At 36.5% G+C, this 144179-nt stretch overlaps 3 protein-coding genes across 15 annotated transcripts in view; all 3 read left to right on the plus strand.

Annotated features, from left to right (window-relative positions):
• TNPO1 (transportin 1) overlaps positions 1-18972 on the plus strand; it is a 70296-nt gene extending 51324 nt beyond the window's left edge. For all 3 annotated transcript variants that reach the window (XM_041426903.1, XM_041426901.1, XM_041426902.1), the window contains exons 13-25: positions 864-1089; positions 3598-3769; positions 5007-5093; positions 5881-5988; positions 6164-6322; positions 6416-6503; positions 7446-7544; positions 7753-7848; positions 10623-10698; positions 11492-11591; positions 12958-13032; positions 15735-15877; positions 17380-18972. In XM_041426903.1, the coding sequence (XP_041282837.1) occupies positions 864-1089; positions 3598-3769; positions 5007-5093; positions 5881-5988; positions 6164-6322; positions 6416-6503; positions 7446-7544; positions 7753-7848; positions 10623-10698; positions 11492-11591; positions 12958-13032; positions 15735-15842 (1394 nt within the window). In that variant the 3' untranslated portion in view covers positions 15843-15877; positions 17380-18972. The remainder of the gene's footprint in view (positions 1-863; positions 1090-3597; positions 3770-5006; positions 5094-5880; positions 5989-6163; positions 6323-6415; positions 6504-7445; positions 7545-7752; positions 7849-10622; positions 10699-11491; positions 11592-12957; positions 13033-15734; positions 15878-17379) is intronic.
• A 13522-nt stretch (positions 18973-32494) lies between these two features.
• FCHO2 (FCH and mu domain containing endocytic adaptor 2) lies at positions 32495-116130 on the plus strand. 8 transcript variants are annotated; one of them, XM_041426875.1, is made up of 28 exons: positions 32495-32640; positions 41528-41619; positions 47290-47364; positions 48586-48727; positions 48820-48972; positions 53578-53682; positions 55636-55734; positions 56747-56843; positions 72281-72325; positions 74504-74576; positions 77612-77636; positions 85628-85682; positions 88145-88323; positions 88903-88917; positions 89327-89351; positions 90058-90100; positions 91044-91138; positions 94416-94913; positions 95522-95625; positions 98465-98594; positions 100172-100231; positions 103954-104065; positions 104653-104808; positions 105713-105845; positions 108617-108816; positions 110912-110976; positions 113423-113587; positions 113823-116130. In XM_041426875.1, exons 1-28 carry the CDS (start codon positions 32614-32616, stop codon positions 113843-113845), a joined length of 2991 nt encoding a protein of 996 aa, XP_041282809.1. In that variant the 5' UTR covers positions 32495-32613; the 3' UTR covers positions 113846-116130. The 8 variants fall into 8 exon arrangements, with proteins under 8 accessions (XP_041282809.1, XP_041282810.1, XP_041282811.1 ...); XM_041426876.1 differs by having other exon boundaries at positions 88906-88917; XM_041426877.1 differs by lacking the exon at positions 100172-100231.
• A 14436-nt stretch (positions 116131-130566) lies between these two features.
• TMEM171 (transmembrane protein 171) overlaps positions 130567-144179 on the plus strand; it is a 15340-nt gene continuing 1727 nt past the window's right edge. Inside the window, exons 1-4 of one of the 4 annotated variants that reach the window (XM_041426915.1) lie at positions 130567-130672; positions 136089-136179; positions 136618-137311; positions 138329-138470. In XM_041426915.1, coding sequence (XP_041282849.1) covers positions 136681-137311; positions 138329-138470 — 773 coding nt within the window. In that variant the 5' untranslated portion in view covers positions 130567-130672; positions 136089-136179; positions 136618-136680. Of the gene's footprint in view, positions 130673-136050; positions 136180-136617; positions 137312-138328; positions 138471-144179 lie in introns of all 4 variants that reach the window. The other 3 variants (XM_041426916.1, XM_041426917.1, XM_041426918.1) reach the window with 3 other exon arrangements.

Below are 144179 nucleotides of genomic sequence, written 5' to 3' on the forward strand. Positions count from 1 at the left end.
TCAGAAATGGAGAAAACCACTCCTGTGACTTCAGTACACCAAGATGCCTTTTTTAGATGGTCCTCTATTTAAAATAGAAGGAACTTCCATTCTTATTTACTTACTCATGGTCTTGCTTGTCTTTTTGTCTGAAGTTCCAGCATCTCTGTCGCTTCTGCAAGCTGAAGAAGTAGATTTGGGTTCATGCCTAGATTATCTTTTTTTCCCCTCACTGTCTAATGAACATACTTTTTTTTACTGTTAATAGAAAAGTTTTAGTTGGTTTTGATTTGAAGTCCAGCAAGGTGGAAGTTAGTACTTCTGGTAAATCTCAGTGTCTTATTGCCCTTGCTGACTTGAAGGGTGCAGCTTTTATTCTTGGTCAATAATGGTATGATTTTAGGAAAAATGAAGAAATTTGAATTTCTTAAGGAATCCTTTCTCATGTGATGATTTGTTGTCAAGATACTCTTTCTTCACTTGGTATTTTCTTGCTTTTTCTGAGTAGACTGAAGTAGGAACTTCAAGCTTTAGAAACTTTATTTGGATGTACTTGCTGTACTACATTCAATAAAACATTTCTGGAGAGTGGGGAAGCACTGAAGTAGAAATGTAATTGAAAATAATGTAACTTTAATTTATGATTTAATTATTATATAATAATTTTAATTATTTAATTATAATAATTATTATTATTTATGCAATAGGTTTTTTTAGAACTTTATATAAATTTGTTGGACTTGCTTTGTTAAAATATTTGTATTTTTAACTGAATGTTGTGTTCCCACATGATAGAGAATGAAAGTATGTCTCTCATAGGAAACAGAAAATAGTGGAATTTTTCATTAATTCTGGTACTGCAATAGCTATATTTTTCTTTCCAGGCTGCATGCAGGGTATGATTCCATATCTTCCAGAGCTAATCCCTCACCTTATTCAGTGCCTCTCTGACAAAAAGGCTCTTGTGCGCTCCATTACATGCTGGACTCTTAGTCGCTATGCACACTGGGTAGTTAGTCAACCCCCAGACACATACTTGAAGCCATTAATGACTGAGTTGCTAAAGCGTATCTTGGATAGCAACAAGAGAGTACAAGAAGCTGCCTGCAGGTAAGCCAAAACTTAAGCAAACATCACTATCCGTTACACTGCTTTTGTTTCCCATGGGAAGCTATTTTCATGCCTTTACCAGTCAATGCATGACTCCGTTTCTAGCTCTTAACATATTCTTCCTCTTAAATTAGAGTAGATGCAACTTTCTCCCAAAATATGATAACATGAAAAAAGTTAACATCTATTTCTCTTGTGCAGTTTGTTTTCAGAGTAAAACACCAGCTTAAGTAATTTATTGTAGTAAATTAGCTGCTTGCAACACTTACTTTCAATATATGCTGTTTCATTGACCAGAAATTTGGCCTTTTTTAAAAATGTCTGTGAATATGGTCAGAACTGAATACAGTGGAAAGCTGTCCTATCATTGCATTACTGAAAGTGTTTGTACTTAGCGTTACCAAAACATTTTGGTTATGATTATTTCAAGGGATGTTATCTTTCTCTTGAAACAAGATGTTGGGATGTAAGATTCCTTCTCCCCCACGTCTACTTCTTTAAAAAAAAAAATTGCTTAATTAACGGACACAGCATTAATGGAATGGGAATATGTGCACCCCCTTGTGCATCAAAAAAATTTATGTCAGTTTTTGTCAGACTGGAGTGTGCAAAGCAAGCTGTCAATGTTTCTTCAAGAAGCTGTTACCTCTGTCTCTGATCACCTCAAACATAATAATAGTATCAATAATAATAATAATAATAATAATAGTCACCCCCAAATGTCAGTAGTGCCTAAGGAGAGTGATGAGTTCAGGGTTCATGGGCTAAGCTTTGCTCAAAAGGAATATATATCCTTGCTTGAGAACAGATACAATGACTTCATGAAATGTACTTAGTAAGATTTAGGAATTAAATTGTTTCCTCTTTGTCTCCAAACGTCTGCAAAAATTTGGCTAGCAAGTTTGGGTAGCTTTAACGTCTTGTCTATTTATTCTATTAAAAAAAAAAAAAAAAACAAATGCAAAAGCCAAACAAAACAAGCAAGGAAAAAAAAATCCCCAAAGGAAAATATTACACTGCTCTTCAAGCTTTCCTTGTCCAAAAAAATGGCTGAAAATCTGCATTTAGTTGAACACAACCATGTGTCGTTAAATGTGGTGTAGTTAAATAACCTCAGCTGGTGCTTATGACAGATGTGCAATGTGCCATGAAAATCAGGAAATCTAGAATGGAAATATTAAAAATTACAGTACACCTGATTTTTTAATTATTATTAAAGTCCATTGTCAGACTTGAGGCATGTTTAGAGATACTTTCTTTGGAGCAGAGATTCACTAAAATTACTATTGCAATTATAAATAAACTGGGAAACTTTACCGTAAGGAAAGTGTAGAGTTGTTGCAAGTCAAAACATATTCACTAGCTTTTTTAATTGTAAGGAAATGCAATGAACGTTCTTGGACAACAACAAAGAGCTTCATCCCAACACTGAGTAGTTGCATACATTGTTTATGTCTACCAAATTTAAGATTGTCACAAGATGCTGTATGTTTTTGTTCCTAAATTCTGTATAAAAGCAGATGTCTAATATTCACTTCTGTACTTTCAAGGAACTGCTTCTTTACTTGGCAACACACAAAATGATATTTTACTGAAATACGTTCTCCTGCGCAAGTTGTATGCCTTTCTGAAAGAATACTTCATAATAAAATAAAAAATAAATAATTCAATAAATAAAGTAAGAAAGCTAGCTATTTAGAGTTCACAGTTCTCTTGTGTTAAAAAAACAAGCATTTCTGTATTTGGTAGCATACAGTGAAGTGATCACCTCATGCAGTGGTGCATGCATTTTAGTGCAGAGACAAGCTAATAATAATCTTGTTGAGAAAGCTAGGCCAGCTCAATAATTTTTTCCTTTACTTAATGTTTGTCTGAAGCAGTGTCTCTGGTGTGGGGGGATTTTTTTTGATTTTGTTTCATTTTGGATGGGTTTCCTTAACGCTGCTATTGAAACACTGGATAGACAAGCTGAAAAGTTTCCATGATGTCATGATGTGTGCTTTGACCAAGAGCAGCTAAAACTGTTCATCCTATGTATTGCTTTTAGCTTTCCATATCTTTCTATATCTTTTCCTGTGTCATGAACAACTGACAGTACGAAGTGATGTCTGCATTGTACTGGCACAGCAGCATCAAAATGTCTATGTGCAGCTACTGTGTACATTAAAAGATAGTAGTCCATTTTTAACTTAAGTAATCAGCTTTTGTTGTGGTTCCTTCTGTTCTAGTTAGTAACTTTTCAACTAATGCTTTCCTTTTAAGTGGGGGACTCCCTATGGCAATACTTTAAAATTTTGTTCTTCACAATGTGAGAGCTGGATCCTTATGGGTAATTTTGTGTTCAGTTGAAAAAGATCTAAGTTATTTAAGTATTACTTTTTTGGAAGTATATTGATTTGAGGACTTAAATACATCTTTCTGTTTAAACAGAAATAGGTTAAGTAGGGTATTTTGGGGTTGTCTTGCTTCATTATTTCCAAGATACTAACCTGTTTTATTGTCCTTCAGTGCCTTTGCTACTCTAGAAGAGGAGGCTTGTACAGAGCTTGTTCCTTATCTTGCATATATACTTGACACTTTGGTCTTCGCATTTAGTAAATACCAGCATAAAAACCTGCTCATTCTTTATGATGCTATAGGAACTCTAGCAGATTCTGTAGGACATCATCTAAATAAACCAGTGAGTATACCTTATGTTCTGTAGAAGGACTTCCTGTATTTGAAAAACTTGTTCAGTGTTTTTTGTAGTATGCTTTACATGTTTTAACTAGAAATGCTGATTTTTCCTTGTACCTTTTATTAGTGCTGCATGCTTACAGATAAAATACATAGACGACACATAATTCTCCCACTACACAAATATTTGCCATTTTGAGTAAACAAAAAGTGTGTGGTTTGTTGTGAAATGTGCTGTTTGTCATGGTTTTCTTCATGCCTCAAGTTTTTTTAGCTCAGAGGAGATATCACCATAGGTACCGCATTTGGACAAAGCACAGATAACAGGCAGATGTGGTGAGGTTTTTTTTAGTGTACATGTATTAATTAGTAGAAGATGTGCATGTCATATGTTTGCATCTTATGATGGTTATTGAGACTTGTTTTACTTCTCTATAGCACATCAAATTACATATACGCCCTAGAAAAAAAAAAACGCTTTTAATTGTTTCCATTTTACTTGCCATCTGGACCCCACACCATCCAAGGACCTGTTTTTCAGTCTCTCTGAGCCTGGCCACCTTGATATTTTTACAGTACCAGGAGGAAGCTGAGTGGCAGCTCCTGATGAGGGTGGGACTTTATTTAGTCAGTTAGAATTTTGTGCCTTTGGACATAGCAAAATCAGTTGGCTCTTTGGATGTCTTCTGCAAGCAACAGCACTTTAGAGATGCCTTGCTTAGTGTCCTTGTGACTGTGGTTGTGCAGTGGCAAGGAATCCAGCTTTATAAAGAAGGGCAAAGTACCTCCTTCTGGAGGGATAGGAAGTTACTTTCTTTGTGGATGGTTAGTTCGAGGAAGAAGTTTCAGAACTTGTGGTCATGGATATAGGGTTATAGCATCAGGGCAGTAGAAGATGGTTGAGAAAAGTAGGTGGCAGATGTAGAGCCACAATGTAAATATAAAAATGTTTTCTGACACCTTATGGCAGTCAGATAGATAACCTGGGCAGCTATGCTAAAATCAAACCTGGAGGAAGAGATTCCCTTTGTAAAGGTACTTCTGTGCTTTAGGAAAAAATATCAAATGCAAATTGTAAAATCTAGTATTAAAATATTTCTATAAATTGCAACAATGACTGAATTATAGTACACCTGTTTGTTCCTTTATATGAAAAAGTAGAATATATCTCAGTTAATTTTTAGCTTTGAAATAGAGTGATATGCAGTAAAGTGTTTTAGCAGCATTTTCATCCTAAACAGGAATATATTCAGATGCTAATGCCTCCATTAATCCAGAAGTGGAACATGCTGAAGGATGAAGATAAAGATCTCTTCCCTTTATTAGAGGTAAATATTAAAATGTGAATATTTTTTATCAAGTTTTTTTAAAAACTATTTATTTTTACTAAAAGTGTTCCTCCTAGGAAATATGACTATAAAAGCTGATAATTTTTTTCAATTTTCCATTAGGGAAAATATATTCTGACTGTGGTGGGAAAATTTTATGACTGAATAAATGTCCTTAGGTTTAACAGAAATAATTTAGATTTTTTCCTGCCATTTTGGAGTGTTTTCTTTGATAGGATTCTTTTACAAAAAAGGGTTCTATCCTCCTTTTATTCTTGTCTTTTCTCTCCTTGCTCTCCCTTCATCCCTCCATTAAAACTATTGTCAGACAAGCTGAAGGTATGAACCAGGCCATGTAGTCTAATGCTCTCTACTTGCTGAGTGTGAAGCACCTCTAGAGGAAAACACCTCTAGAAAAATTAGTTTTGTAACTCTTAGGTTATATTAGGGCTTGTTTATGGTCAAGATACTGCAGCTTAGTGTAAGTGCTGTCTGAACTCTCATAACTCGTTCTGTATGCATTTCCTTGGCTAACTCTTAAGAAGATGCTGCTGCTGACAAATTTTCTCAACTGGCGTACGCAGGAGTGAGTAACAACTTGCTGATAGTTGCCTTGGCTCAGCTAAATCGGTACCGCCTTTCTAGGTTGTGTTTACTTAATCAGTTACCTGTTGGTGTACTTGATATCCTAAGTTCCAAATTCCCTCTCCCAAGTAAAAACACTCTTCAGGCATGTGAAGAAAAGTAGTGACCTTTCTCTCTCTCCTTTTTTTTTTTTTAATTCCAGTGCCTGTCGTCAGTTGCTACTGCCTTGCAATCTGGCTTTCTTCCATACTGTGAACCTGTGTACCAGCGCTGTGTAAATCTGGTGCAGAAGACACTTGCACAAGCCATGGTATTTTGCTATAACTATTCCAGTGTTACTTTGATAAACCAAAGTGTTAATTATGGAAAACTAGAGGTGTGCAGGGAAATTGAGTGTCTGCATGAAGGTGCAGTTCTGCAGCTTTTTTATCGTGCTTCTGAGAGAATCTGCTATAATTTTGAAAATGTGTACTTATTTGTTGCAGTTGCATAATGCTCAGCCAGATCAATATGAGGCTCCAGATAAAGATTTCATGATTGTGGCTCTTGATTTACTCAGTGGTTTAGCTGAAGGACTTGGAGGCAACATTGAACAGCTAGTGGCTCGCAGCAATATCCTGACACTAATGTATCAATGCATGCAGGTGAGATGACTAAGCTATTTAATCTACACATTTCCTTTATTTAGAGAATCAGAAACTCGTCTAGAATTGTAATTTTTTTCTTCCTCTCTTTAGGACAAAATGCCTGAGGTACGGCAGAGTTCTTTTGCGTTGTTAGGTGACCTGACGAAGGCATGTTTTCAGCATGTTAAACCTTGCATTGGTATGTTTCTTTTACATGTTTTCAAAATGTCTAAGAAGTTGTATTAGCCATTGTTATACTCTCTGTTCTGTGGGTTGCCTTTTTATGGTGTGATACATGGTAATTTTCTGCAAAAGTCTGTAGTCTTTTGTCCTTTTAATTGTATGTTAAGAAAATATGTTCTTATTTTTGTGGACAGTGCGAAAGTTCATTTTTCTTCTTTATTTTTATAGCTCTTTTTGTTCTACTTGAATTTATTGTTAAGTAAAAATATGTCTTAATACATAAATCCAAAAATGGCGTAGAGATTAAGATTTTAGTTGTTTTTCTGCTTTGTTTTTTATTTCTGTGGAAAGTAGCATCAGTGATACACTTCCACAATGTTTGGTCTTTCTTCCCACAGATATTGTTGAGATACACTTGCCAAATGAATGTTTGAATAAGCTTGGAATTTGAAATTATTTGGCAGATGTTATGATGGCCTTTTTTGTTCTTAAAATTTAATCAAAGATGTAATTGCCTTCTAGTCTTTGTTGTTTTTTCATGGGTAGCTGAATACATGGTTATCCAAGTGATTTGGGGGATGTTCAGCCATATGATAAAACTAGTGCTTGTAGCTGTGTTTTTTTTCTTCTCTTCCTGTCTCTTCTCTCACTACTTCTGAGAAAGGGAAGGAGAATATTTCTACATAAAAGTTACATAAGGATAAACCCTTTTAGGAAGATTCCAAAAGCAGAATTTTAAAATATTTGCATTTACCTGCTTAGGTTCTAAATTCCAGGTTAATCTGATAAATAGCTGGAATATAGCTCTTGTGAATCTGAATGTAACACTTTCCAAGTATTTAAATAGGCTTACGATCTTTTTCTTAAACATCCCTTTTTTTCTCCCCTCACAATCCTAAAGTAATAGGACAAGATGGTTGTATTGTGTGATGAGTTTTTAAAATGTTGTTCTTTCTAGCTGATTTCATGCCAATTTTGGGAACCAACCTAAACCCTGAATTCATTTCTGTGTGTAACAATGCCACCTGGGCAATTGGAGAAATCTCTATTCAGATGGGTAAGATTTAATTTTTTTTAAAATCTCTGTACATTTAGAATTATTTGTCTGGGGGTTCTGGGTGATTTTTTTTTTAAGTGATACCTTTATGTTAATATTTAAATTACATTTGTAATCCTTGTCCTTGTTAGTTGCATGTACATGTTCTGTTTACATTATGTATATTAATGGTCATTTTCTTCTGATTTTTCTAAAATTGTTGTTACAGGTATAGAAATGCAGCCTTATATTCCAATGGTCTTGCACCAGCTTGTAGAAATAATTAACAGACCCAACACACCAAAGACGTTGTTAGAGAACACAGGTACCCAAAAAATAACCTGTATATGGTGAAGGGAATTAAAAGATTTCTTTTTTTTTAGTGATTGTTTTTTGAAATTGCATAGGGGAACCACACCAGAACTGGTTTTGTTATGTACTTGGCTTTTATAAGCAAAGCAACTCTGTTTTGCACAAGCTCTTACAAGTCTCAGTCTTGTAGCAAATTATATATCTAGATTCTAATTGGTTTCTCCTATTATAACATTTATTATATCTATTTTTCATCTATTTAATAATTCTTCCAGTCTTATTTATGTATGATACACGGCAAATGTATGCAGTAACACTTAAGATTTAATTTCTCACTGATTTTGATGTATGCATGTCCTTAAACGTGTACTATATATATATGTCTAGTGTTGGAAAAAATGTAATTGGCCTGTATAAAACAATCAACTCTTTCAATTTACAAATAAGTGCTCTTTATTTTAGGACAAACTTACAATATCATACACAAAAATCTAGATCTGTGATGGCAGTTTTACCACAACATAACTGAAATTATGTGTAATTTCTGTTACCTGGTCACTTAACAACAGATTCCTAAAAAGAATTCTAAAAATGGCATGCATATTTTATGTTCTGACTTTGCATTCCAAACTGGGAGTAATACCCAAATGCCTTACTGAATTGGAATTTCTGAGGCTTGTTTCTTTTGCATTTATAGAGGGCTTGTTCTGGTATGAAAAGCACCTTCCATACTTGAGAAAAAAATCATAGATAAAGTGATGGGTTTATTGTTTACTATTTTACTAATTGAGGATTTCTTTTCCTTCTGTTTGAAAATGTCTTGTAAGAAAATGAGAGTTTAATTGCTGTATCTGACATGATTTTATATGATGCAAGTGCAATTGTACGGTTGTACTTTTTGAGCAAAGTAAGAGATAATTTGAGAGAGATTTTTCAAAGCATTTTTTTCTTTCTGTATTCTCTAAACTTAAAAACTGCACTTTCTCTGCCTTTCTATCTCGTTTAGTATGGAAGGTGAACTTGAAGGAAAATTTACCTAGTTTTATGGCATATTATAGGGACTACTTCTTGAAAAGAAAATTTTGAATCACATACCTAGATATGAAATATACCATGGAATAGTGTAACAGTATAATACTGTAATAGTATAACCATGTAAGTTTTTCTTACCCCTGCCCTGATCCCCTCCTCTGCACTGATGGATGTGTAATACTTGTAACTGAGATGCATCCAATAGTTGAATGTACGTATGCTTCCATTATTAAGAGAATTTTTGGAAGCATCTGAACATTTGATTTTTTTTTTTTCAATTCTCTTAATAGTTATTTTAAATGTGGATGGATAACTGCAAATAAATGTTGAGTGTGGTGTACTTATAATAAGTTTGTTGTGGGATATTTTGTTGTGTGCCACTAGTATGTGTAAGAATATTACTGGTTTTGCTGTAGCTTGCTGTATAATTAATTATGAAAACAATTGTGAAAACACACTTTGGCAGAGATTTCTGTTCCTTGTTCAGGCTGTAGCTGTAAGAATTTACAGATTAAACTTAAAATTGTATTTTCATTTGAACTTCAGTGAAGTTTTGTAAGATACCAAAAAATTTAAGACGCTGTGTATGGAAATTGACTAATACCAGTACATTAACAGTGAGCTGCATCACATGAAATTCATATGTTTCAGACTGCTGGTATATCCTACACCAAACTTTTATTTGAGAAAGCATCATCTGCTTTATTGCATGTTTCATGAAACTGTTCACAAATGCCTGTTAATTAGAGTGTTGCATAGTATGTCCCTTGAACATAGGTTTCCTTTTTCTGCTTCATACAAATCTGCTGGATTTTAGTACTATTCATGTATTTTGCTTCAAGTAATTCTGATACATTATTCCCCACCCTCTCCTTTTTCTAAAGATTAATCTTTCGTGAGTTGAGCAAACACCATTAAAACACATTTGCATAATGATACTTTCTTTGGTCTGTCCCTTGGAACAAAGAGCCAAACTACCTGATCATGCGATGAAGCAATTTTGCTTTTCATGTGTCCTCATGCTTTGGTATCAGAAGTCAGATTCTTGTACATCTTATGAGGAAAACTTTTGTGAGCAGGAGAAATATTAGGATTAAAGAATTAATGTTCTGCAGTCAATTGCTTTGAGTTAGCAACCATTTTTAATTAAATTCTTTGTGAGATTATGAAGAAGACATAAACATTTGAGAAGTGTTCTATCTATTTAGGATTTTCAGGCAGACCACAATATATTTTATGTAAAAGTATTTGGAAATGTATTTTTACTGTTAGATTAGGTCTATAGAAACCTTGAATTCTAAATATTGGATAAAATAAGATGTTTAGAATACTTGATAGTAACACTGAAAATTATTAATTTCCTTTATTAAAAAATATCCATTATAGTACATTTCAATGAAAACTTTGACTGTGTAGAGGTAAATTTACTGTAAATGATTACTCTAAAGAAGGACAGAATGACTGCTTACATCAGAAAGCCTTTGAATTTTTAAAATTGTGTTTTTGGTGTTCTCTCATACTTCTTTGATTTTTTCTTTTACCTTGGAGAGTATACCATATATGTTGCTGCCTCTTATTTAGGGGGTGGTAATAAACAGCACTGGTGAAATCTTATGTTTATTATCATACACAGATTCTGTTGGTTTCTGTTTCTGAGTTATTTGTTGTTTTTTCTTTATTTTTTCTCCTCCCCCCTCATTTGCTCATGTCTTGGTTGGCGTTTGGTGGTGTATAACCGTGATTGCGTTACCTTAGCAATAACAATTGGTCGTCTTGGTTACGTTTGTCCTCAAGAGGTGGCCCCCATGCTACAGCAGTTTATAAGACCCTGGTGTGTATTATTCAATCTTTTTTTTTTAATTCATTTTTCTTCACTCTCTTTCTTTCTTTCTTTCTTTCTTCTCTCTATCTCACTTTTAGATATATTTTCAGTTGGTTACAAAATCTCAATCCTTAATCATTGCCAACCATGTGACTAATCTTGTCCTATCAGGTTTGTGAGTTTTTAGTAGCACCGTCATGTATTCTTTATGTTGTGGCTAACGACTAATTTATGCATGGGATAAGATTGTCACATGCTTGCTGTGTTAAAGCTTGACAATGAAAGAGCATTTTAAAATCCACCAGAATGATAATACAATGCATGCAAATATTGTAAAATTTAAACTGTGCATTACCTAAAATTCAGTCTGAGGCTTGAAATGCTGTAAGGAATATATGTTTTTAGATTTGTTACGTATAAAATAGCTTGCTTGCTGCTGTAAAAGTTCAATAACTGTTCTGTAAGTGGTATCTGACATAATTCATACTGTGACAGTATTTTATGTTCTGCTTCTAATAATGATAGTTTCTATAAGTATTTTAGATACATGTTTCTTTTGTATTTAATGGAATAGAGGTCACACTTTCTGACTGCAGTATAACAAAAAGCCAGATTCTGGAGGTGATACCTGATGATTTTATGCTAGTAAAAACTGTGTGCAACAAGTGTTTTCTAAGTGTTCAGAACTGTGTTTCAGATTATCTTATCAGTGTGACTTATTCCATCAGATACTGTCATCTAGTTTTGACTTGATTAAAGAAAAGTAATAGAGTTATCTAAGTTTTCCTTTCCAATTTGTTAGGTGCACCTCTCTACGAAATATAAGAGACAATGAGGAAAAGGATTCAGCGTTCCGTGGCATATGTACCATGATTACGGTCAACCCCAGTGGAGTAGTCCAAGTAAGACACATTAATAGATGCTAATTTTCATTTAAATTTCACATAAATTTATGTGAAATTTAGTGAAATCTGTATGTGGAGTATGAAAAAGTTTACCTTGAAGAGATTCCCTGCAGTATCTGATGTAGCTTTATTTTGAAGTCAAGAAGCCCAAAATGTTTATATTGTGAGTGATGTGTGTCATGATCCTTCAGAAATTGTCATCTTAAAAGGAAAGGGGGAGAAGTACTTTTAAAATGAGTTTTTTGTCTTTTACTGGCAATTAATATGTAAATATTGAACTTTGATTAAAATAACTGTATTTTGATACTTCTGTCAGGTTGTGGTCAGGATCTGTATGCAAATATAAGGTAAAAGTTGACATTCTTATACCCATTTTCCACATGTAACCTAGGTTTTTAAAACAAGAAACAGAAGAAAACCAGTAACGACCCCTTTGTTATTAACACTTGGGTAGGGAAGATTCTGTTTCAAATTCAGATCAGTTTTTCAAGGAGTCAGTGTGACAATGAACATTTCTTTAAAATAAATGGTACAATTGTAGAATAGACTTGATCTTTAGTCTCCACACCTCCAAAGTAAAGCTGTATCAATGTGATATTTTATAAGAGGATAACAAAACTGATCTTTCCCCTTTCTCTGCCTGGAATTCTTCTTCCTGAAACACAAGAATTGAGTGTTTGCCTTGTTTTGAAATGTTCAGTTCATTTCATTTAGGCCTTATTCTGTACTTTACATTTCACTCTTCTACTATCTGTTCATTCATGTAGCTTACAGAGAGGGGTTAAATAAGGACCTATTTCATTAACTCATCTTTTCTCTCTAATCATCCTCAGTTCCTATTTCTTGCATTAGCAGCATTATTTTTAAAGACTGGTGTTCTGTTAGTGTAGGAGGAGGTAATGACAGCAGATGAATGGAGTATAGGGATGGAGGTGGCTTTAGTTTTGAACCTGTATGATAAATGTTCTCTGTGTTCCAGAAAAAAATTACTTTAAGAAATAAAACAAATTTTTTTCCCTAATTGGAAATGTGTGAGAGATACATTTGTTGCTTGTGAGTAAAGGAAGCAGACATTGAATTTGTAGGTGTACTAAACGAGTTAAAGTTATACTAGTGTGGTCCAGAGGGGAGAGTTGTTTTCACTGTGGTTTAATTTAAGATACTCAGCAACTTCTGTAGCTGAACACTTAGGCATACAATAATTATTTACCGTTGTCTGAATTAAGTGGAAAATAAATGCATAAAAGCCAAAGCAGTTGTAAATTGGGTTCAAAGACCATCCACTTCACAGAATGAATATCAAGCATTGTTTTCAGATGTATAAATTGAGATTTCTAACCTATATGATTGTTTAATCTTGTAGGACTTTATTTTTTTTTGTGATGCTGTTGCATCATGGATTAGCCCAAAAGATGATCTTCGAGACATGTTCTGTAAGGTAAGGTTTCTAAGGTAATAGTATAAACTAGTGGTGGTTGTTTTACATCCTCTGGTTTCTTTCTGTTTCACTTGCTAGTGAAGGTGTTTTCTAGCACTTACTGTGTTTGTGGTCATGGAGACAAAGCAACATGAAAATCCTGACTTCTTTTTTTAGCCTCTATCATCTTACATGCATTTGGATTATTCCGAAACTTTTAAATAGTTGCAAAGTTCACTTGAGGTGTTTTTTGAAGGGATAGTGATCCTCAAACAGCTTTTCATAATGTCCAGCCTACTATGTTACTATGTTTTCCTGCATTTGGAAGAACAGGAGAAGTTATACTACATGTAAGACTTTTTTTTTTTTCAGAAAATTAGATTTGTATGGTTCGAGACTGTTTTTTGTCACAAAGATGGCTACTTTATTTTGGAGACATGCATAAGTTTCAAATTAAAAATATGCCAGTGGTATCTTATCTGTTTCTCGTAGCTCCTGCTGAAAATAAAAGATTGATTAATCCTCCTCAGAATCCTTCTTAGTTGAGTAAGTTTCAAGAAACTAACACACGCAGTTACACCCAAGAATACATCCTTAGGCAAAGCGTCAGTAGAATTTAAACTGAAGGACTGTTTGCCTTGTTTTAAGTAAGTAAAAAACAAAAAAGCCCTGCCCAGAATGTGATGCACTGTATTTTGACCCTAGTGTCTTAAATTAAAAAAAAAAAAAGGTAAGAGAGGGAGAGAGAGAGCAAGAAGTGGTTTACCTCACAAGTTCTAAAGTGAAATCCCCATTTTTAGGAAGTTCTGTGTCAAAAGTAAGGTTCATGATATTCTTAAAGCAAAAATACTCTTAAGTACTTATTAGGATCATGGGTTGGTATTGGCACTTTTTCTTCAATTAGTGACATGTGTGAGCATCAAATCAAAAGCTAGAACTTTCCTACCCCATTTTTAAGAGCAAAGGCAGAAATCTTGCTGTCCTAGGTAGTCTTTCCAATAACCAGCCTCCTTCCAAGGAGCATTAGATTTAGAAAAGGTGCAGCTATGAGTATTCTAACATCAGCAGAATGAAACAGCAATTAAAACTTAAAAGGGGGTCCTGGACAGTCTGTGATGATTGCCCAAAGCAGTCTCACTGGATGTTTTTGCACCAGTCCTTCAGCAGATTAAAATCCGCTTTTTCAGATTCTTTCCAAGTGATCTGTTTGGGAATCAGTGCATTCAAACTTAAACAGAGTGGTTCTTGGTCACTTGGCATAAGGACATCCTTGCTTTTTTAAGCAAACAATTTTATAAAGTAGTTTTGTGGGTTTTGCCTTATAGGAAAGGAGATAAAGCTTTCTTCAGTGATAACACACAGGGTTTTTAGACAACTTCTTCATGAATTTGTGATTGCTGTAGTCCAAGTAGATGTTTTCTAACAGTAATTATGACTTTTCAGGAACAAGGGAAAGAAACTGGATTTGTCCAGGTTTTGGGGTTTTCTTTAAAATGTATTTATTCTTTAGTACTAGAACTGGAAGAGAAGATACTGTCAAGAACATGGATAGATGAGCTGCCAGTGTTAAAATCTAACTCATAACCTTTTGTCTTTCACTGAGCATTCTTGGATTTTCAGGAGTTAGTTCAGCTGGTTAGTGTGACTGGGTTTAGCAAAGAGCCTGCTTGTGGGAGGGAGAAAAGCAGTAAGTTAACTGGTTGCATGTAATGACATTATCACTACATCTGTTTAAAAACAGCTCTGCTTGACAGTCTTGTACCATGTACTTGAATTTTGACATTGCCTTTTATTTGAGGAGACTGTTCCACAATTCAGTTACACTGAGCGTAAAAAGGGAAAACAAAACTTTAGATTTTCTTGGTATAATTTTCTATGAGGAACAGTAGTTCTGTCTGCTTTTGTCCATTCTAATGTTTCGCTTTTACTTGCTGTTTTAAGAGATAACATACTAAGATTTTTTTTAATGATGTAATTTCATTTTCAGGTAGTTTATTACATCAGATGGTCCAAGTGGAAACCTGTAGATTATTTGTTTTCCTCTTTTACTGGCTTTTGACTGCCATTGAATGTGGATCCCTGTTATTTCAAAACAAAGAAGGTTTTAAGAGATTCATTTTTAGTGAAGTTGTCTTAGAGGTTCCATGCAGAAAACAGAGTTCTCAAAGACTTTATATTTGTGCTAGAAATTGACAGGTATTCATTCTGTCAAAAGCTGACTGCCATTTAATTCAGCTTCCCACAAAATACTTCACATCTGTCAAAAAATAAATGTGAACACAGTAGTCTTAAAATATATTAACTGTGTCAGTTGATAGGATGGATGGATGGATGGATGGATGGATGGATGGATGGATGGATGGATGGATGGATGGATGGATGGATGGATGGATGGACAGACGAAAAATGAATTGAAAAAATTATAATTTAAGCATTCTGAAATGGCTTAACCCTAGGCTTTAAGTTACCTATTAAAAAAAATATAAAAACATATACATACACTGGTTTCTTTGAGTAGCTATATTCTTTGTCACCTTTAAAGAAACACATTAGAAAGACCTTGCTCTAGTTCCTTTGCTTCTTTGTAGCATTTCGGTATGATACTGGAGAATTCAAATTGCCTAATGTACAACTCAGCACTTCGTGGTTTACTGCATATGATGCTAGTAAATAATGTAGCCTCTATTTTTTGCTTGTTTTGATTTCCCCTTTCTCATTTGTAGATTCTTCATGGATTTAAAAATCAAGTTGGGGATGAGAATTGGAGGCGTTTCTCTGACCAGTTTCCTCTTCCCTTAAAAGAGCGCCTTGCAGCTTACTATGGAGTTTAACCTCATGCACTGTAGCTGCAGTCCCATAATTAGAGGTAAGCACGAGTCCTGTTTGCCATAGAGAACCGGGACTTTCTCCTGGTTTGCATCATATGAAACATAATTAATTCATCAGTCTAGAATTGCTGAGCTACTACTTTCTATATGAAGGAAAGAAAGAAGGAATGATAATATACCTAAGTGATGGTGACTGTAGCAAAAGCATTTGTCTGATTTTTTTTATTGTTACAGAGAGAGAAAGAAAGAAAGAAAGAAAAACTGAGTCTATGATACACACATTAGTTTATCAAGAAAGTTGAAAGTATAGGTATGACGAAGTGCTGGTTCAAGTTTAATAAGCAAAGTGATGAATATGATCCTCAAGTCATCATACTAAAGACACAGGCTACCTTATATGTTATAAAATAATAGATGGCAGATGTGGTCTAAGTGGGAATACTCTGCTAGGATAAGAAAGCAGCTTTGTTAACACACCAGCTGTGAGAAGTCTAATGGCCTAACTACATACTAAAAGATATTTCCACTGAATAAAGAATGCTATGCTAATAACTACAGTAACTGTAAAGCTTGATGTTTGGGGGAGTCTGGTATGTGTTTATTATTGCCATGTTCCATTTTGTGTGTCAACTCAGAACTGTTAGACACTTCTGTGTGGAGAATGATCCAGCTTCAACAAAGAACAGTGAAAGTGCATTCCAGAGTACCTCTTACTATACCACCTTGCTTTGTATGCTACCCGTGTATGCTGTATAAAGCAAATTTCTCATGTGTGATACTGTGATGAGATTATTATATTACTCAAAAAAAAGAATGAATCAAGTTTATTCTTTTAGTCTTTATACTAATTTGATACTTCTAGTAGAATTTTTGTACTGAAATTATGAGAGTGAGTCATGCAGTTCTGTTTAGTGTTGGAATGGACAACTATTTAAAATTCAGCCTAAGATTTTTTCGAAGTCAGTGTCATAAAATTTCTGCATTACATGTTTGATCAGAACAATGGATTAAAAATAAAACAGCTACATACTTATCAATGAGAGCATTTTAGTTCTGACATAAGGATGTTTTCTCTTCCTGATTAAAAGGAAACAAAAGTGATAAAATCCACCATTGTTCTCAGTTTCAACTGAGAGAAGCTATGGCTATCTTGGTTGATCCACTTGAAAGGGAAGCTGCTAGGTCAGTTGCAGATATGTTTAATATTCTTTCTTAATGTCATAACTACCTCATAATTTTGTGCTAAAAATGGAAAAAACTGATTAGAATATATAGGATGCTTTTATCTTAAATCTAAGTTTAAAACAACAGTGGAACTGTCAATGTAGCTTCAAAGCATATATTGTTGTTTTATGAATAATAATTTATCTGATACAAATGGGCTGGTTTCTTAACAGACTTAAAAGGGAACATTAGGCATAAATCCATTTTAAAGTTATAGGTTGGCACTTAGTGCTTGAAAAAGACTCTTTGTTTATGTACCTATCTGGCAGAGGTTCCAGGTAAGATGTAATTATGCCGTTATCTTTTCCCTTTACAGGTCCTTCTGTCTGGGAGACTATGAGGGAGCCTCTGCACCCAGGGAAAATGCTACCCTTTACTGGGGGGAAGGGTAAACCAGTAGGGAATACAGTACAATCCCAACCCTACTGGGAGGGGCGGGAGGGAGGTGTTGCCGTCACTGTATTAAGTCGATGTTGGGAAATGTTTTAACATCTGGAGCCTTTGTGGGTGGAAATCTGTCTCCTATTACACCTCTGCACTGGATGTGAAGAAGAAAAAAAAAAAGAATCTAGTCACAAAACAGCACATTCTGGAATATTATGGGGATTTGTACCAAAATAAGAAACCATATAATTGAACCATAGGGATACGTAAAGAGGAAAAATATTTTGCGCACAATAAAGGAAACCTAAGAATGGGGGTCACAAACAGTAAAAGGCTTTCTTTTTTGTTTTCTGTTTTTTTTAAGTAAGGGTTTTCTACATTATTTCATCCTGCTTGGTGGGATTCCTAGATATTTGCATGTTAATGAAGAACTACACAAACGAAGTTAGTACAGTTAAAATGCAGCTTGTGTCTGTATTAGGAACAGGCACTTGCAGTGTACAGTATAGAAACCCCATCATAAAATAATAAAGGTTAACTTGGACAAAACGAAGCAACCTGCAAGCTGCCGACTAAGTCACTCCTTTCATTTTGGGGTAAGGAGAGGTACACTGCACAGGAAAGATTGACATCTTAATTTTTATGTTAAGAAAAACAACCAAGGTAGTGGATATGATTTTATTATTGTACTTTGTTAGTTTTGATTTCTAGAGTAAGGCATTATTCCTAACTTGCAGTTTAAGGTTCAGGCATGCGTTCTGGCTCATAGTGATCAGAAGTAATATTAATTAGTGGGAAAGTAGCATGCTTGCATCACATAGAATGAAATTGGTATACATTTACCTATGTTGCGCCAGTTTTGTGTTGCAGTTTACCAATTCAATATAGCCCTGCATTTAAAATTCCTTTTTAAGATTCAATGGAATTTATTTTTATTAAGAATATAGATATAAAATACTGTAGTTAACAATTAGGCCTTGAAATACCTTTTTAGGATCTGTTAAGAATAAGATTGATATTGTATTGTGTGTAACCTGCACAATGTGGAAAGCTGATATAGCTGTGCAAAATATTTGCCTCTGTGCTGTCAGTGTGATGTGCTTTCTGCATGGTTATATACTAGTGATTTTTTCAGAATCTCTAAAATGAATTACATGGTAAGACCCGTTAAAGGCTGCATAAATGTTAGTTGGCACGTAAAGACAATTGTAGAAGTTGATGACAAGATTGCTATATTTGTGTTTATTCCCACTCAACGTATTACCTTCTACGCTTTCTTTTTGTTCAAAGCATGATCTTAAGAGATGTTTAAGTTAATGGATGTAATGCAGGGTATCTACACTGTATCGGCGCATGTTGGTGGCCCTTTGTGATGTAGTTAAATGCACAAGGGTGCAAGTTTAAAGCTACAGAGTGAAAGTTGGTTTGGATCCTCTTCATTTCATTTGTTTAGCTTTTCTGTTGTGTTTTTTTTCTCTACTTACATGTATTCCTGTGAATAAATCCTTGTTAAGTTAACGCTTTACTTTTCCTTCCATGTGTATTTTCTTATGTACTGTGAATGTGAAATCCTAACTGGTACACTTGATCTTGTGTCCATCTGAAAGTGGCAAGTCTTTATTAATTTAGATTGCCTAAAGAGTATCCCATGATGATAAAGGAAAATGGAGAGATTTTTAGCTCTGCTGGTCAGAGGTAAAGCCAGACCTTTCCATTTTTCAAGTGCTGCATTATTAATCTGCAAAACAAAATTAAGCCATAACAGCCTTTTTGTAGATTTAGTTTCTCACCTTTGCATTGCAGAATGGATACTGGATAACAGTTTTTGGTTTAGTTGGTGTTTTCTGGTTTTTTTGTTTTTGGTTTTTTTTTTTTTTTTTTTTTTGGTTTTTTTTTTTTTTTTGTTTGTTTGTTTGTTTGTTGTTTTTTTAATTTTGTTTTTTCTTTCTTTGCTTGGTTGGTGTTTTTTGGGGATTATTTTTGTGTATTTTGGGGGGTCTTGGAGGGGGTTGTGGTTTTTTTTGGGGGGGTAGTTTTTTGTTTGTTTTGGTTTGGGATGTTGGGGGTTTTTTGTTATTTTTTGTTTGGTATGGTTTTAGTTTGGTTTGAGGTTTTTTTTGGTTGGGGCTTTTTTAAGAACTTGCTCTTCTTTGCATGGTTCTGTTCTTTGACTGTTGAATGATTTAGCTATTGCACTGAAGTTTGAGCTGTGTGAGTGTGAACTTAAAAATGCTGTTTAAAGAGTTCAGACTTTTTTTTTTTCAGTGCATGATCACATGCATGTTTTATGTCCTGTCCCCATCCTCCCCCCGGGTTTTTTTTTGGCTTTGCAAATTTTAGTGGATTATACCTGAAGCATAGTTTGGACATGTACTGTATGAAATATAGTTGATAATGCCAGTACATAGTATTAATTCAATTTGATCAAATTGCATGTGATAACTTGCTTTCAAGTTACATTACTTTGATAGCAAACCAAAAATACCTTCTCAACTAATAACTGATATATATTAGTAAAATTCAATAAAAAAACTTTAATTTTGAAAGGGAACATCTCTGTCCAACATTTAGCAAGGTGGGATATAATTTTAGATCCGAACTTGCTTTAATTTTAAGTGTGTTTAAACATTAAGGAAGAGTTTCAGAGAAATGACATCAAAAAGTTTGTAGAATAGAAAACCTACCCAAATAATACAGTAGCATAACAACAAAAATCTGGGTTTAACTAAATTTCTTAAATTTCAGAAAGCCCCTTTAACCAAATAAAACCACTCCACCTTACCTTGGATTAGCTTAGGATGCCACTTTTGTACATATTTGTTTTAATACATACTTGTACAGCTATGAATTGAACTGTTATGACAACAAGGAAAATAATTAAAAAGGGCAGGAATAACTAGTACAGGAATAAACAAAACAGAGTTTTGTATCAATAAGTTCTCTCATGGTATATTTTAAAGCCAATAAACCATATACCTATTGCATAATATAGTGCAGAGATTTGCAGAATCCTTTTAGGGTGTAATGTGAGGGAAGGGAAGTTCTGAAACAGCATTAATATTTAAAACCGAATTATTGCATCATGGGATATATAAAAAGCATCTTAATTCTTGTGGTGTAGTCTTGACAGTTCTTGAATGTTGACTGAATGTTCTGGTAGAATTGTGAGTTTGTCTTTGTTACATTCCAGTGTTTCTGCCTCTCGGCATGCTAAAAGCACGGCTTACTTCATTTGCTCCTTACACACTGAAAAAGTGCTGTTAGTGTGCTAAACTACAGAAATAGCCGCTGCTATGTAATGGTGTAGATTTTCTACTTGAATAATTTTGTTGTAGGAACCTCAGGAGGTCAGTGTTTACTGTTTTTATATATGCCTTTTTCTTGTTTTGAGTTTCCCTTTTTGAAGGATTCTGAGAGTGAAAAAAAGCTGCTGATCAACCTAAGTTGGTAACAGAAAGTGTATTTAAAATCCTTATAAATGCATCTTTTTGGCAGTTCAAAATTGCTGTTAAATTAGTCTTAAGTGAAGTTCAATACTAAATTTTTTTCATAACAGTCAGGAAACTGCTCATTTCATTTTGGAAAACAGATTAGACTAGTTCATTATTTTAACCAGTGCAAGCAAAAGTAATCAGTTTTGTATTATTTTTTTCCAAAGCTTGATTATTTTCTTAATCAGTGAGTATGTATATATTTAAATTGTAAGAAACTAATTCTTATGTTTTAGTTCATTGCTTCTTGAAGCTTGTACTCAGAAGATCAGTTTTAGAAGAATAGGTTAAAATTTGTAATCATTATAATTTTTTAAAGTTATAAAGTAGCATAAATTTTGTGACTAATAATATTGATACACACTGTGATTTTTTTTTAGGACTTTCATGTTAGCATCAGTCTTAATTACTTAAACTGCATATATTGTATAATAGCAAAATGTATATTTTAAAACTTCAAGTGGCTTTCCTCAAGCAAAACTCAATGCTACTTAGAAATATTGAAATACTAGCTTTATCTCAGGTGAATACTCTTGTACCCTTTTTGTTCAGAACACATGCTAATAAAATGTGTTGTAATTTTATCAGTTTATGTATTTCATTTAGGCAGCTCCTTTTGTCTTAAACTTATTCTAAATTAACCTTCTACTGTGGGACAATAATGACTTTTGCTTCACCTATATTATTCATATTGAATGTATTAACAGATAAGGTGCAAAAACATTCTTCCCTTAAGGAGAATGCATCCATATTCAAACAGCTGAAATATTTCTTTTAAAATGCTTTAAATGCAACATTAAATTGGAAATCATTTGTTTTAGATATTTTCAAGGAAAGAAGTTGTAACTTAACACTAACTGCTTCCATACTATCTCTTTCATGAGGATGACAAAGCTTTTATATAGGGTCTAAAGTGTGACTTCCTGTCTTAGATGAAGGTTAAGCTCTACAATGAAATGGCAAAATATTCTGCAGTTAATCTCAGATAGATGCTGATGTAGTTTGCACACATATTTGTTATAACATTACATAACCTCACCTTGAATAAATAAAGCTTGTTCAATAACTTTGTATTTTGCTCACCTATGCATTCTCCAGGATGATTTGTATCCATCAGTCTTCTATGTATTCTCCAGTAGAAACTGCATTTTGTCTGCCACTGATGCTTGCTCTTTGCACTTAACAGTTGGAGCAAGCCAGTTTTAAATGGGGAACTGAGGCAAGTACTCTTTTACTTGCCTTGTATATTCTGCTAAAATAGTGATATTCACTCGCTTGAATGTACGTAAATGAGGGAAGTTTGAAATTACTCTATAGGATGAATCCCTGTGTGGTGTTAAAGTATGCTTTAAGTAAGCCAAATCCACATCTCAAAGAATTCAGCATTTACAGTATAGTATCATTTTTCTATAAATTTGTTCTGTTGTGTTACTTTCACTTTAGGTATCTATTTCCTTATTTTGAGTGAGCAACAAAATTAACAAGGTTTGTGTCTTTTTTGTGAGGACAGCAATGAGAATAGAAAGATTGGTGTAAGGAGGTTTATTTGACTGTTGAAATCTGCAGTGTAGTATCTTTTTTTTTGTGGAAAGAGATAGATAGTTATGTTGTACATTGTCTGACTTAGTGATACTAGAGACTTCTAAAATTTTAAATTGGATGAAGTACAAAAAACAGATTTAAATGAAAGGTGACCAGATCTTTCTGCTGACAACTTAGGTTGTATAAGTTTTGCTTGAAAGCTTTAAATCCTATGTTTCTGTATCTGCCACAATGTTGGAATGTTTCCTTCAAACATATCCTCCTGCAACCTCTCAAACTGTACTAAATTGAGTGATATTTCTTGAAGTCTGCCTATGTGCTAACAGAACTTCATTTTAAATAGAATATGGTTTTAATTTTTGATAAGCTGCTGAATTTTAAAAGAGTTTTTGGGGCCACCAAATATTTTGGATCATGCAGAGAATATATATTGTACTGTAGTAATTTTGTATTTACATTTGTATGATGTGACATAATAGATGTGAATGTTAATCACTGCTTGACTATGTTAATAAAGTTGTTGAAATATAGATGTTGCATTCCAATTTTTGATGAATGATTAAAATTTATTGTTCAGTTTATGTTTTGCCTGACCCAGTAGTACACTCTTCTAATTCACATGTGTAGATACTAGAATCTCTGAATTAAGGATTTTTGTTTTATCTGAAAGAGCATAGTCTTTGGATAATTTAATGTTAGCTTAGTTTAGATACATCACGCTGCTTGAAGGTAGATCAATGTATGAAAAAGGAGGTTTTGGTGGATTGAAATTATAACCTGTTGGGTGATAACTGGTAACTGCTTTACTACTGAGAAATGTTACGTTAACTGTGTTTCTTTAAACAATTGGTACTTGCTAAGTCTGACCAAATGGGAAAGGGGAGAAAAACTTTGTACTTATCTCCTGGGCTATCAATAATGTGAATAATTAAACAATGAGTAAACTAGAAATAAATTAAAATTATTCAAGACCTTGAACCAAAATTTGCAGTGGTCTTAGCATAATTTTATCTAGCTTTCATGGGATCATGGTAATACAAACTATTTAAAGAGCTGTCCTTATAGAAATTTAGGAAGTTCTATAGTTTAGAAGTCTCTAAAATATGAAACAAGAATTTCTTTCAGTGCACTCATGTGGAGTTGAACATTTTATGTTTGCTTCCAGTTTTAACAGTTGGTCAGTAGCATGTAGACAGCTTAGACCATGGCATATGTCTAGCACAGATTGCATATCTATTGATCATTTTATTGAACTTAGTCATTACACTATATAAGCAACTGACTAATGTAGCAATAAAGTGCATAGATATAAATAATACAATGAAATTTATAGTAGAAACTAATTACTTGCACACTTGGCTGAAACTCTGTTTAAATGAAGGACTTCAATTTCCAGAAACAAGAGAAGGTCATGGAATAGCAGTGTTGAGACCAAGCTGCTTAGCAGAAATACCAGTTCGTGGTGGCTGAACATTTCAGTGGCTGTGTAGGAGGGGATTGGAGAAGTTTAGCTTACTTTCAAATAGGCATTCCCACTCACCTTATGTTCTTACAGCATACTGCTGTCAGTAGTTTGTTCAAGTCTTCTACTATCAGCTCAACACCTGATTTTAAGCTGTGGTCTCTAATTTTGAGTCTGAGGTTAATTACTACCTGAATTTAAAAACGTTAAAAGGATGAAGTACGTTTTGAGTACAACAGGAAATTAATGTTGCAAAGCTTGTGGAAAGGTGCAAAAGATTGAACATAATTGTACATCATGGTATTCATTTTAAAACAAACCCACATTTAAAGTTGTATTCAAGTGAAGAGGCATTTCAATAGGCAGTGTATAGGAAATAATTTATGTATGTTAAGTGCTCACAGACTAGTTGGTAACTTTTGTTATCCCAGAATGATACACAATGAAACAGACTGCATTATAAAGGACTGATCTTTCACAGGCATTTTACCCTTTTTCTGCATAAAATGAGCAGTATGGACTATTGAAACCTCTCAAAAGACATCCAAATGTTAATCTGAATAATGACAGACTTAAAATAAAGTCATTCCCTATAATCCATCCAATTTAAGCAAAGCAGATCTAATTATTCTGCACATGTATTAATACATAAATGTATAAGTGAAGACATATAAAGAATTATTTCTGAGTCATGGCTTTTCAGGGGATTTTTTTTGGTGACATCAACTCCTTGTCTACCAGACTTCAATTTGAATTGTGAAAATTAAAATGGAGGTATTTATATATGTATATTTATCTTTTTCTGTAGATATAGGTGTCTTCAGGTATAATTATTACTTGTCTAAAGCATATGGGTTAATTTGGATACATAACTACTGCAGTGTTACTGTAACTTACTGCCAGTATTTTTAAATTTTCCATTACTTCTCTCTGCACCCTCTTTGTTTAATAGAAATACCAAATAGAATTTTATTTCTGTGATAAATTACACAAAGGGAAGTGAGACTTACTTACGGTCCTTTTACCCTAGAATTATTATTAAGTAAAGTCTTTACAGGGTAGTGTATATTTAATTTACAGTTTTCTCAAGTTGTCTTTTAGCTTTACATTTATTTTGACTTCTTGAGAAGTTTCTGTGGCTTGCAGGTATAGAAACTAAAGGGTTCTGTAGTTTGAAAACTCAAAACATAGTGAAGGATACCATTAAAAAAGGAGTTTGCATATAAACTAAACCACAAAAAATAATGGAAAAATGTTTTACAACTAGATTTTTTATATGTATTTTTCTTCCTAGAAACATATCTTTCAGTGTCTTTTAATAAAATCATTATCTGAAATGGAGGTTTTGAGTCATTTTACATGGTGGGAGTTTTTTTCTCCTTAATGTATTGATGGTCATTGTCTTGCATATATGTTTTTCATTCTGAAATGTACATGCTCAAATAAACATTTTGAATAATGTGTAAATATATGCATCTTTTCCTTGTAGCTTTGGAAAATCACATTAACCACAGGACAAATTAAAAATTAAAGTATTCATTTTTAAAAATTCTTTACATGTCTTAGCATAAGGCAGTACGACAGTTGCATCACTTTCTCTAGTAATACTCTGCCATAGGAATATGTAGGCAGTTTTAATTTTGTTTATCTCCATCCTCCTTATCCTTGTACACCAAACCTGTTTTCATCATTGGGCCAAAAGCAGCTGGAAGCCAGCTGGAACCTTGGACCATAGCTCTCATTTGTGTGGCCAGCATTCACTCAGTCAGGTAACTGTTTCTCATTCCATGAAGAAAGGCAGTGTTTAACACAGACAACTGACTGATGTAATAACTCAGAGTTTCGTTATTCTGATTAAGACCCATAGGCATCTTGGTTACTTTTGTACCTTTAAAACAAACAAACAAGAAAAAAACACAGAAAAAAACAAACGTAAAAAGAACACAACAAAAAATAAACTTTCAATGACTTATGTGTGAGCAGACAGGAGGCCTAAATTGTTACTACACATCTTCAGAAGGAGTTAGGCTTTAAGAGTTTTATTGAAGTGACAAGGACACTGAAGTTCACATATTTTTTTCTGTTTGCTAAAGCTGGTGGCTGCCAGTAGGTAGGCATCAGTCTATGGATGTTAAGAATCAAAGGTAAGAATCTTTCACATAGCATTACTTTTGTCCAAATACAAGCCATTCACTGACCATCCTTTTCATACTGACATTTTGATTTGTAATGTTAAAAATTAAGGATTTGTATAGCCAAATAATTTCACTTGTTTCACAATATTTCATTGGCTGTTTCCTACCTAAGCAGCTAAAATACCTGTCCAGACCAATATCTTTCATTATTTCATTTACTGTCTTGCATGAACTCAATCCCAAGCAGTTGCTCTTCTGTTAGTATAGTAATACTTAAAAGCTGTCTTTGGTTTATTAAGAACACAAGTACCATCTATTCTTATATATGCTGTCCTAAGAACACTTTCTTGAGATACCACATAATCTTATTAGCTTGGCTTCACACCCTTCCACCAATTACCTTTTCTTTGTATATTATAACAAGAGTGAAGAAGATCTTTGTGATCAGAGCGTCCCCACAGTTGGGGGTGTACTATGGAGCACTTTGCTGCTAAGTAGTTGTACAGTCAGAGCTTGCTCTTCTAAACACTTCATGTTTCTTCACTTTTCATTGAATTTCAGTGTATTAAATACATCGGTCTTCTTTTTTTCATTTAGGTTATTATTACTAGTTGACTGCAAATAAGCTGCTGCTCCAAGTTCATTGATTGACATATTTGCAGGTAGGTAAGCATGCATGTAATATTAAAAATATTAAGGTGTCAAGAATATAAATTCAACTAAACATTGAATGTACTCTTTAGGGTACAGTTGCATAATAATTATCCTGTTAATTCCCCATCTTACATAGAGTATAGATTAAAAATTTCAGTGTGGTGTTACTGAAGTAATGCACTTCCTGAATATGTTAGAACTATCTCCCAGAATTTTTCATGCAGGACTGAAAGGGGACAAGAAGTCAAAATGGAATCTTCAACCACTCAGCTATTCTGGTTTGTTGTTGCTAATGTTTACTAAGACTTTCTGAGCCTTCCATTTGATTGATGGTTGATTTAATGAGACATGCTTTTGGCAGAAGAGCATTATTATAAAGGCAGACAATTAAGACTAAGTGACTCATTGTGAAACAATGCTGTTGGCTTCATAACTTAAGTAATTGAATTAATGAATGGGAGACAATCAAGCTTGGTGTCCAGATCAATAGAAGCATGCAGTTAACTATACAGTGAGTACAGATGATGCAGCCTAATGGAATCCATAATTCCAGGGATGTAGGAAACAGTGCCATTAAAAGTTGCTGCAAATCTTCAACAGAACATGTATATTATTCCTTAATTTGAAATAACTTTGATGAAATATTGCACCAGGTTTAAAGAAATTAAGTTGATCTCTTACTGTAATAACATGGCTGTGACTGTCGACAAATATTTTTGTTCATCTAATACTTAGAAATAACATTAGAAACACCCGTCCTACCAAAAGTGTGGTGTAGGCCATAATTCCAGCAATGTTCTCTCATCAGACTACATTTTCAGTTTATGCATGTATTTCAGAAAAGGACTTAGCCTGTATTAAGATTATCTAGAAGAATTCCCTTTGAATAAATTATTTCAAGTTAGCTGTATTTGCTGCTAACTTTATAATCTCTTTTTCCAGATTTTTTTTCCTAACTTTTACCAGCACTAGCATTTTGCCTATGGGATTTTTGTTAAATTTTTGTTACAAAAAGGCTGCCGTAATTGTCTAGTAATGAAGGTAATATGTAGGTCATAAGCAAGTGAATTATTAAACTTCTCGGTAGTGTCTGCAGGTATGCAGGTACCATTGCTTGGTTAGAACATAATCCTGGTAGCTTTTAAGTCCTACAAAGTAGCCTAACAGTACTGACCAAACTGAAACAACTTCTGAAAAGGAATTTGCTAACAATTCACTCTGCCTTTCACTTCATCTTTTGTTCTCCACCACAGTGGTAAACAACTCTGGCTATTTATATCCCCTTCTGCTGCTTGCAATCTTTCAAACAGAACTTTCAAATAGTGTTAGAGTATACATTTTATCTGAATCTGTTCCTTAACTCTTAATTTATAAGGATCTTTACATTTCAGCTAGCTCACTGGCAACTCATTATGGCAATAAGTTATATAATAATCAGTGTTATTTTTGGTAATTGTTTGGAGTATTCTTTTCTTTGGATTATTTTTTTTTTAATCTTAAAATTAGTACGTGCAATTCATGTATTTTACTGATAATTGAATACAGTTATTTTACACAGAGTTTATAATTCATTTTCAGATAGACATAAAACAAATTAACTTAGTTGCTATAAGTAAAACCAAAATACAACCTTTATTTCTGTTGGAAAAAAGGTTAATATTAACACTTACAAAACTAGAAGCTGGAAATATGGGAGAACAGGTATGTGGAGATGCAGATAGTGAACTGCACAATCAGGGATACTCTTTCTGTAAGACAAACTGAGCTAAATGCCTCCTTTAACATGTATTCAATCCATATTAATGCCAAATGCCATACTTAAAAAAAAAAAAACAAAAAAAAAAAAACAAAAAAAAAAAAAAAAAAAAAAAAAAAAAAAAAAAAAAAAAAAAAAACCCTAGCATTATTTTCTGCCGTGGGTAACCCAGAACGTTACTGTATTCCAGATCTATCTGTGCCCAAAATTTGTTACTGTCTCTTTAAGACCCTACTGCCGGAAAATGGAACTGGGGAGGTGCTGCTTGTGAGTATTTTTAAATTCGGGTTTTGCAGGCAGCTCGGCCTCTTTGACCGCCTGATTTTTGCCTTGCTGGGCTCTTCATTTTTGCTGAGGCAGAGCTCTCACTCTGGCTGCTTTTTTTGGCTCTTGGCTTCTTGCTATAGTGCCGAGGCAGTGTGGACAGAGGCTTTTCAGGTTTGGGTTCTCTTTTGGGTTTGGTTTTTTTTTCTCATCTCAGAGAAGCTGCAGTTAGTGGTCTTGGTCTGCCGCAGGGCAAATTCCACCAGCTGCGCCTGGCCCAGGAGAGAAGACCGCGAGCCACCTAGCCCAGCTGTCCTGCCTTTCCTGCCCTACCATCTCCCGCAAGAGAAAAGTGAAGGCCCTCCACGAGTTCTAGCCCTGTGATCCGGAGAATGCCAGCTGGAGCTCCAGCCATCAGGGAGATAAGCAGAGCAGTGAGCAGAGGGAGGACTGGCACTCTTTTTCCCTTTGTCCATGAGATATGCTTGGCCGGGGAGAGCCATCTTTGCGGGGAGGTACCCCGTGAGATGTAGCAATATTGTATCTGGCAATTGTTCACTGTTATTCTTTGCCTGTTGCTGTTCCGATTGTTGGTAAATTCTTATTTTTTCACTTCTAGTCGTATCTGTTCCTTATTGGTGGAAAAGGGTTGGTTAAGCCTGTAAAGGGAAGCTACTCATTCCAGAGTGTTTCTTCTTTAATTCTTTAAAACTGAGACATAAAATATAACTGGTGAACTAGTTAGCTAAGATGTCTCTTTAGTTCTTCATACCCTTCCAGTGAGGTTTGTTGTGATGGTTCTTTAACCTTACACTCATGTAGATGATGAGAGGAACTGCTTTTCTAAACTATTAAAAAATTAGCAATCCAGAAAACTATTTTGATCTTCTGTGAACACTGCTGAAAATATGCAAGGAATTCTTGTTTTATTATACAGGACTCACTGTGTATTTATGGCTTTCAAAATAATGTCCCTTTCTCTCTGCCTCCATTACAGGAGGAGAACAAAAGAATGACTGTACTGGGACAAAGAGTCTACCTAACCACCTAACCTAGTATCTGGTCCTTGGCATACCTAGGGAAGAAGATTAAAGAAGTGTAAATGACACTATTGCAAAGTATTTTCAAAGACTTCACTAATGTGCAGACCAGGGACTTCCAGAATAAGGGACGTTGTTTCCACATTAAGTAATCCATTATTGATTTCTCTATGTAGAAAAGTCTCAAAATGTAATCTCTGTCCTGATCATGATACAGATCAAAGTGTTTTTCTGTATAACTCTACCTATGCTGGAGCTTGCCTTAACGTTAAGATGGTGCATTTCACTCAAATTTATGTGGAAAGCTGTTGAAAACCTGAGGATGGTTTTGCTATTTCTGTCATGGTAGATTGCTGAAGAACTGCAACAGTTGCTTCACATCTAGTATAGCAGCACATAAGGGAGAACTATATAGCTTTGAAAATATGGAAGACAGGAACTTTTCTGTGAAACACACACGTGAACTCCTTCCGTCATAGCATAATATCTGTCCCTGTGAAAGGTGTATTTCTATCTGCTATGCAATGGAAAGCTTCAGCTCTGCTCATGTGGCATTTATCTTTTGTTTGTCTTGGTGTACATCCTTACAGATTGAAATGCACACTGCAGCATGTACTATAACCATGTCTTTTTTTTTCCAGAACAGATCATAATGCAGACCGCTTACTTATATTAAGTAAAAAGAGGACTAAAGGTGTGTTCTTCAAAAATGTATTCCCATAGTGTTACAAAGCAGAGCAATGCAGAGTCCCCTGACAGGTGCAAAAGAGAACTTCTTTATTGCAAAAACTAGGTCTTTTTAAGCAGTTAGCCTTTTATCAGTTATGTACTTCTAAAATACAACAAACATCATCCAACCAACCACCATACACAACAATGTGAACACACAATGGTTATACAACTTGTTTTTCTATCTCTAACTCAGTTGAGTCACTCCCAGCAGCCTTTTCTACTTAGCCAAAGTAACAGGAGTGAGCCATGATTTTACAAGGCTTCCTTTTGTAAAGTTTTACCTATCCATATCACTACAGTATGTTATTACTGTTTAAAATTACAGTACACATGCTCCTCTTATCAAAAGAGAGAGATCCAGATCTAATAGTCTTGGGACTTTTAAAGAAATTTGTCGTGTGAAAGATATAGGAATTTTCCCTGTATTGACAACTTATCAGTTTGGCATACACTGGAACTTTGCTAGAACATTGCTAGAAAGAATGGAATTTCTAAACTCACCATGGAGCTACAGAAGTGATGGACTAAAGGTACAGCCATTTACCAATAACTGTTATACCATTTCAGAATGATACTGCTCATCCTCCACAAAAAAATATCCGTAGTAGAGGTAGATGAAATTCTGTAGCTTTGTAAACTTCTGAACTTCATTTCTCCTAACCATTTTCTTTCATGGAAGTCTTTAATCAGCATAAATTTGATACAAGTTGGTGAATTCATCAGGTTCTAAGGGATGTCTTGAAAGTTCTGCTCTATGCCTTACCTAATAACATACAGAACAAAGTACAAAAACTGTTAGTGTCAACGTGAAAGAATGTGAGGTTTTTCACACCAGAATTAATGGTTTCCACAAGGGAGGCAAGCTCCTTGAACACCTATCTGACAATATCACCATCTTAATTTTTCTGGTTTGGATAAAACTTTGTGCTGACAAAACCACAGGTCAAGTTGCGATAAAGCACTTACTGCATGTTTGCATCGGGCAATGAGCTGCAGCCCCTCACATTGCTGCTTAGACCTGGCCCTCCATTTTATTTTGGTTGATAATGAAAACATGACTACTACTTTGCGCAAGGAATCATCCTATTAAGGTAGAACGGGAACTCTCCGGAGTCTCACAAAGACTCTGCAACAAAGACTACCTATCTATGTATATATATACACACACACACATATATATATACACACATACACACATGGAAAAGGAACACTCCAAATACAGATTGGCCAGAGGTGCCACTTGAGTGGCCCTGTGTTCTGGACCAATAATTAGCATCACCCCCACTGCTTATTACTCTATATTGAGCCAACCAAGGGTCTACAGACTGACCCGTCACAGAAGAAGGTGAAGATCTGAATTAATCAGTTTCTGCAGACACTTTGGGCTTTAGATGAGGTGCATCTTTATTAGGAGCATGCCACTGGAACCATAAAATCCCATGGAACAATGCTGTTAGGAGGGCTGACTATGCTTTATCAGCCAAGTTCCCTGCAGGACTAGTCATCATCAAGGACCTTGCTTTCAAGGACCTCACCCTACCTCGTTGGAATAAGACTTGGATGTGAAGCCACTTCACAGAATCACGGAAGATTCTGAGTTGGAAGGGACACAAGGATCATCGAGTCCAACTCTTAGCCCCGTAAAGGACATCCTCAAGAATCGCATTGTGTTCTCGTGACACGTGTTGTCCAGCCTCTTCTTGATCTCCGTCAGGCTTGGTGCTGTGACGACTTCCCTGGGGAGCCTCTATCAGAGCCCAGCCACCGTCCGGGTGAAGACCCTTCCAGAGCAGGCCTCTCGTCCCCTCCGTGCGCGGTGCCGCTGCGCGCGCCCTTCCCCGGCGCCCTCTGGCTCTCGCGGGGCTTCCACCCGAGCTTGCCGGCCGCCCCCGCCAGAGGGCGCCTGCCGCTCCCCGCGCTGCCGGGCCTGCGCAGCTGCGCCGTCGGCCGAGCGCAGGCGCGGGGCCGGGCCGGGCCGGGAGCGGCTGCTCCGTCACGGGAAGGGCGGATCGCGGCGGCGGCGCCCGTTTCCTCCGTCGCGTCTCGGCGGCCGCAGCCGGGCTCGCCGGTGGCCGGGCGGCGGAGGAAGGATGGCGTACTTCGTGGAGAGCTTCTGGGTAGGGCAGCGCCGCGGGCCGGTGACGCCGCGCCGCCGGCGGAACGGGCAGGGCGCGGCGCGGGGTAGCCGCAGTCCCCGCTGTGAGAGCAGCCTCGGCTCTTACGCCACCCCCAGGACTGGGCCGGGGCCTGGCGGCGGGGGGTTCGTGCCCGCTGCGCCCGCCACGGTGGGGCTGGGCCCCGGTGAGCGGGGTACCTGCAGCCCGCGGCAGGGCAAGGGGACCGCCGGCCCTGCCCGCGCCGCCGTGCTCGGGCTCCGCTGCGGAGAGACGGCGGGAAGAGGGATGGGGTGGTATAGGATAGGACGGTATGGGACCGGATAGCATGGGGTGGGTGGTTGCCGTGAAGCGCTGGGCCGAGGGGTGCGCGGACGCCGCTGTGTGCGCAGGGGTCCGGCGCTCGCAGTCAGCACGGTGGCTGGGGTGGCCTGGGCTGCAGTGGGTCTTGGTGCTGTACGGGAGAACAGCACGGGCTGTCGCAGCTTCACGTTTGCTTCACGCAAAGGCAGAGATGCGCCTCGGCGCTCCGCGCTTTTGTACCGGTAGCTCGTCTCCGTGTGCCCGTGAGGAGGTACGGCCGAGCAACAGCCGGCTTAGGGAAACAACAGGCTTTCCAGCTTCCTTTGGACATGCGATCTTGTAAGTCATCTCTGCGCAAATATCTGGTTTTTGAAGTGGGTAAATACATATGGATAAAAAATTAAATGAGTTTCGCGTGAAATGCAACTAGTTTTCATTGTGACCATTGCTAGTTTGAAACCTTAAAATAAGCGTTCTCGTAGTCACCGGACTGTTTACAAAGTTGCTTCTTATTTAATTTTTTATGTGCCTCTCTACCAAGAAGTAGCAGAAACATAAAAATTGCTATTGCTTGAGACTGAAGTGAAAAAGAGACAAAATATCTTTAGACGCATGTTGTTTCAATTGTAAGCAGCAGTTATGCTTAAAGTTCAGGAAAAACTAATTTCACAATTACCCTGTTGTCGAATATAAGGCATAGCTGAAATTTATGTTTTGTTTGCAATCTTGTGTTTAGTTCTGACTCCTTTGCTCTCAACATACTATTAAAATTTAATGACCCAAGATACTAGATTTTCTCTCTTACAAGTACAAATCTGCTTAATTTGAAGCCTCAGTGTGGGAGATCAGTATTAAACTAACATGTGGAAGAATTTTATTTTTCATAAAAATTAGATTAAAATTAATACAAAAAGATGCATTTTGATTGGAAAAGCTTCTATTTTCTTCTAAGATTAAAGCAAAACAGAAGTCATTTATTCAGCTATCACAACTGAAATTGAGCTTTTCTATTAAGCTTTGTTATGTACTGTGGTATGTTCATTTAACTGTCTGATCAGTTGTGTTTTGTTTTGTTAGTAAGTCAGTTAAATTGGTGAAGGCAATGGGCCATTCCCTTGTGTTCTGTTTCCACGTCTGTGTCTTCACAAATGCTTCCAGGAAGTATGAGGTAGAAGATATCTACCTCAAATTCCCATTTTTCTCTTTCTGCTTTAAAGAGCTATAGCTTTGTTAGCAAAACCCCTAGTGTGCGTTACCAGTGAGTTAAGACATGGGTGATTCCTTCTGTTAGTACAGGTTTTTCTCATGTGTCAGAAATGACACAAGGTAGGACAAGAAGTTTGTGTTTGTCTTGTGGTGATGACAAAGACATTAGACAGGGTCTTAACTTGCAAAATTTCACCGAGAGATTTTTGTGATACCATAGACAGGGTTTTATTTTGTATAGAAGTAAAATTAAAAGGACTAGGGAATGCTCCTTCTTTCCTGCTGTGGGTGAATATTTTTCAAGATTAACTGTAATGATGGATTTGAAAATCTGAAGGTATTGAGTTTCTGTATATCCTCAGAAGTAGACATAAATTATAGGTTTGTGCATTTTTAATCGTTAATCATCTTCATTTGCACTAACATTTCAGAATAGGTTGTTGTTCAAAATTGCTGCTGCTTTGGAAGACTTGGGAAGCAGTCCATGTAGGCTCTGAACTGTGGTGAGAAAGTTAAGATGGGAATTAGAAGATACATGAAAATGCACTGAATGCATGATGACTAAAAATAATGAAGATAAATTTGTAAGGAAAGTAGTAGTATGTAGAACTTCAGAAGGATTGTGTTGTCATTTCTTCCTTATTCTTCTAGGTAACCCCAGACAAAATATTTTTTGAAATGTGGAATAGGATAGTTATGCTTTTTAAAACACTGGTATAAAAATGTATCCAAAACATAATTAATATTCAGCTATTTGACATAGATGTTGTCATAAACTTGCAACTGAAATTGTACATTGGAAATGGAAGTCTGGATCTTAAGCTGTGTGATACTCTCCCTTGATTTCGTAATTTGCTATAAGTAACAGGAAAAGAGATCAGAAACTTAAGGGACTTTAATGATTTCTCCAGAAAAGGGGAGTGACATGTGTATGAGTGTATCAATTTTTTACACACTATTTAAGCTGCTGTCTTCCTAAATGTGCTCATGTAAACAAAACAAATCTTACCTTCTTGGTAAGTCTTGAAAATTGTCCTGAGGCTTTCCTCTTGCACTGCTTGTGAAAGTGTTTAAATAATTGCACACTTTGGTTTTGTTTTTGTTAGGGGATGTAAGAAAATTAGATGAGCCTGCTAAGTCTTCAGTGTTCTGTAAGAGGTCAATGAGATTGATAAATAAGACTGTTTTCAGGATGTGTAAAGCTGAAGTAGAGACCTCTACTGTCACTTCAAAAATTTACTATCATTTGAAAACTGTAAGGGTCTGCTAATGCAGCATGACATTCTAGAGCAATTTTCCAAGCCAGGAGGATATTTTTGGGTATCAAAAGTTATGAACTAGTAGTACAGGCTATAAGTGGCTTTGATTCTTATGACTGAGTTTTATGCGTTCAAGTCACATGTCCAAATATTCCCAACTCCTAATTAGTATTGTCATAAAACACTGCATGCTTGCTGCTGTGCATGTGCTACACCAAAACAATGTCATAATTTAAAGGTAACACTATCAAACTATTTCTGTTAAACATAGCTACATTTTGTCACTTTGAGTACTCTGTTACTGGTGTAGGAGTATAGAAAGTGTTGTTGATTATTGACTTACTGGTTTTGTAACAGAAAATAGTGCTTAGACTTTGATGTTTTATTTAAACTGACGAGTGCAGGTAATTCTTATGACATAGTTTAAAGGAATAACTACTGACAAGTCCAGAAAAATAAGCACCTTCCAAACCAGTCAGTGGTTGTTTATGAATTGTTTAAAATTAACAAAATGAATTAAGCTATTGGAAGTTCTGTGAATAGCTGAAGCTGGTTTCTGTGTAACTCTGTGCTCGGTAACTTTGGAAGTTCTGGCATATAAAAACATATGTATAAATTGGCTTTGACAATTAAAAAAAAAATTAATTGATTGCTTTACTTGTAGCTTTTGAGAATGGCTGTGTTGAATATTCGTGGGCTTTTTTTCCAAATACTTTTTGTGGAGCATAAAGGTTGGCAGTATCCTGGTTTAATAATTACAGTTTAGTGAAGAAGCTTGCTCTGTTAAGGGTAAGATGTGTTGTCTTACAAACTTGTGAGTATATGAGTGACACAAAGACTTGTCATGCTGACATCTGGAGTTATATCCATAGGTCTGTGTAGCACTACTCTTCTGCTGGGCATACAGCTGGATGCTCTGTTTCAGGAGATCTGTTGTGCAACATGTACTTAGTATCCTCTCTGTATGAGTGCATGTAGCATGAGTTGGCAGCCTTCCCTCTGTTAGTTAAAAAATATTTTTAGTCACCTATGTATAGTGGGAAATCTCTGTCCTTCCTCATATGCGTAGAGCTTCTCTGGAGCTGATCTTTGTTTGATATTTTGAAACAGGAAGGTGAGAATTGAAGTTGACAGGTTGTTTTTGTGTCCAGTCTTCTCAAAACTTTCAGAACCGAATAAGATGTATTCATTACCCGTGTAAGCATCCAGTGACTGCTTTTCTTTCACATTTCAATGCTCTCAATTTTCTACAGCTCTTTCAGACACTCAGAAATGGAAACTTACAGATAGGTAACTTTCAAAAAATGTAAGACCATAATATTAATCACATGAGTGTTTTTATGTATTCAGGGCCCATTAAATTAAATTATTTTCTAGGTAGAAAGCATGGAAGACATGTTATTTATTTGAAACTGCAACAAGGATTAACAGTATAAAGAACATGACAACAGTGTTTGTCAGAGCATTTAAAATGAGTTTACATAGTCCTGAATTTAGTATCTGACCAGTCAGAGTCACCATAATATAACCATTTATTTGTACTGGGTAAATAGAAAATGGTGTAACAGAGTATAACCTTTTTACACTAATAGATGTTGAACAGTTTTAATCCAAAGGAGACAGAGCTTGCACTCAAGCAATTTGATTTGAAATGTAGAAAATAAATGCTGCTGCAGATTGCCTAGAAATTTCTGGCTATTTTACTGTATGGAGATTTTAAATTCAGAATTTTTATTGCAACAAACAAACTTATTCTTAAAAATGTGAAGTATTTTAAGTTGTTCAATCCCACAGAGTTCCTGTAATGTGTTTCCTGTTATGCACAAGTCATGGAAATGCTGATTGCTGACTACACATTTGCTGACAGGGCTACTTTCATTTCCATGAGGAAATCTTTGCGACTAGTTCTTGATGAAGGGAAATGGAAGGACTGGTTGCTCTTGCTTTCCATCACTTAATTTGTTTTGTGTACAAAGTTGGTCAGTAATGCTTCGTTGTAGGCTTATTTAAGTGCTTACTTGTATTTGAAGTATTGTATTGTTTACTTGTATTTGATTGCTTTCTCTAATGGCTTGCTCTCAGGGGACATCTGTGCTGTAGGTACAGAAGAGATTTCTTACAGTAGTATAGAATAGGAAATCTCAGAACAAACACAATCTTCTGAAGAGAGTTTTGTTAGCTCTGAGTAAGAAGGAGAGAACTGCTAATGGATTCCAGAGTAACTAAATCATACCTATGTGGAGAGACTTACATTTTGCACTCTCATACACATTTTTACGTTTGTTTTTTATTGAGTAATGACAGGATCACCTCAACAGATGGTAGTTTACCTACAAAATGACATTCAGAATGATCTTTTAAACTGATCTGGAAGTCTGTTACCTAGAGCCTGATATTATACATGACAACAGAATATTGTCTTTCTCCACTATGCGACTTACAGAAGAAGAATCTGCATCTGACTTAACTGTTTGTTATATCAGTGAATGGTAATTGCTTATGAATGAGAATGCAAAGTTTCATCCGTTCCCTCTGCTATATGCTGCATTAATTTATTTTTAAGTAAGCTAGTACTGGTCTTCCAGTGATCACAGCTATTACTGTTGCCACTAGGAAGGAGCAAGTAAAAACACCCAATGAAGAAGAAGTGTCTAAGACACAAAATTTCCAGAATTCTATACAGTGTGTGTGTGAGAAGGAGAAATGTTGAGAAAAGACAACGAAAACACAAACATTGTTGATGGCATATGTGCATGTAAGAGGATAAATACGTGGCTTTTGTAAATTGAACAACTTCTCCTTTTCCCACCACATACATCTGTCTTGTTATACTAAATACAGAGCCTTAACTTTGATTGCTGCTCTTCATGAATATAACTATGGAATGGAGAAGTTATGGAAAAGCTGTATAGTTTTTTCTAAAGCAGAACATCTGCTCTCTGCATTGAGCCACTGTACTTAATTTGGTTTGGGTACGTGTATGTCTCCGAACATGAGAAGAATAATCATCAGGTTAGTTGTCAGAACTTCTGGTCGTGTGAAGAGTTTTGAAGTCTGGATGTTTGTGCTTTTAGATAGAGCTTGATACGGGTAATATACGTTATACTTCACATTATATTTACAAGTGAAGACATGTCTTTTAGGTGTGCCAGACTTAAATCAAATAGGCCCTCAAATCTGTGAGCCTACTTTTGACTTGCTGCTTTGTTCAAAATTTAATGTCTTTTGCACATAGGTTCTTAACCTCTGATAACCATTGATAGTGTGTAAGAGATGAGGCTTTCAGGGGACTCAGTAGAGGAAAGCATCTGTTCTGTTTCTCTGTCATGCTTTCTTCACAACTAATCATTGTGAAGTCAGGAAAAATAATAGGACTGATTAGAAGACCTAATTTAAGTGGAAAAATTATTTCCTTTGCAGTAACCTTCAGTTACATTTAGAGAACAAGATAATTATGGCAGTTGGTTGTTCAGGCTCATTTCATTCTCTAAAGATTCGTGTGGTTACATTTCTGACAGTTTATCAGGAATGCTGCAGCCAGAGGCTAGGTCATGGCTGTGCTACCCTTCCTGCATTTCTAAATTGGCAGGAAATTTGTAGAACTCCATGTAGAAAAGGCCCCTTTAAAAGCTTCCATTATGAAAAGTTTAGAAGCGACCTATGTTCAGCACATTTTGGTAACATGATGATTTAGCTGGAAGAAACACCTTAAAGCAAAGAACATTTCACAAAGAAAAATTTTATTAGTTTTTCAGGAAGAAATGCCTAACATTTATTTATAAATGTTTATCTATAAATTTGGGTACAGTTACAACTTTGGAGAAGTTAAATAAGAATTATATTCTGTATTCTAATTGAAAGTACCAATGAAGTCTTAATTACAATGCAGTGGTATTCAGGGTTTATATTAAGTAACTACATAAAGTTAATAAGTTAGTGCACCAGTATTCAGAGTTATTGTAGACTTTAAACTACAAAGAAAATTGTTTAAATATGGGTGAAAGGGGAAAGAAACTATTTAGACTGGTATTTGAGTAGGACAACATTTAAATAAAGTTGCATTTTCTAATAATTGGTGTTCTCATCTTTCTTTTACTTTTCAAGTTTGTAAAAGCCTTGCTCTGTGGAGAGTCCTTTAAGAGTTTGCTGTATTTTCATGTGTTCTATTTAGTTTTGTTTATACTTTTTATAGACTGTAATTGCACTTATACCAAACTAATCTGAATTTTGGTGCACGTTTTCAGGTTACAGCTTACTTCAGCCATGGAAACTATGATTTTTTAAGGTGTTTTTTTCTTTTTTTTTTCCTTTGGTTTTGTTTTTCCCTATGCTTGGAAGAAGTAAAACAAATAATCCTGACTAGTAATTTGTATCAAATTGCCTTCAGTTATCTATTATTTGTAAATTTATGTATCTCTCTATTGTCCTTTAAGGCAACTTCAAAGTTAGTGGAAATGGTCTTAATGCCACGGCTGCTGTGAAGTTTTTCCATCCACCCATGACTGCTTCTCCTTATTTAAAGACGTCAGATCCCTGCATTCTTTCTCCTCCTAGCCCCCCCTCCTCTGCTGAGCAATACAGCTTGTTTGTTTCCTTGCAGTGGTCTGGATCAGTGATTCTTGGTTTTATTTGCCAGCTTTATTTTCCAGCTGTATAATTTCCCTGATAAGTTTTGCTTTATGGCTGCACAAACAAATTTTTGCAGAACTGAACAGGCAGAAATGTTTGGAAGGGTATAAGACCAAATTTTCGGGCTTTTCTCACTGACAGTATAGATCTGCCTTTGTTAAAAGTTCAGGATTTTAAGAGTGATGTGAAACTATTTGAATGCATCCAGAAGAGGACAAAAAGGTTGGTGAGAGTGCTGGAAGACATGTCCTGTGAGGAGCGACTAAAGACTTTGGGCATGTCTGGTTTGGAGAAAGGAGACTGAGGGGTGACATCATTGCTCTCTATAGCTTCCTGAGCAGGGGAAATTGGGATTGTGATGCCCATCTCCTCTCCCTGGGAGGTAAGGGTAGGACATGTAGGAATGGTTGAAAACTGTGCCGAGGAAGATTCAGATGGACACTAGGAGGCATTTCTTTACTCTTGGAGGGTGGTCAAACACTGGAATGGCCTACCTAGAGATGGTAATCACTGCCCTGAGCTTGTCAGCATTTAAGGGACATTTGGACAATGTCATCAACACCATGATTAAACTTTTGGTCATCCCCAAAGAGCTCAGTCAGCTGGGCTAAATGATCACTGTAGATCCTTTCCAGCTGAAATAGTCTATTCCATTCTATGCTATACCATCCTGTTCTTCTTTCCCTTCCAGTCTGAACATGCATGCAGTTTTCCTGAGGGTGCAATTCACACCTTATATAGAAGCAACATTACAGATCTCAAGCTTTTGTGAGGGAGAAGGGGAATGGATAGTCTGACAGGAAAACTTTAATAGTAGCAGTGCTATTATGCTGTGCCTTGCCTTCCTTTCATTTCTGTTGTTGCTTTTTGCTGTAAGGATGAAGTTCTTCATAGTGCCAGAGGTCATAAGTTGGCTAAGTTTATTAGTCAGTGCTTAGAGCAGTGTCTCAGTTTTAATAGTGAGGTGTGCCTTACTCACTGGAAAATGTCTTAAAACTAAACTTAAGAATAGACAGAGAAGCTACAAGTGAGAAGGAAAAGATTAGTGATATTTTTTTCACCAATTTTGCAAAAAGCTGGAGAAGAGAAATGAAATGTGAAGGATTGGGGAAGTAGGATATCAGGTAATCTTAACTGAATTTTAGTTCATGTAAAATGAAAGAGATGAGGATAAATGGAGAGTATGGCATTTAGTATGTGCTTAATATGATGGGAAGTGAAAGAATACAAAACTCCTAGAAATCTACTACAGAAATGTCTTTGACTATAGCCTAGAAATATGTAGATAGAAAGGTAGTGGTAGCAGCTGAGCTGATCTTAGGTTAGTTTACACATATGGGATTCATGGGAACTAACTTTTTAGCAATTGCTAAAAACCAGAAGCATTATAAATAATTAACATCCTAATGAAGTGATTAAAAGGAAAAGTAATTATGGAAATGCATCTATTCAGCATGTTGTGTTTCATAGTTCTACTTTCTGTTTATCTTTAGGGAGAAAGGAACAATGGCTTTGATGTCCTCTATCACAATATGAAACACGGACATTTGTCAACAAAGGACTTAGCAGATTTTATTAGAGAAAGGTAAGTATTCATCCTATATTTTTAATATAGTATTTGTGGGTTTTATTGTTTGTCATTGTGTTTAACAGTAGCATTCAAAATATGTAAACAAAGTTCAATTATCATTTTAAGATACCTCTCACATTCTACAGGAAAATCTATACTTTTTCCATTGGTTTAGAACTGAATAGGAACTCTTAAGCATCAGTTAATAACAAGCTTCTAATTTTCCAGGTTTCATTTAAAAGATGAAAATAAAAATCTTGAAGTGTCTTATTAGGTGTCCGGCAGTTTATCTAAATTAATCGCAGTTTTTCATTTGGAAGAAAAAGAAAGAAAAATTATAAGTTAAAGTTGCAAAAATTATTTGCCTTGCAAAATTTTTACTATAGATTTGGAATTAAGCTATTAGAAACTGCTGGTATATACTTCAAAAAAAAAAATCTACTTTCAGAAGCTCAGACATGTTTGTTAAAGAAAAAGAGTAATGCATAGGGACGAGAAGATAATATACAGAAAATAACACAGGTTCTTCTGTATTGGATGGAGGGAACAAGACTGAAATATGAAAATTTGACTTCCAAACTTCCAAAACAGGTGACCTAGTGCTGCATTTAGTTCTTTGTAAAAGAAGACTGCTGCTGCTCTATTGAACATACAGATTTCCCTTCTGAACAAAATTACTTCTAGGCCTACTTCAGGACTTTGCCTTTCCTCACTTACTGACACTAGGTAACATATGCAAAATAGTTGCAAGGTATTGATTGAGGACTTGCTTCACTGCTAGCTTCTTGCAGCAGAAGCTGTCAAACTGGAATTCTTCAAAATTTAAGTTTTGGCCTCAAATAGATCTCAGTTTAAAAAGTACTTTAAAATTTCCACAAAATGTTACCACCATAAATCTGACAGATACTCCATTGCACTAACATTAGTGTCATTTCAAAGTGAATTGGAGAAAATGACAAAAAACCATTTCACTAAGTAGAAATGGATGAGTTCCAGAGTCCAAGTGTTATGTCTCCTTTTGGAACTGCACAACCAAGGAATCTTCTGTTTTTCAAGTCCCCAGTTTCAGAGAATGAATTATGCATCTACAAAGGGTTCTAGTGAAATCTGGAGCTGGATTCAGCAGAGGGACGTTGCACTGTTCACATTTAGTATAAATGCTTAGTGCTTCACAAACTTCTGCTTTTAATATTTGTCTTTTATTATGTGAGTTCCTGAATCTTTCCTTTGATATCTTCTTTAATTTTTGGAATCATTCAGTTTTTATACCAGCACATCATGGACCTAAGCTGTACCTTACCTGGACACATTTGAGTTTGTTGGTTTTACAACCTTTGTGTTTAGATTTACCTCTAAATTTAGATATTTAGATGAGAAACCATCTCACTCTCTGCTTCTTGTCTCCTGTATGTTGTATTCTTTGGACATGCTCCATTTTATTCATATTGGTGCTAAGGTGAAAGGTCTTACGTAAATGAGTAAAAAATAACTTGCTGTTATATCTGACTTGGTTTCTTTGCTTTGTTATACTGACATAAGTAAAACCTGACAGTTCTTTCTGCACAAAATCCCTAGTAAAAAGAATTCTGGGGTTTTTTTCTGTCTATAAGCTTCTGCAAATTAAATTTTAATTTAAATATTTTTAAATAACTTCTAAGCTATATGCCTTTGCAGTCAATAAAGAAAATCTTTAAACCTTTTTCCGCATATTAAATGTTTCAGCTCAGGTTTCTGTCAATTATTTCTAGTGTGTTAAATAACATTTAAAGATTAATCACCGTGTATGAATACATGAGGATTCCCATGGGTACTTTATCCTCAACGAGAGTTCAAGAATTGTTTTTTTCTGTGCATGGATCAGGATGTGCCAAAGAGATATGAAGCCATCTTACAGCATCTTTTGTAAGATCTATGAAAAAAATTCAGTTCTCATTAACTCACTAAGATAGAATGTGAGTGCTGTATTGCAATTTACTTGACAAAGCTGCAGTATTGTTCCTGAAGGGACCAGCTGCATTAAATTCAGTCCTTTCTAGTGATTTGCTTCCATCAGGATATTAAACCTGCCTTGTGTATTCTTCAGCCCTGTAGTTCTGCTGCCTCTTGATAAGACAGGCTGCAATTAACAAAAAGCAAAGCATTTGAGGAACAAATACTTCTTTTCAATAAGGGACGAATGATCAATCACAGCCTAAGCTAGTAGTAGTTTGTGACATATAGTTTAGATTCAAAAAAATAGAGAGACTTGAAATATTTGGTGTCTTTACTTTGATAAAAATATTTGAGAGTCCAAATGTGTGCAGTGAAGCCCTTTGCTACTGTTGTGAAGTTACTGTGGGATGTCATTCAACTTCCTGGGAAATAGAAATGGTTCAGTAGAACACATTTTTTCACATGGGCCAAATTCTTGGTCTCAAAAAGAAATTGGATTAGGCAGTACTTGAACAGTACTTTACAATGGTTCAGTTGTCTTGTCTCTGATCTATTTTGCATATTTGTTAATTGCAAAGAAGTTAAGAGATGATGCACACAGTTATCTGTTCTCCTCCTCCTTCTGTAGATTATAGTCTGAATATTGTTTTACTGTACTGTCTTCTGCTGGAAATACAGTGGATGAGCACCATGTATTAGGAGCCATCTAGATCTAGTGTTTTTATGCCTTGGCTTTTGTGTACCTGATTTGCTGAACTCTTCCCTATGAAAACTAAGTTTACATGCATTTGAATTCTGAATCTGTTTTTCCATTCCTTTTTACACATTGGCCATTTTTTGTCTTTTTTTTCAGAAGTGGATACATAAGAGATTGAAAACTGAAAACTATTGAATAGGTAGAGACAGATCTAAGTTGGTGGTAATATTTTTAACAAGTTGGAGTACTTACCCTTTCTAGGTAGAGCAGTCATCTGGTCAGCTCGGCTTGCTGGAGTCTCCAGACTAGCCAGAAAATAGACTTTTTATGAAGTGATTTTGCATGGAACGGAGAAAAGGGTCAGTGTGTTTGGATGTACAGGCTGCTTACAAAAGACATGTCTTTGTGAAGCCCATCTGTGTTACTTGTGCTGTTGAGAATAGTGTTTTAGTTGTATGTAGCCTAACTGGGGAATAGTATTTTTTCCTTTTCTCCAGCCTTAGAAATGGTAATGAAAAAATGTGTAAGATATGGAATGACTTGAAAAATTATTGTTATCTTAAGCATTTTTTTAAAAAAATATTTCAAAATTTCTGTAAGAACATTCTAAGATTGTAAAGTTTTTTCAATGTGAAAAACAAACATTTGAAACATATCAATTTGTAATAATATTTCTATGCTGTATCTGCCATTCCTGCTTGATATCCTAGAAAGAGCAGAAGTTTTCCTCCTTGTCTGTGTTTGGTGACACAGTATTGTTACTAGTCACATATTAAAAGAGCCAGGAGCCAGTTGGATCTGTGGTTCAGAAGTTTGTCATCTGAAGGAGTGAGTTTTCTGGCAGGTGTCTGCTTAATGTTGGTAAACCATGAGTGGGACAGGTTATCTACCTGCTGAAAGGTTAAACACCAGTTCTTAAAATCATCAAATCATAGAATGGTTTGGGTTAGAAGGGATCTTCCGGATGATCAAGTTCCAACCTCCCCTGTTGTGGTCAGGGACATCTTTCACTAGACCAGATTGCTCAGTGCCCCTTCCAACCTAGCCTTGAATAAAGGCTCTACTTCACTTATAAAGCATGTAGAAATTTTTGTTTGTTAAAGTCAAAATAAGAAGGTTGAGCTGCCTGCATAGTTGTTTTTTTTTCTTTATATATGTGGAAGATTTTGTAGGTGAGCTGTCATGTGTTTGCGTGCATTTAAAATCTAAACTTTTTATATCTAAGAATTCACACTGTTTTTCTAGGAGAGAAGTAGGTACAGAAATGTGTTGTTTTTTCTCCAGGAATCTTTCTAATGTTTTTCTGCACCAATTGCCTGTAAGCATCATGGAAAGAATCTTCGAGATCAGATGAAACTAGCAATGCATATGTTTCCATTTAACTTTTAAATGTTTGGCAGATCCTGGGCAAAGACACACATTCAAATGGGTGAAAATTAATTTACTAAGAAAATCGTAGTCTGTTACCTTTACAATAGAGTGCTCTGCGAAGTCAGTTGATAGGATAAATGTACTAACTGGTCATCCTTCGGTTCTTAGTATTTTTTACTGATGTATGTTAGTACTCTGTGGTGAATTGCAGAACTCCAGTTTTGTGGAGATAGTTCAGGGAAGTATGCTGTAAATTGGTTCAAAGAAAAGCAATATAGATTTTGGGCAAAATTCTTATGAAAATAAGAAAGGAAAAATAAGTTTATGAGTTATAAAATCTGGAAAACCTTGATAGACTGTACAGATGATTATTCAAAATATATTGCTCATCATGGTAATTTAAAAAAAAAAAATTGTCTGTGCTTGGTGCATGTGTGCTTGCCGTTGTGCAGTGTGCAAGATTTCCAAGCCTTGGAAAGTTGAACGTTTTCTTATCATCTAAGATATGATCATATGTGGAACAAGGATAAAGTGAATTGACTTTCTTTTATGGTGAATAACTTTGCAGCAGGTAATATTCAGAATGAAATTTATCTGTTGCATGTTGCAGTTTAATCGCCTTCTCCAAATAGATTTCCAGCTAAGTAACTGGATAGTTATTTTGGAAGTTCAGTTGGTTTTAACACACACTCCTCTGTTTCAGGTGAATACCCCTACTTTGTTTTCATATTTTCACAAGACAATTCTTTTTGCTTGTAAACTCTTACTGTACAGGAGAAATGAAAGTTTCTGTCTCAGGTTATAGACATGGTATAACTTGAGAGAGGGATGAATTCTTCATCTGCCTTTTGTTCTTCTCTCGTGTCCTGTGTAAAGGTGTTACACAGCAGGAAAGAAATTGCTCCAAGTTTTTCAAGAAAAGACAATTACAGTATTTACTCATATCTAGGATGCTTCTAAGTTGACACTATATAGTGAATATTGTTTAGGGTGAAAAATTAAAATACTGTTTATCTTTAATAATAGGAGGGTGAGGAAGATTAATGGGGAAGGACTTGCAGGGAGTCACTACTGTAATAGGTGATTCCATGCCAATTGCCTCTGCAAAGGCTCTAAGGAGGAAACCTGTGCCAACCCTTGGATTTTGCATCTCTAAAAGACAAGTGAAACTGTGTGTTCAAGTGAAGGAAATTATAAGAACACTTCGTGTAATTTCTAAACTCAAGTATTACTATGTGAAGAACTTAAAGGAAAGAATAGCCTACCCCCACCATTAAGACTAAAAAAGACCTCATTTTGTTTTATGTGATTGCTCTGTAAATATTTTTTGCTTATTGTAAAGTTTTCATACAAATACATTTTATTTTGTTGCTTTGTTCCATCTGTTACTAAGGAATGTTAATGGCAGTTGAGAACAGCAAATAGAAAGGAAGGAATTGTCTTTTTCAAGCTTTGAGTTCCTGGGTTTTACTTGTTCTGCTCCCTGCAATGTTTTGTCACAGGGTTCTTAGATTATTTTTTTAGATATACTAATGTGATTTTTTTTGTCTAGCTTTTGAGAGGTCATTTAAATGGAGTAATTTTTAGTTCACATAAAAAGTCTTCTGTTTTGTACCTGTAGAATGCATATTCAATCTTCTTACCTTCAAAATCTTGATTGTACTTTTGATGGCTTTCTTTGGCAGGGCTACAATAGAGGAGACATATTCAAGGTCGATGACAAAACTAGCCAAATCAGCAAGCAATTACACACAACTTGGGTACGTAAGTGTACATAAGAGAGAAATAAGTGACTATATGCATGGTAAGAATCAAGTCTGATTCTGAATATTTTATTGATGATGTTGAAGGTTAGTATAACTTTACCTTTAAAAATGGTTGTTAGGTCTTTAGTAACCGTGCAGAAATTTGTGCAGACAAAGAGAAAGACAGTGCGCTTCTTTGAACTGAATAAAAAGAGCAAAGCCCAAACACAGATAAACTGTCTTTTCTTCTGTGTTTAAAGCAGAGTTCTTTTCAGACTTATTTACTTCTATGATGTCCTCTCAAGCCTATGGAAATAATTTTGAAGAGAGAACATATGGCCTGCAAATGCAGCAGTGAATTTATTTCTATTATTTCTGGTTTCTGGAGTGTTACCTGTTCTCAAAGATGTTCAGAATGAGACTTTTCCATAGATTTATTCCATCGTTAAATTGAAGTTTTATACTCAGGGTATGTTTTTAAAAACTAGAATGATTAATGGATACTTTTCCGTTAGAAAGATTAGGCCAATGAAAAGTCAGTCTTCTGAGAAAAATTAGATTTTAAAAAACAATTATAGTAACGTAATCTAGAAATGTGGGGAGTTTTCATCAGTGAATAGTTTGATAATAGTTGTTTCTGCTTTTTAAACTAACAGGCAGATGCAGAACCTTTGAACATAAGAACTTAAAAGCCTATGGTTAGTATTGATTTTTAGCAGCATTAACCAGAATAGCAAGGTAGAAGTATGTCTTTGGAACACTTGGACAGCCTGTTCAACACAGAAATCTGAATCTGAGAAATGATCCCACTTCCTTGTTCATCTTCGTTAATCAGTAAATCCTTTTTAGTGGCAAACCATCTTTGCCAATATTTTTTCCTCCATCTTGTGGCTGCAGTGGTGTAAGACAACTAGAGATGTAACTAACCAAGAAATTCCTCATTTGTTCACACTGTTCAAGTATACACATAGTAATATTTACTACATGTAAAATTATTTTAAGCTGTTCTTGCACTGTCTTGATGCTTGGCATTATTGTGTGCTCATCATAGTGTTAAATGAAATTTGCACTGTTTTACCTTATTAGAGCCAATACAAGTTAACATTGGATGTTTTGTTTGTTCAGTTTTAGGAGGAGAAGTGAACTGTAAACATACTGATTATTCTGTAGCACTACTAAAAAATTGCCAACTGAAAGAGAAAAAAAGCCAGACTAACATTATTTTCCTCAATCCAGGACATTTGCACCAGTTTGGGATGTTTTCAAAATCTCAACAGAAAAACTAGCAAGTTGTCACTTGGATCTTGTGCGGCGATTACAAGAGCTAATAAAAGAAGTTCACAAATATGGAGATGAACAGATCAAAGCTTATAAAAAGGTTATTAATTCTTTTTTTTTATGTATGTCCAATGACTTGTTAACATTAAAATTAAAATGGTTTGGTTTTGACAACCATATGATGTTTGGCAGACTAAAGAAGATGTTTCAGGAACTTTGGAAGCAGTGCAAAATATTCAAAGTATCACTCAGGCCTTGCAGAAATCAAAAGAAAACTACAATGCAAAGTGTGTGGAACAAGAACGCTTGAAAAAGGAAGGAGCAACACAGAGAGAAATTGAAAAGGTAGCTGTCACATCTTACTTTAATTGTGCATTATTATTATTGCTGCTTTTAATGAAGAAATGGGACCACTGTTAGGCTAAGAATGATTTATTTCTCAGATAAACATCATTCTCAGAGGCCGTGAGATTTTAAAGGAGCAAGCCGCTGGCCATAGCTCAATATAGTCACAAGTTCTTCATTACAAGAGAATATATAACTTTCTAAACTAACAGTCTCCACAAGCTTTATTTTGTTTTTCTAACCTATCACCTTTACTCACTTCTACTGCACTGCAGATACTTTTACCCAGTGGGCTATTATCACACGTATACTCATATACTTCCATTGTAACTTTTAAACTGTTAACTTTTTCTATACAATTACATTACTCTGCTACAGACCTTCTCCATCTTACCCAATATAGTTTCTTACTTACTTAAGGTATATTATTATGTACAACTATAGAGACATAAGTTTATGATTTTTCTACTTAATGTCTGTGTACTTTATTTTTACACCAACCCAAGCTCCTTCCAAGGCTGCAGATCAAACCTCCCTGTATCTGTGGAGGTTTCTATCTTTCCATTTCCCACAGTGCTACTAGTTGTCTTACATGTTCACCTTGTATTAGTAAGTGGAGTGCTCAGAAAGGGTTAACATAGTTGAAATTTGTGAATATTTTGCAGTATGCATGATGTCGTGAATACCTAGATATGTTTTATTTACACTTACTTCCTTGTCTGTTCTTGTAGTTCTAATTCTTCACTTTGTAAATACCTGCATCAAAAGATAGTTTTGTTAAGTGACTTTAACAGAAATTGTGCCGAATTGTCTTAGCATCTCTTGCATTTTTGAATATATTTCCTTACATGAATGCTCAATGCCCTTGTAACTGAACTCAGGAGTAATTGTGTTATCCCAGCAAAGAGATAAAGTAGCTGAGTACATTAGTATTTGAAGTCTGTTCAATAAAGAAAATGTTATCAATGCTTTCACTGCTGTTTTAAAACGTTCCAGTCTCATGGATTAGAGATTCAAGGGATCTTGACAATGAGTCAATACAATTAGTGTCTTGATGTATTTAGTACTGTCCTTGGGTTGTGATGGAGGGTTGATCCATTCACAGGATCACTTAATATCTGGGGTTGACCGGGACCTCAGAAAGTTATCCTCTCTATTCCTCATGCTCAGTCAGGCAGGGCCATCTAAAGCCAGTTACTCAAGACCTTGTCTAGACAGCTCTCTAGTATTTTCTGCTAGGATAGTAGAAGGATGGAGATCCCACGGTCTCTATGGGCAACCTGTGCCAGGGCTGAATCACCTTCACAGGAAAAAGGTGTTTCCTTCTGTTCAGAGGAAGGGAACCTTTTGTGTTTTCTGTTAGTGCCCATAGTCTCTGGTTCTATCACTGGGCACCACTGAAAAAAGCCTGATTTTGTCTTCTGTGTAGCCTCTCTTCAGGTATTTATATCTATTGGTAAGATTCTCCCTCAGGCTTCCCTGCCCAGGCTGAACAGTTACAGCAGTCTCAGGTTTTTTTTATCGGTGAGATGCTTCAGTCCCTTCATCATCTTCATGCCCCTTTACTGGACTCTCTCCGGTATGTCCATGTCTCACTTGCAATAAAAATTCCAAAACTAGACACTACGCCAGGTGGGGCCTGCTGAGTAGAAGGGAAAGGTCCCCTTCCTTGACCTGCTGGGAAAAAAGTAACTTTTTCCTTTTTTCAGGAATCCAACTACTACAGGAAAGAAGTCACCTTTCCTTGTCTCTAGTCATAAATTCTCTTAGTAAATCATGATTCCTCTGGCTATTTCCATTCCAATTAACTGGTCTGTGTAGGACTTGGTTCTTGTTAGAATGATGTTTTTGCTTTTAGTCCTGCTATCTTGATGGAGAAGATAGCATTGGTTATTGTCCTCCTTTTCAGTGATGACAAAAGTTATTTTGTTGACTATGTTTCAATTATTTTATCTTGGTATAAATCTAGCTTTTTTTCCCCCCAGCTTCTGTCTCAAATGAGAGTTCATGCTGGATTCTAGACGTGAATCAGATGTGTGTTGGTGGATGTTTTCCTGCCAGTGTATTCAAAGTATAATTTTTTAAAATTCTTGTAAATAGAGTTTCAGTAGGAAAGGTTGACTTGAGGGAAGACTTTTTAAGATGTAGCATTAATCCTTCATTTGAAACAAACAAATCAGCTTGAGAGATGTCTGCGTGAGAAGGGGGAAAGAGGAAGCATTAAAGGAGGAGGGTAATTTTTTTACTGTTTATGCATCTTCCTTAGATACAATTCTGTCATTGAATAGTACTTGAATGCAAGTACTTAAAATATGTTTCCAGTGGGAGTAGGTAACTGACACTGTCACATCTCTTCAGTCATGCCTCTATTCAAATTTACACTTGCAGTTTTGTAAACAGAGTGACCAAAAATGGTATTAATTTAGTTTTCCTTTGGTAGAAAATAGATGTATTACTTTCAGTGCAACATGAAAACTATTTGCTGGCAAAATTGCAGATTCACTGCTTTCTGAGAAAACAAGGGATCTGCACCAGTATAACTAAGAGTATATCACAAAGTAAAATGTTTGGTGAGATACCTCCTTAAATTCTTCAATAAAGTATCTGAGACCTTGCAAGTCTTGTTAAAGCTGGAAGTTAATACTAACTTGCATAATAATTTCCTGTTGTTCTCTGACATGTAAAGTTCTCTATTTACAGTGACTCAGCAAAAAATCAGTTGACTGATCCTTATTCTTTCACATACTGTAAATCTGGTCACGTACTGTAAATACAGTTCTAGCAGTTGCTGTACCTGAGAATAGTCGCATCCTATTTTCAGAAGAGATTACTAGTTAATCATACAGTGTCCATGTGTTTTATCATTTTTTCTGTCCTGTTGAGTACTTAGTTTTTTATTTGCTCTTCAACATGTAATACTGGCATTCTGCTCACCATTAAACATGATGGGAAATGGAGAGTGTTCTTGTTTTGTCAAATTCCCTTGCACATAGTGTTCAATTAAAAATGCTTTACCAAAAAACCCCTATTTTTACATATTTTAGCTTGACATTTCCTTCCTTTTCAGTGATTAATTTTGCAATCAACTTCAAAGCAGCCTTAATGTTAAAAGGAAGATTTCAGGGAGCATGTTGTATTTTCAGCATAGTAAATGGCAGTTGGAAAACACAATAGCACTGTCTCCTTCTCAGTGATTCTCCTGTGTAAATGTGTATGAGTGAGAATCATGAAGTAAAATTCAGGATAATAAACTGACAGTTTTGATAAAACTTTTCTGAATAATCCATATTTTTGTTACTTAAAGTATTTTCACATTCTATTATGCTGAGTGTAGAAGACTTTGTGACTAAGATATGCTTAGGCTTTCTTTGTAACTGAACGAACAACTGGTTTTGAATCCTGTTCCTTTGAAGTACTAATGGTATACTGTTACTCATGATTATCAGTTATTTTTCTCTTGGAAATTGTAGAGTATCTCTCTCTCTGTCTTGCCAGAGGGCATCTTTCTATTAACTCATTTGAAATTACAGATAGCAGTCAGCTTTACAAATAATTGTAAGTAAAAAATAGTTTTTGTTAGACAGATGAAATTGATTTGCACTTAAATTCAATTGCAAATTGAGGGGAGGAGGGCTACAACTAGAACAAATAGAAAATATATAATTCTCTTTAGTGATCTCATTAACAATTCAGGAATACTTTTGTGTTACAAATGATGGGAAATTTCGGAGAGATAGTAAGCATGTTGAATAAATAAGCTAGGAAAGAAAAGGGTGTTCAAGATGATTTTCATTGGTATTTAATTTGGAAATGGATTATCAGTGGTTTGAAAGGCTTCATCTCATGCATCATGCTGTAAACTTTGAAAATAACTTTTTGTCTACCACAATCAGTCACTTCATTTAGTTTTGTTCTCCATGTAATACTGAGATTTTCCTGTATTTTGTTTTATGTTCTACTTAAGTTCCAAAAAGAAGATTTTGGTTTATTAGCAGCAAATAATGAAAAGTATAAATGTCCAAAGGACTATTGATAATAACACTGGCCTGCCTAAATCTGACCTTCACTATATTCTGCACTTCTGCACTAGCTCCACTTTCAAATATCTGGTAATCCATTGATGTAATGCCCATACTTCTGAGTTTCTCTCTTCATTTCTAAGAGAACTTCAGCACATGGGTTTTTTGCCATTGAATCTTTCAGAATTGCACTTGTAACTGTTTGCTCTGTATTCTAACCCTTCTTTTTTCCTATTTTGCTGTTGCAAATATAAATTTGTTGTTCCTATTTGACAAGAGCTAATGACTTCAGCAATAAAATTTTTTTTTCAAAATAAGTTTTGCTACAAATATTTTTATAAAATTTTCATTGCTTATAACGGGAAGGGATTTAATTGAGTTAATTTGTTACACTTGTGTGTGATTTATGTATAGTAAAATCTCAATTTGCTCTTACCTGAGATATTTGGTGTTGAAATTTTGTTGTGATGCTTCTCTGTTTTGGTATGCCCCTGATAATTTTTAGACTTCATCCTAGGCTTTCGTTTAATAGTAACTTTAAAAAAACTGTATGTGACATTTGCCACATTTTTGTATTGATCTATAGGCAGCAGTTAAATCTAAAAAAGCAACAGATACCTATAAACTCTATGTGGAGAAGTATGCTGCATTTAAGTCTGATTTTGAACTGAAAATGACAGAAACAGCACAGGTAAGTGTTGCATTAAATGAGTTACTTTTGAAGTCAGTTAATGTATTCTATTTAATTTCTGGAGCCATCTGAAATTAAAGATTTAAAAAAACTAGTCTCTTTGGAAATTGATTTGTTTGAAAGGCAAACACTGACTCTGTATGTTGTGATAGCACTGTCCTTCAATGACACAGTGGTGTGCTGGCACTCTAGAAAGTGTTTTGAAGAAATTTTTGGAAGAAAGCATAATGAACTTCTGGAAGTATTGTATATGCATTGTGTTTATGTGGAAAATCCTCTGAATTGCTGGGCACCATGGACTCATTTACAGTAATTTTAATATTGGGATCCATTGTGGCTTTTCATTATTATTCCATTGAAACACTACAGTTACAGTTTGTTAAAATGCCTACCCAGGATTTACCTGAGGTTATGAAAAGCCATTACAGCTGTTTGCATTCCTGGGGGTTTTTAAAAGACTATATTCTGGAAGATTTCAGGTTCTCTGTATCAATGCATATGCCATTTCTTGCTACCTTTTAAACCGCATTTGGCTAAATGTCCTTAGCTCCTTAACTGTAACTATGCTTTTACTTAAAATTGAAATTTTCACTTAATGTTATTACGGACACTTGTAAACTTTCCACATTTGTCCATATTGGAAATTAAATTTGTCATTCTGCCAATTAAAGATGTATGTGTGGAATTCATTTTAAGTATAATGGTGTAGCTGCATTCATAGTTTGGTTGCACAATGGCTACTTTAAAGATGATGTGATAGGAAAAATGACATCCATGAATATATGGAAGCCCACTTCTATGTGAAGCACATCCTGTATTGTCTTAATTCAACATACATTTAATTTGAAAATATGCTGATTAGTTCTGAAAACTAAACCAGTGAGGAGTGTATTTTCATTTCTTTCAGTGCAAAATCAGTTGGTTTAGCTTAAATGTGTCTTGTAATGTCCAGTAAAAGAAAGAAAATCATAGAGTGGGGTACAGAGGATTGCTGTATCTTCTGTAATTAAGATGAAGGCTGCTGAAGAAAAAGAAAATCATAATAATCTCCCTGAGTGATGACTGCAGAGGTACATAAGTATGGCAGAAGATTGAGGGTCTAAGAAGCTAGAGATATATGTCTTGTATGCATGGAGTCAGGTTTGTGAATGAAAGTAGCAGGATGTTCAAGATCAGGATCTTCACAGAACTCTGTGCAAATTGGAGAGAGGATTAAGTGGTGCATCAAAGTTTGGACACACTTGAAAGAGTAGTTACAGAAATAGGCAGAGAACTAGGAAAGAGCAGAAGTAAACAAAGATTTCAAGACTGTTATGGTTGATTGTTGGGGAGGATGAGAACATTTTTAGTTCTGTTTTTTGGCCAGGAAGGGGCCATTGAAAACTTTGGAAGTGATTTTAAAATGGCTGTCAGCTGACAGCCTGGGTAAAAAGGAACAAACTGTAAAAAATAGGTATGATGAGTTTAAAGATCAAACAAATCATATTTAAAGAAGCAAAGAACATAGATTTAAGTAGAGAGAGAGTGTGTATGTTTATGAGTGTTCTAAAAAGGAAGTGCAAAGCAGATTCAGACATAAGATTTCTTGGTTTAGATGAAAAAAAAAGACTTTTCAGATATGAAGAAAAGAAGAAACTTGAACACCTTCTAAACATATTTTGGTAGAAATAGATCAGATTTTTTTTTTTGAAAGATTAGGTGAAAGTTCAAAAAGTAAGTAAAAAAGTTCAATAATGATTCTGAAATGATTGCTTGCTTTCTAAAGTTCATTATTTCATAACTCTGAATTCTGCACCTTTCTTAAATGTAACTATTATGTTTAAGATGTGGAGAAAAAAAAAAAAGAGGCTTATTTGTTATTTTTTCATTTTATTGTATTTAATTATTGAAATTTAAGATTTAGTGTTTCAAGAAATATTTTCATTATGATTAATTTCTCATATTTGTTTGCAGAAATTTCAAGACATCGAAGAAATGCACCTTCTTCGAATGAAAGAGATTATACAGTCATTGTCAAATACCATAAAAGAAATTCATTTACAAATAGGAGAGGTATTTTTGTACTATATTTGGATTATGCTTTATGTTTTTCCTTAACTATCCAATGGAATTTCTTATTCTGTGAAATTCAACATAAGGTCAAATTTCCATGGCTTCCTGTTGCATTTTTAAGTCCAGTGTCACATAGTTCACAGAATAAGACTGGATGAATTTTGTCATCAAGAAAAAAAATATTAGGACAATTAGAAGAATTCAAAAGTTGAAGAATTTTTGGTGTATTTTTAAATTCTGCTTCCTGAATATTAATTTAGCCCTAATTTCACACAGATTTAGGATACTGCTTTTTTAATTAGAACTAGAAATTATACCACTCTGAACAGTTTCCAAATATTTTATACTCTTGGACTTTATGAGCAAAAGATATTTAGTAACAGAAGCTTTTTATAATATTTTTTTTAGATGGAAGTTTATTTAATGAATAATCTTTATAAACAGTTCTCTTTTTTTTTTGAGGTGTCACTTTATTTGCTTATACTTTAGTATTGAGGTTTTCTGCTAATAAATGGTCATCACAAGGGTAATGCTGTTTATTTCTAATGTATATACACATCCTGCCTTGTTGGAAAAACCTATTAACAGCATGTTGTTAGACAAAAACAACATGTTGCTAGACCAAAACTATTACAACAGTAATGCTTATTACTCGAGCAGGTGGGAGTTGTGATAATACAGTAGTGACAGTTCACACCCTAAACTGGTGCTGGTTGAAAAAACTGCCTGTCTTCCTGACATTATAGTGAGATATGTTGCCAACAAATTTTAAAAGTATATATATACACAAGTTGTTTAACATGAAAGAAATGGAAGTAAAACCTAGATCTGTCATTTCATTTTTTGTCTGTAGTGTGCCCACACTTGCTTATACTACAGAAAAGAGAAGGTTTTCCTAGATAAAATATCTGTTGATTTCTCTAAGTCCTGTAATTTATTTTATAGAGAAGGTTTTTGAATTTTAACTACAGCAAAAGCTACTTCTTGAAGTTAATCGCTTTTTTTTTTGAAGGTGCATGAGGAATTTATTAATAACATGACAAATACTACAGTTGAGAGTTTAATACAGAAATTTGCTGAGTCAAAAGGAACTGGCAAGGAAAGACCTGGTAAGAAATTAAAACTAACAGAATAGGAAATCTTAGCTTTAAAACTGGAATTTCTATTCCTAATGAAATGTCAAACTCATATTTGTTGATGTGCTCTATTTTTAACATATTTTCAAATTCTTAGTATTCATCGACTTTGATATTAACTGGTTTGTAGAAATTGGTAATGCAGAATTCATTATGTGCATGTAGTACTTTTGTTCATGATGCTTGGTAGTTTATTGGTCTGTACTACTAAACTATGCAGTTTCCTGGAACATCTGGGAAATTGGTCGAGAAGCTGTAGTTCTTTGTACAAACTATGTATTGTCTGCTATGTGTTTCTTGTACAAACTGTGATTCTGCATAAACTGTGCTTCAGAACTTCGTTGAATATAAACATATTAAGAGCAGATGTCTATAAAGCTGCTTATTGAACTATTGGAACAGTTGCATCAGTTTGTTGAGCTTACCAAATTATCATTTTAATAGATACACAATATCTATTTTTATATAAAATTATTTTAATATACAGTAATGTGTATTGCTTCTGTAGTAAGAAGCAAATTGAATAGTACTTTCTGACTGTTGATTGGGTGTGGTAAGACTTTCCTGGACTGGCATAAAAAGGCAAAAGGCATTCTCAGAGTACTGCTATGTAGTGTCACTTTAATATTGGCATGAATATACACTAGGTGTGTAAATACAGGAATTAGTAGTACTCTTTCCTTCTGTGCTAGGAGTCCTCACAAGCAGCTCTGTCTTCTAGTAGAGGCACACAAAGATGGTTTTTTTTCCTAGAGCAGGAATGTACGTACCAGAGTAGATAATGAAAATTATCAATGAATTTTTAAATATTATTAGGTATCTTGCAATGTGTGTGTGACGTGTTTTTAACATAAGATGGTTTCGTATTCTTTCTGTGATCCTGTAATGCTGATATCCAAGTGGGCTGATACGGAACATATGGAAAGTTTCCTGTGTATTTATCAATTTCTCAGTAAAGGTCAAAAAAGAAAATGTGTGAACTTCAGGGTATCAAGTTGAGTTGGTCTGAAACAGGACAAAGACATGTGACAATTTGGTGTTCAGACCTCTTGGATTAGCTGTTGCCAAGATGTCATGATGAGGGATCTCCATCTTGCATTTAAGGTTCTGACTGCCTGGGTTGCCAAGACCCATGCTAATTTGTCCTAGAACATTGCACACTTCAAGTCATGCTATCAAGCATGGGTTTTGCCAGACAACATTGTAATTTTTAGAGAAGTAATACTTCAGTTTTTAATTTAATGGAGAAATTGCTCACATTTATAATTACCTGCTGCTTTACAGTTCTTCAGATCCCATCTGTGCTCTCTGAGGACAAATAAAAACTTCTCCAAATATATTCTAAGAAAGTTAAGCACAATATTTTAGGGAACAATAGCACATTTATTGTGTAAATATATGCACCTTGGATTTTCTTTTACAGTATTAAATTATTTTATTGATGTGAACTTTGTCAAGCAGTCATGGTGCAGGGAGAAAGCATAGTCAAATTCAGCAGCAAAAGAATATAAATTCACAAGAAGTTTTGAAGTATTAAAAACTAGCAACACAGACTTCTAGTGACATTAGTAATGCTTACTGCTTCTAGTATATTTATTTTATTAACTTAGAATCATAAAACTTTGATAATTCAAAAGATTTGGAACTCAAAGTTGAGGTATCAGTCTTCTGAGAATGCAAAGGAAACAACCACTCTTAAGGACTGCTTTTTCTTGATTAAACTCCCACTTTTTTGCATCTGAGAACTGATCACGATGAAAAGATAATTCACGGAACAAATGTCGAATGTCTGTGGGATGTATTTATTAATTAGGTTGAAGGAGGAGATGGCTCCTCAGAAAAATCTGAATATTCAACGTAAGAAATGGTACTGACTTGGCTTACAAAACAAATGCAGAAAAACTGTCATCTGGATGTCACTGTTGGTTTCAAATTAAATCAGTTTAAAGGCAATATTTTAAAATTCCCCAGGACTATGTAAGCCTTTTTTAATAATTTTCATATTATTTGTGGGTTACTATGATATGTGAGATGGTGGATACTTTCAGATGAAATAAACTAAAAAGGCAATGCAAAGCAAAGTATTTTGGTATATTCTAGCTATTTATAGTTATTCAAAACAGAGTTCACTTGCTTTTATTTATATCTGTAAAAATAAGAGTGAATCTGAAATGAAGAACTGATGGGAACTACAAACCATTTACAGTAAAGATAATTGCGTATCTGAAATGTATCTGTACAGTGATGTCTGTTTTACCAGATTATATGGGCTCCCTCTGGTGGCTAATTTCTGTCACCTGGAGTCATAATGTACAGGGATATCTAGAATTCAAGTCTTTCTTGTATAAATAACAGGTTTTCTTTCAAGCAGTAATGCTTTGTGAGAGTTTTTTAATTCACTCAGGAACTTCTTTATAATGGCTCTTTTTGCACTGCTACCTAAATAATTATCTAGTCAGCTTTTTAACCTGCTTCTTACTGCATTTGTTTTAATATTTCTTTATTAAATCAGTTTAGAATTTAGAGTTTTTAATAACACAGTATTTGGAGAAATAATAATTTTTGTTTTCTGACTTCTATTCAGTGAAAACAAAAAAAAAAAAAAAAAGACCAAACCACTTACATCCACTGTCAATTCTTAGTTTTAACTGAAAAGAAAGTTAGTGTAAAACACCAAAAAACAAAGCTGACAGGACTAGTAGGGCTTCAGATTAGAATTTAATGTGTTCCCTGAACTGCCTCTAACACCCAGAGGAGCCAGGATGAGGTCAAGGAATGGGTCCATGTGATTGTCAGGAAGTTCAGCAAGATCAAGTGCAAGGTGCTGCACCTGGATCAGAGCAGCCCTGCTACCAGCACAGGCTGGGGATGGACAGATCACAGCAGCCCTGCCCAGAAGGACTTGGGGGTGCTGGTGGCTGAGAGGCTGGACATGACCCAGCCATGGGCACTCCCAGCCCAGAGAGCCACACGTGTCCTGGGCTGCATCCAGAGCAGTGTGGGCAGCAGGGCCAGGGAGGGGATTCTGCCCCTCTGCTCTGCTCTGCTGAGACCCCACCTGCAGGGCTGCATCAGCTCTGGGGTCACAGCACAGGAAGGACATGGAATTGTTGGGGTGGTCCAGAAGAAAGACACCAAGTTTATGAGAACACCTCTCCCATGAGGACAGGCTGAGGGAGTTGAGGCTGTACAGTCTGGAGAGTACACTCCAGCAATAGCTGATTATAACCTTCCAGTACTTAAAATGGCCTTATAGGAAAGACGGGGACAAGAAATTAGAGCCTGTATTGATATGGCAAGGAATAATATTTTTAAACTAAAAGAGAGTAAATTCAGACTAGATATAAGTAAGATGTTTTTTATGATGAGGGTGGTGAAACACTGGAACAGGTTACTCAAAGTGATAATTTTTCCTTCAGTGGAACCATTCGTCATCATGATTGACAGGACTCTGAGCAACCTCATGTCTAGTCCAATCCCCCAGCTTATTGCTGGGGGATTGGACTAGATGAGCTGTAAAGATACCTTCCAACTCAAAACATTCTAGGATTCTGTGATATGCTCCCGGTGTCAGGATTAGTAGCAGATTTGATACCATCAGTTAGAAGACGCTTTAGTCGCTCATATGGACCTGCAATGTTCATCAAAGCTTAACCACTTCTGATTGATTGGTTTCCTATTTGTTGTAGTCTGTTGCTTCATATTCCTTGAAAAATTAATTTATTGTATGGCAGAAAATATCTCCTTTTCTTCCAAAGTATATTTAAATCAATAATGGAAGTGATACCAGAGTAATCTTCTTCCAGATTAGTGAGATATCAATGAGCTCTAGCTCTAGATACTTAATCTATTAATCTGTTAAAAATTCACTTTGTTCTAGTGTGCAGTGTTGGTGCACAAGACATAGAAGCTGCTAAGAAGTTTAAGCTTAAGCTCATGTTCTTTTTAGATTTTATATCTGAAATTTTCAGAATAATATCAAATGTCTTTTAAGAGGTTAGTGAATATTACAGTATTGCAGTGAATAACAATATTACCGTATATCTGTAGTTGATAATGAATAGTTTTTAATTTTAGTTACTGAATTACCATGTCCTCTTCTCATATATGGGGAACTAAATGTGTTTATTTGTTTTAGTTTTTGCCCACTACGTGGTTCACTTAGAAGGTTCCATCCAGCCCAGCCCTGAACACTTTCAGAGATAAGGCATCCACAGCCTCTCTGGGCAACCCATTCACAGTAAAGAATTTCAGCACCCTCACAGTAAAGAATTTCATTCTAGTATTTCATCTAGACCTGTCCTCCTGCATGTTAAGGTCATTCCCTCCTTCCTATCACTACAAGCCCCTGTGAAAAGGCCCTCTCCAACTTTTCGTGTAGGCCCACTGGAAGCTGCTCTAAGGATACAATTGGCTTTCTGGGTTGTGAGTGCCCATGGCTGGTCACAGTAAGCTGCCTGTCCATGAGCACCACCACATCTTTCTTTCAGAAGGCTGCTCTCAACCCATTCTCTGCCCAGCCTGTATTGGTGCTTGAGATTGCCCTGACCCAGAATCCTGCAGTTGACCTTACTGAATTTCCACAGGTTTGCACAGGCCCATCTCTTGGGCCTGTTCTAGGTCCCTCTGGGTGGCATTCCTTCTCTCTAGTGAATGCCACACAGCTTGGTGTCATTGGAAAACTTGCTGCGGGTGCTCCCAGCTGTCCATATCATTGACAGAGATGTTAAACAGTACCAGTCCCAATGCTCTCCCCTGAGGAGCACCACTTGTCACTACTATCCACTTGGACATGGAGTTTTTGATGGCAACATTTAGAGTGCAACCATCCAGCCAATTCCTTATCCACCAAGTGGTCTGTCTGTCAGTTATGTGTCTCTCCAGGTTACAGACCAAGATATCATGCAAAACAGTGTCAAATGCTTTGCAGAAGTCACAGTAGATGACATCAGTTGCTCTTCCCTTATCCATCAGTGATGTAATCCTATTGCAGAAGGCCTTTGGCTTCATTAATTTGTTGTGGTATCGTTATTAGTGGTTGTTGGTAGTTTTTTCCTCTATTTTTGCCATTTTTTTCTTAAAAATATTGAAGATGAAATCAAGACTTTTACTGTGATGCAGATTGAAAAATGGAAAGCCATAATCTTGTTTGCTCCCTTGTTCTGCAATAAAACAATGATTTGCAGATGACAATTACTACATATGCTGTGCTGTTATTTAGTGCGAATGAGAGAGGCATTGTGTCATTTTCAGCTGTAGTAATTTTTTTTAAAGTTTTGGTTTTGTGCTAGCTTAATCCATGTTTCACAATCTGAGAGCCCGTAGAAATACTTCTTGGCTCTTTTCATTATCCATTGAATAAATTTGGACTTTTTACAGGGCCTGAAAAAGGTTTGCATTTTTAAAAACATTGACAGTTGGTGCCTGCAATTGATTTACTCTTTGGATTAAATGCTAACAATAGTTTACAGTGTTTATTACCAACAGTTGCTGATGGTCAGTCATCACTGGCTCTTGCACATATAGTAAAATATTTGACTTTTGTTTCTCTTGTTGTTTTATACCAGAAATGTAGTATGAATATTTTTAATAAAACAAATAACAAGATTTAACAAGATTCAGATGTAATAACAGATAACAGTATTACAGATGTAATATTCCTATTATGTTTCTTCCCTCCAAATGCAAAAATTGACGATTTGGTCAGTAATCAGTAATGCTGATTAAAAAAAAAATGTTTGGTTTGTTGGTTTTTGGAGCTGTTGAAGACCTGTTTCTCTTTATTTGCCCATGCAGAAGAAATAGTCTCAAGGCTCCTAGTAATTCCAGTCATGGAACAGAGTAAGGTCATGCATGTCAAGTGGAGACATAATTTCAAAATGACAAAAAAATTCTTGAATTACTTTCTTGAAATGGTATAAAGTAGATTAAGTTGATACAATTTTCAGTGAGTTAGGACTGCTATAATGTCAGGATCACTACTTTTTTGCATGTAGCACATACTAGAAAAAATATCCTGGCATCTTTCTTAGTGTGCTGGTGATCCTTTTCTGTTCTGAGAGAACACATTTGGGAGCTCTGCCTATTAGCAGAGATCATGAAGCATTAAAGCTTCGAGTTTAATAAACATCTAAACCCCAAATTTTACCTAGCCTTTAATGCAATTGATTTCTGATTCAGTGAACTCAAGTGAATTATTGATCATTTGATTAGAATAACATTTCATGTGGCTGTCTGTTGGTGGTGGCATTAGTGCAGAGTTTGGTGTGAGTTTATCACATGCTTTTAGGCCTTTTGTAGTTGCCTATTGTGAGCGCTTTAGTCCTTAATGTCCATGAATAGTACTGCTTATGCTTTTTTTCCAAAAGAAATACAAGAGTGTCAGTGAGCTGCATCACAGTTGAAAGGTAGTCCTGGTAGTGTTCACAGTTGTGCTCACTCCGTGGTGATACTTCCGTTAAGTTAGTGTGTTGTGTTAAACGGCATGTTTTGTATTTAATGAAGAAATGTACCAAATGAACAAGATTAAGCAGTGGGGGAAAAAAGAGGCTTAAGAATAAATGTATTACTCCTAAAAAATTTTAGAAACAAGGTAATCTTTTCCCAGACTTCAAGAGGCAAAACAAGGGCCACTGAATATTGAAGTTTGATTTGATTAGAGCTTACTAGCATTTTATGTGGTTAAATAATGAACTCTGTTTTGAAAGAAAGACTTTAAACAGTGCTGGGTGTGGCATTTACTTCTTTCCATGGGTTTGTTTGATAACGTAGTTTACAGCACATATAAAAATACTGTTCTAGGACACTAACCAAGTTACAAAGTAGATGTAAATAAACACTGAAAATGGTTAATACTGACTTTTGAAAAGCTCTGCAGGACATCTTTGAGCTTCTTTTCCACAGGGAAGGGTAACAAAGCAAGTATTTATTTTATGTTATTATAAATTATTTTCTTTGTATTTTCTTTAAATACTGTGAATACTTGAGTGCTGCTGACCCTTGTGGTTAAATGCACAAGTAGCTTGGAATGTCACAGTTTCTCAAAGACTGCCCACAAACAGTTCTACGCAGAAGACTGAGGAATGAGCTTAGTTTATCAACACTGACAGTGTCCAACGGATTCAGCAAAGTAGTCTTTGTAAAGGAGGCAGACTAGTGCTGTATTTCAGAAGTTAATTAAAGAAATTAAATATGAATATTTTTGAGGATTTTTATGAGAAGCTGGGCTTGAGGCAGCTAGAGAAGTCTTTAAGGGTCTTACGCTGTAGAACTGTTTTCAAGGAGGAGATACAAGCTGAAAAGCTGTACCAACAAATGTATCTTAATTGCTGTCCTAGATGTCTGTTTTATTTTGCCTGCAAAAAATCGGTCCTTTGAACAATCTGCCAAAGCTTCTGTCTGGTGCCAGCATAGATTTTTAATAATTACATATATCTAAATTGTAAACTTGTTTTAGAATGCAATTGAATAGAATTTATTGATTTTTATGATTTTATTTGATTTTTAATGGTCTGGAGAGTTATAAAGGAGCAAGTTTCATTGAAAAAATATTTGAATGCAAGTGGAAGAATCATAGCATTAATAAAAGCATCTTAGACAACATCAGTAGATATAACAGGGCGAGAGCTAGATTGTGAATATTCTAGAACACTCAGTAAGATAAAGTACTGTTGGGCGCACTCAAATTTTTTTTCCTACAGGCAAACAATGCAGTTGCAGCCTGACATTTTAAAGAGTCTTTTGGGATTGCAAAGGAGCAAAGCAACGTCCATTTCAGTAACTTAAATAGGAGGAATATATTAAGTAGGTGATAGTCATCACAAAATGCAGTAGGAGGTATGAGGGATTCTACTATGACCAGAAAAATTGAATAGCTTTAAAACAACTGAAAACAGAAAAAACATACTGAGATGTGTTTTATGTTAATAAAGTAAATAAGACCTGTACTTATATAAAAACATCACTTTATATGTAATTAATATTTAGGAAAAGTTTGATATTTTGAACTTATTTATTTGGGGTATATTTTTCTTTTAAGGTAGGAATTTTTGTTTTGTTTTCTAATGGAAAAATTTGTTTTTGTCTGAAAGTTCTGGATGCTATAAAATATATTACTCTATTTTTGCTCCATAGGGTCACATTAACCATCTTAACTTTTGATGATTTCATGGGCTTAAGTTCAGAACTTCAGTAAGGAACCATACCTCTTTTCATTTACAGGGAGAATGCGTGACTTCTAAAAAAGATGTGATTCTTTCAAACTGTCTTTGAGTATGTGGGCTATAACTTGACATATTTCCAGTGTCTAGTGTTCCAGAATCTTAGCTGAATCTTCTTAAAAGTGTCTGTGCATTTCTTTCATCATTGCATACTTGCGTGGTCTTCTTCAGCCGGTGCATCATGCACCATGTAGACAGGCAGAGCCTTTTGTTACAGAGACTTATATTCATAGACTAGAGTCATGAGAGTTATGCTTTTGTTTAGTACCTTTTCTACACCTCTCCTTCATGTTTCACAAGACTGCTACTTTCTACACAATTTGGTGGAAAAGGAGAGTGTAGAAATGAGGACGTTGCTAGAGGAAGAAGAAGCTTCCAAACGACTACTCATTTAGAAAGCAGACAGCTGAGTATGTATTTGTACATATTGTGTATGTTGGCCTGCCACTTAGCTTATGAATACTTAAAACCGGCCATATTTCACATCATGTTGTTTATGTAGTCAGAGAGAAAATATGAAGCTGAAGCAAAAGCAGGAATAGAAATGGATGAGAAAAGGGGCCATAATGCTCTGCAGATTGGTGTATTAGTTGACATTGTTTTGCTGCTCACAGACCTCACACTTTCACAGATCATAGCTTTCATAGATCATAGCAGTGTTGTCCTACTCAGGTGTTGCTGTCTAGACAGATCTCTACTTTGAATCATTGCCTTTGGTACATGTTTCCTGTCTCTTTTGAAAACTCTTGTGTTATCAGCGCAATGAAAAATACTTTTTACCTGATGTTTGCCACCTTTTTATTTTAGAGGAAAAAAATCTGGTCTTTCTTTCTGATGATAAACATCTTAATTGATAATAATTATTTTGAGGCTACTCAGATTATGATCCTTTTCTGCTTTGTTGCCTTTGATCTGGTGAACTGAGTGCAGGGTTGGAAGTCTAATAACAGAATCAGGGTTAAATTCTTCATCTGAAAAAATTCTTTCCAAGGAAGTGCTACATGTTGCTACTGGTAATTGTCATTATTTCTGCTGCCAGTATCACCTCTACCTTTTCCTTTTTTTTCCTTAATTGGATACTATTACTGTGCTATAGTTTTCTCTTTTTTCTGTTTTTTTCTTTTTTTTTTTTTTTTTGAAGAAAGATTTGGTGGGGCATTCAGCATCTCTAGAGGCTATATATCAGCTAGGCTGATATATCATTCTGAGGATATAACAACGAGTAGTCAGAAATTCAGTGATTGGTGTGGTGGAACTGTATGTATTGAATTAGATTAAAGGATAGTGTTTTGCCAGTACTATTTCAGCATTTTCCCTTAGACTGACCTGTTAGCAGGCCAGTTTTGTTTTGTTTTGTTTTGTTTTTTTTTTTTTGTTTTTTTTTTTTTTTTTTTTTTTTTTTTTTTTTTTTTTTTTTTTTTTTTTTTTTTTTTTTTTTTTTTTGTCCCTTATTCTCTTTTTGGCAAAGAAGAGCTGACCAAATCCATAAGTTAAGATTTGCTTGTAGCAGTTCGGTACTAGCATGATAATTCTACCACATATATGAAATTTAGCTCAAAGAAAACAGCTGCTCATCTTTACTCTGCATTCCTCCAAATAAGATATGCTTTTATTTGTTTTTTTCCTTCTTTTTTTTTTAAATGTAGAATAAAAGGTCCTTTTCTAGGAAAAAAAACCCATTCTTACTGTTTTATAAAATAATTTCTCATTTATGACAAGCAATAAAAATGGGAAATTAGTGTTAGAAACACTGATGTTGATGTAATATATTTGAGCTTCCTGGCTTCTGAATTTGAAAGCTTGAATTTTTTTGCTAAACATGTCACAGGATCAGATGATAGCAAGAAAAAGATTGCTTATATGTTTGTGTACATACAAAATTGACCTTTGTGATGCAGCTTGACATCTAAACACTAAAAGCAGTCATTTGTTTTGACAGCAGAATTAATTGAGGCTAAAACAGTCGAAATTCCACTTGTATCAAGCTGTTCATTAGGAACTGCTGTCTGGCTTTAGTGCTGTCAGAAAAATAACCTGTTCTGCGATGATTAAATAGCAGAATGTTGGTCGGTCCACTGAATTTGAGAGAGAGGTTGAATAAACTTTCTACTGCGGAAACAATTCAGAAGTGACACGCTGCAAGGGGGGTCAGAATGTGCATTGATATCCAGCTGAGCTGTCAACTGGCACTGAGCCAGGCACGCAAAGCTTTGCCATTTGAAGCAGCATGTGAAGCATGTGCAGTTTAAAAAATTGTCCTCCTTTCATGCATGATTTACACTCAGAGACAAACTTTTGTTTTTGTTGAAAACAAGAATATGGTTTGTTACTGCATTTGTATCTACAGGTACAGATTTATGGAGTATTTTTAAAAGATTTTGCCTGAAACAGATACATTAATGTTTATATGTGTGCATGCATGTGTGTAAACTGAATCCTGTTTACACAGGAGAGGAGAGAGAGAGAGAGAGAGGCAGTTTTCAGGGGGTATTTTGAGGGTCTGAGTGTTTCTAGTTGCTGAGAATTATGTGAAGTTAATACCAGTATAATGTCACTTTCTGTCATGCCCCCCTTAAGATGAAAAGGACACAGTTTTCAAAAGCAGATGCAAATGTAAAGCAGTTCTTATTTGATTTGTTGACTTCTTGATTTGTTTAACTTTTTAGCTCTGTGGGATTTTCCAGTTCATTGATATACTTACTGGGGGCACTTTTTCAGGGTATGACATAATATTATGTTTTCCTTACTAGTAATATTGGTTGACTTTTGCATTTGACTTGTTTATTTAAGAATCCAAACAGTAAAATATTTTTTTTCCCTCTCAGTTGAGGAAAGTGGGAGTTATTTTATTGTTTTGACATTAGCAAAACATTCTCCTAGACCTCCCTCAGAGAGGTTTTATGTAAAAGTTATACAGACAGGCTAGAAAACCTGTATCTAGGATTTTGTGGAGAGGTTTTGTCTGATTTTTTCCCAAGTAGCAGGTATAAGATACTGGTAATAAAGATAGTTTCTGTAGTTCCCTTGAATATATTCTGAAAGTACTGTTCCCACAGATGTGAGCTAAATATGTAGGAGATTCTGTAAGATAATGTACAGTGCAATTACATCTTCTTCATTTGTCTGTCGATAAGAGCATTATCTCCTTTTTGCTAGCTATATACTCTACCTTTAGGGGCACGAAAGCTCGCATACTCACACGCCACTTGTAACAAGAGAAACATTTCATGTAGTTATTGAACAGTCTACGAGATGCATTCTGAGATGCATTCTTACTCACTGGTGCTTAATTTATCTAAGTGTCAGTTCTTATAAATTATGAAATTAACTAAAATAAAAATTACATTGTATTATTGTATAAATTATGTTTATACAAATTATTTTTTTCTGTTCCATCCAACAAAAGCTGCTTTAAGAACCTAAGAACTGACACAATCCTGGTGAATTTGCTTTAGTCTCTTGTCAATTAGCAGCTATCTGCCTCCATGTGTTTGTGAAAGCATACTCTATTTGCTTTCTTATTCTGTCCCAACTGGTAGAATACTGTGAGCATTCAAAAATGCAGTGATGCTTGCTTCTGTGTACAGTTAGAGGAACTTACTGAGTTTTAATGTCTGCTTCCTTTGTGGAATACTACTATTTCTCATTAGCATCCCGATAGCTAGGTATATATACTTAAGTGATGGAAATCCCACTAGATACTCATGTCTCTTTCTATTGCAAAGTCTAACCTTCATTTATGTACTGTATTTATTCATTTTTTTGTATTTTGTGTGTCTACAGTATCAAATACATGCAAGTCTGTATAGAGGTATTTGAGGTGTTAAAGACACTGTTACCAAAGTATGGATTAATATAGCAGCAGGGAGAGTAGACTTTTGAAAGTTGCGGTCACCTTGCAGCAGAACATTAAATTAGAGACCTTTGCAAGGATTGGACTAGATCTCAGCTATAACTTTTTATTTACTCTGAAAAAAGTCTTGAAATGTCTTTTTTTCTTTTTTTCTTTTTTTTTTTTTTTTTTTCAGTACTGCTGTAGTTTTAGAATTTGGTTTTGTGTTCATATGAATGCTTGAGAATGGGCTTCCTTTTTAATTCACATTATTGTGTTGTTATGAGAAAAAAGAGCAAAGGAAATTTTAGTGCTTTGACTGCAGTACTGCCAAATAGCAGTGTTATCAGCATTATCACCTGCACTGCAGTATGGCACCATTTAGATGGTTCTTTCAGTGCCTTAGGCTATCATGTGGCCTGGACTTCAGTCCCCAACATCAACACTACTTCTTAAATGTGAAGCAACTGCTTTTTTTCCTTTTAATGTTGCAATGGACAGTGAATCTGTTTACTTGCATCAAAAATTTTAGCCATTGTAATCATCCAGATTTTGAGCTGAAGTCCTTCTTGGTGTTAAGCCTTTGTCTGCAGTACAGTCATTGGGCACAAGTCTGTTATGAAAACTTTCTGCTTCCTAGAGGTAATGAGTCCACCTTAAAAACTTCATGTAGTTGTTACAGAAGTTATTGAGCTACCAGGACATAAGTTTGCATGTTTTGACTTCCATTTGTATATTACATCTGTCTGGCAATCTCCATTAATGCCAATCCACCAGTAGTTCTTGACTATAGCAACTTCTGACTTCTTGACTTCTGATTAAGGAATAGAAAGATATGCATTATGGTGTCACAGAGGAGAAAGCTTCCTGAGCTGGGATTTTTTTTAGAGTTTGGGGGATTTTTTTTTCAGTGGTAATGCAGCTGCTTTTGTTTCCCTGTTCTACACAGACAGTGGGCAGTGCTGGAAAACTTCTTAAGAAACTGTCTGAATTCCTTATTGATGCTATGCTCCTGTAACAATATGTGTGCCTAATGCCTTATAGCTGACTAGGAGACAGCAGCTGGTTCTAGCAGAGGACAGTGTGGTGACAACACACAGTTCTGGCTGGACAGCAGTATTATGACCTCTTTGGACTCAAAGACATCTCTCCACAGGAGACTCCAGCTGTTATGCAGGCTATTGAAAGCTTCTCACAGCTATCCTGTTTTCTAAGTTAGTACACTATAAAGTGCCACAGTAGAAAGGAAATGTCTGTTTCTGAAATGTTTCCTTGATTAAAAATACTATGCCCAAGGCAAAATATGCTACTCTTTATGGCAGACGTATAGGGAGCAGAACTGTTGGGAGGTCTGAAGTTACAGAACAAAATTTGTCAGAAAATTTAAAACTGTTAAACATTTCACTCTGCTCCATTGAAAAGGGCAAACTGGATGCACAGAATATTCTTAGTTGGAAGGCACCCACAAGGATCATCAAGTCCAACTCTTAAGTGAATAGCCCATATAGGGATTGAACCCACAACCTCAGTGTTAATAGCACCATGCCCTAACCAACTGAGCTAATTAGAGACAGCCACTGAAATGAATTTCTGAAATTCCAAAGGAAGAAGGGCCTTATACAAATTTGAGCAGGAAAGGTAAGTTACTACCAAAATAGGTTTTTGAATTGTAACTGGTTCACATGATATCTGTGTGTTTCTGTAGTAAAGGAAGAATGTGTCTTCAAATATAAATTCTTACAAGGCACAAAAATCTCACCTTTAAAGGCAAGTGTTTTAGCCAAGCATAATGGAAAAAAACAGATGCACTTGGATGTCTTGTTGAAGAAAATATTTCCTTTCTGCATATTTTAGAAGTGGAAGTTAAGATGCTGATGTGAAATATGGATAAGCTGTATTTGAGCCGTCATTATTTCTTTTAATCATTGGTGTAAAAGTTTTAAAATTAAGGGGATCACTCTTAGTAGAAAGGGTAAAGAAATGGTGGAATTCTGAAAAAGCCTGAGTATTTTATTCCTCTGAAAATATATTTAAGTCTCAGTGTTTACAGTGCTCTTTCTTTTGCTTTAGGGATGAGTTTCTGAATTGAATAATTAGACTTGCATTTGAAGTCATTTACTAATTGAAATTTAAAGGTCTGTTAAGACTGCTGTTTGAGATTTGTCTTAATATTCTGCTTTCAAGAACGTCATTTGGAGGCCAAAACATTACCTTATGATAAGTGAGATATTGATGGGTTCTAGTCCAAAATTCTGATCCTGTTGTTTTACAAACATTTAAGTTTATTTTTACTGATTGGGAAAATTTTGCAAACTCAGTCTTAATTACAGTAAATATAAATTAATACTTTGAGCATCATAATTTAAAAAAAATAGAAGTCATTAGAAGTATTTTTTTCCCCTCTGTCTTATCTGTAGTGTATCTGTACATAAACTTGTGTGCGTGCTATCATAATGTTTGTAGAAAGGTAAGTAATAACCGCTATGGCACAGTGATAGCATGCTAAATTTTTTCTTCTGTGGATACAGATACAAGGTAATGCAACATGGGCTGGAAGAAAAGGTGCCTGCCTGCATGTGCTCTCCCTCTGTTTTCATTGCACTTCCACAAGTGCTGGTATGATTCTATCATTCCCTGAACAAGATCCTACAGAAACTCACACTGTTTTCTGCACACGTGCTTCCTAAAATGTCTTTTAGTGAGATTAAATAAATTCTAGGTTTAGGAATGTATAGGAATAAATGAGGCTTAGGACATCAATTTGCAATGGCAACTGACTGTTAATTTGTGGCAAATGTAACGTGAGGAATTTCTTTAGATCCAGAATTTAGCTAGTATTCTTTTTTTGGTCCTATTGGGTCTCAATGATTTTTTTTTGAAAAAAATTATTTATTGCTGTGTTTAAGGTTTTACGTGCCGCTTCTAATTGTGTAGGCAATTGGGTGTGGAGAGGAAACGTTGGAACTAGCAATGCAGGGTTAGAAAAAGTGTGACTTTCAAAATTAGGGCTATAGCTTTTCCTTTTTCATTTTTACTTATACCATTATTGTTCATTAAAAGAAGGTAGATTGAAAGCCTTACACTGATGCTATATTATAAATGCAATTTTGAATGAGGACACTAATTAGATATAGGCAATTGAATTGTAGTTAGTTGATGACTAGTATTTTAATTTTTCAGTTTGAAGGAGTGAAAACATACGTGATTTTGAGTATCTTTGGCCATTGGCAGAGTAATTGTGCCATTCAGTTACTACCAACATTTGTAATTAGTTTATCTCATATTTTCAGGAAATATTACTTGTCATTTAAAAAGGTTAAATTTGACCTAATGTTTATCCTCATTGTCATTTCTTTAAGGTCCTATTGAGTTTGAAGAATGTAACACATCCAGTGTAGCCGAAGGTGAGTTGCTGTAGCATAGTTATTTACACAAGAATGCTGTGGATTAGGACCTGGACTGTGAAGCAAAGGGTACTCAGTGTGTGATTCTGTATAACTTTTAAGTGTTCCAGTAGACTAAAATGCAGTTTTTCTTTTGAGAAACAGACTTCAATGACAATAAGACTGATGCCTTGGGTTTTAGCTTTTATATTTTTCAGAGTCTCTGCTGCCTGGTATGTACCATTGAAACTTTGTATTAGGTATTAGTAGGTTCTCTTCGCAGAGTAGTTAGACAAAACTATCCCTTCCCAAGTAGAGAATCAAGGACAACCATTACCCAAAAAGCATAAACAACGGTGAAGAGAAGGGGGCAAGCCAGGGAGTTAGACTTCATGACCTGGAGCTGTAATTGGACAACTGAACCCAAAATGTGGATGAACCAAAACTTAGAAAAGTATAAAACTCATGACCGGGATCCATATTGGTTACATCTTGGGTGTAGCCCTGGCCAGGCTCTTGTACTGCCCAAGGTGTATTCTTTTAAGGCCTTTCAATAAATACCTATTTTGTACATTTAGCTCTGTCTAGTCTCTGTTCCAAATCAACCTTTCTAGGCATCAAGGCCTATAAAACCTCTATAAGACTAATGCATTAAGGTCAGATAATTTGAGTGTTTCTTACAAGTATACTTTGGCTAGTGCTTTGTCTTTGCAGAGGTTTGGATTTGATTCAGTTAGGAATTCAGTGTTGTAGCTTAATTTGCAAGTGTCAAAACAATCTGCTCTTCCCATTGTTACTGTGTCAGTTAAACTAAGCCCAATGTAGTGTTCTAGTTGCAAAGTCTTTCTTTGTTGGTGCAGCTTTTTTTACTTAGGGGATTGTTTAAAGTGGTTAAGAACTGCTTGCTGTCCATAAGCTATGTCTTTACTTGTGGGACAGAGGAGTCAGCAGTATAACTTACAGCATCCAAAAACTTTTTTAAGTTGCCAAGATTTTGGCTGAGACTTAAAATCTCTTGTAACTGAAGCAGAGAGGATCCATGTTCAGAGATTACTCTCATACTCCATTTGCCATTATTTTTGTCTGCGTAAGACATAGAGGAAAAACAAAGCCCAGACATTTAAAAATAATCTTGGAGAAAATTATGTGCCTCAGTATATATTACTGACTCTACAGCTACTTGATTTGAGAAGTTTGGAGTTATTGATAATTTCTAGGAGCAGAAAGGTTCCTTATGTGATATTTAATGTATTTTTGTAAAGGTAAATATAACAAAGTGCTTGAATTAACAGTGGTTTAATTTTGGAAACCAAATTATTCCTACCACTCTGCTCAAAAGCATGCTGTCAGTAGTATCATGCATCAAAACCAAATTGTAGGCTAGTTGGATCAGATGCTTGCACTTAGCCATTTTGTTTGGCGATCTACTTTGCCTCAGCAAACGTTGTGAAGAAGCAGATGTGGCAGTAAGTCTGAGGGAATATTTAAGTGTATTTTAGTTTTAGTCCATTAAGTGGGAGTGAAAGCAATATGAAAGCAATGAAAGTACTTTTTTCAGTACTGTAGCTATATGTATCCAGTGCTAAAAGCAGGGAAGAAACAAAAGGGGAGAAGTGTAATTCCAAACGCTGTGAGAAGCAGTCTTGGAGCTGGATACAGTGCTGAGAAATCATGAACTCACATCAGCTGGAAAGCCAGGAAACACTTTTATTTTTAACAGGACTGAGATCCTACTTTTGAGGAAAGACAGGAGCTTGAAGCTCCTGGGGGCACACAGGGCAGAAGAAATAACGACAGGGTGTTGAACTGCAGTAGGTGGGGAAGGCAATGTTCAGTTTCTCATCCATGACTATTCAGGATCGCCTGGAGCAACAGCTCCTGTTGAGTTTTTGTGAGCAGAGTCCTCTTCCTCAAAACTGTCTATTAAAGAAAACAGAGTCTGTATACCCAACTTGGAGATTCAAGTCAGTTTTTTAAGAATTTTATTACTAATGTGTTGAACCCTATTTTGATTTTTTTAAAATTGATGTTTCACTTAAAGCTAATTGGAATAATGTTCCCTTAGTTTGGCTCCATACCTGTCTCCACTGCATACTTGTGGCAGCATTTAAAACATTGGATTCATATGCATCTGTGTTTGACATTGCTAAATATGCATTTATCTCTTTGATGTATGAATGAAAAGTGTTTGTTCTATAGGAATAAAACCACGGAAAAGGAAGCCTTTTGGTTTATCAGGAATAATGAAAAAAGAAAAAGATACTGAATCTGTGTAAGTATATTTCCACCCTGAAGCCTTGTTTTGCATGAAAGCTAGTAATGGGGATAAAAAGTATGCAGTATTAAAAAAAAAAAAATTAAAAAAAAAAAAAAAAGGTTATAAACTTATAATAGCAGTTTAAAGGAACACAATGAATACAGAAACATCACAGTTATTTACAATTTTTGTCACCAAGGATTTTAACATAAATAACAAATAACAAGTGTATTCATAGTAGTCAACTCATGTTTCATTCTTTCCTGGGCATAGGTACGTAGTTTTCCATTCTTCTACCTGTCAACATTGTAGATAATGTAGTCCACGTTAATCCTAATAAAATATGTCTGTGCGTGGTAAAAGTACTGGATGGCTATGTTTGCAGAATTGAAGCTTCAGGTATTCTTCTGTTAGAAGAACTTCTACATATACTGTCAAAGGACAGAAAAATGCAGTATGTCATGAGCATAGTCACTTCTAAAACACCATCATTCCAGATCAGGACTGATGTCCCAAATATACCCTATGCCATATTCTTTGCATGTACTCAGTCTCCCCGGGGTTAATCTGTGCAAAAAGTGTGTTTGAATAACAGTTCTGAGGTGAATTAGTCACAGTGTCTAGTATGTAGTATTTATGGTCAGTGTATTTTTTCATAGTTTCTACATGTATTTTCTCAAGAAGACAGCTTACAATTTGACAAATTTGACAATATAGAAATATTCCCAGAGACAATATCTGCATACATACTTTTTAAGATTAGTTTTTAAAGTATTTTACCAGTGTTAGTTTTCTAACATACTGCTGAAAAATTCATGACCTTAGAACAGCAGGTGCTAATAGTATTTTGTTTCTATATTCACACACTCTACAAAAGAGACTTGCTTCTGAAATCTGAAAAAAAAAAAAAAAAGTGTAATGGCATGATATCAATCTCCTTTGTAAAATGTGCCATAGGCATTTACAGAGATTCTTGCATTAAACCATAACTACTAAATGAACTAGAACATCACAAATAAATAAAAGAGGATTCATTATGTGTTTACATAATACATTCTAATACTTCTTTTATGAGCTCTTTAGAGATATAGATTGCTAGTCTGTGTTTTGTCTGATTTAATCTTCAGCTGACGATCTTGTTATGGACTGGAAATGATGAAACTGTCATCAGAAGCTTCTCTGCACACAGAGGACCAGTCCTGCCTTGGTCTTGTGTTTTATTATTGTTTAGTTTGTGTAGGGCAAGCTTTCTACATCTAGAAAAGCTCTCACGGTTAGTAGGCTTTTTGGTTGGTCAAGACAGTTTTTAAACTGTTGATGTCTGAACTGGTGTGTCTAGTAATGGTTTTAATTCAAGGAAATACCACACAGGGTGCATTCTCTTGTATATTGCTGTAGTGTAGCCAGGGATTTCACTTCTAACCACTGCTTTGCATGGTTTGGTTATTTCAGTTTTTATCTACAATCCTTAAATTCCCTTATAAGATCTCCATTTTCTCAAATATTAGCTTATAGCAGAAGGATGACCCAGTTCTTTAATTTAAAAAGAATTATCTAGTATATCTACTGATTTAAAAGTACTTCCATCTGCAGCTTGATGTCCCCATTCTCCACCCCACCAATGTTTGTAAACTGCTGTGTTTTTCTTGCATCTATAGAATAAATCCTGAGAGATGCTGGTAGTACTCCTCTGAGTGATACTAGATCTGCCGTTTCTGTTTGAGATCTCTTAGCTCACTGATTTTGGAAATCTTCATTGTGGGCTGAAATATATTCATTCATTTGCCTCATATTTCACAATTCTCAACTTTTATGTACCTCTGACTATCTTGTTTGCATACAGACTTTTTGAAACCACATCTCTCAAGGGAAGGATATACTTTGTCTTTTCAAGCAGTATAATATCTTTCAGAACAACTCTATTGCTATGAAAGATGTAAAGCAACTAGAAGTTTGATCACATGTGTCTTCTTTTGTGTGAGGCCTTTCAGAGAAGATGGAGTGCTTCATCTCATTGTCAGTTCCTTAACAAGCTTTACTGAATTTTGTATTAATGCTTCCATGTTATCAAGTTTTTTGCACCTGTTTTTAACACACTGTAGTAAAAGCTACATTTTTTGCTTTTAACCCTTTTTTTTTTCAGAGAAGATGTTTTAGATTAAAATATATTTTATTTTTGCCACGTGCTTTTTTCTGTACATGCATGTGTAGGATGTTCAGACTAATGATATAGAAACACTCTTTATTAAGTTACACCATCACTATTTGTCAGCGTGCAAATTAGAGAGGACTTGTATGCTACTCAAGTATTCCCACATTCTGTAAATGTAATTGCTTCTGCTTTTTGACGACATGAGAGAAAATCAGTGTCATTCATTATTTTTCGTACTACTACTCAAATTCAAGTTGTAGTGCAAAAGTGTAACACCTGTGAATATGTGGTTGCAACCACTGCCTTCCTGCAGACAACTTTTTTAAGTGCTTTTTAGGACGGTACTCAGTTATTTTGTTCAGCATCTTCTGGTACTTGACTGCAACTGTGCTTGACAAACACAAACTAAGAATGCAACTCTAGAAGAGGAAGCTCTGAATTCCTCTGAAGAAAATCTTAATTTCTTTGTGAACTGGATTTTGTCCAAAACATTTTGCACTTACAGGTAGACTATTTCATTAGGATTGGTGACTTCTGCTTATCTCACCCATCAACCATGAAGACTTGAAACTTAAAGTATATTCATCCATAACACAGTGTGGTAGTCCTCACTTTCCTTGATATTTTTGTTATTAATTCTTTTCAGTAATATGTGAGTTTGTTTTTTCATAATTTCTTCTGAGTTTTTCTTCTGCAGGTGTTAAACTGTCAGGTGTTATTTAAATCTCATTCAGTTAAATGTGGATTATTTAAAGTAAAAATTTCTAGAATCTGAGAGGCAAAAGGGTCAAATGCACTGTTTTAAATTCATTTAAAATACTGAAGGAAATTTTGTGTGAATGAAATAAGTTGTGCCTTCTATAATTGTAAATTTTCTTTTTTTTTTTTTTTTTAATAGGGAGTGTCCAGATGCAGACTCAGTTGTAAGTAGACTTATTTCCAAAAGAAATGCATATGCTTATACTATCAAGCCCTACAATCTGACGAAACTTAACTTACATACAGTCCCTGCAATACACAATTTATCTGAGGATTTATAGAGGATTTCATATTTTCATATTATACTCGAAGTGTTAATTTTGTGCCATACATGATCTTCAGCACTACGTACAAACAAGTGTCAGTAATGCATTTTTTTTCCTAACAATATTAGGTTTTAAGCCAAGTGTTTTCACTGCAAATATATGTTACTTTATTTTTCAGCTAATAATTTGAATTCCTTGGCTAATAGATTCTAAGAAAGAAAAAGATTTAGTTTATTGTGGACCCAACTTTGTGTTGTCATATTCCTCTGCTTACTACTGTTTCTTTTGAGAAGTCCTTCTAATCTTGACTGGGTTCTGCTTTACCACTGGCAATAGAGTGTAGGAACACACCATTTAAAATATGGCTTTAAATGCAGCATTTCTAAATGCACTTTATTAATGGTCTAGTTTTCATTACTGTTAGTTAGATCTGTGAGATGTCTTACAATTTTTTTTAGTCAATTCAGGTAAGTGACCATTTCAAATTAAATATGTTAATGATTTTTATTTCCTTAATTTAGTCTTTTCTTTTTATGCAAACATTTATGTTCTCTTGAATTAACATATGACAAAGATTGTAACTCCCTGTAGCTATGTTTGGGAAAAATTTACAGAGTAATCTAAGTGATTTTCTGTAGACTTATTTAATATTTTTCATTCATTCATTTAGGTGCAAATTATATTACACAATTTTATTTTGTGGATTTTCTTATTTTTGTTTGGTAACTAGGAGGTTTTAGTACCTAACATTAAAATTTGTTTTGAGAAACTTGATTTGAAACATCTAGTAAAACTGTCCTTCTAAATGAAGAAAGTTTTACCACATAACAGAACTGTATGTGTAAGAACAGATGTGTAATTCTTGCCAAGACAGTTATTTTATATTGTGTTATTTTATATTGACTTACAACAAGTTTCTTTCTTTGGATGCATTTAAAAAGACAGTAACAATAGAAGTTTCCTTATAATTACAATTTAATTATATAAAATAATTTGACACTACAGGTTGAGTCATTGGAGTGAACCACAACTTGCTTTGAGTTGCAGTGTTTATTTTCTTTGCTTATTTTGGTCTCCATGTTTTTTGAAAACAATTAGTTCAAACAATTCAAGTATGAATTGGTTGGCATTCTATCTGGCTACATGAGGCACACCATATGATCAGCTAGGTTAATTGTTGATATTGGTGGTTTGGTTTGGTTTGGTTTTTTTTTTTTTTTTGCCTGCTCAACATTTTATGACTGCATTTGGAACTTAAAATTTGGTCTGTGGTTTCTGCTTGCTTTTTTCAAGCCACAGTAGTATTCTGTATAGTGATTGAATGCTTTAAAAGCAGAAGTTATTATTGTAATTGTTGTGAAAAAATGATGTGAGATTCATTTCACCCCTAACAAACAAGCAATCCAAAGTGCTCTTATGTTTTAAGGTTGGAGTCCTCTTCTGAAAGATCTCATTTCAAATGCTTTTAATTTTTCTTTTCTTTTACTTATGGGTTTCCTTTCTGTTTAATTTTTCAAACCTAATCTAAATACTTTAAACAGCCTCTATCATCTCTAGGAGAATTTGTTTGGTATGGATATTTGCAACAAATTATATGTTTCAAGAAATTGAACTTGGAAGACTATTATTAAACAAAAAATATTAAAGCAATATTAATTTGGGTTTGATTGCTGGGAAATACTGTGGAACAGACCTCAGAAAATTCAACTTAAGATGTCACAGTTATTATTTTTTCAGTTTTGATCACTCACAGAAAACCTGTCTGGTATATATTTGATTGTGATCATTTTTTTAAAGGTGGCTTTTGTTTATTTGTCAAGAATTTTAATTGTGTGACAAGAATGTGAGCGATAACTAGTCTTCAATTATATATAAGCACCAAGGTAAAAATATTGCAAATTTTCAAGTTAAGGATGTAGCAAGAGCTGATTTCTGTATATTATCTACCAGTTCTGTGTGCTACTGTGAATCTTTGAACATACTATGTAGACAATATCATTACGGTCTTCTCACTAGTGAAAAATGTGTAACGTAGTCTATCGGATTTCTGTTTCCAAAAACAAAATGGTGAGATGGGTCAAAAATGTCTTTTGTCCCAAAATCCTCTCAAATTTATATGTGGTGAGACAGATATGCTTATGCTCATCCTTTTGTAGTATCCAGATTATATCTACTGGAAAATGGAATTAATGTTTTATTAATTTAGTATTTTTATGTAATGGCTGTTAGAGGTTTTCGTGGGCTCATTAGTAGGCAGCTGTGGACTGAGTATTTGTATTTGTAACTAGTATTTGTTAAAAAAAGTTGACCACTTGAATAAGCAGTGTCTGTTTAAATATAGGTGACAGAATCTCATGACATTTAAAATTCCTGAGTTTTTTATATGTCAGTCTATAGCATAACTTCCATTAAGCTAAAGCTTGATAATTAAGAAAAATGGAAAGTCTGTAGTAGAAAGTGTATGCATTGGAAAGAGATAGCAATTGAAGACTGACTCTCTATGGGGGTTTTGCTTCAGAACATTTTTCTAAAGGCTGACATGTCTTGTTTCCCATGAGTTTGCCATGTCTCTAGAGATGTTCTCTAGGAAGATATGAGATCTAAAAGAAACTTTTATTTCAGGGAAACTTTTGCAAGGTTCCACTTGTGTCCAGTAAGATCTGAATTGGGATTGCAACCCTTCCCTTGGTTAGGATGCTTGCTGATCTCCTTTTTCTACTTCACTGCCGATTTTCACGAAGACTGTAGTAATGTAATTATCTTTGAGTTCTCTGTTCTTTCTGTCAAATCCATTTGAAATTGTCCAGTAAGTTCAAAAGTAATTAAGAAGGGAGTCACCGATGTACAGAACATAACGCTGAAAGTTCTTTTTTCATGGGAAACTGAAATGCAAACACATACCAAGGCATCTGAAACTTTTCATTAGCATTTTCATATGTGAATGTAGCATAATTACGGTTATGTAGAATTATCGACCATTTTTTTATTGTTGGGGACTGGTTGAATTTGGAACCATCAGTTTCTGAGAGGTGGAACACAAGAGTAATCTAATATTTATTGAAATTAAAGTATTTTTCCTTATTTGCATTTTACAGCATTTTGTTCTGGCATTTTTCAGATAGTTACTATTGAGGACAAGGCTCTCTATTGTAGCACAAGACAGGGGCACTTTGAATTCCCATTTTACTTTCTTTCTGCGTTTCTGACAATAGGAGAAACTGTCTGCTCTCTTCTTCTGTGTCTTTTGGGTTAATAGGCACCCTAAGGAGAGGAGGCCAATATTATGCCTCTGTCTTAACCTGAGTATATGCCAGAGTGAAATTTACATCTCAAATATGTCAAAAGTGGAGAGCCTTTTTGTTCGCTTGTTCCAGCCTATGAGCTTCAGCTGCTTACTTTGAGTCCTCATCTGGATTACAGGAAGCCAGTTGAGTTCTGGCAGAAAAAAATAGAGTGAGCTGTTCAGCTGCATTGTGTCTTGAAGCATACCCTCAGGAAAACTTGATAAGAGCTCTCATAACCACTGTAGTTATCCCAGCAGAAGAGAAAATATAAAGAAATCAAACTGGGGCATAGTGAAGGTTCTTTGCTCTTGATGGATGACCAGCCTGTCAGCAGCGCTAGTGTTGCAGAGGAAGAGCCAAATGAAGTTGCTAGACTACAGTGCTCTGTATGGTCCTCCCTTGTCCTTTGTATGTGGCCCAGAGATGCAAATGACATGGTAATGGTGTGGCTTCTTCAATCACTTTTAGATGACACATGGGACAGAGCAAGGAAACTGAAATAAATTTTTCACCAAAGCTAAAAAATGTGTTTTGTCAATAGAATGCTTGGTTCTCAACCTTCTTATACAGGAAATTTTATTTTACTTATCAAGGCCTTATGTTTTATTTCTTTGAAAATTTATTAACCCCAGAAAGCTTGTGGAATATGCCATGGCAAAGACAAAGGTACCCGACCTAAGTTTGTGGCATATGTTTAAAGCTATATAAGATCTCAATTAACGCCTTACATCTGCAAAGATGGGGAAAACTGGCTTTTATAGCTACATATTCAGTTGCTTAACAGAACCTGAGAAAAGCTTCCTGGAAGTCCACCACTTCCAGTTGCTTTTGCAGTTGCTTTCTTTCTAGTTGCTTTGCAGAATTCAGGTCACATGCATAATGAGTTGTTGGGAGGTTTTTGACTGCAAAGAGCAGTACACATGTTTGTGTAGGGGACTAAAGCAGACCTCCATCCCCATTGTATTAATAACAACTTTTCTCAAAGGCCAAAGTTTGCAAAGATCGTAATCTTGTGTGTTGAGTTCAAAAATTATACATTGGTTGTGAGGTTGAGGTTGTGAACTCAACCTCTGATCAGCATGGTTGGCAAATCGGGTCTTATCTGTGTTGTGCGCCTAATATTTAAGATACACTGTTATTCATGACATAATATATAGTTCTGTAATTGTAGGAGTGTGGAAGAGGGAGTAAAAATTAGTCAAATAAATGTAAATGCCTTCATTAACATCAGAATCATGAATATGTGTCGCTCTCAGTTTGCTGTGTTATCTACCACTGTTATTAAATGTAGATTTGCAAATGAAATGTTGGTATTTCAGAAAGCCCATTCATCAGTTCAACCATTCAAAATATTGAGAACAGTATTTTGAAATTACTACTCAACTTGTAAGATTGTGAGGTATCATTTTACTTGTGCGTGACACAATCTTCCTTTGTCTATCCAAAGGCATATCAAGTATCTACTCCACCCATTTTTTACATTGGTTTACATAGAAATATAAATTCAGTATCTAGTTAATTAAAGCAAGTGTTAACAATGATCATAAACTAGCACATTCAATCTGGGTTAAATCAATCTGGATTACTGACAAGGCTGGGAATACAAAGCAAATTATTTATGTGTGTATATGCTGTTTCATGTCAGATGTTTGAAATTATTTAAATTTCAAACATCTATGTATTTAAATTTCAGATATAGGAAAAAATTACAAATTAAGTTTTCTAGATAGGGTTTGAAAAGAAGTGATAACATAGACTAGATGAAAGAGAAGGAAGGAATTTTCTTCTCGGAGACTGTTCAGAATTTAAGCTGTACGGTATTCATCTCTGTTATGTGCATGAAGTTGTGAAAACAGACTGCATGCTGAAGGGCTGTTTCTGAGGAACAGATGATTCAAGTATATTATCAAGATCAGAAATAATTGTCATGAAAGTATTAAGAAAGATAGTTAAATATTTTAAGATTTTGGTGCTTTCTTCATCCTAGAGATTTTTCAGTAAATTAAAAATAGTACAATGAAAATAACTTCTGCAAACTTCTCTCATAATTTTATATCAAAATAGTCAGTTTTGCCTATTTGACTATTTATATAATCAGCTACATTGTGCATGCTGTGTCAGCCCAGTAATAGTATCCTGTACATATATGGCCCAGTTGTATAAAAATAAAATGTTGTATATTTAAAGATTTTTATTGATTTTCAATTCATCTTAACCATGAATGTCCCTGATCTATGGAAAATCACCTGGTGTGACAATTAAATTAATTTCGGAATTCAGAATCTGTAGTATTACAAGAATATAAACTACCCTGTAGCTATATGTTTTTGTGCTGTTTACTTTGATGTCAAGTTTCATTATTGGTTTTTGGTATATAAACAAGGTTATTAAGTTGTTTGTCCTAGAGCCAGTTCTTATAAGCCCTAGAAAAACACTTAATACACCCAAGGATAGCTCAGCTACACTTTGGGGGCATAAAATAAGCAGGATGGCTTCTGCGGTGGTGTTAGAAACAAAAAGGTTTAATAAAGGCAAAATAACAAACAGAAAAGCTCGAGCCAGGTACAGAGGTCTGCCCCTGGTAGAAACACTTCACACAAAAGCCCCTCTTCTCCTTTGTTCTGTTCTTTTCTACTTGATTGATCAGGCGGGACTTTTTGGCTTCTATCCAATTAGGTGTTCTCTGGTGTTTGGTGAAGTCCCTGAGGCCCTATGAGGTGGCTTTCCACCTAACAGTTGAGAGAAGCTTCTGGGCTTCTTTCCTTTTTTGGGGGACAAAGCTTAGTTTTTGCCACTCTGTCATTAGGGGGCGCATTCCTACACAAGGTCAGCTTGAGGTCAAGCATAGCTAAGAATCCTGATTTGAGCAAGTAGAGCTAAAGTGTTGGACCGTGTGATTGTACTGTTATTACTTTTTTGTTGTTGTAATTATTTATTTATTTATTTATTTACTTATTAATCAAATAGCAGTAAAGTCTAGATCTTGCAAATATTTCAAGAAATTGGATCTATATTGTCTGTATTTTAAGTTTTGAGAGCTCTGATGTTGATTTTTGGCCTTAATTTGATGTGGTATTTAATTTGGTATGTCTTACATCTGTACAAGACGGTATTTCTTATACTTTGATTAGCAGAAAGTTTGCGCCGTGTGTAAACTCTGTTTTTTTAAGAAGTGCTAAATTTAGGGAGATACACAGAGGAGATAATTTCTTAGTGAATTATCAGACATCCCAATTAAGATATCTGTAAAAGATACAGAAGGATAACTACTTTTGAATAATTTTAATGCTTATGTTCTGTACTTCCAAAGCCATTCAGAGATATTCTCTTTAAACTTGGCTTCAAATTTTATCTGAAGTTGTGTGGTTCCTTTCTTGTCCACTTGAAATCACTAGCATAAGTCATTTTGTTATATCTCTTGACTTCTAATAAATTATGTTTTGGCCATACTGTGTATACATATCTGTTGGTCAAATTGTTTCCCAGTACCTACTTTCTGATAGAATATACTGATGTTACGCTAGAATAAATTACTTTTATATGTATACATATTCTAATTTTTATATCATATTTGTAACTACTGAAATCACTGCATTTTGAAGACACCTTGGTTGTGGTTTTTTGTGATAAATTTACTGAGATGTTAAGCAGTTCACATACAGGGCCTGTGCATTTAAAGTTGTGAGTGGATTTTTTTGGTTCTGAGTGGAGAAAGTATCTACGTATCCATGTTTATCCTGTATATGTAACACATATATGATGTGAAGGTTTTGTGCATTTTTAGACTTTAGATTATTTTGGAAACTTGTTTCTCTCTGCCCCAAAGTTATTTTAATGAAACTGTATACTTAGCTGAGCATTCTAAGTCACTTTAACATCATTCTTTTTAATTTTTGTTTAATTGCCTGCAAGAACAGAAAAACAAAAGTTAACTTCCCAGATGCTTATTGGCTTTGAAGATTCAGGATAGTGTTGGAGATGTGTAAAGGAAAACTTGGGAATAAAAGTTTGAGCGCCTGTGATGTGGATGTTCTTTCTTGAAGTAACAGTGCAGGCACACTACCCTTGCTAGGGGAAGTGGAATTTGTAAAAAGTACTTTGGCTAGCATACTTAAATATTGACTAGTACTTAGGAAAGGTTTTGCCTCTGCACCATCAGAACATCTTGTGTCTTAGCTGAAAGCAGTAAAAATTGGGAAATCTTCCTGGGGCCAAGAGAATTACAGCCTAATTTAACTCAATACTAAAGCTAAAATAATGTTGATTTCTGTCCTTTTTGATAGAGTAATTGATTAATAATTAATCAGTAATTAGTAATTACAATTAGTAATTAAGTAGTGATTGATTAGTAAAAGCAGATGAATTTCAAACTTGCCAGTTTTCACAGGAAATTTAGAGCTTGTTTTGTTCCATTTTGTGCTGAGATATCTTGTCACGCAACTTCTGAATGACAAATCATAACTTCAGATAATTGTAATAATGTGGAATAAAAATCACTTTCATGAGTTATTGCAATTTCAGTTTGTCAGTGATGTAAAATTCAGTCTGGTGTAATAATGACATGGTTTTTTAGTTATTTAGCGTAATTTTTGTTGTTGTTTTTAGAACTTTCCTGATGTAGATGATGAAGGATACAGCATTAAACCAGAAGCAACACAAGATATCCTTTTTACTATTATTGTGCCAAGTTATTTATGTTACTGCAATTGTTTGGAAAGAGGAAGTACTCACTAAAGAGTTAAGGAAGATGAATGACATTTATGCCTATGTTGCAACCTTGTATTCTTACATTCATAGCTTTTGTAAAATGAACCAAATTTTTTCTTGGATATGTGTATGCAAATGTTAAAGATTAGATTAGATCAGATCTCTTGGGAACTTAAAAAGGACAGTAAAAATGAAATGCAAAAAAATAGCCAGATCCATTGCAGATCCAAAATTCCATGCAGATCTCCCTCCGTGAAAAGCTCTCAGAGAGTTTATAAAGTTTGCAAACTTTTTAAAGCATATTGAATGGTTATCTCTTCTCTACCTGTGCCCTCACTTTTTTTTCTCTAGTGTAGCACTAGAGCAGTGTAGAAATAGAATTTCTTTTACTTAATGAAGTCCATTACACTACATGCTGTTTCCAATTGGTGCTTTTAGCTTTTACTGTGTTTTTAATAGCTTCATATTGAAAGCTTTAGTAGCTTGCATATACAGAGTAGATTTTGTTCTGAGTTGCTTTATTGAGGCTGAAGATTTTTCTCTGCTGTTCCCCTGTTACTTTGGAGGAAAATTCTGGTCCACTTTTTTTCCTACTGCCACGGAGGAAAGTTCTGCTTAAGAGCTGGGAATAGTTACCATAGATCTAAGCAAGCCTAGTATGTTGGTAAGATAGCTAATTTTTTGAAATGTATTCACTGAATTTTCTGGGTACTTCATATAAAAGGTGAATTTAGGCTGTACCATTACCTTAAATTACAAAAACTTTTAAGCAGTTAACAGCTCATTACAGTGGCCAGGTCATCATCATAACTTCTTTGTTTTCATCAACTTTGCAGAATATTCTCTAATGCCCACATGTAAGAGTCCTGTAACAATAAAGCAGTTGATGTAATCGTCTATTTTAAAAAATTATATAAAAGTGACAGACTTTTATCCAGTTCTAAGAGGAGTGTTGTTTCGTGCTCTGCATGTTTTTCTGAAAGTGAGAGAGAAGCGAACAACATCCGTGCTATGATGAATGATTTATTTGGACATCCTGTTTTTTATTATCTCTTTTTTGTTGTGAAACAAAAGAAAAGGCATACATTTAGTGAAAAAAAATCCATGATTTGTGATCTGTCATGAGATAGTACTTCAGCTGCTGAAAATCTTGACCAGCTTCAGGACCTTACCAGCTCCCTTTCTCTTTTCCTCCCTTAGCCTCTAGAAATTGATTTTGTTGATGGAACTCATGAGATAATTTGTTGGAGGACATTGTTTTATTATGACAGTCAATAATAATAAGTCTGATTTAAATCTGTATTGGGGGAAACACTTTACAAGAACTGTCTTATTTGTACGAAATGAATCTTGAAGGTCAGTGATAACATTCAAGACAAGAAATCTTTTGATGAAATTAGAATTACTTTTCTTTGAAACCTTTTATAACTGCTTTATTTTGAAGGAAGAGAGATGTAAGATGAAGATACTTGGCTTTTTCCTCACCACAATTTTCAGATCCTTTCAGCTGAAGGGGATTTGGAATGTCAGGTTTAAAACTTTGTTAGAGAATAGTTTGAAGGAATTTAATGCAAATGTCTGTCATATTTTCAGGTGAAAATAACAGAAATTACTTAGAGAATATGTACACTTCTTCCAGGTGGTACAAAACTTTTCTGTAGAGGGAAATTTTCAAGTTTTTCTTGTCAAAACAAATGCAGGTTTCAAGACTTACCTTGGGCTTTTCAGAGGTTTTCTTCAGTGCTGCTCCTTTGCTTATAAAGCGCTGTTTATTTTCCTTATTCTGAGGTCTGAGATGTCATTGTGATTTATTTTTATCCAAAGATGACAGTACTTTAAGCAGCTCACATTGTTCAGTTCACTGTGCAGTCTTCTGTACACCTGGCATCCTTTCTTAAAAAATTTTCAGTGCCACAGTGTAAAAAGAGCAAGTAATGGTGGCTCCTACTCTTTCGTTCATTGTTTATGTTAGGGACAGGTATTTCATATACATGGGCATTTCACTGCTTATCAAAATACCTAGGCTTTTCTTCATTTGATTTAAAAGACTCCTACATTTTTCATACATCTGTTAGAATCCCTGCTGGAGTCTTGCAAATTATAATTTTACATGCAGAAGTGTTGCTGCTTTAGAATCTTAAATTTAATCTCATGCCTTCAAATATGCAATTATTCAGTTATATGCCAGATACTGCCATTCTTCAGTTATATGACATCATGTTTTTCTGAACAGAATCATCATTCTGAAGATAAATGAAATAAACCCCTAAATTTTAACTCTGAATTGTGCATTTTGGACTGTGGATGTATGTAACTGCACAAAGAGGTCACTTAATATGAGCATTTTGTGAATCAAAACTGTAAAGTAGATTAAGCAGATGGCTTTGAGGTATTTCCACCTTAACTGAGACAAACATACCAAAGAGAACCATTTCTATTCATCCAGTGAGTCTGACTCTGAAGATGATGAACCCAGGAGGTTCCATGTGGAAATAAAACCGGTCCAGCCAAATAACAGTTCTCAATACACTATGCCTTCTTTGGATGAATTAAAAGTATCCATAGGGAACATCACTCTTTCTCCAGCAATATCTGTAAGTCTTTTGTTCCTTGTATTTTTGATGTGTAGAAAAGTAGTTAAGAAACGGTAATGTAAACATATATTAAAATGTTCAGACTTTATTCTAGGTTCAGTAATTCTTTTTTCTTATGCACTAGGTCATTTTTGGTACATTTCATATTCCAAGATATATATAGATTGCACTTTCTTATTGCAGTATAATATTGAGCACTTTTCTCATACTTAAATTTTTCTTTGAGACTTTTGAGTGTTCAGTTCTTGTGTTTGTGCTCTTGCCACCATAAGACATTCAGTTACATCTTAAGGTTAGCTGAGCATAGCTTTTAACATAATTTGAAAATTTTCAATAACATACAAGTCTTTTAAAAAAGATCGTATAATGAGGCTACATGTAACATTTGCAGTGCAGCTTTATTGATATCCTGCCAGTTCATGGAATAATCCTTTATTCCACCAGATGATAAATAATATTAGGGTATGCTGGTACAGTATTCAGATCAGAGAAAGACTGGTTCTGATTTTAAGGAAAATAGTGTACATAACATATTAAAATAATAATTTTTCTCTTTTTTCCCTCACCACATTTTGAAAGCAGAGGCACAGTCCTGTAAGTAGAGAATGGCTTTTTATTTGCATTTGTAGTTAAAACTAAGTAACTGTAGTGTGTGAGGGGACTCGTTGGGAAAACGTGAGAAATGTTTCGTTTAATCTCTACCGTGTGATAAAGACATAGGCTGTATAATTGTCTGTCCCAGACAGTAAAGAGATTTAAAAAAGCTGCTCCCTTTGTCAGCTCTTCAGTATTTATTCCTACATTTTCAAACTGGTATAGCAGATGTGCACTGCTTGCTCTGCCCAGGCTTGTGTACCTTGGTCTTCCGCAAGCTCATGATGTTTTTGCCTGGCACTGAAAACAAAATATCTCATAGGAAGTTGAGTGGAAATAAGAACTCTGGGACTGTTAAGTGGTTTATTTCACAGTAGAAGAACTTATTCCTATTTTTTCCCTGTTTCAGGCACAAATGAATCAAAATTCATCCAGTAAGTGTGAATCTTTTAGTCTGTTATTTTTTTAACATAGAATGAAAACAAATATTTTTTTTTAATTGTTGGAGACATAAACTTCTTAAATATCTGTATTTTAAATTGAACAAAATGTTTCTCTTGTTAGTTTTATATAACTATTCCTTACTCTATATACTTGGCTGTTACCTGTTGTGGGGACCAGATTAACCTGTATCTGACAGTAATGAGGAACACATCCAGATGCCAAAGGGGTTGTCCCATTGGGAAAAACTTCGCTGCAAGTTCCTGAAACCCTTCCACCTGCTCAAGTTTAGTATGATCCACAAACCAGCAAAGCACACCATGTTCATGATATAAAATACTGACATAGAGGATAGAGCATTAGCTTCTATTATTCAGGGTTGGATTTTTTTTTTTTTTTAGCCAATGGGAAGCCATGCCAGATTTGCTGAAGAACAGTGTTGATGTAAATTGTATAATTCAAGGAGGAAGTTGCAAGCAAACAACACTTCCTTATGAAGTGCACTGGTCTATGTAGTCTTCTCATAGTTCAGGAATATCTAAACTTAAGTTATCAGAAATTATACATTTTCTTTTTTCCATTTTAATAGTAATTTGTTTTGAACTGCCAACATTAATATTAACTATCTTTTTATAATTAAAATTAAATTTTTATTTTACATTTCACACTTTTAATGATAATATGGTATCTTTTTCTTAGGTGAAGAGTCAACAAAATCAAAACTTTCTGCTCCAGCTACTGAGTAAGTTCAGATGTAAAATTCTATCAAATCCTATTTTGCAGGAATTTGTTCTTATTTTTCTAAACTTGGAAATGCATTGAAAATGGCAGCTGAATCCTATCTTAAGTTGTACATCCATTGCATTGTAAGCCTAAGTGTATCAATGGATATTTCCATTCATTTGTTTACCCATTCTAATACATTTGATTTATTGTGATCAATTTCAGTTGGTATTTATAATTACATAGCTACAAAATGTTTTTAAATAAGACAGTTTTTAAATAAGATCGTTACTATCCAAGAGTGTTCCATGATAAAGTGTTTAAGATTGCAAACCCCAAATTTACACTGATCTGCATACATTGCTTATGTTTATATGTGCTGAAATAAATGAATTTGAAGATGTAGGTCTCAAAAATTACAGTTATTTAACTGACATTATGGAGTATGTCCACTCACAAATTTTCACCAAAATGTTGGCTAAGACAGTCTCCTTATGCGTAAATCAGTTCTTTGACCTGCAACTTTTGACTAATTATTTTCTTTTTAGATGCAAAGACTAATATAGACTAATTTGTCAAAAGTTTTTATCATATTATTGAGGGACTTTTTACAAAAGTTTTGTAGTTATAGGACTAGGAGGAGTGGCTTTAAACTCAGAGTAGTTTTAGATTAAATATGTGGAGAAAAAATTTTACTGTGAGGTCTAGTGAGACATGGAAATAGGTCGCCTAGAGAAATTCTGGATGGCCCATCTCTGGAAATGTTCCAGACCAGTCTGGAAGGGGCTTTAAACAACCTGGTCTAGTGGATGTCAGCATGGTTGGAACAGAATTTTTAAAGATCCCTTCAAAGCCAAACTGTTCTGTGATTATTATTATATTATGAAACTACTACTGAAGTTTGTGATTTTTATGAATGCATAAATCTTTCATTTCTATTCCAATTTTAACTCTTAATACAGAAAGGGGAACAGTGACTTCCTGGCATGGGATCCACTCTTCAGCACTTCTCTTGAATCTTCCTCTTCGGCTTCTTTGGCATCCTCATCTTCCTCAGGTAAAATATTTGATGGTAGAGATGGTGTTTGCCATATTTCTGGATGTTCTGGTGTTGTTTTCTTAGTTATTGCAAGGGGACGTGCTTTTATGCATAAATTATGGAGTTTTTAAAGCAGTACACTGTCTTACAAATATTACACAACTGAGAAGGCAGCATATAAGGCTTTCAAGCTAGAGAGCAAGAAGGAAGAGGGAATGCTAGACACTTCAAGAAAATTCTGTTTTGCTCCTGCCTGTTTTTTATTGCCTTCTCATACTTACTGGATAATTGCTCACCATCTAGAATGTAATCAACTTTTTTCAGCTAGTAAGGCTGGGAGATAAAATGGAGGTTGTTGCAGCAACTGTGAGATAAGCTGAGCTTGGATTTCTTCTTTCCAGGAAAGTTGGCTATGTAGTACAAAGAGTAGAGCTTTGCTGTGAGGAACTTGTTTCCTGTAGGAAGATTGTAGGATGATTCTGTTAGGAGTTGTGAAGGCATAATCCAAGGGGAGACGGACAAAGATGACAGGACTGAGACATGAATTAAGCTGGGATCCTGAAAGCATGGATATTGCACGGAAAATGATGGTGTTGGGCATATGGGAGGTGGAGGGAGAGAGCACATGTTGCTTGGGAATTTTGCGTTGCAGGATATTAGTGTTGGTAGGACACTGGCAAGTTTTCCTGAAACCTGTTCTTTGCAAAAAAATGTTACATACTTCTTTTCACTCTACTTACTGTGTAGAGTACTTCAACATCTTAATTTTCTCTTAATGTAGACAGTTTCCTGCTCCTACAGACCTGAGAAAGAAAGTGTGTTTGCTGATTTTTTTTTTTTAACTAAGTACTTGTATTCCAAAAATAGTTCTCATTTCTTTGTTCATTATGGCTTTCTAGTGGTTTTCTTCTGTGCATGATCATGCAGATTGAAAAAGAATAAGGAGGATTACATTATCAGTAGGAGAATTCTGAAAAACTGGCATTATTTCTCGGTTTAAGTGATGTTCTTTTAATAACAATCAACATTGCTTTGTAACTCTTCAGATTTGAAGAACTTAGTCTTTCACAACAAATTGATGTACCTTAAGGGTTACAATTTTAATATATCTGGCTTACAGAATTCATTATAATTCTCTCATCCTGACTTACATAATCAGTCAGTAGTACTGGCAAGTGGATCAACCATGTGTGTGGTAGCACATTTAAGAATAAATTCTAGAGAGATATATATTACTGGAATACTCTGAAAAGAAATGGTGCTTTCTTAGAATACTCTGTTTTGATAACTTTGGTCTTGTGTTGGAGTCTGCAGAGAAAGTCAGAGGATGCTGAACTTCTTGTGCTGGTGGTTGTAGCTGTATTCAAGTGTTTATTGCTGTGCCTGGATGAGAACTGAAAGCAGGTTAGGAAGTCATCATACAGTTCCTGCTGGCAGCAGAACTGTGGAGAAAATAGTCTCTGGCTGATGAGTAATGACAGAGATCCATAATATCCTCTCTAGCTCTATCTGGCAGGGAGTCATCTACCCTAGTCATACCCATGAGGCTTATACAAAGCCCTGCAGTTCATTGAAATTGGTGCAATAGAGGGTCTTGTGGGCATAAATCAAGTTTAGATACATCTGTGCATTGGCAAACTTTATCTGATAAATAATTCTTTCAAAGACTGTTGTTCTAGAAGTTAACTAAGATATTTACATTTGTGAAATCATCTGTAGAATTAAATAGAAAGTAAATGTTCCAAAGTATAACAAATTTCTAATACATTTGGGGTAAAAAAAACCTGGATCAATGTAGGTCATGTTGTTTAAATTGAGTTCTAATGCTTGCTAACTTGCAAGTAAGTTTTAAAAGTTTTTTTTAAAATACTTGTCAGATGGTATTTGCCTCAAAATCAATGTTTTGTCTTCAACTTGAAGCTTTGTAATAAGCTGGTGCTCAAGGTTTTTGAAAATCTCAATCCCAAACTTAAATTACATACATTAGTTGTGTGGAATACAGTATATGTCCCTTATGGTTTAAACATTTGTTTAACTGCTGGTTTATAACCATGTTAATCATTGAACACTTAAACTACCTTGGTATTTGAGTAGACAGTGGATTATGCAGTACAGAAGTAATCTTTGGTCATCCATGAATAATCTCACTTTATTAGAAGTTTCAGCTATCTTTGTTATCTTGAACAAACACAACAGACATTTTTTAGCTAGCTCTTGATATTTTAAAAATGCTTCTATTAGTTATCTTCCTTATTTTCATCCATGTGTATTTTTAAATAGTTTTTAACATGTCCACATTGTTTTTAAATAGGATTTATAGTAGTATAGTAAAGCCTTGGAATGGTAGTTAAAATATCTGCTTGAAAGGGAAAGCTGTGTTAAAATTCTTAATGTCTAGGTGGACTTAGAGAATGTATTTGTTTATGGCAAAAGGACCACTGTAGAGAGGACAACTGTACTTTTGGTCTGAGCTTTTAAATGTGTTTCTTTTTTGGATTTTGATTGTCACTGCTGTTGCTCCTAGCTCTGCCAATCTGCAAGATGTTGAGAACTGACTAACCTTGCATTTTTTGCTTCTGTTGTCATCTAGAGCAACAGGCAACAGCAAGTGCAGGGAATACTTGTGGAAAATTCCTTTTTTCAGCAGTCAGAAGATTATAGGATGAGAGAGGGGAAAAAAATGGAGGTGGATGATGCCTGATCCACATTGTTACCCACTAGACACAGATTGATACAGACAGAATAACAGACTGAATCTTGTGGCTCCATTGTCTTCATTCATTCGTTCACCTGAAAGCCAAATCTGTTGGACCTTCCTATTACAAATACTAGGACTAAGAGAATCATAGTCTTTGAAAGGAACAGGATAGGTTTGATTAAATAACTTTGGAGGAAATTAAAAGCAGAAAGCTGTGGAGTGGAACCAAAAATTGAATAGGATGGAAGAAAGAAAAGACAAAGATGCGAAAAAATTAAATCACAACAGGTAGGAAGTCAAAGGAGTAAGGAAAGTTCTGAGAAATAGAGCCTTAAGTGGAGATATACAAAATAAGTTCTTTTAATGTACTGAAAAATAGAAAGGGACATAGTTGGCGGTATGAATGAAGTACATATGATATGTGACTGGCTTTTTTCTGTCTTCTATTTGTGAGTTGGGGGAGTTACTTTAGTAGAGCAGTTATTTTTCATGCTGGCTAGTAGCCCTTGTGCAGAGGATATTAAATACTTTTTTGAATACTGAAAATTTTATCTTTTCATTGTTGGTCCTAGTTTAAATTCTTCCCTTTTCCTTCAGCTACCCTAACAGAGCACAATAGGAGCTCCTCATCATCTACCACTGATTTGCCTGGGTGTAGAATATCTCAGTGTTTGCTTGGACACCAGACAGATTCTGGGTCTACAAGCCCATCCTCACCAGGCTTTACCATTAGCACTGGTGTTACAGCAGCGCCATCAGGGAGTACCAGTACTTTATCCTGTTTTTCACAGTCTCAGAGTCAGTGGATTTCCTTTGCTGATGAACTTCTTACAATTAGACACACAAGCACAGACAAGAAGGAGCCCCAAAGATTGCATTTTAAAACTGAAAATGCCTGCCTTGCCTCTTCTGCTTTGCTTGGGAATTCTTCCAACACCTGTGCTTCTGAGGATCAAAGTGACCTTTTCAATAACTCTATATGCCATGAACAATTATTCATTGAAGAAACTGGCACTGCTACTGAAATATCTTCTGCATCATCTTCAGCACTACTGGACTATAGTTTAGTGTCTTCTTGTGCTCATACAAATAAGGGTATGCCAAGCATGCATTCTGTACTGCTCTTTGCTAATAACTGACTCCAAAAAGCAAGCTTTGGATTCATTTTTTATTTTTGTTATTATTGTTCAACTGATATTAAAATTAACTCATCCTCTTACTTAGAATGTACTAAACTGCTTGTTAATGCCAGTTGGGACAGTGAAGTAAATATTCAGCTTAAAATAAGAAGAAAATTCAAGTTATTAATTTAAAGGCATTGCTTTTTCTTAACTATGCAGTGTTACTTTTCTAGAAATGGGAATGTATTTTTGTGGGATGTCAGGCAACAATGAGATCTCAAAGATTAAGTAAGTGTGTTTGCAAAATCAGTTCTTTTTACATACAAGCTTCCAAGAGTGGTTGGTATAAAATCACTTGAGAGCAATGAGAAAGCCCACAATGCTGTTTTTAGATGCACTTTTCAGGGTATCACTTGGCGCTATTTTAAAAGCACTTACGATTTGTGTTAACTCTTCAAACATGGCACTTGTACCATAGGAACCTCTAGTAGAAACATCACTTCTAGATATTCTACTCAAGTAAATAACTAATTATGTTCAGTGTGATCTTTCTAATATTTTCTTAACTTTGCTTTCTTTCAGCAAGGCCCACCACTCCTCTTTCTGTGGGCACCATTGTACCCCCTCCAAGACCTGCTTCAAGACCAAAGCTGTCTACCGGGAAACTTAGTGGGATTAATGAAATAGTAAGTATTGATTATTTTTTTATTATTATTTGCCATTTTGACTTGATTTCAGATACACCATTCATTTGCTCTGTTATAGTGGAGTTACTTTCTAGCCAATGTTCAAGGAATCTCATAAGCAGCTTTTCAACATTGCCAAATAGGCATGGTTATAGTTTATGATAATTATCTCATTACAACAAGTAATTATTAACACAAGTACTAAGGTCCAAAACATAATTTTTGCATTAGCTGAGTGTTTTCAATTGAGCAAAGCAGTAATTTGATAATGAAAGACAAAATACTATTGAAGTTATTAACAAACCTCACTTGATTTAGGGATATCACCAAAGCTCTGGGAAATGAGCGGGGTATTTTTCAGTTGTACGTTGACAGAAGTAGCCCTGTTGTGACTTCTCCCTGCACTTGGTGCTGGTTTGTGGAAAAGGGAGGTGGTAAATCACAGCAGTTGCCCATGAGGATAGCGAGAGGTTGCTCACTGTCTGCATGTACCTGCAGTGCGGGTTCGCCTGCCGATAAGGAATGTGCTAAAGAATGCAAATAACCAAACAGCCTATCAGACTAGGCCATGGCTAATTTCCTCAGTAAATATTAGTATTCTGCAGTTTCACTTGACTTCCTGACTTGGAAAAATGTTCCTGTGGTAAAATCTTCTTCTTGTCTTTCAAAGTAGCAAGATATCTTCACCATATTCTTGGGACAAACAAAATTCTCATCTTATACTTTGACAAAACTGACAGAATATTTTCAAACTGTTTTGCTTTTCTGTAGGATCAGAAAAGAGTTCATTTTGAAATTTGTTTCTCTTTCCAATACAGAATTGTAGTAATTGCTCTTAGCCCAAGAAATCTGTTCTTCATGTCATTTATCTGTTCTACTATAAAGTGTGATCCTGAACAAAGCTACGTTCATTTTATACTGTTGCTTTTGAAATATACTATTATCTGGATACAAGTAGAAGGTTGTCAGTTGTCTTCAGTATATGTTAACTCCTTTTACAATTCTCATAGTCTCTATCAAAGTAAAGAAGTGCAAGACAATGGGGGGAAAAAAGTTACTGTGACATATCCTGCCCTTAGGGGAAAGGAAACACCCAAGATTCACAAATGCTAGTGGTAGAAAGGAATGCTTAAAGTCAGAAGGTCCACAAAACTCACAAAGCTTTATTATTAAATGATGTACTTGACATGGAAATTGGTGTGTTAGTCCCTGACCTACTATATATGTACATGACTGTGGGTTCTGGATAAAGAGGTAGAATAAAAAAGGAAGAGACAAAGGAACATATGAAATAAACAGGAAAAGAAAGGGAGAAAGAGAGCACCAATCCTGGTTCCAGTGTCAGTTCAGCTGATGGAGTATCCTGGAGATACCACCTAGGCTTGTTGGAAGTACTGGTTTTCCCCACCCTGGAGCTAAGTTTCTTGTTTTCTATGCAAATTAGTCATCATGCACAGTTCATTCTTTCAGACCTTTCTGGAATTCAGTCAGAGGACTTTCAGAGTCCTAGGTGGTCTTGTTACCCCCCTACAGTCCATGCCCACTTCTCTGTCTCATTCCTGCACTTGAGCTGTACCTGTTCTCATGCTCATCTGCAGGAGCTAGGGCAAGATGTCACAGAAAAGTGCTGCCTGCCACTGCATAGCACCTTCTCTAGCCACATCTTGTTCTTTTTCACTTTGTTCCAACAGTCCTTGGTTATTACAGCACACTTCCTCTGTACCAACAGTCCTCGGTTATTAACAATGATCTATCATTATTACCAGCAGTCCTTGTCTATTAGTACCAACAATCCTTGGTTATTACCAACAGTCCTTGATCAGTATCAACAGCCCTTGGTCATTATCAACAGTTTGTCTGTTATTAGCAGCAATCCTTGGATGGTTCTACAGTCGTGCAGCTATCAGTGTATGAGACATACATATTAGCCTCTTATCTTCTGGGATTCTACAGTTATGCTTAAAAAATGATGCTCCAGGAGTTTCAGTACCTATCAGATAGGTACTGACAGGTACCCCAGCATGATCACTATTTAAATACCTTAACGGTTAAGTGTATCCTAAAGCCATCTAGAGATTTAGAGTGGAAGAGGTTTTTCTCTAGGTCAACCTGCTCAAAAAAGGGCTGACTTCAAAATTGTATCAGGTTGCTCAGGACCATGCTGAGTTTTAAAAAGTTCCAGAGTGGGAGATTTTACCAATCTGGCAGCCTGTCTCAGGATTTTACCAAAAGGTTGCAAGAAGGAGTTTTTCCTGATGACTGGCTGGCTTTTCTTCACTGTAGCTCTTGAATCTCTTAGAAGAGCCTGACTCTTGACTTCTTTGTGTGCCCCTTTTTACCTAGTAGGAGCCTGCTAATAAATCTCTTCTTAGGCTTCTGTTCTCTGGGTTGAAAAAACCCTGATCCTACAGCCACTCCTCTCTTGCTTCTGTACTCCAGTCACAACTATTTTAGTTGCACTCTGCTGCTCTCACTTCCAGTTCATTGGTAGCTCTGCTTTAGCTGTCTAAATCTATGTTTGCCACACACACAGGTCTGTATCTTAGTTTCTGACACTGTGTTCTATTATTGACAGGCTGTTGCATAAGCAAATGTATTAGACTTGACTACTCTGTCAAAAAAACCCTATAATCTATGAAATAGTGGGATTTACTCCAATGGAAAATGCAGGTTCTCTGTTTTACACTAAAAACTAGGGTAGATAAGACATTAAAGAAACTATGTTAAGAAACATTATGAAATTGATTGTGATATGAGATAAGAACTTTTCTATTTACAATATTTTTTTCATCTCTTTAAAACCACTTTGTGTTATATTCTTATGATCTCTTTTGTTCAGCCTAGGCCATTCAGCCCCCCATTGGCCTCTAACTCAAGTCCACCTCCAGCAGCTCCTTTGGCACGTGCAGAGAGCATTTCTTCTATATCCTCTTCTGCTTCCCTCAGTGCAGCAAACACACCTACAGTTGGTAAGTTTAATTAACCATTTTATCTTACTGGAGAAATAGGACAACTCAGCCACTAGGCTGCACCTGCTGCAAGAAACATTTGTTGGAGTTAGTTGTTTCATATGCGAGTCCAGGTACTTCAATCATTCTTCGCAATTTCTGCTTCTAAATGACACCGAGACACGGGAATGTAGATTAAATTAGATTAGACCATAGATCCAGTTATGGCATGTTCTTTAGGGAAATACTATTCACAATTAACATTCCATGAATTCTTATTTGGTATGCATGTATATCCATCAAGTACAACACGTTATCATATATTTGTTCAAAAAATGTTATTGTGTAGGTGCAGAAATACTTAGGGATACTGAAAAATTTGAATGAATATAAATGGTCAGAGAACTGACTTCTTTTATGTTCTAATGCTTATTTTTCTACAAGTTATTTAAGAATATAAGCTAAGCAGTAAAAGCGAAACAAACAATGAAACAAGAAAGATTAAGATGAAAAGGAAATTAGTCTTCATGTATTGCCACTAATTTCAGAAGGTTTTCTCTTGTTTTTAAAGGAAGGCACTTCAGTTTTGATATTTGATTGTCATAAATCAAAAGGAGACATTGATTTATTGTCATAAATCAAAAGGCTTTTTTAATTAGTTGGGGGTTTTTGTTGCTTTGGGAAGGGCAGGGCTTAAGACATTTTAACTTGTTTATTTATCAATATTGAACTATTTAATTTCTGAACACAGTTACACGTTTAGTCACAAGTTAAATCAAGTTGTCAAGTTATCATTCAGTTATCTGCAAATGTTATTGATGCCAAGGATTCCTCACTCAGGCTCAGCAGCTTTGAAGAGCTTCTCTGCAGAACCTAGTGGGAGTTCTGCAGTGGAGTAGTTTCCACCCTCTGCAGAAGCAAAGCTACTAAGTTCTGCCCAGTCTTAGCTCTTACAGTTCAGTGTCCACCAGTTTCACAAATGCTGAGAAGCATCACAGAAACACAACTAATATTTTGGTTACCAGAGTCTATCCAGGCTCACATCCTCAGGTCTCAGCTCTGGTGTCGAGGAACCAAAAATTGGTGGCAAGAGCATCAATATGCCCCAGCTCTGGGGAGAAATGTATGTGTATTGTTGGAACAGTGGCAGAGTGGAATCATGAGGTGAGGCAGGAGGTAAGGAGGTGTGTGCTGACAGTGAAGCTTAATGTGGCTATTATTCTGGCCTAGGAAAAATAGATAAGGCCAGTTCCCTCTGCACTGACTGTATGAATTAAATAGTCCTGGGAAAATGGGAAGGGCAGTACAAAAAGCTGAAATACTTCAGGGCATGAGGATATAGTTCGCAGTACATTCTGTATTCTTTTGACTTTTGCACAATCCAGTGTTCCCCTTACCCTCTTTATTCTGAATAATGGAGAATTGACTCTGATTATCTTCTTCCAAGTGAACTTTAAGGCATGTGTAATTGAGTGCTTCTTTTATGCTTTTGCCTTAATTTAATTTGCAAAATATTTTTGAATATTAATTTTTAACATCTATTTTTGCTTGAAATATTTTGTTTTCTTGCAATGTTTTGTTTCATTTAAATGTAATAGACGATGATATTTTGATTCGAAATCTTCCTACAATTGAAAAGCTTTGTGAGACACCACCAGGTATTGTACTCAAAGCACATTTATGTCTTTACTAATCATCCTAATATACTACATCTAATAAAATTGTATTTCCTTTTAAACAAGTTTTTCCAGATGTTTCTGATATCTGGCAAATACAAGTTGCTTGACATCTCAAGTACATAAGTTGTATGTTGCTGAAATGATCAAAACTTGATGTAACCACTTTTATATAATGTTATCTTCTGTCTGTCGACTTCCCTGCTCCATAAACAAGCTGAAAGTTTGCCTTGGTTCTTCAGTTTGTCATTACTACTTTCTTTCAAGTAAAGTGAATATATTTTTATTTTGACAATCCTAATTCTCCTAACACAAGTATGTAAGAATGTTTCTGTATTTACATATAATAGGGATCTTAGAAGACAGACATAATAAAGATAGCACTTTTTAAAATAAATTTTATTTTCATGGCAGCTGTTTAGCCAGTATTAAGACTGTCTGGATCTTTGTTCCTAAACTGAACTAAAACCATTTGATCAGTTTTATTCAGCTGTCCTTCTTATGACCAATGATGGAGTCCTTTGTTCTGCAGTTTTGCTCTGCACTTTGAAGGTGTCAGTGTAACCATTTGCATGGTTATGTTGCTAGTTCTTGTGTCAGCACAGCTCAGGAGCTAGTAGTAGTGATCAGGCTGAGACAGGTGAGGTGGCAGGATATTTAAGCCAGGTTTGCTGTCACTGCCAAAGGTGATAGACCTGGAGCCTTGATGTGGGCTGCAGCCTGAGATGAAGTTAGGATACCTTCATGCATCTCCGTCACTTCCCTTCTGTCTGAGACCTCACAGCAGGTATAGAAAACCCTGGAGCTGAATGTATTGAATTGTACTCTCAGCAGCAAGGCAACTATGACTTTCAGCATCAGGACAAGCAGTTACGTTTGTTTCATATGATAGAATGACAGAATCATGAAGGATGCGAAAAGATTGCCAAGATCATCAAGTCCAGTCATTGAACGATCACCACCTTGTCAACTCAACAAAAGCACCAAGGACTCCAGTCATTTCTTGAACACCTCCAGGGATGGTGACTCCACCCCCTCCCTGGCTAGCCTATCCTAGGTGAATAAATTCTTGCTGTTGTCCAGCCTGGATCTCCGCTGGCACAGCTTGAGGCCATTTTCACTTTTCCTGTTGCTGATTGCCTGGGAGAAGAGAGTGTCTCCTACCTTGCTACACCCTCTTTTAGGCAGTTGTAGAGAGGGATAAGGCCCCCCCTTATCTCTCCTTTTGTCCAGGCAAAATGTCTTGAGCTCCTTCAGCTGTTTCTCATATGACTTACTCTCCAGACACTTTTCTTGCTCCATTCCCCTTCTCTCTGGATGTGCTCCAGCAGCAAAAAGTCTTCCTTGAATTGAGGGACCCAAAACTGAGCACAGCACTCAAGGTGTGGCCTCCCCAGTGCTGAGTACAGGGGACAATCCCTGCCCTGCTCCTGCTGGCCACACTATTGCTGGTGCAGGCCAGGATGCCATTGGCCTTCTTGGCCACCTGGGCACTGCTGGCTCATGTTCAGCTGCTGTCAGCAGCACCCCCAGCTCCTTTTCCTGTGGGCAGCTTTGCAGCCACTCTGCCCCAGCCTGTGGCACTGCCTGGGGTTGCTGTGACCCAAGGGCAGGAGCCAGCACTGGCCTTGTTGAATGTATAGTAATTAATTTATTTTTTAAGTTTATTGGTTTCTAGGAGAATGCATAGATTTTTGAGTCAAAGGGTGATGAACAGTGGGAGCAGAGCAAGGAGAGAAGTTATGTCATTTGTAGTTCCCCAAATAGTTCTCAGAGAAAAATATATACATATGTATTTGCTTTGGTGTTCCCTGAAAAAGAGTTAAAAGTGTGTTATTTTTTCTAATAAATTTCACTTTTCAGTCAAGCAAATAGTATTTTTTCTTTTGCCAATAGGAATATAAAGAATATGTTTGCATTACTGTGCATAATTTTTGAAATATTGCTATAAAAATGTACATAAGGCCATTAAGTAAAATATTTAAAAATAATTGATACACCTGTATACAAGGTAATCCTGTTTGCCCTACAGTTGTTTGCTGTTCCTTACTAAATCGGCAGAAAAAGACATTAGAACAGCTTAGCAGCTCTAGTGACACATTCATTGAAAGTACACTTTGGTTTTAGTGAAGAATAATTCTGCAGTTAAGTATTTCACCAAACAGAATTTCAAGTAATTGACAACTCATTATTTTACCATACATTTGCCTCTTGAAATAATGGTTTCTGGATTCCTGAGACTATTGAGAATCACAGTGTCCTGGATTGTCACACACAGCTTTTTACTGGTAGTTTTCAGGGAGAGAAAATCTTTGGAATCTCGATCCATGTCTTGTCTGAAAGAATAAAGAAAAACAACCTACTATGAAAGAAAAGAATAAACAGTGGTTTTTAGCCAGAATCGTAATAATTAGTTTATTTAAGAATTTTTGTTCTTCAAGACTTTTGAGTAGATCTTTTGGATATAAGGAGGCCTAAGTGTTGCACAAATGTTTTCATGGCACTGAGAAGCATTGTGAGTATTTTACTACCGTATGTGAGAAATTGTAATAGAGGTATAGATAATTGTATAGGTAGCAGAGGTATAGGTAATTTTATGAAGTAGCAGAATTAGACCAGCTCCTGCCTTTGGCTGTCTTTCTGTCACTACTTCATTCACTTATCTCTTCATTTAAGGCCTAATATGAGATATTAGGTGCTCTGTGAAGAGTAAGGTCCCAACTTCCTTTTTACTTCTGAAAGAGCTCAGAAAGGACAGCCACTTAGAGTAAATATAAATACGTTTAGTTTGCCATGGGCAATATTAGACAGAAGCATTTTGTCTCTGCTTTGTGGTATGGAAGAGAAATTTTTCAATTTGCTTATGAAAAGATAAAGACTGTACCTCCTTTGTGGTAGGTAATACTATGTGATACAGACGATTTCTTCATGGTACAAAAAACATAAGATGCTATCTAGTACACTGCTGCAGTAAGAAAAAAAGAAGAAACTTTCAATATTGTCTTTTGTATTACATACACATGCAGAAAATTTGTGAAAAATGAAATCCCATGACAACCTGTTTCATCAGCTGTATATGCACATTTCAAAAAGCCTTCACATGAGGTCTTGGTTGATATAGCTCTATATTGGAATTGTGTTGTGTTGGCATGAGCAACAAGTGAAGACTTTTTGAACAATTTCTGCTTGGGAATTGCAGTGTTTCTTGGCTGAAAATGTTAAAAGAATGTTAAACAGTTCACTTATGTGCCGTAATATTGATGAATTTGCATTTAAGTTCATTTTTACTGTAAGTGAATTCATTGTATTTCTGTGACCATTTTATCATGCATTTTTCCATACAAAAAAAGCATACAGTAGGGATTTTTTTTAAGGCATTCTAGTCAATTTGCTTTGGGTCTGTTGACTTCACCCCCACTGGTAGCCATTTTAATGCAGTATTCCTCTGTCTCATGTATTTCCTTCTGTCTGTTTACATAATGTCATACCAGTAGTCATACCTATGTTCTTATGCTGCTGAGTAGCATTTTCGTGGTGCTATTGTACTGTACTATGTTTATCTATTTCTACACACTTTACAAGTAATATCTCAGTTGAGACTGTGATGTTGGTGTAAACTCTTGTGAAAATTACAGGTGTAGTCAACCATTCTGAAATCTACTAAGCTTTTTGAAAATTAAATTTATACACTGTATGTATTCTAGGTGTTTCACGTGGTCCCAGCCCCGTCAGCCTTGGAAACCAGGACACCTTGCCTGTTGCAGTAGCTCTTACTGAATCTGTTAACGCCTACTTTAAAGGAGCAGATCCCACAAAGTTAGTTAAATAGTGAATTGTGTTGAATGTATTGAGTTACAATGAGAAAAGACAATGGGTCTACTTTTCATACCGGGGGAGGGGAATGAGTATGCATTAGTAGGGGAATTCAAAGGGGTTTTTTCCCTGGGTATGAATGGGGCTTACTGCTCTGTAAGGGCCTGTATCGTGCCAGGAGTTCATATACACCTGCTTTACACAAATGTGTTCAGTGACAGCACTGAGAATGACAAGGATTTTTGTCATTGTCAGGTAGGTATTACATGTAATTTTGTGCAGCTGAAAGCACTTCGTTCCCTGTGATATCCATTGCTATGCTACTTAGGCCTTGCCTAGGCAGAGCCATTGCCATGTTTCCAAAGCTTGAAAAATATCCAAGACTACTGTATGCTTAAGCAGTTAAATTTTTTTATTTCTTATTTCATCTTACTTCCAAGCTGAAAGTGACAATACATAGTCACATTGCCTTCATTTGAGATTGATTTTCTCTTTTAAATTTACTTCATAAGATTGTGAAATTACAGTGGTTGCTTTAAAATTAGGCAGTTAATGAGTTGCAATGAAGCTGATTTTTTATTCTCTTCTAGATGTATTGTGAAGATTACTGGTGATATGACAATATCATTCCCAAGTGGGATTATTAAAGTATTCACCAGCAACCCATCTCCTGCTGTGCTCTGCTTCAGGGTGAAAAACACAAGCAAACTAGAGCAGATTCTTCCAAATGCACAACTTGTATACAGGTTTTGTATTTTTTTAACATAATTGTAAGCTACATAATTTGTAGAATTGCTGTGTATGTAAATCAGAATTCTTTGCAGTCTGGTTGATTGCATTACATATAATTTAATTTTCTGAATTAATCTTGTTCAGCTTAGTTCCCTCCACTGCCACTATTAAAAATCTCAGTGATCATTGGACTTAAAATTTGTGCTGAGCCATAAAAAATAATTTGTAAATGTGTCTGTGTTTTCATATGCATTTTATAAATAATTTCTTTACGCATTAGTAATAATGGTAAAACTAAATTATGAAATAGTAGGTTTAAATGGAAAATAATTAGTAGGAGATTAATGTAATCTCATTTGCCATCTGCTAGTATATTTTAAAGCCAAATCATTACACTAATCAGATTCTTTACATAACTATCTCTCAGATGTGTAGCAGCACGTTTGGAAGAATTTGTAGGAAAAAAACGTTGCTGATTGAGTAGGATAATTGTTGAAATTGCACTTGGAGATATTGTTTCTTAAAAAAAATAGAAGAGCTGGAATTTTTTTAGCAAAAATCCATTTAGGTTGAGCAGTTTCTATTTCATTTATTGGAGAAATTATTTGAACGCTAAGCCAAATGTTTTTTAATGCTGTATTTTTTTTAATTACTAAAATAATAAATCAGACCATCCATATGCACGTACTCTTTTGTATTCAGTTTCATTTTGTTAGTTCATACTTAATGTAATTAATAATTCATACAAAATTAAGTTTAATCACTGTTTGACATGACAGTTTATAACTGAAATGTTACCAGAGATGTATCTGACAAAGTGAATTATACTGCATATTTTGCAAAAAAAGGTTAAAATAGCTGGTATTCTTGAATGACTGGTGTAATATTTCATACCTAATTAATGGCCTTTCTTTGCAGTGATCAGTCACAAAGTGACTCCAGTACTAAAGACTTTTGGATGAACATGCAAGCTATAACTGTCTACCTCAAGAAATTATCAGAGCAGAATCCATCTGCATCCTATTATAACGTGGATGTTTTAAAGTATCAGGTAAACACTTTTATAGTTTTGCAATTTTTAAGGAATTCCAGCGATATTACTCAGAATATATATATATATATATACACTCAGAAATTAAAATAATTATTCTTTGTCTGCCAGCATGGAGGTGAACTGTCATCCCTCATCTAGACCAGTTCTGGGTATCTCTCTACTTAGAATGTGTAGACTCTGCACAGGCTTAGCATATTCCTGCTATGCTTCATGTCATTCCTTAAGATACAGGGCTTGTTTCAGCTTGCTAATGCTTCAGGTCAGTCCTACAAGCAAGCTTCAAACATTGCTTTTTTTGATATTTGTCAGCCAAGTAAAATTCTTCTTTAAGAGATTTGATGTGAACTTCTTGTCATTAGTACTCATACTGTTTTTGATTTTGCAACTGCCTACGTTTTGGATTGTGTCACTGATGGATTTTAATGCATGGTTCTGGCTTGCAGCTGAAAGGGAGTAGGTTTAGATTAGATATTAAGAAAAAATTTACTCAGAGGGTGGTGAGTCACTGTCACAAGTTGCCCAGAGAAGTTTTGTATGCACCGTCTATCCCTGGCAGTGTTCAAGGCCAGACTGGATAGGGCTATGAGCAACCTGATCTAGTGAAAGTTTTCTGTGCCCATGTTGAGGGTGGGTTGGAACTGTATGATTTTTAAGGTCTCTCCCAACCCAAACCATTCTGTGATTCAATCTGAGAATGTATGACATTCTGATTTCTCACAATGAGAAATAGAACAGTAGTCAGAATGGATTTACTGAGTGTAAGTCAGGCTTGACCAAGCTGACAGACTTCTATGGTGACACGACTGTCCCTGTGGATGAGGGTGGAGCAGTAGATATTGTCTGCTCAGACTTCAGGTGCCTTTCCACACCATCTACCACAGAATCTGTACAGAGAATCTGGTGAAGAACAGGCTGGATGAGCAGACACTGAGGTGAACTGACCCCCAGGGCACATAATGATTTTGCAGTTTAATAGCTTCATTAATGATCTGAATGATGGGACAGAGTTTATGAATCCTTGGCAAGTTTGCTGATGATACCAAATGGGGATGGCCTCAGGACAAACCAGAGGATTATTTTGTCCTCCTAAGGGGGCTCAATAGGTTGCAGAAATGGGCTGAGAGGAACCTCATAAAGTTCAACAAGAAGCACACTTGGGAAATCCAAGTGGAAGTGATCTTGGCAGAAAAGGTCCTGAGGGTCCTGTGGGTTATCATGTTGAACATGAGCCAAACAACCTGCTTGCTGTTCATGCTGCAAAGGCAGCAGATGGTTTCTTGGATGGTCTCCTGAGCTGCATTAGGCAAGGTATTGCTAGTAAGTGAAGGGAGGGGATCCTTCCGCTCAACGCTAGTAACACCACACCTGGGGTGCTGTGTTCAGTTCTGAATTCATTGCTAATGAGACCGGATAGAGTTCAGCAAAAGGCCATAAAGATTATGAGTATCTGTTCCATGAAGAAAGCCTAAGTGTGTTGGGACTCCCAGCCTGGAAAAGGGAAAATTCAGGGAAATCTCATCAATATGTATAAGTACCTGAGAGGGGGCAAGAGATAACAAAGCCAAGGTGTTTTCACTGATGCCCAGTGTCAGAATCAGAGGCAATGGACACAGGCTGACTCACAGGAAATTCCTTTTGAACAGCCAGAACCGCTGTTTTTCTTGTGACAGTGGCTGAGTGCTGGGCACTGCCTAGAGGGGTACTGGAGTCTCCATTCTTGGAAATGTTCAGAAGTTGTCTGGAGCTTAGGCAGCCTGCGTGAGCTGGAGGATTGGACCAGACAGCCTCCAGGAGGTCTCTGTCAACTTCAGCCATTTGGTGCATCAATGAGATGATGTTCTGGCTGTTAATAAAAAACCTTCACGAATATTCAGGACATACTCACCTCAAAGGGAGAACAGAGCTTTTCTAGGCCTGTCTTGAAATGTCTGAACATCTGAGATAACTGTCTGCACAATAAAAAAACCTGAAAATTACCTGTCAGTCCAGCTGTTCATACCTGTAGTTTCCACATCTGCCTAGTGTGGTTTAAAATCCTGGCATACTGAACCTGCAAAAAGCATGTTAGGCACACAGATTTCTTGAGAAAGGTGAGAGGAAAAAAGCATTTGGTTTGCAGAAATGAGTACTGTGTATTCTTATAAAAATGGGGCATTGGCATGTGGAAGCCCAGACAGATAAAAAAGGTTTTGGGCTTTGGACAAAAAAGGCAAGAGTGTGCACCAGGACACAGGAGTTTCCTCAAATAGATTGAGAAGGTGGTTGAGATGCATCAGCACATTAGAATGAGCTCAGCTGCAGAAGCAGCATTCAGCCCTCCTGCAGCAGGAAAATAATACTTTGAAGAGGTAAGAACTATTCTGCTGGCTGCCTGTCCCACAACGACAGGTGGTGTTCTCTGGTGCTGGCTGGTTGGGCAGCTGAATTGGCACAGCACACAACTGCTAAGTAATTTTGTTGCAAGCATGCATCTTGCAAAAGGCAGAACACAACAAAAACAAAGCTTACAAAAAAGTTATTAAAGAGCAGGAAGGAGCCTCATAGGCCAGAGGGAGTTCAAGCCTTTTCTGCAAGTATTTTAATTCAAAATTAAAATAACAGGAATTCCTTTAGGCAACAGTCTTCAAAATTCTGTGATTATGGACTCAGAGGTCAACTGTTCTCTTGATATTTTGCCAGCACTGAGACTTATCCTAATTACCATCATCCCCTAATTCTGCCTAAAAGTTGGATATTTTAATTGTATCCAATGGTTTATTCTTTTACAGGTATCTTCAAATGGCATACAGTCCACTCCCTTAAATCTTGCAACTTACTGGAAATGTGATGCTAGCACTACTGATGTGAGAGTGGATTATAAATACAATCCAGAGTCTATGAATGTGCCTAGTATGCTGTCTAATGTCCAGGTTGTGGTACCAGTAGATGGAGGAGTAATAAACATGCAGTCACTTCCACCTGCAAAATGGTAATATTAATTCTTTTCAGTATTTTTTCAGATACATTTCAGTGTATTATTTAGTGTCATAGTCTGAAAAATTTCACAGGAAGAAATAGCAAAATGTGTAGTATCAGATGTCTAGATATTTTGTGGTCTAAAACAGAGATCATGTGCCACCAATTCACATAAACTGAAACAGTCAGTGAGTACCCATCCTAGCTGTGTAATAATACAAGCCTTTATGAATTTTCCAATGTTTGCTTTCTTTTGTGTGATAGAATAGACAATTTTAATACAGTAATTTGAAATGGTTAAAAAACATTTTCTCTGTGTGTGTAACAATGTATTCTTATAAGGAGATTATATAGAAAAAGTAGCAGAAAGGCAGGTTTTTAAAAAATGTCCTGATAGTTGTAACATAAAAATTTACTTATAATGGAAATATTTTTAAAACAAACTGGAGTAACTGAGAAGCTCTGCATAAGCCAGTTAGCACTATCTCTCAATTTAAGTGTCATGAAGATTATTAGACTAGCAACTACCTGCCAACACCTTCTGAGCCCATATTTACAGCAGCACTTCAAAGTGTGACACAGGTAGGAAATTATATTACAAAGTTGCAGAAACAAGCAGAGGGTAGTGAGACTAGACAGAGTAGTACAGCCCTGGAGCAAATGTGAGCAAAATTCAATCACTGTGCCTGTACAGCATGTACATACTTGCCCAGCTGTAACATAAATCCTGGACTGTTTATTCCCAAAATGGTATTTTTAATGTGAAGAGGGCAAAGAACACCAAGCTGAAGGAACTTTTAGGCTTTGTTAACCTTGTTTCTTACAGATCAGTTTAGCTTACAAAGCAAGGTTTAAAAGAAAAATAAACATGATGCATTTATTGGATAGATTCTGATGTTTCTGGAGGCAATACACTTACAGGTGTATACTTACAGGTGTATATTGGACAATGTAGTAATAGAGTATAGTTTTAAGTGGAAAAAATTCCTTACAGGATTGAATCCTTGACTTGGTATTTCAAGGAAAACTGTACTTCTTACCAAATTGTAAGCTTATTTTGAACAAGAACATGTTTAGTATCCTATCTGAACAACACAACTACACCATGGTAAAAGTAGTCTCTGTGTCCAGGCTTCTTCCACAAACCCCCTGTAATGAAGCCGGAGTGAAAGCAGGGACGCCCGTCCAGAACACTCAGTGTTAGCTGAGAAGGCTTAGGGACAGTTGCATTAGTGAATTCACATAGGCAGCTTTCAAGACTCAGAATTTTGAGCCTGGCAAGCTGACAAAAGAAGAAAAATTCAGTTACATCCCAGGCAGGTATAATTTTTCTGATATACTACCTGTTCAATCTAGTGGATTGGGTGGTGGGGTTTTGGTCTTGTTTTAGGAAAAAAGGTCTCTATAGCTTGACTTCCTTTCAGTAAATGCTACCATATGTGCTACTTATGTGAGCATTTCAGTCCTGCTACATCAATGGCAAGAACAATTTCAAACCTATCAGCACTTCATGCTGCTCACAGCTTTAAGTTGTTGACTTTCCTCTAATGCAACTGCTAGAAACTCCTCCAGGAGTTAAAATGCTGTCAGCTCTTGGTACCCTTTTCTGCCCCTTTACAGTGTCTGAAGTTAGCTTGAACAGAGTGTTACTGATGCCAGTTTAAATAGAATGGAAATTGAATAAAATTCATGCTCTCAGGACTCTCACTTAGGAGAGAACAATCCACATTACCCTCCATTCTACCTTCATCACAAAGCATCAAGGCATAGCTTCCAGACTGCTTCCAGAGTAACTTACCCTTTAAGACTGCAGAGGGGTTTGAATTTTGGAGCCACAGGTGGGGACACAGGACGGTGTTAAATGTGTAAAAAATTACTGTATAAAATGTGTAATGGAGTGTGTTCTTCTGAGCTCACTGCTCTGGAGTGATGCAGACACACCCTTCTCTTTTCCTATTTTCCTCCTGTAGTTTTCCACAGACTTACCTTAAAATATGCAAATATTTTTATAGGCTTCCATTTAGAGATGTCTGTAATATACCAGAGTAAATCAGGGGAAATAAAGTTCTAAACACAGTAGTTGTAACTAACTTACCATTCTCTTACAGGAATGCAGACCAGATGAAAGCATGTTGGAAAATATCTAGCATTTCAGAGAAGTCTGAGAATGGAGGCAAGTTGAACTCTTTTGTTTTGCTTTCCTCTACAGACAATTTGTATCAGTAAATAGGTGATCATTTTAGCCTCTGTGCCCTCTAATTCCTTTTCACACATTTTCTTATGCTGTAACCTGTTTACTAGTTCACCTTCTTTTCAATTAATTGCCTCCTGAGAGATTCCATTATGACTGAGATGTCAAAATATAAATTTAATTATTAGCTATATAAGGGAAAATAATGAAGTACCCTGAAAATAGTTAGTAGTTCTAAAATTTAGATAGGATAGGAAATTTAGAGTTTAGATAGGATAGGAAATTTTTGCATTCATGCAATTTGGAAGTGAGCAGTTACTCAAATGAAAATAGGTTTAATACCTGTGTGTTTCCACACATAGATAATTTAAATACATTAGAAGGAAGTAAGTGGAAGAACTGCATTTAAAAAAAAATTCCAAAAGTTCTGAGTTTAGATATTTTATTCTTGACCAACATTTTGAGTCTTGGCTTTGACCATAATGACTCTAGCAAAAGACTTAAACTATGCACATCTGCTCAGAGTGGTAATTTATACAATATTGCAAAAGGTACCAATAGTTGTCCTCTGCCCAGTGCCTTTCTCTGAGCTGCATTTGATGTCACAACCCCTGTAGTCTCTGCAGGTGCAGCATTTTCCTGAAGTAGTACAGCAGCCAAAGCATCTTGTCCTCAAAGCCTCTGTGGAGAAATGAACAGCCTGTTAAGAATTTAGTGAAAAGGATTGTGAAATCACAGATTTACCTGTAAATGTGACAGGTTTCATATAGAAGCCACAAGCATGGAAAGAGAAGACAACTTCTATTCCTGAAAAGGCTGCAAAGTTGTGGTTCTCATTCATACAAAATCAGAGAGAATTTTAATTGAACATAGGTGATTAGTCTGGTGTACTTTGTCTTTCACTAACCTCACAGTTCTTTACAGTTCTTTGCCATTTGTGCCATTTGTCTTCACTACATTGGATTAGCTCTCTTTTTTTTTTTTTTTTTGCTCCCTTTTCTGAAATTTGAGGCTTCTTTTAAAAGGAAAAATCATACTGAAACACAAATGCAGCCAGATGAAGAGGAATTTTACACCTGCAGAACAGCACAGAATTGTCTGCTAGTGATCCAGTTTCCATCTTGTGTATTGACAGCAGACTTGCACATATCCCACTGCTTCTGCTGTATTCCTCTTCCCACCATCTTTTCCTCTCCTTTTCTTTGAGTATAAATATTTATAGTACTCCCAGTTCAGGAGGAAGCAATGTTGTGCTGATCTTGCACTTACAGAAGCAAAGGGAGAAGTTGCGCAGACACTGTCAATGTCAGGACAAGCGTCTTCAAGTCTTTTCTCCTGGTGGACAGCATGATAAAATTTTAGGGGGCTTTTTATGGTCCAACACATCTGTCAGCTGGAGAGAGATAAAAGACAGAACAGACTTTCAAACACTTGAATATATGAGTTTACATAGTTAGAATAGAAAGAATTTCCAGTTTACTGAAATTAGGCAGACCTACTGAAGAAATTAAATTGATCTTAAGCTAAATTTATCAAAAGTAAGCCACTTTGTGAAACAATTTCTTTTAGCTCCTACTTTTAGCTCAGTACCATTTCAGTTACTAACTTTCCTTGTAATTTAGCAGTTCTTATTGATAGGAAAGCAAGCTGTTCTAAAGTAAAATTATTCCATTAATTTTATTTTAAATCTCATTTTCCCAGCGCACTTCACAAGAGCAAGAAAAGACCTGTTTTGAAACTAAAAAGTAGTAGCAATGTGGGGATTTTGAAAACGCCTTTCATTGCCAACAGAAATGTACTTAAAGTAATTTTAAACTATTATTGCTTTATAATACTATCAAAGTGATGCCATTTCACCACTGTCTCTGAAAAAATCAACTGAAATTTGTGAGATGTATTTAATAAGCTCTTGTCTTTAGTGGAAACATAGTAATTTCTTTCCTCTGGATACATTACTATAGAACTGCATTTCTTCCAGTGTTTTTGTTCATGTACTTTCATCCAGATAGATCATGGCAACTCTTAAATGTTCTGCTAGTGAAAGCCAGATAGTACCTCCTATCTATTAATCAGATACCATCTACCACAAGATAGATGGTAGTAAGTACTTAGAGACCAGCAAGCATTAATTATTTTAGAGACCAATCAGATAAGTAGTAAGTGATTACCAGGCTGATACCCACAATTTGGATAATCTTGCAGAAATTTGTATTATTTCTCTTTAAATCATTCACTAGTCATTGTCTAAAACAGACTATTGGAAAAAACAGACCTGTACTCTTACCTCTTTTGAAAGCGTACGTAGGACTGCTGCTGGGAATAGATCTCAAAGGTCACCATATTAGTTTCACTTCTTATTACTAAAAATTTGGAGAGATCCTTTTGTTTTTGCAAAACAATCAGCTTCTCAGTTGTGTTGTTATTATAGGTTCTGGATCCCTTAGGGCAAAATTTGAGCTTTCAGGAGGACCCAGTAAACCAGCAACACTTGCAGTGCAATTCATCAGTGAAGGAAGCACCCTTTCAGGAGCAGATGTGGAACTCGTAGGCACTGGCTATCGGCTTTCCCTTCTTAAGAAGAGATTTGCCACTGGTAAGACATTGACATGCTTATATATTCAAACTAATGTTGCATGTTCTCTAGTGTTAAATTCTAAAAAATGAAACTGTTAAATGAGTGATGTATAAATAGTTACTCTTTATTGAAACACTTGTGACAAGTCAGTTTGTCAGTTTGTTTTTCCGTAGTTATTCAGACTGCTCCAAGGAAAATATTGACAAAATCTGGTTAATCTATTGACTGCAAAAAACTTATCTTTGTTTTTCAGGACGATATATGGCAGACTGTTGATGTACCTGTGAAAGTCATTGGATCAGGAGTGCAAGAAACACTTGTGACAATAGGAACTCTGCCCTCTCTATTTTTCAAACACTATTTTAACATGCATTAATTTTTAAAAATATTTACTTACTTTGAGGCTAAACTACAGAAAGTAAATGCACTTTTAAGAGTCATTTTGAAAATTTTATTACTTTACAATAGCACTGAAGTTAACTTCAACACTGTCTGTAAATGATCAACTGCAATACTTGGGAAAATTTGTTGAAAAATTAGTAACTTTATATAGAGGAAGTCAAAATAGTAATCCACAGTTGAAATGGAAGTATGAAATTTTATGTTGTACTGTAAACATTAAACCTAAAATGTAGGAGATCTAGTAAGAAATATTTGAGCTTTTCATAAGTAATACTCATTTTTCAGATTCTTTAATTGCCAGCTTTTAATTGACAGTTTAAAGATAGCAGAGGCTGTGTCTTGTGTAGTTATTTTTTCATTCACACCACAAGACCAGCTGAGTTAGAGATCTATAAAAGTAACATGATGCCCATGTATCATATATTATTAAAATGTAAGTTGTTTCATATAGGATTTTGTTTAACTAAGTGCAATGTGTTACAAATTGCAAAATACAGCAGAGATTTACTTCTGCAGTTAGTAAAATTTGTTGGGCCTTGTTATTATTTGAGTTAATGCAGTAGATTTAATTTATTTTTATATTAATTGCATAACTTTTGTGCCTTTTAAAAATGCCTGTGCCTATCCAATTTGATACTCACGTGCCTCACTTCATTTTTCAAAGTTTGGCTCTTCATCAAGAAAGCATGGCGTTTGTATTATGCACAGAATTTTATAAAAATCCTTTTTACTGCAATTTATTCAGAAGGCAGGTTTGCAAAAACTGTAGTTTGTTTTAAAAGAAATTTAAAACACTGAATTATTTCCTCGAGGAATAATTGCAATTACACGTGGTTTTAGTAAAGGGAGCTGCATCATGCAGTACTCAAACTTTTTCATTAACTAATTTTAATGTCACCAAAGAAGAGAATCTGAAAAATCAGTGACGACAGGAAAAACAAACTTCTAAAAGCAAACAGCATTACTCTTTGCTTTGGCTATAAGTCTTCAGCTTTGAGTGGATTTGGGGATGTGTGATGTGAATGTACACATAGTACTTCAGGAGGCATTGTAAAGGATATTTTGTGGCTGCAGGATGACAAATCCTGTCATGTGTTCATTTTTTTATAGCTACCAATTTTAATATTTGTATTGTAATCTAATATGCTTGCTACAGCCTAAGGAATTGCTACAGGGAATTGACACATGAGTAACAATTTTTTATGCAAGTCACTAATTTAGAAAATTTTCTATGTATTTGTATTACCAAGCTTTTTTTGTAATGTTGAAATCATAAGCATTGGGGCAACATAATTCAATAACCTGCATGTGGCAATTTCAGATGAACATTTAGCATACCAGTATCTATTTCAAATTCTCTATTAAAACAATAAAACATGCTTGAGTTAATTCATGCAAAACCAGTAATGAATTGGAGTGCTGAAGCTTTACAAGAAATTATGCCTTTGTAGAAGCTGCATAAATTGTCGTGTACACTAGACACTTCTGCCAGTGAGAGTTTCATTGTTAGTACTAAGAACATAGTGTACTGTAGATTTGATTGGAAGAGTATATTTGGCTCCTATATTTTGCTAATCTTATTAATGATAAATTTACAACTCATGAAATGGTGTTTTTATTGGAATTTTAATTGTAACCTGCTTTACAATCAAACTGATTAACACAACAATATTTTATTAATGAAAACCCAAATCTATTATTGCTATTTTTAATCAAGTATTACATTAATTTCTACAATAAATGAAGTAGTTAATATTTCAGCACTTTTAAACTAGCCTTCATTCAGATGTTTTTCATACATTTGCTTTAGGTGCAGGTTACAATTTTGAAGCCATACACGTTTATATAGACATTTTGTAAAGAAACTCAAAAACAATGTAAAAAGTATGTGTAGCTATCTGATTTAAAATAAAAAAAACTTACTTAGCAAGCTGGTTCTTGCTTGTGTACACAGCAATGTCCCTTGTAGCTGCCTCCTAAGAAAATTAATTTGTAAACACAACTCTAAAGGATCTGAATTTTTATGAATTGTTACTACGTTAGACTGTAAATTAGAACATACAAGTTTATCTTTCAAAAATTGTAAATACTCTGAATTTTCATAAAATGTAAATTTTAAAAATTTGCACCCATAATAAACATGTAATATATAATTTAAATACTGATTTATATTGCCTGTACTTTTGCAGTTAAGTTCTTCTAAGCAGTAAGGTAATAGAGAAAAAACCTGCCTGCATTGAACATTTAAATAGATTGATTTTTAAGTGATAAAGGGTAGAGATCATTGTGAACTCTTTTGTATATTTAAAATCATCACAGAGAAGGTGGATGAAAAGATGACTTCTCTAGAACGTTTCATCTTTACTAAACTGTAGTGTCTGAGATGTCTGTAGTGCCCTATACCTTTACTAAATTGATTCGCTTCGCTAATAAATTGGATTAGGCAAAACTGTGGATATGTTTATGAGAAAAATCTTGACTTGTGGACATGAGCTGCTGTCTGTAAATAGTGCTATCAAATGCTGTACATTGTCTTCATTTATGAGCCTATATCTTGTTGTGTGTGCAGGAGAAGAATTAGTGACAAGATTAAACTAATTCCTTCTGATTTCTAATGTTCCACCAGTCAAAAAGAGTAAACAATTTAGTACTTCTTCAGCAGTCTGTATGGTTTAGTCCTAAGCTTTGAGCACAGAACAGAAGCTGAAACTGAACAAATGTTTTTGAATCTGTTTGTTTCCTACTAATCCCATGGTCTGAAGAGGCTTAGTAAGTAATGACTTATTCACTAAATTCACTTTCTCAGCTGGTTGGATATCACTGCAATAGAGGTACCATTCTTGTCATGCAGGAAAACAGTAGTCCAAGGGCTTGATTCTTATCTTCTGCTGGCAGGCAGGAATGAAGAACACAAGTACTTAGTGGTCAGACTGAGTGGTCCCTCCAACGCAGTAGTCTGGTCTTCAACACTGGCCAAAGAACAGACTAGAGCCTTCGAGAGCTAATGTGTCATTTGCTTTCTGATCCCCCAGCATCTCATTTATTGGTTAGAAATGTAAAAAGGTGCTGCTCAGTTCTTCTAGTGTTCATTGAACTTAAAGCGTAACAGTTCTGACTGAGGCTGCTCTGGCACATCTGTTAACACTTGACTTGTACCCATATACTGCTCACAACTGCTGCAAACTGGATCTCTACTGTCCAAGCAGGTTTGTGATTATCTAAGTACACAATCAGGTCATTTTTCAGGGAAATCTATCTCTACCACTGCCAAATAACATTTATGTAGGGTATTTGAAGGAGCTGAGGTATTTGATTATGAACTGGAACAGCATGCGAGTTACAACTGTAGTGAGTTTTGCTATCTAACATAAAAACAAGATCTTGCATCATGGCAAAAAGTATTACATTTCAAGTCTTGTATGTTTGCAAAGCTTAAGATACACAGATGTTAAGATGTCTATCTTAAGTTTTGCAGTTGCTACATAATTGGTTTCCATTTCAGTTGTTATGGAAGGGAAATTATACTTAAGAGCATGCAAGAAAAAAAGTCAGGAATTCCTCCAAGCGTAGCATAAGCTAAAAACAGTTCAAAGTACTAAAGCATCAGATAACACATCTACTGTTGAGGGACCATTGATTGGACTGATTAAAAAGTCTCTCAACTGAAAACATAATTTTTATCTTTAATTCTACATATTATTACACCGGTTAAGTATTCCTGCTCAGCTCACTTTGATCTCCATGTTTACTGACGTGTTGATTTTTGGATTCTTCCTTAGTTCATTCAATAACCAATATAAGGCATACAGTTTTAAAAGAAGAGGCCTCTTCTGCATTACTTACTGAACATTTAGAACTCTAATTCTGCATTTTCTGTTAACTGCTTTTTATCACTTCCTTTGGAACCAATTCTTTTCATTTTTCAATCTGGGATGCTATTTTAATTAATGTAACCTAAAATATTTCTGTTTGTCTTTGTCCCAGATGAATTAATTTCTAAAGATCTTATTCTGTAACTTAGTTATTATTACTCAGGAGGTTTTTTAACTTTAAAAAGTTAATAATCATAAGCTGTAAATCATGCCAATTTCACTACTCTGATTCAACTTTTCCTTTTATCATGTCCCAACCTGTCTTCTTGAAGTTCTCAGTTCTTAAGTCATGTTTTCTACTCCAGAAAGTTAGCAGTGGTAACGTGTTCAGCAATGACTCAAATCTTTCTCCATCCTGGTTAAGGAAGCAGCCCATTTTTATAATAATTGTTGATTCTCCTCTCCAGATGTCCCTTCCTGCTTTGCTATTTGATAACCTCCTTATAATATCCACAGCCTTCCCTTCTGTTTCCCATTCTTGTTATTGGTAGGTTATGTGAACAGTCATCACTGATACAGAAATGTTAAGGCTGCCCCAGTGTTAGTACCGATGAATTGTATCCAGGTAGGATGCACCAATGCAGGGATGGAAGAAAACCAAAACTCAACTCAAAAACCTCAAAACTGTTGTTCACCTTCCATCTCTGTTGAACTCTCTTTCTCTGACACCTTACAGGACCATTCATTTAGACAGAGAATCAAAGACAGACAACAGATAGGACTTTAAGCCCCTAAGCACCTGACCTCATTCTTCAATGCAAGTTTCTCCTTCAGAGGTGAGAATTCCTTGGCCTGTGTGCATGAGTCCCTTCTCACTTCTGAGCAGTTCCTAGACCGACAGCACACTCTTAACTGCTCGGGTACGTGAGTACAAGGAGGAGTGGTGTAGTCTGTGGTCTGCCATCTCTGCAGCTGACATCCCTCTGAAGTCTCACCAGTCTATTCCCATGGGTGGGCCAAGTGCAGCCACACCTTTTGCCCTGCTGAAATCACAGTTCCATGCTCTGAGTCACTTGATTGAAAACAGTAGATTGGATGCCTGCTTCTAGTGAGATTACAGAATAAATTTAGTTTTTGAGAACTAAAATGCAGAAGATTTGTCAATGTAAAAACTGCATCTTGTACATGTAGCATGGCCCTCAGATGACTGCTATTAGTCTGGCATAATTTCTTTAGACAGAATAGAGTAGTATAGAGCAAACACTACACTCACAGGAGAGAGAATAAGGAAATTACAGGGAAAAATTAATGTGGGCACAAGTGTTCCCTACAGATTAAGTGAAGAATATGTATTTGCCACAACTTTCCCATAGAGGAGTTGAAAATTTAAAAAAATTCAGGATGATGGGCCATTAGAGTCACTTTATTGGTATTTTGCAATATACTTGAGAAGACTGTCAAACTTATCGAAATAGTAGTGTCTTTAATATGATGTGAGATGTGTTCTCTGTCCACCTAGCTATGAGCCAGAACTTGTCAATACTGCACTCACCTAAGTACCAGCCTTTGCTTACAGGAAACAATAAATTTCCCAGTGAGAGAAATACAGAACCTGTACCCCCATTTTCCTCAACTATGACCTTCCCAGATTGCTTAAGGTGACTGCTTCCTTGCCAGCTGCTCCCCAAGTGATGCCACAAAAACACTTATTAGAATTCAAGAGGTTTTTGGCAAATACCATTTTGTAGTCATTCTTCCAAGTGATTCTCCAGCTCAAAACAGTCCTACAGTAACATGGTTTTGATAAAGAAGTGTGAAACCTTTGAATAATCTGTGTTTCAGGAAGGAGCTCATCCCTCATGTAGGCAGCAACAGTGCAGTCTATGGTTTTCATACTACTGATGATTAGGGAAAACCACAAGTTGTAAAAGAAGCTTTCAAAAAAGTGTTATGCTATTCTTGAAGTGGTAACTGTTAGCATCAGTTTATAAGCAAACAATGTTCTGAGTTTTACCTGTTTAGAGTCCTTCTGGGCCCAGGAACATGGACTCAGCTATACCTTCTGGCTAGGTGATCGGTGAAGGTGTTTGTATCAACACACAGGAGGAGCAGTAGTGTCCAGAAGATATGTTCACTATTTCCATTATTGACAACAGTCTACTGTTGCCATTATTTTAGTGTGTGGAGCAAAAAGGCTTTGTATGACAACCAGCACCAGTGTCCTGCTATGTCCTCTTCACAGAAGCTGTAAAGTATTCACAGCATATGGTGCCATACACAACATAATCTGAACAGAAGACAGATTTCTGCACCACCCCTGTAAAAGCTAAGTGGTAACTTGCTATCTCCTGCTACTCCATTCAGTGATCTTTTCAGTTGTTTTTTTCTGGAATTGTAAAATATTGTAAAACAATAAGAATATTGTTAAGACTTTTGTCGGTGTTTGTAAGGAACAATACCTTTCTCACCTGTTCAGACAAAGATTGGTTATACAATTGTTTTAAAATTCTTGTTAAGTCTCTTTTGGACACTTGCCTTTAGTTAAAGGAATTCTATTCTCTTCAACATTTAAACATGTTCCATACTTGCTCTGTATCTCCATTAAAGTTTAGGAAGCCCTTCATTGCCTCTCTCCCAGCAAGGTAGGTGTTTTAATGGCTATTGCTGCCACTATCTGTATGTAAAGACACATGAATTGTATGTTTACAACAGGTGCACAATCAGATCTAACCAGATGTTTGCAAGTAATGATTCAAATGAGTACTAGATCACATCAGGTATGTCTTTCATTGTTCTCCATAGGTGTAACTAGCTCTACAGAAAGTAGTGTTAGCATATACTCCACTGTCATCTCTATAACCCAACTATGGAAGTAGTAGCAATCACATCAAGGTGAGGATGATGTTAGAAATAGTGTGGGATTATTTCTGTGGTGAAGAAACTTATGTAAGCCGTAGGAAATCAGGCACACTGCATCAGACCTCCTTGCTATAGTCAGTATTTACTTTTAAATAAGAAAAACACACAGCTGCTGGTAAGGATCCTATTGGACTACTTACAGTCTGCTTACACCTTGATTTACAGAGATACTGTTAGCTTTCAAGTGGTCTTCTGTCATCCATATCTAACCTTGGAGAACTCCTTTGGAACACTTGCCCGAGTTAAATCCAGTGCTCTTGTACAGGAAGCTGTGTTCTTCTAGGAAGGTCCTAGACTCTGCAGAAGCTGCCAAACTTGCTGGCTGTCAGCAGGTTATGGGCAACTCATTTGTAGTGCCAGAATGAGCTCAAAAGTGAGGGTGGGAGCATAGCAGTTGTGGAAAGAAATAAACATAAATTAAACTCTCTGTGATGCAGTTGACCAAGAATCATAAATAACACCTCATCTTAAGTTGCCTATGTGAACTGCACAACCAAACACTGTGACAACCAAGTCAGAACTACTTGATTGCATTTGTTGTTAGTAATCAGGTTCAAGTAGTATGGCCAGGTAGGTGCTACTACAAATGGTCAACTTTTATATTTTTGAATATGCACATAATGCAATAATCCTTTGAGTGAGATGCCTACCGTAATTGAACACAACCCAACTGGTTTCCGCTACAGCTTCATGATGAGCCAGTTTCCTCAGTAGCTCAATATTGTCAAAAGACATGGGCCAAGGTGTCCATCTTCACTCAACACCCCTTGTATCAGCTCTGTACCACCTCTGTACATATCTGCTTGTGATTCAACTTACTAACCAAACATAAGTCAAAGCCAGAAAACAAGAAAATTCTGTTCTAAGTCAAGCCAAGTGAACCATCTTGCAGGAGGATCTGGCAAATAGGGATTCCTGACCTAGGAGTAGAGATGGAATAGGGAATGAGTTCTCCCAGTATAGACAACAACACATCACCAGCCCAGGCCTACTAAATCACAGTCAGAGACAGGAACTAAAAGCAGCTGGCTCCAATGACATAAGGGAACACTTTTCTTATAGTGGCTTTAAATCCTGAAATTATAAACTATACAAGATTGATAAGAAAAGAAAATTAAACACAGGGGTAGGAAAAGTCCACGGAGATAGTTTGACAGGGTAAAAAATAGGTGTTTGCTCCAAAAAAACAACAAAAATGTTTAACTTCCATTATGTTGTGGGATCCATACTAGCTGGAAATGCCAGAATTGGTAAAAATAAAAAGAGTGAGAAAGAAAAGTATTAGTAAATATTTTGCCATATCTCTTAAAGGCTATCTAGATCATGTAGTCACATGGTGAAAATACTTTGCAATCCAAGAGTATCTAAAGAGAGATATTAATACATCATCTACTAAAACTAAATATTTTTAAACCAGCATATCTGATAAACAACATCCAAGAATTTAGGAAGTTGAATAAGCCATACCATGGATCATTAATTTTTATTTCAGTGATTCTCAAATACTCGAAAGGATTAAAAGATTAAAAGATAACACCATTACAGGAAAAAAAAAAGGGGGGGGGGGGGGGGGAAGAAAAAGAAAAGGTGTCAATCCAAATAACTGTAATATAGAACTTGGTGAGAAAATTAAAAAAATATTTAAGATAATTAGTGTCAATCATGGATGTACCAAATAAAGATCTTAAACTAATTTAGGATTAGGTTGAAAATCTGGATCATAAGAATAACAGGGTCAAAGGAAAAAAGGATTTATGTAAGATGACTGATTTAGAAGTACACAACATTGGGTTGATAACTAGAGCAATGCAAGAACATAATTAAAAAATTAGTCTTAAGATGTAACTGAAGAGAGAATCAACTTTAAACACCATTCTGGTGGGCTCCTGCAGACTTGATAATATCTAATATTTTTCCAGTTACTGATGTTGAAAAACCTGAAGCTTGACAGATCACAAAAGGCTGGAGGACAAAAAAATAAGCTAGGTCTAAAGTGCAGTTTTTAACCACCTCACTATCATCCAAAATGGCAGGAGGATGCTATAGTATCAAATAAGTATGGACAAAAAAACATCCCTTTGGGGTAACTAAGGACTTTTCTGAACTATTCTAAGTCATCAAGCACTAGATCTTGTGAATAGTCTGCAGATCTTCATGGGATCACAGAAGATCTGAGGCTAGAGGAAACTCTGAACATCACCAAGTCACTTCCCAGGCTCAAAGCAGGGACAAAGACCCAAAGTTTTACCAAACTTCCTGCAATCTCCATCCATATTTTCCTATATCCATGATAGATCATATGAGACCCTTAAAGACAATTAAGATGTCTGATATTATTCAGGCACATATTATGGACCAAGTCAAATGTTCTTATCCCTCCAATAAAAGCTCTACCATGAAGCTGAATTCTATACGCTATAATATAGTTGTGTACTGTGCAAAGAAGACACAAACCTTGGTGAAGCAGTCTCCTAGGCACTTTTTTCTTATGGTTCTGAAATATTTCCTCAGATAATGCAAGATGTATCAGTGACTCCTTCTTTGGAGTATTGTATAAAAGGGAAATAGAGCATTTGTCAGAAAAAAAGATATGATCAATATTCAGAAATTCTTCATGGCACATAGACCAATCCTCTCCCTTTGTATCAAGGCTTTCAGAAATTACTTCTGGCTACAAGTTTCCTGAGTGAGTAAGAGAAATAGGAGTTTGAGAGAATTCAACAACCTGTAGTGCCAGACATTTAATATCTTTTAACATTGGGAAGCAAGCAGCTCAGGTGTGTTGCAGTAGCATCCCATAGGTACTATTAGTTAAAGAAAGGCTTTCAGCTCCAGTGCCTGGATACATCCGTGCACAGATATGCACCTGCAACCCACCAAAGAAACAATAACCTGCCTTACTTCTGTGATGATGAATTACTCAATATGGGAAAACAAACTTTGAGATTGCATGGAAATTAATTATCATTATCTATAACAGCAAAATAAATAAATAAATAAAGCAAAATAGAGAAAAAAAAAACAAAAAAAAAAAAACAAAAACAAAAACAAACAACCAAAACAAGCTGTGGGACATTTATAAACATGTGTGGAAGTACTGGTCATGAAGAAGATAAAAATCCTTGTTTATTTTTTCAATTTTTAAACAAAATGCACTAACATATTAAATGAGGTAGACACATTAATCTTAATATTATTCATTTACCTTCCTTTAAGATCAATATGGAGGCTATTGGAAAAAAAAAAAAAAAAAGCTGTGGGACTTACAAAACCAGTGGAATAGAACACCAGTGATTTGAGTCTATTTTATACTATCAAACCCTAAAGAGTTACTTCATCTCAGCTGATATGAACCTAAGTAACAAAATAGTATTCCATGTATGGCAAAAGCACTGTTGTCAGAAAAAAAGTTGTCAGAAGCTTTCCCCATGTCCTATAGAGCCAATGCCAGCCAGGTCCAAGATGAACCTGCTACTGGACAAGGCCAAGGCCATCAGTAACTGTGGCAGAACCTCTAGGATAACATGTATAAGAAGCAAAAAAGAAGTTATTGCACAGATACAGTTGCAGCCACAGAAGAATGGAGGATCTAGAGATCCACAGTCCTGGAAGGACTTGTAACCCTGCAGAGAACTCGCACTGGAGCAGCCTGTCCTTGAAAAACTGCACGCTGTGGAAGAGGGATCCATATTGAACCAGTCCTGGAGAGCTGAGGATGGACTGGAGAGCTTGTGGGATGGACTCATATTGGATAAGTTCATGGAGAACTGTATCCTGTGGAAGTGATCCCATGTTGAAGTGGGAGAAGGACTCCTCTGCCTTAAGGGTGACAAAGCATGACTGTAACCCTCATCCCCCATCTCTCTGCACTACTGTGAGGAGGAAGTAGAGCCCAAGGGGAAAGTGATTTTAAGATTTACTTCTCATTACTCTGCTCTGAATTTGAGTGGTAATAATTTCAGTTAATTTCCCCAAGTCAAGTGTGTTTTGCCCATGACAGTAATAAATAAATGATCTCACTGTGTCCTTATCTCAGTCCATGAAACTTGTCATATCCTCTCTTCCCTGAAAAGCTGAGGAGAATTACAGAGCAGCTTTGGTGGCTGCATCGCTTCCAGCCAGGAAAGGAACAAAATATTTATCAAGCCAATAATGTTTGGCACACAACCTCATAAAGTTCTGCCCTATAATAGAGATATTATTTTCTATTCAACATGTCAATCCAAGAAGGCTAGGTACAGCATTCTTAGCTCTGATAATAGCACACTGACGGTAGTGGGTGACTGTCTCTTGTATAAGCATTGATCCTTTCACTCAGATGTAAAGCAGCACATTTTGACCACTCAATCATTTTTGGAGTGCAAATATCAAAATGACAGATCTCATTGTTTACTTCCAAACAAATCCTCACCTCCCTCACAGCTGGGACCTGTTCTTAGTCTAAGAATTCAAGGTCTTGCTTTTATTTAATCTATGCTCTATTTTGGTGAAGAATAAAACCAGCATCTACAGCTCTGTAAAACAGATTTGGGTGGGAGCACAAAAACATCTGGATGCAGATCTCTAGCAAACAAAATTCAAATGTCCCAGGTCACACGAAGTAATCAGTCTGACTTTGTAGCCTAGGAACGAGCAATAACTCCCTGGAGTCACAGAGTCACAAAATTGTTTAGATTGGAAAAGACTTAAGGTCATTAAGTCCAACCACTAACCCAGCACTGGCAAGTCCACCATTAAACCATGTTCCAAGTGCCATGTCTGCATATCTTTAAATTTCCTGCAGGGATGGTTTCTCAACCATTTCTCTGAGCAGATTGTTCCAATGCTTGGCAACTCTTTTGGTGAAAAAATATTTCTTGATATCTAATCTAAATTTCCCCTCTAACAATTCAATTTTTCCTCTTGTCCTATTGCTTATCACTTGGGAGGAGAGACCAATTCCCACCTCCTCACTCCTTTCAGGCAGCTGTAGAGAGTGATAAAGTCTCCTTTGAGCCTCCATCTCTCCTGGCTAAACAACACCAGCACCCTCAGCTGCTCCTCATAGGAGTTGTGGTCCAGACCCTTCATCAGCTTTGGTGTCTTTCTTTGGACATGCTCCACCACCTCAATGTCTTTCTTGTATTTTCCTGACCTGGTGCCACTTACTCATTTACATTTAAAAACTAAAGGAACTCAGTCAATGTCACACAATGTGCATTTTTTTCCTGGTTAAGTGTATATCCAACATACCAGTCTTGTGCTCCTTTTAAATAAGGGCACCTTTGATAAAATCTTGAACAGAAAATTACATATGTTTTAAGATTTCAGAAATACCTTTCTAACATCTGGAAAGATTTCCTCAAGTCTGGACTAGGTCTCTGTCTGCACTGGATGAGGATAGAAGATTTCTGTTTTCCTCTTTCCTTCCTTCCTCTGCATGACCAAGCTGCCTTCTGCAGGATTCAATTTCTGACCGTGAGAAGCAGCATAGCCTTCAGCCAGGGAAGGTTGTCTTCCCCAGACCCCTGTTCTGATGGGTGCAACACATTGTCTTAGGCTCAATTCCTCATCCCAGTGTCATCACAGCACAGTGCAAGATGGGTTTCCAGTGCCACCAACTGAAACAGCTATCATGCCTTTCTTTTAAAAACCAAATCCAAGCAGAATAAGAAACCAAACAATTTAAGATACAGATTTGAGATATAGATCTACCTCTTCTGGCCAAAACAAAGCAATTTGATTTTTATGAGGGTTAATGCATAATCTCTCTGAATTTCATTAATTTTTAATCACTTCTCTCTCACTTCCTTTCAGTACTTACAGGGGGCTTGTAAGAAAAATGGGTATAGACCCTTCAGCATGGCCTGTTGCAATAGGATGAAGGGAAATGGTTTTAAATTGAACTAAGGGTAGACATAGAATAGGTATAAGGAAGAGATATTTTATGATGACAGTGGTGCAGCACTGAAAGAGGTCGCCCAGAGTGGTGGTAGCTGCCCCATACCTGGAATCATTCACAGTCAGAAGTGACAAGGCTCTGAGCAACCTGATCTAGTTGGAAATGCCCTTGTTCATTGTAGGGAGGCTAGAATAGATGACCTTAAAAGGTCCCTTACAACCAAACCTTTCTGATTCTATGATTCTATGATTTACTAAAGAAATACTGAACAAGTCTGTTGCATTCACACACCTTTTAGACGGGTGGAGCAGAGGGGTTTGGAAAGATGATTGATTAAGAGTAGATAGTGATCATCAGCCAAGTCATGGACACTCCTGGCATGCCCAGGCTCTGAAGGGAACAGTTAACTTGGTCTTCCTACTGGGTCTTTCGCTGTTGCTCCTGAGAAGGGATCATCACAGGTCACAAGGATGCACTACCGGATTGTACAAATGCCACAGACCCAGGCTGCTGCTGTTTTGTGAGGAGGGTGTCAGTCCCCCATTTATTCTCCCTTATAGTATAGGTAGCAACATATTCTTTTGCATGGTTCTTTTGTAGCTATCTGCTGAGGAACACAGAATAACTATTTCAGGATTAAGTAAGTGTCATTCTAAAGCTTACTGAATGTTGGCAGGAATGCTTTTGTCATTTCTAAGCCTATAAATGGACAATTTGAATAAAATAAATGTTCTATAGACTTGTATTTCTAAGTAGATCTTTTGAGTTTACCAGACTGTGTTTTGGTTAAATAAACCAAAACACACAGTTCTTCACTATTCAGTCAAGCTTTGCACTTTCTGCGCACACCAGGTTCTTAATGTGAACTGGCTGCACAGAACTTGGTGGTAGCTGGAGAGCTGGATGACTCTTGACTTCTGCATCATCATCTCATTTGTACCATTCCATCACAGCAAGCAAATAGCGATTATAAAGTGAAATTTACCATGCATTTCCTCCATGCACTCTTCAGCAGCTCTTGCTTCAAAGTATACCAACAAAAGGTCAACTGTCATTGCAACAAAGTGAGTAGCATCAGCCTCACTGATTTAAGGATCTTCTACAAAGCTTCAAAGTGCGCTGTGAATTATAAACACTAGCTATTTGATGGTTACATTTTCACCAACACAGTTTAGGACAGTCTGGATTCTCTCTCTTTGTGTGATCAAGCATCTGAAAACATTCTGCAGACCACAATTAATGTTTCAAGCTGAAGCACAGTCTCAGCACATCCAGTACTTCACATGTCTAATTGCAACAGCTGTGGTTTTATTGACCCATCTTATATTGCATACAACATATTAACATCTCTTCTGTGCAGTGGAATTTTAATCTAGAAGTGACCAGCATTTATTCTTACTTGCTGCATTTGTGCCCTTGTTTCTAGAGACCGTCACCTTTAGGCACACAATTCAAACCAGATGTCTTTGATATTTATAAATGTTTGCTAAATTTAAAAAAAAAATAAAGGAATGCAAAGTTAGTAATTTCATTTATATTTCATCAGATTATTGCTGTAAGTAGTGGCTTCCATCAAAATAGCCTCAACTAATTCCCAATCAATAAACCATGAGCAGTTATATTTCTCCGCTCACCATCCCAAATGGTAATCTGCTTGTCAGTGTCCTCACGAGTATTACTGACTGTAACCCCAGAAATAATGTCAAAAGCAGTGACTTTCTGGTAGCTCCGGGTTCTCTGTCAAACTCCAGCTATGAATGCACTGCATTTTTTCATAGGTCTAGCACTGCTTTCCATGCCAGTCAAAAATACTTTCTCTACTAGCACTAACACCCAAAAACTACTGTCATACAACTATGTCCAGTCTTAACTTAAAAAACTCTCTCAGTACCTTTTTGTATGGTAAAAACCAATATGGATCTGATTTTGCCAAATACTATCACTTACAGGGGGGACTTAAAATATGCATTACTTGTAGTTCAACAGTTACTATTTTAAAAAAATATAGTTAAAAAAAAATTCTTATCTTAAATCACAGTATATGGCTCATGATTATGGTTTTATGACTGCAGTCCCATGGCAGGAATCAACAGCCACTTAATGCACTGAGAACTCATACCAGGCTGAGTCAGAATTTTAAGAACTGAAGAATTGTATTCTTTCAATCCCTTCTTTCATTATGGAGGTCCAGTCTTTAAGATCAAGACTACAAGAAACCCAAGTGGTGGATGGAGGGGAAAAGCTGATGACAGGCTTTGCAGACAGAAACAATTTTTAGGTAGATGCTAGCAAACAAGCTTGTTAACTGTTATGACTGACTTTTTTTTTTTCTTTTTAAGTGAAATTCTTGACATGTTAGGTTTGGTACAAGAAGTATTTACATAAAATAAAAAACTATTTATGTAACAGGAAAAGGGAACATATATCACAGCACAGGTCCAATAATTTACTAGTATCAGAGAACCAAAGAAAGCTTAACCTGACAAAATACTTCATTCAGAAACGTGCTCCACATAAGTTTTTATTAATTATTTAAGCTCTATGTTGAAAAAAACAATGAAACCAGAATCAGGTATTAGAAAACTGACACATAAACATAACTAAACCTCCTTGTGTCACTGTTGTCCAACTTCATAAAATAGTCTGATTCTACTTTTGATGCTCTGTCACTCTTGGCAAGAATTCATCTTCAGCTTGTGTTTTTAAACAAGCACAGCTCATTTTCTTTTGTTGTCTTCAGACTTTTTAAAAACTCTTTACTGGAATATTTCTCTCATCATAGAACATGGGAATTGTTACTTCCCAATCTCCTTACGAGACCCTTCACAGTAGTACTGAGTGTTATACAACCAAAGCCCTTCCAGTCAATGGAGGCAGGACGTAAAACAGTTGAGACAGCAAAGGGTCATTAACACTCTGGAGTTTACAGCTCTGGAAACCTCAAAGCCTTCTACTCCATGACAAGCTCCTTCCTACACCCAACATATATTTTCACACACTCTTTGGTTATCAATTCACTTCCAAATTTTTCTTGCTCTCTACTCAAATGCAGATTGCCTGACAAGCTATACAGAATTTTGTGACATAGATTGTGTGAAAAGCTATATAGAATTTTCACCCAATCATGCTGTCTAACCAAGGTATCTCTCTGTCAAGCGAGACTTTAATCACTCTCTTCTCCTCCTGCCATCTATTTTTCCAGCATCACTCCATCCCTGTTCTGGCTCATCTTGTTTGGACTCACATGAACCCAAAAGGATTCAACGACACCTCACTGGCTACCAGGCTGCTGCTAACTTCAGTCACATTGCCTTGGTCCTGCCAGTGCTACAGCATTTACACATGGCCCATCTTCATCTTCCTTCCCTAGCTCCTTGTCTACTCACACAGCTGCTCCTTGCACGTCACAACTCTCTCATCTCAGCTACCAAAGGCAGCTTCTTCCTCCTTCCACTGCCTCTACCTGGCAAGAAAGCATCTTCTTCCATTTCCACCAGCTAAAGTGGCTCACCACTGAAGCTGATGTGTCACATCTAGGCTCAGACTGTCTTTAGTTTGCCTAACAAGTCCCCAAGTGCGTGGAGTAAGGCAAGTGTTTTTAGGGGACTACTACAGGGTCCTGAAAGAGAGCCTGGTTCTAGTAATGCCAAGGCTGTAGGTTTAATCCGTGTATGGGCCATTCACTGGAGAGGTGCACCCCACGATTCTTACGGGCTCCTTTCAATTCAGAATATTCTGTGAAATGGGAGACATGGCACTAGGATCCTGAGGGGGGCTGCTCGCCTGCCTCACCTCGAAACCGCGGGTAGTTCACGGGCACACTTAACTTTGGCCAGGTAAACCCGACTCCAGAGCCGCGTGCCACAGCCGTGCCCTGCGAGCCGCACCGACACCGACACGGACACCGGCCAGGCGATCTTCCAGCCGAGCAGCGAAACAGCGGCCGCACCCCGGGCCGCCGGGAGCCGCGGGCAGGCCCTGCCGGGGCCTGGGCCGGGCGGGGCGCGGCCCGGCCCTGTCCTGCGCCGCCGGCCGCAGGTGCTTAAATAGCGGCGCCTGTCGCGCTGCTTCGCTCCGCTCCGATGCTAGGTAAGGGCCGGGTGTTTCCAGCTCTTCGCTGACTGCGCTTTCGCGGCCGTGGGGCCCTGCGGCTGTGGCGGGGCTGACGGGAGAGAGTGGGCGGGCTGCCTGCCCCCGGCCGGTCCGCGGGGCTCGGGAGCGGCCCGGGCGGGCGGCTCGTCCTCCGGCTGCCCTCGCGAGGGGCCGCCGCGGGCGGGCGGGGTCGCGCCGCGTCTCCCCGCAGCCGCCGCCATTCCCGTGTTTTCACTCTTGTCCAGTGTGTGTGAGAATTGTCCGGGCTGTAAGTGTCTTGTCTTCTCTCTGGAGAGCACACCGCTCCCCACACTGCTTCCGCACTGCAACCCCTACGCCATCCTGAGGGAGGGGGGAATATCTCAGAAGGGGCTTCTGCAGTTATTCTGGCGTGCAGTACTCTGGTGGCTGATGCTGGCGTACAGCTGGGACGGCACAGGTGAGGAGGTTCGGGAGCTGCTCTGTCAAGGAGAGGTGATGGAGAGGTTGCCCTGTGTCGTTCCTTGCTCCGACAATGGTACATGGCAGCTTTTGGGGCATGGTTCATCTTCCTGAAGATCTTACTGTGACTAAGTGACTTAGAATAGACTCTGCCTGATGGGCTAGTGCATGAGGAGGGATGTGCCATGGAATGCTGCTTTTCCTAAATGGAGTAGAGCTTAATTGTTTGTCCGTTAAATTGTCTGGCTTAATGACCCAGGCTAGCCTCAGGAAACTGGGAGAGGAGGGCTTTAGGTAGCTTTTGGAGCCCTGAATTTCCCTGATGGTCACCATGGCCTGTCCTATGGTCAAAGATCTGTAAATCTTTTTGTCTTGTGCCTTTTGCTGCTTTGAGATATATCATCCCCCTGGGGTAGACCTTTCTGTGAATTTCCAGAAACTGGTCTGTCATGTGTTACCTGTTTGAAAAACATCAGCTCTGGTGTTAACAGTTGTTGGTCTGCTTTCTCCCTGGTCTCCCTGCAGGTTGTCCAGAATATAGGAGCTGCTTTGCCACAGCTCTTGTGTGCTAGTTGTGTGTCATGTAAAAAGCATCCCACCAACAGAGCTCATTTTTGAATCTAGGTGCTGTCCTAGTTGCCTGCATGGCATCTAGTCAGTGGGTTACCAAGCTTTGCTTTGCAAGCTCCTCGCTGTTAAACAGACTTTTGGGGTCCTCCTGTCCAGCTGTGGTGTCAGTATTCTTCCTGGTGAAGTGAGTGAGGGACATTTGTGGACCATCTTTTACCGTAGCTGCTTTTCTCTTGTAGCCCACAGGGACGGGAATTGGCAGCTTTGCAGAATGCAGCTCTGTCTGGCACAGTCAGAATCCCTGATATGTGCTGATCTGTAGTAAGAGAGATCCTTGGTGCACATACCTCTGCAGAGTGGCAGGATTCATCCCACTTTCTGGAATTTCCTCCTGCAGCTGCTTTCCAGTACTTCTCCAGGTGGCTCCTGCCCCACCTGCAATGGTCATAAATAACAGCACAGCTTTACTCTTCCTATACTGTAAACTGGAAAATAATTTTGTTGACCCCTATGGGCAGAGTTCTTATGGTATCCACTCCCAGCTTAGGAATCTTTATACACACTGTTTAATAGACTTAAAAGACTGGTATGTAAGTCTTATGTTCTGCGAGATAAGAGCACTGTCAGGTACTACTTAGTAACTACATACATAAGAGACCAAATTACATGTATTTGGCATCTCAGAACTTGTTATTGCTTGTAGTTTTGTTTTTTAAAAGTAGAAAACTGAAAGTACGTCCTGTTGGGCATTTCCCACTAGCTCTTCAAATAAGTGGTTAAAAATACCATGGGGAGGGAAGATTGTTAAAATGAAGGTTGCGCATTACAATTTAGTTCAACCAGCTGTGGTTGTGGATGAGTGTCTCTGAATGCCAAGTTAAGAGTCCAGTCCAGGTGGAAACTTGGATTTAATGAAGAAGATGGTGTGGTTATAGAAGCAGCTATGAACAAAGAAGGAAATTCAGACATGGGGAGCCATTAATGTTTTGGTATGGAAGTTAAACTGAATGAAATTGAGAGCATTTTTCCTTACAAGTAGCTTGACCAATAAGGAGTCATGGTTTAATTTGAAACCTAGGGGAAAAAATAAAATAACACCAAAATAATCGCACAGTGGCAATGGCAACTTCCCAGTAGTGATTCAAAACTTGGAAGCAAAGGTGAAAAAATGGAAAAATTCAAGTTCTTGCAAAGGATGGCTTGTAAATTCTAATGGGATTTCCATTGTGGACTACAACTGGCAGAGTATATAGTTTTTGTGATAACACAGACTAGACCTGAAACTACTACATGAAATTATTTGTGTGCTTTAGCAAGCAACAAGAAGGGGAACGGGACCTACTCTGGGAAGGATGAAACAGAGGGGCAGCAGTGTTTTCATTCTTAAATTGCTTTTCTTTAATTCTCTTCTTGAATTCATAATGTCTGCATGAAGCTATCAAATTTCATAAGATTAAGGGGAATAAATTCTTAGCCCTGGTGTTTGCAGTGGAAATCTTGGAAAAGATGAATTCTGAAGGCTCAAGAAGAATTGTAGTGGAAGTATTTTTTTAGTGGAGCTGTCCGTAATGTGAAAGTTGTAATATGAGTGTTACATGGAAAAATGACAAGAAATTGTGAAGTTATTTCCTTTTCTATATACCTGGCATAGGCCTGACTTACAAAAAGGTAAAGCACTATATCATTTAAGTTGAGGCTATAACCAGACTTCTTTATAAGCTATGTTTCCAATTCCCTCTTCCTGTCATACTTAACAGCTTCTGCACTACTGGGCTATGTTATAATGGTTTCTGAGATGTTACTTCCATGTCTGCTTTCAGACTTGAGTTTAATATGAAGGGAAAATTCCTTTACATCAATATGCCTGTGGAGATAGGAGATCTAGTGGCAGTACTTCAAGCACATAGACAATAAAATACTTGCCTCTTTGTTAAAATACTTTTTCTTGAAACACAGGAAATAAATTTAATCTTGCTTTGAGTTTTCTGATAAAACTTCATGGTGGTGTAAATGAAAATTAGTCCTCCGTTGGATTTTCCAGCATAAAATCTATGGCTTTCATCTTCAAAGCCACAGGACTGTTCTGAATATTCCTTCTTTGTGGCCTGAAAGAATGAAGAAAATGTGTACATGTTTAATTTCTAATGTGTGTTTTAGCTTAATCTCATAACAGCAAGATTGGTGGAAGACAAGCAGGCACTGTGATGGAGTTAAGAGGACAAGTCTCTAGACTTTTCTTTGTAATGGATATATATTTCAATTTACTTTTCTTTTTGCCTTCACATTATTTCATTTTGTTTTGATTTGCTTGTATTTAAGACTGTGTTTTCTTCTCTAGAGGGAACTGTAAAGAAAGGATTCAGAGTTCTCTGTAGAGTGTTGGTGTTATAATAGTTAATGTACCTCTGCAGAAGAGTATCTCGAGATGGTTGTGTCTGAAACCAGGCTTTGCTGGGATTTATTTATGCATATGTGTTTGCGTGTGCGTGTTTCAGAGATGTTTTACTCAGCTATGTACATTTAGTAAGTCAGGAAACGTGAGCCAGCTCAGATAATTTATAAGAATGGGGCATATACAGTTATCAGAAAGAATTTTGTTAACTTAGCAAAGACCACTGAAATTGAAGAGGTGACCATTCAGTCCATGTTTTTCTGCTCAGCAGTAGAGCCTTCAGACTGACTTCAGCTCATGCAGTAGTGAAAGTGTAATGGGCTAAACATCTTCAGTTTGAAATCAATCAGGATATGTTAATTTTTTTAGGGTTTTTTCTTGTTTGTTTTAGTTGGGGTTTTTTTATTTGTTTGGGGTTTTTTTCTTTTTTTTTTTTTTTTTTTTTTTATGACGTGCCATCCTATCTTTAGTGCTCTTTATTACTTTTTTTTTCCCCTGGAGTGAATCTACTCTTCTACCAAGGGACCCTCAGTTAGCAATTTTTCAAACCGATCTTAGTAGAGGATTCTCAGCAGACTGAATTCAAAACACTGAAGAAGCACTTAGCAGTCAGAGTTTACAAGTTAACTGTGCACAGTAATGAGATGCATTAAGGGGTGGTCCCTCAGTTTTGCTGTTGAAGGTGGCCAGCTAATAGACTTGGTTGTTTCCTGCAGTGGCCGCCTTGCTGTGTTTCCTTGCCTCTCAGATCTTGTGCTTATTGAGCCTTTCACCTGTGTGATGTACTCTGCATTCACCTGTGCTCTTGGGGGGGCTGGTTTGATGTTCAGTAGTAGAACATGTAATAATTTCATCATTCATGTATCTGCTCAGCCAGTTCTTTAACTGGATTCTACACTTAAAAGTGACTGAGTAGTGATTCAGATTGCCTTGCATTGCCGGTAAATCATTATGTGTTTGAGTCACTAGTGAGTTCTACGGTTGTGTTTTGTTTTCATCCCAGTGGGCAGTGCAGTTACTGGCGAGTGACACAAACTTTGTTTTGGCTGACACATGTTCAACAGTTTGCTTCCAGAAATCACATAGTACCTTGTTTTTCTTGTGGAATAAATGTACAAGAGGCATCTGTAATGAGGATCCAGTCTGATTTGATGTTTTATCTTCAGGTCATCTGAATTAGTTGCAGGACAGTAGAAGCTGGTAGAGAAAAGGCTGAAGGTAACTAACAAACAGCCGTAACAGCAGTAACTAAGCTGGTTCCCTGTTTCCGTCCATGGCAATCTCCACCAGTCCCTACATATCGGTCCTTATATATCCAAGACGTAGGTGAAATTGTCTGTCATGGGCGACTGCTGATGAGGGTAAGAGAGCAGTGTCAGAACACTGCAGCCTAAGTATGCTTAAGTACTTCCTACTTGGTAGGGAATAGCTTTCTCTTGGTCTATCCATGAGATTTGTTATTTTCCATAGTCTGAACTTACCCTGCATTTCAGGTTGGTATTTGATGGATGTTAGCCAAGATTTCTATGGTTGCTAGTCACCATCTGGTGGCTAGTGTCCATCTGGCTCTGTAGGCCAGAGTGTCAGAGTAGCAGAAATTTTCTTGTAGGTAACAGCAGAGTTTGGTGGTTTCTTGTACCAGAGATCACTGACTGGAACTCTGTCCTAACTTTTAGTCAGGCTTCCCTCGCCCCAGTAAATCCACATCCAGCTGATTGGTTATCCATATGACCATATGGACTATTATTTGGCCTCAAAGCTGTTTTGTTTTATTTTTAAAGATCATTCGAGCAAAGACAAAGTTCTCAGAAGTAGGGGGAGTTGAAAGGAAATGTAGAAGCACTATGTTTATTAACTCTAACTATGAAATCAGTGAGACTTGAACTGGTCTTTGGTTTTGTTTTTTTTTTTTGTTGTTGTTTTTTTGTTTTTTTTTTTTTTTTTTTTTTTTTTTGTTTTTTATTATTATCAGAACAGAACCAAAAATCATCTCAGTATTTGCTTTTGTAGCAGCATAGGACAGGAAGCTCATTTAAAGAGAGAAGCAGAAAGGTCTTTACTGCACGTGGAAAGAGAAGCAAGATTTGTATGCTTTGAGGAGGTATGTAATAGAAGATTTACTTGGTTAAGAAGTCCAGTAGTCATTGCTCATTTGCATTAACATACTATCTCTCACAAGCTGTCACTTCCTGCAGTTCAGCACAGAAATTTCCTGTAGCTTTCTCTTTTCAGGGAAAAGCTAACCTGTTCTTGTTCCAAATATTCAACCGTTCAAAATAAGGTCCCATTAATCATAAGACTATTTCTCTAAAGAAACCATTAATTTAGCTGTGCGACAGCAGTTACAGTATGTTTAAGTTGAACTGTAAAGCAAGTTCTGTCTTTCCATTGACATGCAACATCAGCAAACTTGAGTAGGTCCTGTAATCCATAGTGGAGGTACTGCAAAACAGAAAATACAGGCTGAGTAACAGATTTGAAAGTAAGAATTATCATGTAGCTAATCTTGCTGGGTTGTTTTCTTCTTTCATGTTCACAGATCTACTGTAGCTTGCTGCCATTTAATTCTAACAACTCATCTGCTTGAGGAGATACTGTTGTAATGTATCCAGTGGCTGTTCCTGCACCAGCAGGTGAAGGAAGTAGTGGACAACATGGGAAACTTATTTTTTTCCTTTTTATTTTTGGAGCTGTGTTGCTCAGTGCTGGATTCCTTCTTTCAGTCTTTCTTCTCCAGTCATGTCCATCTGGAAGCTTCAATGACTGTAATGATGTCCTTAAAGCTGCTGGGCCAGTGCTGGTTGTAACTGGACTGGTTTGTGTTTTACTGGCACGATCAAGGGCCAGGATGTATATAAGACAAAGACAATTGCAAAATGAGCAGGTGTACAGCCTTGTTTTTTGTCATGGGAACTGTCAGTTTGCCCAGTTTCTCATATTTGGATTCCTGTTTTTAACTAGTGGAATGTTAATTAGCATCCTGGGCATTTGGGTTCCTGGTTGCAGCCCTGGCTGGCATACAGTACAGCTCAACCACACTGGCACTTCTGACATAGACCTCCAGGGCTGTGGATTCCTGTCACTTCAAATCTTGGGACCTTTGATTGTGCTCACTGGGTTGTGTTTCTTCGTGATAGCTCATGTTAAAAAAAAGCAAAACTTAAATCTCAACCAAGAATCCTGTGAAAATGAAGAACATCCTCAGAGCCCTGAATCTTTTCAGGTCACAGTAGGTGAGTAAAAAACGTTGGAACTTTACACTGGGAATTAGTGGAGTTTTTTTTTCCACTAATAATTTATACCTGGGTATTACCTATTTATTATTATGACTTACTTAGTATGAGCTCTAAGCATGTCAGTTCTGCCATATCAGGACAGCCGAAATAGAATAATGTTACTTTGTCTCGTATGCTTTCTGTATGGTCAGTTCATTTACCTTTCTCAAAAAGGAGGAAAATCTCTCTTTGGCATAAAAGGTAAGGTCTGACTGTGTAAAGCAACATAACCTGAAACAAATGAATCTAACCCCAGTTCTGTTCTCAAACTGTGTAATTGACACTGCAGATCAGACTTGTGTGACTATATTTAAGATCTATTTTAGTCTTGAGCTCTGACCCCTTAAACAGAAGATTCTGATTCATAACCAATGTACTGTATTTTTTAAATTGTGGCCACATCCTGAGTTGGTAAGAGATATAATTACGAGTCTTAAACTCCGCAGTTAGAGTGGAAATTGGTAGATATTTGCTGTACGATATATTGATGTATCAATAGTTGTGGTTAGTGTGCCTGAACTACTAGAAGCTTAGTAGGGAAACTGTCACAGTGCACAAAATCAATTCTCAGAGCCATTAATGACTTCTGTTACAGCACTGCAGTACTTATGGAGAAACTTAGTTTCCCTCCCAAAAATAAAATGAGTAATTCTAAATACTTTTCTATCCTTAAAACGTTTCAACAGTAACTATGTGCTTTGCACTTCAGCTTCTTGTAGACAGCCAACCATATTTGTGTTTCTTAGCTAGATAAACACTTCCCCCTTCTCAGCTGTATTGTCTAAATTAAATCCTTCATTTATAAATATGCTACATCTTTATTTTGAATGTACCTCCAATCTACTCCAACAGCCTAGCATGTATCAATTCTGTATGTGGGATCATTTATCTTAAAAGCTAGGCAAGTTACAGGATGTTGTTAATATCAACAGAGGTGCTCAGTTCTTCAGAGGTAATTTGTGTTCTTTCCCCTAGGTGATGCTGTGATGGTATTCCCACCCCCACCACCTCCTTATTTTGCTGACCCTTTGTCACCAACTGTGACTCATTGTCTTATGCCAAGTGTTTTGCCTACAAGTGAAAATCCACCACCATACCACTCTATCTTCAGTGATGGGTAAGACTGTTCATCTCTGAGTTTAGAAATCTGAGCTGTTTTTTTAGGTATCCCTGTTGTTATATAATCACTGTGAATTAACTACTAGGCATGACAAAGTTTTCTCATGCATAACTCAACTTACTTCAGATACTTTACTTGAATTGGCATTAAAATACTGTTGTATAGTAGGGAAACTACAAATGGCAGAGTGTCCTTTATGAGGATTAAATTATCATTATTATTATTATTATTATTATTATTATTATGACTGTAAAGAACTTCTGGAGTTCTTAAATCAATGCCCCATAGTAGATTTCTTCCACAGATTGACCAAGAGAGGATGCCACTGACAGCAGTATGGTAGTGACATGATATTCATATTGCCAGATTTTAAGAGTGTCTGTAGAAACAGAGCTTCAAGTATTTTATGACATCTACCCATAGCCCCTGGGAATGTTACTTTATCTGCCAATGTGTTCAGTTCTCCCATGTCCCATATCTCTGCCTTGAGGAAGTGTGACTCAGGGTGCTGGTCAACCTTGTTCCTGCTGTGGCCATGTGTTGAGAATAAAGGATTCCTTGCTATCACAGAAGACTCCAGCACGCTGATAAGGGAGGCTGCAAAGCCAGTTTCATTTCAAGATGTTGTACCTTACCCTTGCAAGCATGGATGCTTACATACATGGATTATAACAGAATTGCCTGATATTGACACCATCAGACTCAGGGAGCAGGAGCTGCCAGCTTACCAAAGACTTGCCTGTGCCAAGTTGCAGGGTTATTTGTCCCCTGTGGGTTACCACCAGTAGGCTGCTAACTTGAGGGTCAAAGAGGTCACTGCAAGGGCCACATACTAGAAGTCAGAGCTAGGTGTCACGTGTCTAGAGTCCCTAACTTATTTTCAGGCCCTTAATGATTCAGAAATGACTTGATTTAATATCTTTAGAGTGGCCCTACATCAGCCTGGGTTTCAGCTGTGAGTCAGAAAGTTACGTGGGACTATCATTTTATGACTTTAATTCACAAGACTGTGCATGCAACATTGTGTCACTGGAAACTGGGAAGCAAACTCTCTGACCAATTTGTTAGGTTACAAAGCCGGCATTAGATTATTAGCAGTGCTAGAGGCATGGGTAATTCACACAGCATGTATGCTCAGTAACCTGACAGACCTGAAACTAATAATATTCAAACTAAACTAATATTCCTGAATTGAATACATGTTCATCACATTTCCTGAAAGCATATACATATATATATATATATATATATATATATATGTGTGTGCTAATTATTTCCGTGGACTTGTTTGGATATGGTTCCAGATCTTCTGATGAATCATTTCTCCATGAGAGTGTCTCAAATCAGTCATCAGGTCATAATGTACTTCTCTTACTATTGTTTGCTCTGACATACAATCCTTTTTCTCAAAACTAAGATATCAGCTACTACATATTAATTACTGATAAAAGGAAGCATTAACTGGAACAAGACATTAGTCAGAGATGTAGCGAATGAACACAAGACAGCAATAGTCTCTGTATTTGTACTGAGCACTGTATTATCAGTTTCTCTGGTCTGGATTGAAGGCATTGAGACAGTAGTTCATGTTCAGACTCAAGTGTTTATTATTTCTTATCAGTGAAACAGTCTCACAACCATGAGTTCGGCAGCTTTTCATTAGAAGGCACAAAATGGCTAACTATCTCGTGTTACAAGGTCTTTTAAGACTAAACTATCTAATTAAGAACTGACACCTAGATTATTTTCCATTTTAACCCAATAACTGAACCCAAAGGGCACGCAATGCGGACTTTTCTGCCCAATTACAGAGTGCCACCCAAACCCAAGAAGAAGAAAGAAGCATGAAGAAGAAACCCAGGACAACACCCTGTGCCCTCCATCTTGCTTTCATCCACAACATACTGAAAATCCCAAAACCTGAATTTCTCACCAAGTGATACACCTACACTACTCTCTATAATCTATTTCACACTTTTGTGGATTCTAGTGTATCTTGAATTCTAGGAAACTTTCTCCATGAATGAGGGTCAAAGGCAGTGCTCCCCTGGGTGTCAGGATCCCCCAGAGCAGATGGAAAAGTATTCCTGGTGCCCTGGGTTTCCACATTGTATGGGACAAAACTAAGCGTGGTATATATTCATATACCATGAATATAGGGATAGTACACTTATTATGCTAAAGTTAAAAGAATTTTCCAACATCTTCCCCTACTGCTATGTAGACCTTTTACAGAAATATAACTGGTTTGGTAACAGCTGGAAGCACCATCACTGCTGTTGGTGATGAGTGTGTGGAAAGTTGTCTGGCAGGAAAGGACTTGAGAATGGTGGTCATCACCACCTAAACGTGACCCAGTGTGTCTGGGTGGCCAAGGCAGCATGTTGCATCCAGGCTTGTATCAACAGTAGTGTGGCCAGTGGGACCAGGGCATCTAAATCATCTGTTCAAGGGGAGGGGGACAATACGTGGCTTGTTTCTGGCAACCTGTGGGATGGGAGGCAAAGATTAGAAGAACAAGATGCTTGCAGGGGTCCTCTGCTTCTGAATCTGGACTGTGCTGGCCACACTGGAACACACTTGCAGTCTTACACAGCTGAGGCACGGGCTTCTAAGGTAACAGAAGCCAGGAGGAAAGCACTGAAGAACTGTCTCAAACGAATAAGGGATGTTCCTCTAGGAAGGCAACACGGCCAGCATCTCAGCTAAGGTGCCTTTACACCAATGCACATAGCATAGGCAACAAACTGAAGCAGTTGTAAGCCACTGTGCTGCTGGAAGGCTATGACTTTGTTGCCATTCCTGAAACTTCGTGGGATGAATCCTGTTGCTGGAGTGTGACTTTTAATAGCTGCAGGCTGTTCAGAAGAGAGAGGAAAAGTAGAGGCAGAGGGATTGCTCTTTACAGCAAGAGGTGGATTGAATGTGAAGAGCTGTCCCTGAAGAATACCCATGATCATTTGGTGGAAAGCTGTGGGTAGGAGTCAGGGACCAAGGCAGCAAGGGGAGCCTTTGGCTGGGGTCTGCTACAGCCGCCTGACCAAGGGCAGCCCATTGACCAAACCTTTGCTCCAGCACAGGAGGCCTTGTGCCCGAGGGTCATGTCCTGCAGGGAAACTCAGCCACCCCAGCAGCTGTTGGGAATGTAGCTTGGAGGACTGTGGCAATCCAGGAGACTCCTGGAATGCGTGGAGGATAACTTCCTGAGCCAGGTGGCAGACAGCCCTGCCAGAGGGAATGTGGTACAGGATGGTTGGTCACCAACGCAAGTGAGCTAACTGGGAGACCAGGACTGGAGGCAGCCTGGGCTGCAGGGGTCATGCACTGCTGGAGTGTGCAGCCCTGAAGGACAGCGGTTGGGTAAGGAGTTCAGCTCTTCAACTTTAGGAAAGAGACTTCCAGTCCGTTGGGAACCTAGTCAGTGGGATCCCCTGACAGACTGCCCTCAGGGACAAGGGAGTAGAAGAGAGCTGGCAGATCTTTAAGCAACTCTTCCACAGAGCACGAGAGCTGGCAGTCCCCAGGAGCAAGAAATCAGACAAGGAGGGCAAGAGACCATCATGGCTCAGTAGGAACTTGCTGGTCAAAGTTAAGGGAAAGAAACCAGGACAGGTGACCTAGGAAGAGTTTAGAGACGAAGTACAGTTGTGTAGGGAGGCCATGAGGAATGCCAAGGCAAAACTGGAACTGAACCTGGCAAGGGGTGCAAAGAATAACAGGAAGAGCTTCTACAGGTACAGTGCATTAACCAGAAATGGAAGGTCAAAGAAAGGATATCCCCAGATTGAACAATGCTGGAAAAATGGTGACAGTGGATGAGAAGCCTGAGGTACTCAATAACTTTTTTACCTCTGTCTTGAATGTCCATCCGATTCAGGGGTGGATGGACAGCAGGATGGGGATTCAGGGAGCAAAGTCCCTCCCACTGAAAGGGAAGATCAGGTTCATGGCTATCTGAGGAACTGGAATGTACATAAGTCTGTGGGACCCAATGGTCTACATCCCAGAGTCCTGAGGGAATTGTCAGTAGATGTCAGTCATATGTAGTTGCCAAGCCACTCTCCCTGATGTTTGAAAAGTTATTGCAGTCACCTTTAATAAGAGTAGAAAGGAGGAATACTGAGAAATACTCACCTGTCAGCCCTACCTCTGCCTGGGAAGGTTGTGGAACAGATGCCCCTAGAGCTGTGCATGTGTAGGACATGGAGGTGATTCAGGACAGACAACAGAACTGCATCAAGGGCAGTTGATCCTGCCTGATCAAGTGGCCTCCTGTGATGGGGTGATGACATCAGTGGACAAGGGAAGGGTTACAGATGTCATTTATTTTACTGTAAAGCCTTTGGCATAGTCCCCCACAACATCCTTCTCTCTTGATTGGAGAGAAATAGACTCAGTGGGTGGATTGTTCTGTGGATGAGGAATTGGTTTGACAGTCACATCCAGAGTGTGGTGGTCAGAGACCCAGTGGACTTCAGTGAGAAGTTGTGTCCCTCAGGGGTCCATATTCAGACCAGTGTTATTAAATATCTTATTAATGACATATACAAATGGATTTGCAGATGACACCAAGCTGAGTAGTGTAGTTGTCAGATTTGAGGGAGTCCAGAAGAGGCCACCAAGATGACAGAGGTCTGCAGTACCTCTCCTGTGAGGAAAGGCTAGGAGAATTAGGTTTGTTCAGCCTATGAAAGAGAAGGCTTCAGGGTGAACTAATTGCAGTCTTCCAATGCCTGAAGGGAGCCTACAAGGAGAAGGACTTTTTCCAAGAGCGTGTAGTGACAGGACAAGGGGGATTGGTTTCAAACTGAAAGAAATTTTAGAGTAGATATTAGGAAGAATTTCATTACTGTAAGAGTGGTTAGATACTGGAACAGGTTGTCCAGAGAAGTTGTGGATGTCCCATCTGTAGAAGTGTTTAATGCCAGATTAGATGGGGTTCTGAGCAACCTGGTCTAGTGAAAGATGTCCCTGTCCAAGGCATGAGAGGTTGGAAATAGATGATCTTCAACATCCCTTCTAACCTATAGGCTGTTCTATGATTCTGTGGTTCAGTTTTGGGTTCTTCTTGATGAGAAAGACACTGAGGTTCTGGAGTGTGACAAAAGATCAGCACAGCTGGTGAAGGATCAGAAGCACAAGTCATGTGAGGAGTTGCTGAGGGAGGTGGAGTTTTTCAGTCTGGAGAAAAGGAGGCTTGACGTTATTGTTCTCTTCAATTGCTGGAAAGGAGGTTGTGGCAAGATGGGTATTGGCCTCTTCTGCTAGATAACAAGTTTGCTGGTCAAGAGGATATGGCCTTAAACTGTGCCAGGAAAGGTTTATCTTAGCTATTAGGAAGGGGGTTTTTTTTGCAAGAAGGTTTGTAAAGCATTGAAACAGGCTGCTCAGGAGAAGTGGTGGAGTCACCATCCCTGGAAAATCATGTGGATATAGTTTAAGGCTTGTGTGGATTTCTTTGTCTTGTGAACATACGTACATAAAGAGACAGTTTGTTGGGATAGTATCTAATGGAGCAGTTAAAACACCTCAGGCTTGGATACAGAACCCAGAATGCCTGACCTTGCCCTGTGGTGTTTTCTGATGGGGATGTTCTAGCTGGTGCCCTTTCATGCTTCCCAGTGTCCTCACAGAGACCTGCTGAGCTGATACCACCTCTGGGTGTTTCACTCAGTCCTGCTCTCTCATGGCTCAGCACTTGTTGGC

The sequence above is a fragment of the Onychostruthus taczanowskii genome, unplaced genomic scaffold, assembly GCF_017590055.1.
Source record: "Onychostruthus taczanowskii isolate IOZ18803 unplaced genomic scaffold, ASM1759005v1 scaffold96, whole genome shotgun sequence".
NCBI lineage: Eukaryota > Metazoa > Chordata > Aves > Passeriformes > Passeridae > Onychostruthus > Onychostruthus taczanowskii.

Excerpts from the sequence above, each read along its gene's own strand:
- FCHO2 (XM_041426875.1), top strand. The coding sequence starts at position 32,614 with ATGGCGTACTTCGTGGAGAGCTTCTGG. Across the intron at positions 53,683-55,635 it reads AAATGACAGAAACAGCACAG|AAATTTCAAGACATCGAAGA; the intron begins GTAAGTGTTGCA and ends ATTTGTTTGCAG. Across the intron at positions 98,595-100,171 it reads AGCAAACACACCTACAGTTG|ACGATGATATTTTGATTCGA; the intron begins GTAAGTTTAATT and ends TAAATGTAATAG.